Source organism: Salmo trutta, chromosome 37, assembly GCF_901001165.1.
Source record: "Salmo trutta chromosome 37, fSalTru1.1, whole genome shotgun sequence".
NCBI classification, from domain to species: domain Eukaryota; kingdom Metazoa; phylum Chordata; class Actinopteri; order Salmoniformes; family Salmonidae; genus Salmo; species Salmo trutta.
Window position 1 is genome coordinate 23,222,220 of NC_042993.1, and position 142,270 is coordinate 23,364,489.

The 142,270-nt window shown below is 42.6% G+C and overlaps 5 protein-coding genes across 6 annotated transcripts in view; 2 read left to right on the forward strand and 3 right to left on the reverse strand.

The window, feature by feature from the left end:
• Nucleotides 1-4,844: 4,844 nt before the first annotated feature.
• LOC115176887 (myotubularin-related protein 11-like) lies at nt 4,845-39,062 on the reverse strand. The gene is made up of 17 exons (XM_029737244.1): nt 38,586-39,062; nt 33,146-33,215; nt 27,246-27,382; nt 26,935-27,004; nt 26,603-26,742; nt 16,198-16,282; nt 14,987-15,134; nt 14,693-14,780; nt 13,707-13,795; nt 13,221-13,345; nt 11,490-11,568; nt 10,939-11,009; nt 9,085-9,257; nt 8,750-8,920; nt 8,216-8,434; nt 7,545-7,871; nt 4,845-7,203 (listed from the first exon to the last, which is right to left on the reverse strand). Exons 1-17 carry the CDS (start codon nt 38,640-38,642, stop codon nt 6,781-6,783), a joined length of 2,472 nt encoding a protein of 823 aa, XP_029593104.1. The 5' UTR covers nt 38,643-39,062; the 3' UTR covers nt 4,845-6,780.
• A 1,780-nt stretch (nt 39,063-40,842) lies between these two features.
• On the reverse strand, nt 40,843-74,322 carry LOC115176888 (OTU domain-containing protein 7B). Its single transcript, XM_029737245.1, has 12 exons — nt 74,112-74,322; nt 53,561-53,764; nt 52,951-53,133; nt 52,474-52,701; nt 52,194-52,295; nt 51,649-51,776; nt 51,441-51,547; nt 51,096-51,223; nt 50,810-50,959; nt 49,850-49,964; nt 46,855-46,933; nt 40,843-45,948 (listed from the first exon to the last, which is right to left on the reverse strand). Exons 2-12 carry the CDS (start codon nt 53,643-53,645, stop codon nt 44,506-44,508), a joined length of 2,748 nt encoding a protein of 915 aa, XP_029593105.1. The 5' UTR covers nt 53,646-53,764; nt 74,112-74,322; the 3' UTR covers nt 40,843-44,505.
• A 7,801-nt stretch (nt 74,323-82,123) lies between these two features.
• rbm8a (RNA binding motif protein 8A) lies at nt 82,124-87,276 on the reverse strand. 2 transcript variants are annotated; one of them, XM_029737250.1, is made up of 6 exons: nt 87,150-87,276; nt 86,274-86,333; nt 86,062-86,139; nt 85,708-85,844; nt 84,401-84,537; nt 82,124-82,692 (listed from the first exon to the last, which is right to left on the reverse strand). In XM_029737250.1, the coding sequence occupies exons 1-6, from the start codon at nt 87,214-87,216 to the stop codon at nt 82,644-82,646; spliced, it is 528 nt and encodes a 175-aa protein (XP_029593110.1). In that variant the 5' UTR covers nt 87,217-87,276; the 3' UTR covers nt 82,124-82,643. The 2 variants fall into 2 exon arrangements, with proteins under 2 accessions (XP_029593110.1, XP_029593111.1); XM_029737251.1 differs by having other exon boundaries at nt 87,156-87,260.
• A 2,349-nt stretch (nt 87,277-89,625) lies between these two features.
• LOC115176891 (type-4 ice-structuring protein LS-12) lies at nt 89,626-91,326 on the forward strand. The gene is made up of 4 exons (XM_029737252.1): nt 89,626-89,731; nt 90,084-90,152; nt 90,467-90,584; nt 90,914-91,326. Exons 2-4 carry the CDS (start codon nt 90,107-90,109, stop codon nt 91,185-91,187), a joined length of 438 nt encoding a protein of 145 aa, XP_029593112.1. The 5' UTR covers nt 89,626-89,731; nt 90,084-90,106; the 3' UTR covers nt 91,188-91,326.
• Nucleotides 91,327-119,418: 28,092 nt separating this feature from the next.
• LOC115176899 (high affinity nerve growth factor receptor-like) overlaps nt 119,419-142,270 on the forward strand; it is a 30,151-nt gene continuing 7,299 nt past the window's right edge. The window contains exons 1-8 of the mRNA XM_029737261.1: nt 119,419-119,703; nt 125,056-125,130; nt 125,688-125,759; nt 131,532-131,600; nt 131,966-132,120; nt 132,354-132,496; nt 132,811-132,949; nt 141,789-142,121. Coding sequence (XP_029593121.1) covers nt 119,504-119,703; nt 125,056-125,130; nt 125,688-125,759; nt 131,532-131,600; nt 131,966-132,120; nt 132,354-132,496; nt 132,811-132,949; nt 141,789-142,121 — 1,186 coding nt within the window. The 5' untranslated portion in view covers nt 119,419-119,503. The remainder of the gene's footprint in view (nt 119,704-125,055; nt 125,131-125,687; nt 125,760-131,531; nt 131,601-131,965; nt 132,121-132,353; nt 132,497-132,810; nt 132,950-141,788; nt 142,122-142,270) is intronic.

The following is a 142,270-nucleotide window of genomic DNA, read 5'->3' on the forward strand; positions in this document are numbered from 1 at the left end:
ACCCTAGCATTGAAGTCACCCAGCAGAAAGATCTTGTCATTCCTGGGGATGCGGTGAAAGGCCTCATGTAGTGACTGGTAGAAGCAGTCCTTTGCCTCATTTTCAGATGGTAAAGTTGGTGCGTATGCACTGAGAGGAGTAGCATAACACATCTTGGCTAGGGGGATATGGAGATACATGAGTCTTTCACTTATGCCAACAGGTAATTGCCAGTCCTACACCGTGCTGATGTTGTTCACCCGGAGGGTAACCTTTCCAGAAGAAGGTGTAGCCTTCTTCCTCCTCTTTCAGGGAACCTTCATCCAGGAACCTGGTCTCACTCAGGGCAGCAATGTCAATGTTGTAGCGCCTTAGTTCTGCAGCAATCAAAGCTCTTCTCCGATGGGGTCTATCACCATTATCAACAGTGTCCAAAAGAGTTCTGATGTTCCATGTCGCCAGTTTCGGGGGAATTATTATCGTTAGCATTTCTCGACCTCTGAGTGGAACTCCGATAGGTGCGGTAGCCTATCCAGGATGGAGTGAGTGGGTAATTTTTTGGCCACCTTTTCTAGTCCTCTCCTCAGCTGGGGTGAGCAGTGTGGCTCCTTAATAGGGCTGCTCAGTCACACAAGGGTCTGCCAAGAGCAGCCTCCACTCAAGTCCCAACTGCTGGCGACCATAATAGTCCTGTGCCGCTGGTGTGCAGTGGTCTGATTTTAAGGGTGCATTCACTCCTGCCCCCGTCACCAGACACCCCAACACCGGCAGACTTTAGTCCGCTTTCCGGTCGATGGCTTCACTGAGGTCAGAAGTGGATACCTGCGCAAAGGAAGTTACTTAAAGTGCCACAGAGGGTGTGCAATCCCCAACAGAACTACTTCACTGTAGGACGGTGAATTCCTGTGGCAAGGAGGGAAACCCAGGATGACCGGTATCTTCCACAGCTGCAGGAGGCTGCCGGATCCCCAGACTGTCGGCGTCCGCCTTCCGCCAGCACCATGCTTTTCTCTCAGGGTGTGCTCCCCTTGCCTTTGTCGTACCAGACTAACACACAAGGCAGCAGGGCAGTGGTTGATGGCTGCCAGGATGTGTCCACACAGAGGTGGGCCTGTACAGATGCATCTCTGGGGCCCACTGCTGCTCTGAGATCCCCTGCCGGTTAGCCTGGAGTTTCAAGACAACCAGTTAACTGGGAGGAGGTCAAGAGACCTGGCAGTGTGGTGCCGGGACAAAAACCTCTCCCTCAATATCAGCAAGACAAAGCACCTGATCGTACACTACAGGAAAATGAAGGCAAAGCACGACCCCATTCACATCGACAGGGCTGTAGTGGAGTGGATTGAGTGCTTCACATTCCTTGGTGTCAACATCACCAACAAACTAACATGGTCCAAACACGCCAACACAGTCATGAAGAGGGCACAACAACGCCTATTCCCCCGCAGGAGACTGAAAAGATTTGGCATGGGACCTCAGATTCTCAAAATGTTCTACAGCTGCACCATCAAGTGCATCCTGACTGGTTCTGGTTAAATCACCACTTGGAATGGCAACTGCATGGCATCCGACCGCAAGACACTACAGAGGGTAGTGCGTATGGCCCAGTACATCACTCAGGCCGAGCTTGCTGCCATCCAGGACCTCTATACCAGGCAGTGTCATAGGAAGGCCCTAAAAATTGTCAAAGACTCCAGCCACCCATAGACTGTTCTCTTTGCTACCGCATGGCAAGCGATACTGGAGCGCCAAGTCTGGGACCAAAAAGCTCGCTAACAGCTTCTATCCCCAAGCCATATGACTGCTGAACAGTTAGTCTGTGTAGCCATTTGATTATTTGCATTGACCCCCTTGTTTTATTCTTATTTATTAGAATATTTTGCACTCAATCTTGCACAGGCTCGTTGTACACTCACTGGACTCTAACTACACACACACACATACTACACTGACATTCCAACACAGACGCACAAGGACACACATGCATATTGACGCCACACACATACATTCACACTCTTCACATACGCTGCTGCTACTCTGTTTATTATTTATGCATAGTCACTACCCCTACCTGCATGTACATATTACCTTGACTAGCCCGTACCCCTGCACATTGACTCGGTAACTGTACACCTTGTGTATATATCCTAATTATTGTTATTTTGTGTTACTATTTTTCTTTTAGTTTATTTAGCACAACTCTGCATTGTTGGTTAAGGGTTCGTAAGTAAGCATTTCACGGTAATGTCTACACCTGTTGTATAATTTGGTTGCCAGAGGATCAGTTCACTAGCAGGGGTGTCCTTCTGCCTGTAGACATGGCCGACACAAACAGACGACACAGCAAAAGCAAGACTGCTTCCCCAATCAAAAGCCCTGGATTAACACAGAGGTATGCGCTAAAATAAAGGACAGAGCTACCGCACACCGAGCTATCGCAGTCAACCCAGAGGCCATGACTAAGGACACAAACGTGTACAAGAAGTCCCACTACGACCTCTGCAGAGTCATCAAACAGGCAAAAGGACAATATAGGAACAAGGTGGAATCCTATAACACCGGCTCCGACGCATGTGGCAGGGGCTACAGTCCATTACAGATTACAAAGGGAGACCTAGCCGTGATCTATCCAATGGTGCCTTTCTACCAGACGGGTGTTCTCAGAGCATGCGCAGACCAGCTGGCAGGCATGTTCATGTTCAACCTCTCCGGTCTGTAATCCCCACGTCTCAAGCTGAACAACATCATTCCTGTTTCCAAGAACTCGGAGGTTAACTTCCACAATGACTGCTGCTCTGTAGCACTAACATCTGTAATCATGAAGTGCTTTGAAAGGCTGGTCATGGCGCACATCACCTCCATCATCCCAGACACCCTAGACCCACTCCAATTTGCATACCGCCCAGACAGATCTACAGACAATGCAATCTCAATTGCACTTGTAGGTGAAAAATTCATGACCATGCTTGATTTTCCAGTATCCAGACTGATCACCTTGAAGCATTGAGACAGAAAACATAGGGCTAACGAATAAGACATGTGTAAACAGAATATAGGCTGAGCTCAGTTAAATGGAAAGAGCTGGATAAACAGAGTTAAACATTGGACTGCAGTAAAAACACAATGTAGGCAGAATCCATAAGAATGTACAGACTGGGTCAACATGAAGTTAATCACCAGACATGTAAAAACAGAACGTAAGCAGAAAATTTAACAAGGAACCCATGGTTGTACTAATCAAGGATCATTAGAAAAGCACTTATACTGGGAACATATATATGCAATAAATGTATTATTTGTTGTGTTACAACTAGGGCCCGGCCACCATTATAATCTAAACCGATGTGGGCGTTAACAAGCATGAACTGAGACGGGAAGATAATGGTGGTGCAAGGCCAAGGGCAGTTATTCATCTACATAGAGGGGAGTGACTCTGTGTGTTATGAAAAGAAGGAAAACTATAAAGCCTGAGCTCTGTGGCAAGAAAGGCAGTTGTTCCATGGAATTGCTCGACTCTGTTACTTTGTAATAAAGTCTAATTGAATTTACAAGTTCCGGTATCTGTGAAATATTTGATTCAATATTTCCACAACACACTCCAAACAGCCCTCTCCCACCTGGACAAGAGGAATGCTGTTCATAGACTACAGCTCAGCGTTCAACACCATAGTGCCCTCTAAGCTCGGGATCCTGGACTTCCTGATGCGCTGACCCCAGGTGGTGCGAGTAGGCAAAAATACCATCTGCCCCGCTGACCCTCAACACGTGGGCCCCCCACGTGTGTGCTTAGCCCCCTTCCTGTACTCCCTGTTTACCCACGAATGTGTGGCCACGCACAACCAACTCCAAGTTTGCTGACGACACGAAGATGGTAGGCCTGATCACCAACGGCGATGAGACAACCTACAGGGAGGAGGTCAGAGAACTGGCAGTGTGGTGCCAGGACAACAACCTCTCCCTCAACGTCAGCAAGACCAAGGAGCTGATTGTGGACTACAGGAAACAGGAGGGTGCACACACCCATCCACATCAACGTGGCCACAGTAGAGAGGGTCAAGAGCTTAAATTTCCTCTGTATCCACATCACTGAGGACTTAACATGGTCAGCAACGCCTTTTCTCCCTCAGGAGGCTGAAATGATTTGGCATGGCCCCTCAAACTTTTACAGCTGCACCATTTGAGAGCATCCTGACTGTATCACCGTCTGGTATGGCAATTGCACTGCCCGCGACTGGAAGGCACTACAGAGAGTGGTGCGGACAGCCCAGCGCATCACTGGGGGCGAGCTCCCATCCATCCATCCAGGACGCACATGCCAAGTGGTATCTGAGAAAGGCCTGAAAAATTGCCAAAGTCTCCAGCCACCCGAGACATGGACTGTTCTCCATGCTCCTGTCTGGCAGGCGGTACAGGTGCATCATGGCTCAGACAGCTTCTATCCCCTGGCCATAAGGCTTAATGGCTAACTAACTGCTCTCCCTCTCCCACAGGTCTCTACTCTACCCAGACACAGCCTATGCTAAAATGAGAATTGATATGATTTATTACTCCATTACGCTGCTGTCCATTGACTAGTGATTGCTATTACCATTAGTATTTATATATTTATCCTACTACCAGTCACTTTTCATGTTTAAATCCACCTCAAACCACTCCAGCACATTGAATAAGGTAAATACTGTAAATACTTGCATTCTCGTGTTCTTCAGTTCTCGTCATAGTTAGAGGTTTTTATTCCATTATCTACTGTATATTACTTTCATTGCATTCTTGGAAAGAGCTCTCAAGGTAAGAATTTATCTGTACTGTTTTACACCTTTTGTATCCTGTGCACGTGGCGAATAAACTTTGAAACTTGAAAGCAATGATTTTATGAACTTATAATAGTTTATTAATCAGGATCCTAACATGCTGATACAAAAAAATATGTACATCTGGCAAATCATTGTCATTCGTACCAAAACATTTAAATATATAATGGTGTATAGAAATAGGAAGTGGGGTTGCATGCTGAAAGGGACCTTTCATTTCCTCTTTGTATAGCCAATGCCATTAGGGAATGTGATGACCTTGTTTTTTCCATGGAAGACGAGAGCAAAAGTACTGGCATCAAATCCAAAAACTCAAACAACCTGATATTCAGTAACTGATATCAAACAGTGTGCTGTGATATTCAACAATGAATATTTACAGCCATTGAATAATTCAAAATGCTTTCGTACTGAGGCATAGGAATGACTGTAGGTAATACAGACCAATGTAAGTCACATACATTACCACCTTCTGCCTTTATATTTCATAATAAACATAATGAGACATTTCAGTGAGAAATACATTGTATGCCAGCCAGAAACCCTTTCATCCTATGTTACACAATACAAGTACTTCTCTGCATGGAAATGCTAGTTTTGTATAAACATACAGTACATCCCTGTCATCTTGAGTGTTACAGTATATGGAAATCATGCCAATGTATTTGCTGCTTAATATCCACATCATGCAAACAACGATCTGGCTGGACTGAGTGGCCCAGTCCCAATACCTCACTGGGCTTTCAATCAAATTACGCATTTAGAAGTCCTTGACCTGAATGCTAGCTGCATACGAAACTAGCAGTCAGGACAAGTAATGAAGAAATACACTATTGAAAAAAAAAGTTGCTTACCTTAAAGCTACATCTAGAAGTACCAAATAAAAGTAAATTATAAATATGAACCATCAGAACGTATGGTTTGCACAATGACAACATAAGGGGGGGAAAAAGGGTAATACTCATCTTGGTCACAATCACTTAAAAATGTATCGTTACAATTTCTGAAATTCATACGCAACCAAAGTTGGTCAATAATACTTAGAACTCTCAATAGAGATGCACAGACCATAGAAATAATAGCACTTTTACCTCAATCATGCACACTTACAGCAATATTATCTGACCCATGGCCATATTCTGAAAAACAGGGTTATGATACAGAGTTCAGTACTAGCATGCATGCAAGTATAAAGATATGGGAACAGCACCAAAATAGCTCCAGTGCCCTAAATTCCAGGTCGAATTTGCTGGACAAAATGCCTGGAGTTCAAACTGCATGTTTTTTGTCTCTCTCTAGTGTTTACTTGGTGAACAGCTCTCTGTATTTTTCCTCTCAAGGCTGAGTTGGTTTTGGAATTGGAGGTTATAGTCACTCAAAAGGACTAAAAGACCGAGTCAGGACAACAGTCCTATTATAGCCGTCTGGTCAAGAATGAAGGTTGTCACTCCGTTGAAATCATGATTCTAAAAACAGCTGAAGTCTTATCAATAGAAGTATTTGATTCCATATTTCAGCCAACAGCTCATTATTTGTGCTCTTATGTCATTAGCTTATCAATCATCATCAGCTCTTATTCATTTTGGGTATTAGCTTGCTGCTTTTAGAAACACCAATACGTTCTCAGGGAATGCTGACCATAACCTTCAGTTTGAGTGGCATATTCAGTAAAACAGACAATTTGTTACAAGTTAAACAATCTTTCAGAAACATTTCAAATACTATTTGTGCTTTGCACCGCTCAATGCATTATTACTGCAGTTTAGTCTCTCCTCCCTGCTCAGTACATGACTCTCCTCGTCTTGTTATGGCCTCAAAGCCACTCAAACAGGCCTTGACAGGAAAATCACATCTGGTTCCACCCAGAGATCAGGTGTCAGGGAAGGAAATAGAGTCTTGGAGGGTGTGTATAGGTGATCTCATTCTAGAGTTCAGAGCCAGGGGGAACAGTTTGTACCATTTGTGCTGACTGACAGGGGACACCCAGAGCTCAGGAACCCAGTGAAGGACCGTTGCTCTTGGGCAGCTTGGCATTATTATTGGGCGTAGGCAAGTAACGCTGGTCTGGACGGGACTCTGAAGAGGATGGGTGGCCAAATAGGAATGTGTGCTTGCTGCTGTCTCTGTGGCCAGGTCTAGAACGAGCTGGAGGAACCCTGGGTTGGAGGTTGGAGATAGGGGGCGTGGTTCTGGAGGCAACCGGCCCAGGGGGTCTGGAGGCTGGGAAGAGGAAGGTGCTATTGTTGGTGTTCTGGTTGAGGTTGGAGTCTGCCCGACGGGGCTCCTGTGTCTTTGCTGGGACTGTTTTAGTGGGGCTGGAGGCCAACGCCAGCTTGTCTCTGAGCTGTTGGACCTCCCAGGCTAGCTGTTCCACTGGGTGCTGGGTGGACAGGGAGATGGGGTGGGAGAAAGCCTGAGGACACAACATGACCAGGGTTTCTGTTAGTTTATAACACCATCATGACTACAGCCATCCATGAGCAACTAATTGTAGTTTCTGATGTGACCAGCAAAAATTAGAAGCTTGTAATGTACAACTTTGCACTATTCAGTTGAATAAAAATATGAATTTCAACTTCTTACTACATTTTTTATGCAATACCTCTAGTTGAAATCCTTTTTCAGTTATCGAGTTCAAAGTTCATTTTGATCAGCCACCCACATACTAGTAGAGTAGACTATTATAAACGTCCCCATGGCAACAGTGTTTTAGGCTCTGTATAGTAGTGAGAATGATAATCCTTCCCTGTATACCTGAGCATGAAGAGCTCCGCGGAGGTAGCAGTCCCTCCACACACCTACGCAGGGCCCCAGGAGCAGGGGCAGCAGAGGCTCGTAGGGGTCCAGGGGCCCCTGGAGACCGGCTGTGGTGGTGGTGTGGCCCTGAGGGAGCTCTGTGAGGGCCCAGGCCTTCAGAAGCCTCTCCAGGCCCGGCAGGTTCTCTGAAGAGGACCCCCCTCTCCGGTGGCTCTTCCGGTAGACGCCTGAGCCCCCTCCGCTGCGCCAGGGCAGGAGGTTAGTAGAGCAGGAGAAGGAGCCCCTGGAGAGCAGGAACACAGAGCCTGGTGCGCTGTCACTCAGCTGAGAGAGGGATGGAGAGAAGAGAGGAAGAGAGAGATTAATACGTTTGAATATCCCTTTTGTGCCTTAAGCATGTTGCAATACTGAGACCTACCACACGGAGGTGCAGTGGGCCTGTGTTCATCCCTCATCATGGTCGTTAATATTTAGTAAGTGTATTTATGTGTGTGTGTGTGTGTGTGAGAGCAGGGTGGCGTTTGTAAGACAAGAGCTCATTGAAAGAGTATTTGAATTACTAAGTACCCTAACATGAATGATCAAATGCACGATTTGAATTTATATAGTGCTTTTCATACTCCTTGCGCCTGACTGTATCCCCCATAATATCATCCTCTCACTCCTACCCTGTGTGCCTCAGGGTTGGTGTTGAGGTTGCCATTGAGTAGAGGCTGTGGCAGGGTGGGCGGCGGCACCGGCTGGGTGAAATGTTCCCGTCTCTGGCTGCTGTACTGCAGAGCCCAGTCCCACACAGGGGGCAGAGGGGGGTCCGAGGGGTCCGGGAAGGAGCCCCTGGGTACCAGGTCTCTCCAGCCGTTCACTGGAGTGTAACTCTGGGATAGGTTCTGGGAGAGACAGGAAGGGATGGAGGAAGAAGAGGTGAGAGAACAGTGATTCGTCTGATTTAATCTGAGCTCATTCAAGAGTTATCGTTGAAGACAATATGAGCTGATGCATGTGTGGGATTAAAAATGACGTGGACTCGCCTCGCAAATCAACCCGCTTTAATCTAAGATGGTTTACAGAATTTACGACTTTCAAACTTTGATACAGGTATTTCCAACATTTTCCATGTTAGCCTACAGTAGCATACCTACAGTGTATCTTATCTAGTACTACAGCTTCAGCATTAGTGGTGGTGTTGCTGAACAGTGGCCTACCTGTGAACGTTTGCACCTCTCCCTGTGGCAGTTGGCCAGGAAGCTGCTGAAGAGGGGCAGGTGGAAACTGTCATGGAGGGCCAGCAGGAAGTCCCCTGTCAGCTGGAAGCGGCACGGGTACTGGACCCACAGCTGCCACACACAGTCCAGGAAGAGCAGGAACACTGGCGCCTAGTGGGGAAAAAACACAGGGTTAAGAAAGATGGGAGAAAGATCCCCAAAGACTTATGACTGGCATTAAACACCCTGTCCTAATGCAAATAGTTTCCTTTCCTTTCCCCCCCCATGACCACTGATAGGTGAGTTTACTGATAGGTGATAGCTTATCATCTCACCTCTTCCTTATCGCTGTCCCTGTGGTAGTTGATGCGGCTGAGGAAGCGGTGTCCAGCCATCACCCACTCCTTCTGCACCAGACCCTGGAAGCCCACCCTGGTCCTGCAGTGGGGGTCACACATCACCTGGACTAGACTGGACACCACACAGGTCATGTCCCGGTCCTCCGCCTCTGCACACAACAGGAGGAAATAGACCATCAATAATCAATTGTAATTGAATACAGTAACAGTATGCATTTTCAAGGCTCAGAGGATAAAAGACGTGTCCTTGAGTTTATCATCTACCCCAAACACACATCAAATAAAAGATTTGAGAAGGGTAACGCCTTGTATAAAAAACAACGCAACATGACAATCCAAATGCCTCAGTCTCACATCAGCCCTTTCATTCTCACAAAATGTGCCCCTCTCTATGGACTTGAATAGAACTTCTCCCGAATCCCCACATCTGGTTGGCAGGTTTTTTCTAACCATAGGCAGTAGGGAGTGTTGGCTGGGCCTGTCTGAAAATGCCTTTGGGTCATTTCTCCAGCCATCTACTTATGTTTAGGACACAGTCAGCTCTGTGGTTTTAGGGGGGGGGGGGGGGTGATATACAACCCTCTTCTCCAAAAAGCCCACTTGAGGCTGGCCTGGCAACACAACTCATACGGGGGAAGGGAAAAGCACAGGGCAGTAGCAGCCATTGTTCATATGACACAGATTTCTGTTGACTTTTCAGTCTGTGGTAGCTACCATAGTATCAACAGACTAGGACTGACTCTCACAGCCCAATTATGTGTCAGAACATGGAGTCATGTAATAATAATGTATGAACATAGTTGTATTTAGTCAAGAACATCTGTAGCTTTGCCATAAGACTGTTCTCTCTCATAATAGACTGTAATATTACACTTATCTCTCCAAGGCCATGGTCTCCAGCCTGGGTGCCAGACTATTTATGTTCAACATCGCTAGTTCGCTACGTTCTTGCCTTGTGTGGCAAGACAACCACAAGCTGGCTAAAACAGAAACAGACAGACTGGCACCCACATTGAACTTCCAACACACTACAGTAAACTTCCACAAGTAAGTGAGCCAGTCATCATAACACAATCTCAACAGACACAATAGACTACCACCTGCTGTATTAGCTGTGGTGTAAAGTACTTAAGTAAAAATAATTTTAAGTACTACTTAAGTCGTTTTTTGGGGTATCTGTACTCTACTTTACTATTTATATTTTTGACAACTTTTACTTTTACTCCACTACATTCTTAAAGAAAATATTGTACTTTCTACTCCTTACATTTTCCCTGACACCCAAAAGTACTCATTACATTTTGAACGCTTAGCAGGACAGGAAAATTGCCTAATTCTTGCACTTATCAAGAGAACATCCCTGGTCATCTCTACTGCCTCTGATCTGGCAGACTCACTAAACCCAAATGCTTCATTTGTAAATTATGTTTGAGTGTTGAACTGTGACCCTGGCTATCTGTAAATTTAAAAAACAAGAATATCGTGTTGTCTGGTTTGCTTAATATAAGACATTTTAAATAATTTATACTTTTACTTTTGATACTTAAGTACATTTAAAACCAAATACTTTAAAACTTTTACTCAAGTAATATTTTACTGGGTGACTTTTACTTGAGTCATTTCCTTTTAAGGTGTCTTTACTTTTACTCAAGTTGGAAAATTGTGTATTTTTTCCACCACTGTGTATTGGTGTCCTAGTAGAGTAGTGCTTCTACAGTAGGAGTCTCCTTCAGGGTAAGCCCTAATGCCGCTTTAATGAGGGATGCAGCGTGAATAATAAATGAACGGATTGAATTTTCGGTGCTTCTTGGCCCTCGTCATGTGACTCACCTTGCAGCACCACGGTCAGGTGACCTCCGCTGAGCAGGCAGGCCACCTCAGTAGCTTTCCTCAGACAGCACCTGGAGAGGGAGCAGAGCAGCATGCGAATCAGGCTAATTCTATGCTACTATCACAGTTCTAGCTCGTTTCAGCACAGACGCTTCAACATCCATGTGTGTAAGCCTGTAAAAAAGCTATGCACTAGGTCTTGGTCTACTGTGTAGATATAACAAGCTCCCACACGTGTTGAATATATGAGAGCTACAATCAACATCCATGTGTGTAGGCCTATTATAGCCTCATGCTAAAGGTATGTTCTGTAACAGTATGTTAGAGCATTCTAAATCTGCTTACAGCTAATGTAACACAATAAAGCCACATATTCAACCAGGGATAGGCTAATGTCCTATAATGTGTATAATGTGCTAATGTGCTATAACTACATCAACATTGCGCACAGGCAATTCACTATCACTACTAGGTAGACATTAAAAAAAGGCCTGGCACATTTATTACAGATGATTTATTGCTTTGATGAGAAGCCAATCAGGACCCCTAACCTGGTGTAGTCCAGCCAATGGGTGCTCTCCAGCGTAGACAGCCATTTGTCATCTGGCACAGACACAGATGTGGAGATGTCTGGACCAACACAGAAGACAAAGAAACCTTGTTCATGTTTTTGTCGAAGGAGCCTTATTGTACATAAATTAGAGTGGGGATTTGACAAGTTTTAAGATATACTATTGCACCTGAAATCTTTAAATAAGATCCATAGCTCTACATATCAAATGAGTTTGGTTTTAAATAAATATCTTCTGAAAACATATTGTTTTAGTCTTAAAAAAATATGTCACAATTGTTAAGGTAGTTCAGGCATGACATGATGAGTGAGGCCCATAGATTTGTGTGGTTGTTGTCGATCTAAATCCCTCGGCCTTGTGTAGAGGTATCACACAATAAACCAAACATTGTGAGCATTGTGTTGGCAATGTGTGAGCCATGGGAGTCAGTGGCCTGTGGTGTGCCCTGCCCTGTCCCTGTGAACTCCACATCAGCACAACAGAGACAGTGTTGTCTAGGAAACTAGTTGTCTCCTAGTCTAGGAAACAGTCTCTCAAAGCTTTTTTGACTTCTCACAGCATTAGAGGAAGAAGCGTCAGGAAAAACACACCACATCACATGGTGCTCACATATCGTACAATATGAGTAGTGTACGCCAGTGATGGAAAAAGGACCCAATTTTCATACTTGTAAAGTAAAGATACCTTAAAAGAAAATGGCTCCAGTAAAAGTGAAAATCCCCCAGTAAAATATAACTTGAGTAAAGTCTAAAAGCATTTGGTTTTAAATGTACTTAAGTATCAAAGGTAAAAGTATAAATCATTAAACATTTCTTATATTAAGCAAACCAGACGACATAATTTTATTTTTTATTTACGGATAGCCAGGGGTCACAGTTCAACACTCAAACATAATTTACAAATGAAGCTTTTGGGTTTAGTGAGTCTGCCAGATCAAAGGCAGTAGAGATGACCAGGGATGTTCTCTTGATAAGTGCAAGAATTAGGCAATTTTCCTGTCCTGCTAAGCGTTCAAAATGTAATGAGTACTTTTGGGTGTCAGGGAAAATATAAGGAGGAAAAAGTACATTATTCTATTTAGGAATGTAGTGGAGTAAAAGTAAAAGTTGTCAAAAATATAAATAGTAACTACTTAAGTAGTCCTTTAAAGTATTTTTACTTAAGTACTTTACACCACTGGTGTACACTTATATGAGGGGGTATACATTGATTAATTGGGGATTTTGTCTTGAATCCAAATCCGTAATTTCAGGAGGTAAATTGGTGTCTGGGGTCTTGTCATCTGGATGTGATCTCTACTAACCTACCATCTCTGTCTCAGTAGCATTGTAATGGGAAGCACATGGAAATAGATTAACACCACTTTATGTCCTCTATAAAATCTGCATGCCCACTGTCCCTCAGGGCTAGAGTGCTCCTCCAGAGATGCGGTGTAAAACCTGTGCTAAAGCGAATTCATTTGTCAACAAATAAAAAAGATGGCACGGGTGACGCAAGGGGAGGGCTTTTTCCAATGAAACTGGCAACCCCACTCAAATGTCACTGGTTACAGGCCATCATGTGAAACGGAAACGGAATACACTCCTATGTTTAAATGCACTGTAGCAACATTTTGACCAACATTTTATCCAATGTGGGTCTTTATCAGATACATTAAAACACAGACTAATACACTTGACTTTCCAAAAGGTGCAGAAGGTTTGTACTGACCTCCTAGACACAGAGCCCGTAGGCGGGTGTGTGCCAGCTGTATGTCTGTAGGTGAAGGCATCTCGTCTCCCAGCTCCACCACCACACATAGAGACTGGCCCCCAAACAGGATCAACTCCAGGTTCCTACAGTAACACCCCACAGGACAGACAGACAGGGAGCTCTTAGCATTATTCTCTGTGATTAGACATGTCACATTCCATTACTTTGTAACCATAGCCCAGGGCTAGTAAACTGTCTTTGCCCCAGGCTAAGCGCTGTCTCAGACATGCACTAGGAATAGCATTTCACAAAAGCCTGCTAACCTGTCCCATCTCAAGACTGGCCGGGTAACATGTACATGATTACAGCTTGGTTTTGACTTAAACATTCTGCTGTGAAGCAATAGCCTTTGCCATAAAAGCAATCAACAACAGTATGACTATGTTCATCTCTCTCTATCTTCCTCTGTCTCTCACACACACACACACACACACACACACACACCTGATGTCATCCTTCTCATGGTAGATGTTGTTCTGGAAGCTGGCCATCCGTAGCAGGTCACTGCCCCGAGGATGTCGCCAACACCAGCGCTGGAGGACAACAGTCACACAGATTTAGACACAACGTGGTCTCAATAGTAATGGTTTTTGGATATGTTCTGAAATCCCTGTATGAGTTCTTAGTGACCAGGGCATGAGATTTTTACTGAGTTTTCTGACCTGACTGATATTGAGGGGTCATATTATGAGTGGTAAAGTTCTACTTACAGGAATGACTGATATTGATGAGTGGTAGAGTTCTACTTACAGGAATGACTGATATTGATGAGTGGTAGAGTTCTACTTACAGGAATGACTGATATTGATGAGTGGTAGAGTTCTACTTACAGGAATGACTGATATTGATGAGTGGTAGAGTTCTACTTACAGGAATGACTGATATTGATGAGTGGTAAAGTTCTACTTACAGGAATCACTGATATTGATGAGTGGTAGAGTTCTACTTACAGGAATGACTGATATTGATGAGTGGTAGAGTTCTACTTACAGGAATGACTGATATTGATGAGTGGTAGAGTTCTACTTACAGGAATGACTGATATTGATGAGTGGTAGAGTTCTACTTACAGGAATGACTGATATTGATGAGTGGTAGAGTTCTACTTACAGGAATGACTGATATTGATGAGTGGTAGAGTTCTACTTACAGGAATGACTGATATTGATGAGTGGTAGAGTTCTACTTACAGGAATGACTGATATTGATGAGTGGTAGAGTTCTACTTACAGGAATGACTGATATTGATGAGTGGTAGAGTTCTACTTACAGGAATGACTGATATTGATGAGTGGTAGAGTTCTACTTACAGGAATGACTGATATTGATGAGTGGTAGAGTTCTACTTACAGGAATGACTGATATTGATGAGTGGTAAAGTTCTACTTACAGGAATGACTGATATTGATGAGTGGTAAAGTTCTACTTACAGGAATGCGTCCCTCGTTGAAGTGGGCAAAGGTCTTCTTCAGCTCAGTGTCTAGAACTTTCTGAGGGACCACGTTGAACTTGGGCAGACTGACATGAAATAGGATAAAATTACATTAACCATTGCAAGTTTAATGGGCATTTGGGCAAGGACACTGACTTTACACTAGGAGCACAGTGTGCGCAGGCTTCTGTTCCAGCCCAACACTAACAGGACCAGAGTGGGCAACTATATAATATATTTTCCACTAATAAAGTTCCAAACAGGTTAACCAGATGGTGGGTGTAGAGGCTACCTGGTGGACATCTCAAAGCGGTCATTGACAGAGCTGACCCTCCAGCCGCAGGCCCCGGTCCTCTCCAGCTCCTGCTCCCAGTCCGAAGAGCTATCAAACCAGTTCATGTGGGAGTCACGCCTACGGTTGCTTAGGAACTGCTTCATCTCTGGGGGGGAAGAGAGAGGGGGTGGTGGAGAGATTTAACTTTCCTTGAGAAAAGCCACACTGAAACATTGGTTATGCTGATTTGATGTGTATCACCATTAATACATTTTTATATCACACTTAAAGCTGCATTATGTAACTTTTTAGGCAACCTGACCAAATTCACATAGAAATGTGTGTTATAGATCTGTCATTCTCATTAAAAGCAAGTCTAACAAACGGTATATCTGTTTTATGTGTGCTATTTCTATGGTTCCCGTTCTTAAGTTTAGTTTTTGGGTCTTTTACTTTCGGTTTTGTGCACCAGCTTCAAACAGCTGAAAATACTATATTTTTGCTTATGGAAAATATATTTCACAGCGGTTTACATGGTACAATATTTTCTACACTATACTTGCTTGTTTTGTCAGTACTGGCAGGTTCATTAAATACTACCCGCAAAACACCAGTCTCAACGTAAACAATGAAGAGGCAACTCAGGGATGCTTGCCTTCTAGGCAGAGTTCCTCTGTCCAGTGTCTGTGTTATTTTGCCCATCTTAATCTTTTATTTTTATTGGCCAGTCTGAGATACGGCTTTTTCTTTGCAACTCGGCCTAGAAGGCCAGCATCCCGGAGTCGCCTCTTCATTGTTGAAAGGGTCCAACCTTTTCCAACCTTTTTACCATTTAATACCAAAAAAATACAGTAATTCAGTTTCTAACTTGTCTGTCTAACAAACCCCTCTAATGCTTTCAATATGTGAAGAGCTTCAGTGCACTGTATTAAAAACAGTATGTTCTTTCTTTTTTTGGGGGGGGGGGGAGAATACCTGTAAGCTTGAGATCTTATCAAGGGCCTGCATGCAATAGCAATTATTTCCAGCCCCATAACCCTTCAGACAAAAACAGATGTGTGTGTGTGTGTGTGTGTGTATTTGTTTGTGTGTGGATGTATGAATGACTCATAATGAAACGATTCCAAGTATCCGTATGACCTTTAAAATACTTTAGTTCTTTGTACTCAGAATGTAAGCTCGTCAATGTGACTTTTTTAATAAAGTATTCCAGCGTGTGTGTGACTCACCAACACTCCCCAGGGCTGCGTTCTGGAAGGAGAGGACAGTCCCTGGCTTCAGAGGCTGGTAGGTCTTGGCAATGGTGTACGTTATCTGAGGAGGAGGAACAAGACTCAGTCTGCTGATCAGCATGACAAAGTGCATTGGCTTTCAAAATGGAGGGAGACCCTGTATGCATGATCACAATGACCTACAAGACACATCAGGTTCTCTACTCACAGGATACATGCTGCATAATAGCCATTTGAAACTCAAATCACAACCGTCTGAAGTCAACCTTCAAATAAGAAGACGCTGGGCATGCTACATGGTAATTATTATATAGGTGCTAAATATGCTTTGATGGTAATTTTGTATTTAATCACAAGGTCTCATTATACTAAAATATACACACACTTGCTGACAGAGTACAGTGAATTTGGAAGTATTCAGATCCCTTGACTTTTTCCACATTTTGTTACGTTACAGCTTTATTCTAAAATTGATTAAATGAAATGTTTTCCTCATCAATCTACACACACTACCCTATAATAACAAAGGGAAATCTATCTATATCTCATACATATATATCTATAAAACTAAATAAAAACGTATTTACATAAGTATTCAGACCCTTTGCTATGAGACTCGAAGTTGAGCTCAGGTGCATCCTGTTTCTATTGATCATCCTTGAGATGTTTCTACCACTTGATTGGAGTCCACCTGTGTTAAATTCAATTGATTGGACATGATTTGGAAAGGCATACACCTGTCTATATAAGGTCCCACAGTTGACAGAGCATGTCAGAGCAAAAACCAAGCCATGAGGTCAAAGGAATTGCCTGAGGAGCTCCGAGACAGGATTGTGTCAAGGCACAGATCTGAGGAAGGGTACCAAAATATTTCTGCAGCATTGAAGGTCCCCAAGAACACAGTGACCTCCATCATTCTTAAATGGAAAAAGTTTGGAACCACCAAGACTCTTCATAGAGCTGGCCTCTCAGCCAAACTGAGTAATCGGGAGAGAAGGGCCTTGGTCAGGGATGTGACCAAGAAGCCGATGATCACTCTGACAGAGCTCCAGAGTTCGTCTGTGGAGATGGGAGAACCTTCCAGAAGGAAAACCATCTCTGCAGCACTCAACCAATCAGGCCTTTATGGTAGAGTGGCCAGACGGAAGCCACTCCTCAGTAAAAGGCACATGACAGCCCCTTGGAGTTTGCCAAAAGGCACCTAAAGGGCTCTCAGACCATGAGACAGAAGATTCTCTGTTCTGATTAAACTAAGATTGAACTCTTTGGTCTAAATGCCAAGCGTCACATTTGGAGGAAATCTGGCACCATCCCTACGGTGAAGCATGGTGGTGGCAGCATCATGCTGTGGAGATGTTTTTCAGCGGCAGGGACTGGGAGACTTGTCAGGATTGAGGGAAAGGTGAATGGAGCAAAGTATAGAGAGTTGGGAACTGGGTTTCTCCAAGCTCTGATGCACCCAAACTTGCTAACTGCCTGGTACTCAGCACTTGATTGTCCCTCTAATTACTCTGACATCAATGTAAATGTAATCGAAAATCTAATCAAACACTTCATGAGAGCCCATGAGCTTATGTTTATGCAATTGCATGAGAAAACAGGGTGATGGCCTCTATTAAAAAGAGGAGGATCCCATCAGCTTTCTATAGGCTAGGCCTACTATATTTATTTCTCAACTTTCCTAATATGAAGCACATTGCTTCTCTTTACAACAGGAGTATAGCCTACCTAACTGGCATGAAAATTAACTGTGGGAAAAGCGGCTCCCTTCGCTATTTAAGTGCATTGATTACATGTATTTTTTCCCCTGTCACTGTTTTGAGACAGGTACAGGATAATGGTCCATTCTAAATCAAAACAAATTTCACACATATATGTAAAGACAAGATTAAAATCAAGAATAGTCTGATGGGTGACAATATTAGCCAATAATATCACTTGTGAATTATATATTATCACTTGTGAATGATGCCCAGCTTAAGGCAAGTGTAACGTGTGCACTGAGAGTTGGGAAGCAAGTTCAGGGAATGAGTGTTTTTTTGTAACAGTATTTTTATTGGAGTTTCACAATTTTCACCCATATTAAGAGATACAACAACAAAGACAAGGCAAAAAAAACAGCACTCGCTTACACATATCCGTATGTATGCACGCACGTACACACACACACACCCACCGTTTCCCTCTCCCCGCTTCTCTCACCCCCTCCCCCCCATTGCATCTCTCAATACATACATTTTAAACAAACAAACAGAAAAAAATAACAATAAAGACATAATAAATAAATAAAATAAAAAGCTCAGTTTAAACCAAGAAGTTGAGTTCCCCACACGGACCGTACAGTGTAATTCTGGAATACATAGATCACCATTCTAAGAGAATCCTTGCAGCATAATAGCTGATACTTCAGGTTCTAGGTAATTTAGGTAAGGTTCCCATACTTTGTAGAACTGATCTGTCTTAGAGTGCAATGTACATGTCAGATATTCCAGCGGCACCCATTCAAATAGTATCTTATGCCAATCTTTAATAGAGGGAACCTTCTCACTAATCCACTGTAAAAGTATGTTTTTCCTCGCTGCGAAGGTGAGGATGTTGTAAAGCCTCCTCTTACCCACCGAAGTTACATGCCTACTAGGGAGACCTAACAGTAGAGAAACTGGGTCCAATTCTAGATCGACCCCTAGGATCTTTTCAATCTCTTGCAGAACACCAGACCAATATCTTTGTATTTTGGGACATGACCATAAACAATGTGTTAGGGCGCCTGTATCAGTTTTACATTTGAGACACTGAGGAGAGGAGGAAGCGGGGCTAAATGCATGTCTGCGATTTGTGGATATATGCAATCTGTGTATTATTCTTAATTGAATTGCTCTAGTACGATTACATATGGATATTGTTTTTGCATATTTCCAAATGTCCTCCCACATCTCTTCGTCAATGGTAACAGACAGTTCTTTCTCCCACACTTGTTTCACCCTCTGTGTGTCGACAGCGGAAAAGGACCTTAAAGCATCATAAAACAGACTTAGACATTTTCCTTTGTGGGGAAAAAAGCATTCTTTCAATGACGGACATATCAGGGTTACCAATTAAGGTGGTGCTCTTCAGATTATAGTGTCTTACTTGTAGGAAACGGAAAAAGTCCTGCTTTGGGAGTTGATATTTCTCGACCATCTGCTCAAATGACAATAAAATCTTATCCGCAAATAAGTCATTTAGTCTGCGTATGCCCTTATTAAGCCAAACGTTAAAGCCAGCATCCAGCAATCTTGGGACAAAATCTGGGTTGTTAAGAATTGGGGTAAGAGCAGAGGTTAGTTTGGACCTTCCCAGGAAACGTTGAACTGACCTCCATACTTTGAGTGTGTTAAGTGTAATGGGGTTGTTACAGCGATCTTTTACAGACTTGAAACTTGAGAAAAACAAAAGATCCTGTAAAGGGTATTTTGAAAGAGAAGTCTCAATGTCTAACCAAATAGAGGAGTCATCGTTTGTGATCCAGTCTGAGATATAACATAGGTGGGCACACCACTGATAGAACCTGATATTGGGTAGATCCAAGCCACCCATAGAATTTGGCAGCTGTAATATTGCCATCTTAAGTCTTGGCTTGCGTTTACTCCATATAAAGGAACTTAGCCATCGATTTACATCCTTTATTACCTTATTGGAGAGTAATACTGGGATCATTTGGATTGGGTAAAGTAGCCTAGGTAAAATGTTCATTTTCAAGAGGGATATTCTACCCAACCATGAAATCGGAAGAGAGTTCTAGCGCTCCAGATCCTGTCTTATTGTGTCAAACAAGGGAACAAAATTGGCTTTGTACATTTGTTGGAATTTAGGAGTTACAAATATACCCAGATACGTAAAACCTGAGGGAGACCATTTAAAAGGGAAGGGGGAGAAGTGTTAGGTACAGAGTGAAGGTTACCAAGTGGCATAGCCTCTGATTTAGTTAGGTTAATCTTGTAGCCTGAGAATTCGCTGAATAACTCAATAATGTTAATCAGAGATGTGATTGAAGTCTCGGGATTAGAAATAAATATCAGGACATCATCAGCATACAAGCTTATTTTATGGTGAACATCACCAATGAGCAGCCCCTGTATAGCAGGCGTTACCCTGATGGCCTCGGCCAGTGGTTCCATAACAAGTGCAAATAGGAGGGGGGACAGAGGACAGCCCTGTCTGGTACCTCTGTGTATAGAGAAGCTATTTGACCGTAGTCCATTAGTAAGGACAGCAGCCTGAAAGTTGTCCCCCAGACCGAATTTATTTAGAGCAAAGAATAGGTAAGACCACTCCACACGATCAAATGCTTTCTCAGCATCTAGGGAGAGCACAAGACCATCCATAGCACTTTGTTGGTAGACTTCAATTACATTAAGGAGCCTTCTGACATTGTTACATGACCTACGTCCCTTAATGAAGCCAGTTTGGTCTCCTTTCACAATTAGTGGCAGTGAGTCCTCTAATCTTGTGGCTAGAATTTTAGAAAGCAATTTTCTATCCACATTCAGAAGGGAAATTGGCCTGTACGAGGAACAGGACTCCGGACATTTTCCCTTTTTGAGAATAAGTGATATGTTGGCTTCTCGCAGCGTTTGGGGGAGCTGGTCATTTGAAAATGAGTGGTTAAACATATCACGCAATGGCTCAAGGATCAGGCCATGGAACTCTTTATAGAACTCACTACAAAACCCGTCCGGTCCTGGGGCCTTACCATTTTGCAGGTTCTTAATTGCGGACATTATCTCTTCCTCAGTAATAGGGGCATTAAGGATAGACTTCTGTTCTTCGGAGATAGTAGGGAGCTCAATCTTAGAAAATAAGTTCTCCATTAACTTGGGTGCGTCATTTGGCAGTTCTGAGGCGTAAAGATTTGCATAAAATGTCTTAAATGAGTCATTTATCAATTTATTTTCATATAAATGATTGCCATCAGAATCAGTAATAGCCGCAATTGACTGTGAGTCAGCTCTCTTTTTAGCTAGGTACGCCAAGTACTTTCCTGGCTTATCGCCATGTTCATATAGCTTTTGCTTGACGAATCTAATTTTCTTTTCAGCGTCCTGTGTTAGGAGGGAGTCCAGCGTTGATCTAATGACTGATATTTCCTTTAATAGGGCAGGAGTGGGAGTTTTAATGTAGTCCTTCTCTTTAGTTCCCAATTCACCCTCTAGTGTTTTTTGCTTTTCACGCTTTTTCCGCCTCTTAGTGGCTGCGTATGACATAATCAGACCCCTGGCGTACGCCTTACAGGTTTCCCAAAGGAGTGAGGGGTTATCTGTTGATTGAGAGTTAATAGAGAAAAATGCTTTAAACTCTGTAATAAAATATGATGTGAATGTATGGTCTTTAAGAATGGTTGTATTCAACCTCCAAATGTCTTGACTGATTGAATGCCCCGTTGAGTTTTATGTCCAGGATCACCTCTGCATGATCAGATATGACTATGCTTCCTATCCTAGCGGCTAAAACAGACTGCAGCGACGTCCTGGGCATAAAAAAGTAATCTATTCTAGTCTGACATCCATGAGGTGCAGAGAAAAAAGTGAACTCTGTTGGAGGGATGAAAAGCTCTCCAAACATCAGCATACCCCAGATCATCACAAATGGCTGTAAGTGACTTAGCTTGAGGAGAGAGTGAGGCTATACCACTGGGAAGCTTATCAATAAGGGGGTTCAACAAACAATTAAAATCCCCTCCGACCACTGCAGTGTCTGAGTTTAATTCTGAAAAGTCTAGAAATACCTTAGTGAGGAAGTCAGGGGGGAAGTAAATATTCATTATGGAAATGCTCTGCCCTTGTAAAGTACCATTAATTATAACAAAGCGACCCAATTTATCTTTCACACACTTCAAGACCTTAAGTGGTAGGTTCTTTATCACAAGAATTGCTACACCTCTACTTCTGGATGTAAATGATGAAAAAAACACTTGACCAAACCCCCCTTGTTGTAATTTCAGATGCTCCTTATCATTCAAATGGGTTTCTTGTAACAGGGCAATATCAATATTTTATTTTTTCAAAAAGGATAGTATCTTCTTCCTTTTAATGGGGTTATGGCTCCCTCTAATGTTCCATGTACATACACGTAGTCTGTTACCTGCCATTGCGCTTTGACCATTCAATATCCAGACTGAATCCTACTGTAAAAATGGGGTGGTACCTTTTTCCATGTGTTGAACTCTCCTCTATCTCACTGAGCGTAAACAAACGATATGAACCCTGAACTTGAACTATACAAAACCCAAAAAATAAACATGTAAAAATCCAAAAGGGGGTTTTCCCACTAGCTAACATGCAGGGGATTTCAACTTTCCAATGTAGACTCTTAAGTCCGCATTGCCACTCAATAGCCTCATCCTTTATATATGTGGAAATTAAAATCAATAGAAGAAGATTGAGGCTCTTCCACCTAAAACCAAGCCTGGGCACCAATATAGGTTCACACATATCTCAGTCTGAGCTACGGCGGAAGTTACTTTAGCAAGAAAAATAATACCGATACGAATATTACTGAACAGGAGCACATGAGAACTTACATCACTGTTTCATGATCAGATTCAAAATAAAATAAGACGTTATCCTATGCTGCGGAGGTGCAGCTTAAGGTTATTTACCCGAGAGAGTCAATAAACGCAGCAGCCTCTTCAGATGTGTAGAGTTTTTTAGGCGATCCGTTGACCATTATCTTCAATGTGGCCGGGTACAGCAGTGCGTAGTCGATCTTCATTCTCTTGAGTCGAGCCTTCACCTCATCAAACGCTTTGCGCCTTCGTACAACCGCTGTGGAATAATCATTGAAGAATGAGACCTTTTGGACCTTTACGTTGACTACCGTCAGAACCGATGTTTCTAGCCGCATCCATGACGCGCTGCTTGTCGGTAAAGTTGTGGAACTTTATAACCACTGGTCGTGGGCGCTGATTGGGACCGGGTATCGGTGCTTGAGAGCGATGTGCTCTGTCTAGCTTCACACGACCAGCCTTAGTGTCCATTTGTAGGTAGCCAGGGATCCATTCCTCAAAAAAATTTACTGAACGTGACCCTTCAGAATTTTCCGGGAGTCCCACAACACGGATATTGCATCTGCGTCCTCGATTATCCAAGTCGTCAATGTGCTCCGCCATTTCGCGCACCTGCTTCTCAAGTGCTTTTATCTTAGTGTCCATGGATGTAGTTGAAGTTTCCACAGTAGCAATTCTTCCTTCCGCCTCATCAACACGTTTGACAACCCTCTGTAGTTCAGCTGAATGGCCTGCTATTGCTTCCAGGACCATTCTTATCTTAACATCGATCACTTTAGTAATGTTATCTGTCATCCTTTGAATCACCAGGTCCATTGTGCCTGGATCCGCAATGTTGTTAGATTCGCTAACGTTAGCTAGCTCCTCCTGCACCTCTACAGGGATGCCGGTTTTGGTCGACTTCTTAGTAGCTCTGTTGGGCATGTTGTCGGAGATTTTTGAGAAATAGTCGCCAAGACTCATTGTAGGGTAACTTATTTAGCCAATTCTACCACTTTTTCAAGCTAGGAGATTAATGTAAGAATATAAATTTACGAATACCGCGTGAGCTCGCTGAAACACCGTGTTCTCTCTACGGCGCCATTTTGTTCCCCTGGAATGAGTGTTTTAATAAATAAACATACTCCAAAACACGAACAATGCACAGACATGAAACTGAAACAGAAACAATGACACCTATCGAAGGAACCATAGGGAACGTAATCAGGGAAGTGATGGAGTCCAGGTGAGTCTGACGACACGGAGGTGTGCGCCATAATGAGCAGCCTAGTGACCTAGAGGCCGGAGAGGGAGCACGTGACAGTACCCCCTCCGTAACGTGTGGCTCCAGCCGCAGGACGCTGACCTAAATGACAATCCCGGGGATCAGGAACGGACCAGTCACCTCTGCTGAGGTACGGGAAACCTGGCACATGGCGACCTAGAGCGCCGGACAGAGAGCATACGTGACGGTAGCCCTCCCCGGCGCGTTCGGCTCCAGCCGCAGGACGCCAACCAAAGGGACGATCCCGGGGATCAGGAGCGGACCGGTCACCCCTGCTGATGCGTGGGAACTTGTCGCCGGCTGGGACACAGGAACCTGACAGACTGGTGATCCGGCTGAGGCATGAGAGCCTGACGAGCCGGTAGAAGCAGGGGAGCCTGAGTCCTGGTGAGTCTGATGACACACAGGTGCACGTAATGATGGTGACAGGTGTGCGCCATAATGAGCAGCCTGGTGACCTAGAGGCCGGAGAGGGAGCAGGTGACAGCAAGAAACAAAGCCTTTTTTTCCCAACTTTTTCAAATCATAGTCACACATGTAGCTTAGCCCATAGGCCTATATGTTCTGAAAAGGTTTGTGCCAAATAACATCTTAAAATTAAGCACATTAATCCGCTTTACAAAGGGTGTAGAGCCTAACTGGCATACATAAGCAGCTAGTGAGTTTCAAGTTTGGGGAAGATAATTTTCACCATAAAAATGCACCTTTATAATAAAAGCATTACATGCATAATCACATTTGCGGTGACTTTTGATAATGGTGTTTTCCCACTAATGGAACATTCGCGCTTATAGCCTACTGCCATGTGCACATTTCTGTGCTTATAAATAATAGTTTATCAACATTTTAAGCTAAACGTTCTGATCTGTTGCATCAGCCTCATTGATGCTAGTGGTTGTATTAATTTGGGATCTATCGCATCCCACAACAGTCCCAGACTATGTTTGGAATATTTATTTCTCTCAGAATAGAATAGGTCAACTTTTGTACTATGAGGGATAGTAGATTGACATAGGCTAGTGTTTTTGCTGTTCGTTAGGCCTACTCATCTTGTAGGCTGACGAAACGTAAATGTGGACAGTTCTTCCAATATCTTCAATATGGAACTCGGAATTGGATAAGAACGCCCGCAGTTGCGTCCCCGTTGTGTCTGTCTTCACTTGTAGCCTGTGAGGAAGACCCGATCATGTGATGAGAGAAATGTGAGTGAGGTGCTACGAAGCTCGCAGCACTCAGAGAGAAGGGGATTAGAATTATTATATTTAGCCCAAGAGCACAACGGCCACTGGCTGTAAAAGGCATGGATTTCTTTAGGGGGCATTACGGCCACACAAAGGGGATGCCGCTGGGAAATTCTAGGCATTATCAAGTGCTTGTCAAATTGAATGAGAGACTGATGAAGTGTGTACAGCCTGAGCAAAAAACAAAGCCGAGCTCATGCTTTTCAAGCAACTTTTTAAAAATCATCATTAGAGTCGAGTCAGGTAGGCTTACAATTAATACAATTTCTAAATATATAGCCCAACATTTGTAGAACAACTGAAGTTAAATTAACAACTCTAAATTAGGCATATAGGAGTACCAATTTCTTTGTTAACCGCTCAACACAGAATAGCCGCATGTGCGCACTTCCTCAAATAGTTTGGAGAAAATATCCTTTCTATTTTATTCAGCTTTGTTCAATTGTATTCTTCATACTATAAATTAATATAAAATAATGGCACGGAATTCTAAGCAAATCTTGTCTGCTAAATGAACTAGCGTAGCCCACAGCCATATGGCATAGCCAGATCAGAACCTAACATAAGGACATACATGGATTTATTGTGAAGGTGTAGGCTATATTACATGGATTTATTAGACTTTATAAAATGTAGATGTTCCAAAAGTCTGTATCAGTGGCTTATAGGCTATGTGTGGAAGCCAGGAGTTGCTAAATGTGTTTATGTTAATTAACAGTAAATTACCGTGAAACCGGCAGTTATTTGCTTGACAATCACCGGATGACTAAATTGCGTGACCTCCACAGTGCAGAGCGCTCAGGACTTCAGACTGGGGTGAAGGTTCACCTTCCAACAGGACAGCGACCCTAGTCACACAGCCAAGACAACACAGGAGTAGCTTCGGGACAGTCTCTGAATGTCCTTGAGTGGCCCAGCCAGAGCCCGGACTTGAACCCGATCAAACATCTCTTGAAAGACCTGAAAATAGCTGTGCAGCGATGCTCCCCATCCAACCTGACAGAGCTTGAGAGGATCTGCAGAGAAGAATGGGAGAAACTCCCCCAATACAGGTGCCAAGCTTGTAGCGTCATACCCAAGAATACCCGAGACTGTAATCGCTGCCAAAGGTGCTTCAACACAGTACTGAGTAAAGGGTCTGAATACTTATGTAAATGTGATATTTCCATTTTAAAAACATGGTTTTGCTTCGTCAATTCAGGGTATTGTGTGTAGATTGATGAGGAGTTTTAGAATAAGGCTGTAACGTAACAAAATGTGGAAAAAGTCAAGGGGTCTGAATACTTTCTGAATGAACTGTATACACGCCAGCACTCACGCATGCACACACACACACGCAGACACACACACTACCTCCACAGCCTGTGTGTCGGGGGTGAGGCGGTCGAAGAGGAAGCAGAGAACACGCAGGTCCCGGCAGTACAACACCAGCTCCTCAGGAGTGAACTTCAGAGAGGAGCTAGCCGTCACCAGCTTGGTCCGGGATGGGCCCACTGCAGCACAGAGGTTACACAACCATCTTACAGTCAAAGCCAGGTACACAGAACACACTATACCACTGATGGTTCACAGCTTCCTGTGTCAAGCCCAGACTTGAATTGGGTTTAGGATATTACGATTGTTTCTCATAGAACAAAGGACTTTGGGACCACTACAGCCTAGTAGAGTTGTAGAAGAAGCCTTACCAGCTACAACCTTCTCAATGGAGGCCAGGGCCACGTCATGATCCCCCAGGAGCACAGGGTCTGCGTTGTCCTACATACGGAGTGTTAGAGGGATGGTTCAAATATAGGTCAGTTTGTCTGATCAGGATTTTTTTTACACCAATGAATGGATGGTCTGAAAACATTCTATATGATGTTGTTGATTGTGATGATGATGATTATGCCCACAAGCCTTCTTCTAGCAATAACAGGGCATCATTACTATTTTCCTACTACAATACCAGGTGAGCTGTCCTTCAACAGTCCATACTCAGAGCTAGTCCAGCACTCACGTCAGGTTTGGGGCTGTCCTGAGGCACAAAGGCCACTCTGAAGTGGGTACAGAAGAGAGTGCCAGACAGCCATCCGCCCCCCTCCTTGGCAGTTAGCTTCTTCCTCACCAACACAGCACTCTGCAGCACACACTCTCCTGGGGAACACAGACAGGGGGTTTAGGCTGGAGCTTACTGAATAGAATAGAACAGAACAACTTTATTGTCCACAGAGTGTTTTAAATGTGCTTGATATTGAAAACAATAAAAAAAGTAGACAATTTTAGAACATCATGAGAGTTTCATCGTCAAGACTGAGGTAAAGTGATAAATTGTGCAAAATACCAGAATGATTGTGTGTTTGAGGGAAGGGAGATGGTAACGTTGAGTGTTATGTATAACAGAAATGTGAATGAAAGTCAACTTCAGCATGGAGTTTATCAAGGGTCTGGGAGGTGCTATTTTCTCAGCTATGTCAGCCACTGAACGATTGAGTCAAACAGATGTAGTTGTCTGGCATCCGGGTCCAGCTTGGCATTCGCCTCATATTTCCCATCACATAATGAAATACGGTGTGTGCAACGAATGTGATGACAGTTCTACTGTACATAACATTTAGCTATGTTGTAAATAACAGCCCTTACATATAAGACCTCTCTCATGTACTTTGATCCGCAATCACAATTCATCAGCTTGTGATAAACTCAAAATCACTGAAAGAGGGTTTCAGAAAAAGGAACTCGGACACTCATTTTCTCTCTAAGACGGCACGCAGCATTCAACTCTCTTTTGTCCTTCCAGACTGAATTAGTATCTATTTCTTTACCTTCATACAAATATTTTAGCTCAGTCTGTCTACGTATCTATCAGTCTGTATCAAAATGGCAGCTGCTAATGTCTCAGTAGAGAAGGACCAGTTCTCCTGTCCGATCAGGTCTGGATCTACTGAAAGATCCAGTGACAATTGCCTGGGGACACAGCTACTGCAAGGACTGTATTGAGCGCTACTGTTGATCAGGATTATGAGAACGGGGTCTACAGCAGCCCCCAGTGCAGACAGACCTTTATCCCCAAGGCATTTTCTAAACAGAAATACCATCCTGGCTGATATGGTGGAGAAACTTAACGGAGAATTCCAAAGTGTTTTCTTTTATGCTAGACCCAGAGATATGCAGTGTGACGTCTGCTCGGGGAGAAATCGCAAAGCGGATACTTCCTGTCTGGTGTGTATGGTCAGCTACTGTAGGACTGCCCTCCAGCATCACTATGAATCTTCTGCATCTAAGATGTACACGCTAGTCAAAGCCTTATCAAAACTGCAGGAGAAGGTTTGCTATCGTCATAACAAACTGCTGGGCGATTTCTGCGAAGAACAGCAATGTTTCTGTTATCTGCGTAGATGAACATAAAGGCCATGATACAGTCTCAGCTGCAGCAGAAAGGAGTGTGAAAGAGGTTCGGGTGAAAATGCGGTAGAAACATTCCAACTGAAGAGAAAAGACATGGGAGATAGAACAGCTCAGAGAAGCTATGGCGTCACTCAAGAGCTCTGCACAGGCAGCAGCAGAGGACAGTGAGAGGATGTTTACTGAGCCGATCCACTCCATTGAGAGAAGGTGCTCTGAGGTGAAGGAGTCGATCAGAGTCCAGGAGAAGCCTGAAGTGAGTCGGGCTGAACTGCTCCTGAAGCGACTGGAGCAGGAGGTGGGTACGCTCTGGATGAGAGAAGCTGAGCTGGAACAGCTCTCACAAAATATCAAATCTATTTCCTTCAGATGTACAAAGAACATTGTAACCCTGTCTCTGAAGATTTGCTGTGGTTTTGGGGCGGTGAGGAAATCAGTCACTGAACTCAAGAAAAAGTTGAAGAACTACTAGAAGGGAGGGGTGGTAATAATACCATGGCAGTGAAAGCTGTCCAAACGCTAGTGCTACACAAACATATTTAAAGCAAGTGAGGAATCATTCCGTCATCGCAATTGTTGATATCAGTGCAAACATTGTCGCGAATACAAAAAGCAGCATGATAACAGAGGCATGTCTGTGTCAATGAATTAATTGTCCTATTTAGATTAACAAACAGTCCCCTGCCTTTTCTCACTGTGGTGTTTTGGCCTTAAATGAAGCCGCTTGTATCAACGCCAGTCATATACTATGCCATCTCATTCTCCAACTTTTTCTCATCAATATACTGTACTTATGTATCCTCATTACACTTCAAGATGCATTTTCCAATCCAAATGCATGACTTCCCTTCTGGGCAGGATGTATTGGTGCATATTTACAGCGCCTTTTTTATGTCAATAAAACGTGCAACTTAACCTGCTCTTGTCCAGTCCCATGGGATACAGGGCCAATATATTTTCCAGATTGATACAGCTTGGGCTCAACAGCTATCAATTTTAGTCTATTACCATGTTACTACGCCATAAATGTGTTTAAATGCTTTGTTGGGAATAATGAATTTATGCAACATATTTTGAAATGTTTGTAATATTTTATTCATGCTTGAAAATAAAAATTGGATTCCAGAACTCTAGAATAAAGCTTCCAAAAACAAGCCCATTCACCATACTCTCACATCTAAGCACACTGAGCACACAGACACACCTTCTTTCACACAGCAGTGAGACAGCACATTTGTAATGCTCTCTCCCAGCAAAACAAAGCCTTTGCCAGCTAGACTTGGGTTTCCATGGCAACAGAGTCCAGGAGAGTGTAGAGGGGGAAAATTGCCTTTTTGTCTCTTGCAAGGGAAGTGTTAGGCCAGACACCATCATGGTGGAGAGAATGTTTTAATTTTCAGTTTTTAGAACAACAAAAAGGATTTGGTGGGTTGTTAACAGGGCTGAATTCCTTCAAAACTAATTTTAAGGAACAACTGAATTCCTTCAAAATAACGTTTAAGGAAAACAAAAAAGCAAGTCAAAAACATAACCGCACAAAGCATGCCATTTTTAGTACAGCTCAACCTCCTCAGATTAGACCTCAAACTCGGTTAAGAGAAGATTTTCAGGGATACCGAATTGCATAAAAAGAGAATAACAGGAAATCTTAATTTAACACATCAAATGCTTGTTTATCCTATAAGAAAGAGAAGTGTGGTTGTAATCACGGTCATCACAGCTAACACTCCAATACTTTGCCCATTGCGCAAGATTAACACCAAAGCCTGGCAAAAGCTACAAAGAAATCTTCAAAAGGGTCCCTCAGCGAAGCCACAAGATCTTTGGGGTGTGTGAGCTGAAGACTGGAATCAAGCAAGGCACTGTGATTAGGCTATGTTTACGCCGACTTCGGTCTCACGGCGCCGGATCAAAGTCACAAACCCTCAGCACAAGTATTCCCTTTCTAAAGCCCCGGACATATAGCTACGAATTCAATTCTTGAACCAGGCTCCCTATGGACAATTTAGGTTTTAAACACAACTGGGCCCTTGTTTCCAGGATTGCCTGTTACTCTGTGGCCAATCGGGCTCAGCGGGATTTGCGTGCTCCTTTTAACGGCTCCCCGGGTGCAACAGTGCTGAAGACATTTCTCAGGCATTGTGGCTCACAGATGTGAGAGAGGGGACAGGAAGTGTCTGTTTCTGGTTTGAGTTCTGGACTGGAGAGTCTGCAGGTAGTTTACATTTCCACAGCATGGGAAGCTGAGGTTGAGTCACAATACTCTGTATACAGTGAAGCTGTTTATGAGACGACACTGGTAATTTAACAGTTTAAACAGTTTTACTTTCGTCCTACAGAGTGCAGGCCCCACCCCCACCCCACACACAACGCTCAAGTGCCTTTGTCTCCCTCTCTAACCCTCTCTCGCACACAAAAATACATGTACACACAGACTCACATATGCACTCAGACAAACACATACACATGCACAGAGACTTTCATGCAAACACACAAACACTGGAAAATCCCCACTGTGGCGATCTTTCTCTTTGTCCATTGGTGTTCTGCCAGTGGATTGAACAACCTGAGAAATCGGCCAGAGAGAACACAGCTGAATGTGATATGAACCAAATGCTCCATTTTCAATTTCATTTGTGTCCAACCATTTGTTCTCCATTTTGTTCCTATGTGTGTGCAGAGGAGACGTTTCTGGCCCTCTGCTAACCGATGGGAGAGAATTATACAAAAAGGTTGTACCAGAGCAGTGTCATGAGACGTCTGATGAAACAACACACAGCTTTGTTTTCGTGAATTTACAGGACGTTTTGGGGAATAGAAATGTATTCCCATTCAAAATCCTATTTTCCCTAACCCCGAAACCTAAATATAACCCTAACTTCAACCCCAAACCTAACACTTAAGCCTAAAATAGCATTTTAACAAAATTCAGGACATGAAAGTCCTGACTTTTCAAAATGTTTCTTGTTTTCCTACCTTGTCAGGACGTTCTGGTGACTTGTCAAGACATTGTGGTCGTGATAATGTAGGAAAACATGTATACACACACACACACACACACACACACACACACACACACACACACACACACACACACACACACACACACACACACACACACACACACACACACACACACACACACAGAATGCACAGAGCTCTTCGCTACTTCTTTAGGTAGTTAGTGTGCTATCCAAATTGAGCTCATAAAGCATACAGTTGTATATTCTTCAGAGATGTTGACCTGCTCTTCTCTTGTCACTCACCAATGATTGACACCAACCCAAATCCAGTGTAACATAAGCACATGGATCAGGGGATTGTGGTTATGCTCTGAGGAGGGTCCTGTCCTCTTGGCTTTGTCTGTGGATCTATAGTAGGCCCCTCACATTCAAAAGGTACACGATCTATCTATCCACCCATAGCTGTTTGTGCTGCCCTGACCCATTCACCGTTCTGGTTTCCCCTGTCCTGTGTCTGAGTGTTATCTGAGAATATGATGAATGTCACGCAGGGTTGTATAGTATACAGGACACTGAGGCCTGGGACTGTTCCGACTGGCTGTGTGTCTGTGGGATGCTGCAACGTCAGCCCTTTCACCCAGTTTGCTTCCACAGATTCCCCATTCCCTTGCCTGGTGCCTCTGTGAAAGTGTGTGTAGCACATGTTTCAGAGTTGAAAGTCCGTTTCCAACATGAGAGAACTCCTTCGCAGAAACTATGACGGTGTTTCCCATTCGGATGAATCCTTTCTGCCTTAATGTGAGGCAGGTTTCCATGACCAGCTGTGTTTCAAATCTGCCATGACATAGAAAATTGGTCAGAGAAAGGGAAGAAGAGGAATGTGAGAGCCGGAGAGAAAGAAAGAAAGACAGACGGACAGCATGTCACAGTCACACGCTAAAAAATAAAAACAACTCAATGGGACCACAGTGATCCTCAGACAGACTGGGAGAGTCTGGAAAGAATGAGATAAAAACAGGTTCTGAATCAGACAGAAAAAGTGAATGAAGTGGAAAGTGAGAGAGGAGGGACGGGGAGGGCTGTGTCTAGGTCAGCGGTACAAGGTGGAAGTGAGAGCTGAAAGTGAAAGAGACAAGGAAACACACACACACACTGCTCCCACAGAGGTGCTGTGAATAACTGCTGATATGAAACGGTTGAGATTAGCGTGGCTCTGGAGGGGCCCTGGCCTGCCAACATTCCTGTTGGAAAGCTCATGCCGCGCGGCGTGCTGCTGAAACTGAGATTATGACCAGGGGCATAGGCCTACAGCACTGCTCTCCACAGCACACAGACACACCGTTCTCACAGAGGCTTACAGTAGCTTAGCACTAGGATTTAGTAAGAAAACAGAGATACAGATGGGTGCAGTTTCAAAAGATGGACTTGTCTAAAGAGAGATGTGGCTGACACTGTGTTTTCAGACCCAGATGTTATGATACGCGTATAGCTACTGTATTTCTCACATGGAAATAGCATCATATTCATTAGTGCTCTGCAGTCTGGGTCTTACCTGGTAAGCAGCGTAGTCCAAACATATCTCTCCCCCGTGCGTTGACACCACTGTGACTCAGCATCCTCTCCTGCGGGGGGGAACAGAAAACAGACCTGGTGTTATTACTGCACCCTTTCAAAAAGAATTAGAGAACAAACACTCATGTGATTTTGCTTCAACTCAAGATCTTCTTATTGATCACATTCCCCAAAACCATAGCCAATCCCACAATGCTCCACGATGACTCTCAGTTTCCATGTTTTATTCGTTGTTTTGCTCTGTACTGTATGATTTGATGCGGTCTCGAAGTACTCCAGGCTGTTCTGCTAGCGGCATAATCCAATCCCATAGAACCACAGGTTGCTATTACCGGACTACTGGCTAGCTGCTAGAACATATGGGCCCATTTAGCCTGAGCTCCCACCCCCCACAGAAGGCCATTTACATAGGGTAGAAATCACACAATGCACAAGACATAGGCCTAGGCATTGAAAAAGGAACTGTTTGTTCAGGTAATGACCACTCAGGCGGTCCAGTATAGAAACATGGAAATTGCTTTGGGCTGAGGTTAAAGTATACAATGAATATTTATGGTACTGACGACTCACTCAGCAATTCTTCACTGCCTACAAGGCCGCTATTCACAATCATGTTACATTTTTGCGCTAGTTTAGTCACATATTTCTTGGTAGAGCGAACTAAAAACAACTTACTATAATGTGTGACAAATACTCTTAGGCTACTATAACTCTTGTGACACACACACACACACACACACACACACACACACACACACACACACACACACAATGTAGGGGTGAAGGGAACTGCGTGCTAACATGCTAATGGAAAACATATGGTACTCTTCTGGTTAACTTTAGTTTGACAGTGGCTAAAACCTCACAAGAGCGTTAAAACAAAGACAACCTTTGCTCCTTAAACAGGTTGTAAGTTCCACTCATTCATAGCGTAGCTGTTTGCCTTGTCTGTGAAACGCATATGCCCAACTGACCATATCAACAGAGGCCTAAACTCAAGAGCACGCCGCTAACATTAGCATGATGCTAGCATCATTTGGTTTTCAGCTTCTTTCCCATCATCGAATCACACAGCTTTTAAATTCTTGCCTCAGAAAGCAAGTGCCAATTCTCAAGTGAAGTCATGCGGCTAATCAATTTTCCAAATTCATTGGCTGCAGTTAGTGAGAGAAACCCCAACCCCAAACTGCCAACCCCCCCTAACAAAAACCTCAGAAATGGGCTAACAGTCCTTACTTTCTCAAAACAGAAGATGAAGTCCTGGGTCATACCAAGACATCCTGGACAGGGTTATTGTTCCACCAATTTTATTGACTCAATCCTCCACCCAAGACCTGAGTTAGCAGAAGGGAATGGTGGAAAAACAAGCCTGTTTTTAAATTACAAGGGAGAACACTCAAACTTTACAAGGTTCTTGGTTTCTGCTCGCCAGCAGACCATTGTTAATTTTTGTTTTCATCTGGATTTTCAACTCATATGTTTATCCATTGGTTTCACCACCAATTCCCCATTTATAACTAAAACATTCTGCATTCCTTGCTCTTCTTCAGAACTTATCTTAGATATTTAGACCCTGTTTAATTTTTGAATCTGAAACTCAGTTCCTTGTATCAACCAACATTAACAAACTCTGTGTCTGTGCCTTGGGGTTGTGCTATATTCTGAAAGTTCAGTAAACATATTTGGATTCCAACAGCAGAAATTCTCCAAACTGCTCCACCAGCTAAAACTACATTGGAGGCTGAGGAAGAATTGAGTGAACGCCCATCAAATAAACTACAACAAAATGTGTCATAACAGGAAGAGGAACTGCACTAGACAACGGTATAGAACAAGTCAGCAGGTAGACTAGATAGAAGAGAAGGGCGAGGTGAAGTTGTCTAGACGAAAATGACTGGAACCCTAAAAAAAATCCCAAATTAGAGTCCTAAATCCAATTCACTCCCCAAAATGAATAACCACATGTCCAGGCTCTGTTTCTGCTGATGTTTCACTCCTTGACTTCTGAGTGTGTACTACTCGATCAACTCTTTCCCTCCCTCCCTTTCTCCTCGGGGAGTGCAGCCAAGGCCCATTGCAGTTTCCATTGCTCATGGCTTCCCCTTGCTACTGCGACCAGACTTCTTCTGCAGAGGAGAACATACCTCCTCTGCCCTGAAATAGACCAAACGTACCGGAGGGAGGAAAGTGGCCGTCCAACAACACATAAACCTCACACTGTAGGGTTGAACAACGTCCCTCGCCAACAAGCACAACAAGGGGCCTGTGTGTAGCTCAGGTAGTTACATTTTTACTAGTTAGATCATTAAAACACCGTTTTAACATGTGGTGCTGCTGTAGAGGGAGGTTAGCCTGTTGGTTTATGTGGTATTGTCCATTTCCGTACATCAATAAGCAGGTTTGTGGCATTGTCGTAGGGGCTCTTAAAAATATAAACAAGGATGTGGGGTCTTTTCTCTAAACATGGACTCACTTTGATGCGTTTTACCTCTTGCCCTATTTGGAGCAACTCCTGAAACATAAACCAGATGAAAGTCGTCCTGAAACCCAAAACCGTTTCTGTCTAGCAGTGAGTCGTGGCTTTGCTTTAATGCCGCCTCTTTCTTTTGCTTTCAAGGAGCGTCTACGACAGTGTAATACATTTCCCACAACAGAAATAGTCACATCAAACACTTTATTATACAGAGCGAACAAAACCCCAAAGACAAAACAACGAAAGAGAACCCACAATAGAATAGACTACTGAGAATTCCACCTCGGAATGTGCAAAAAACAAGGAAGGAAAGTGATTTAAACATATAGGAGAAAATATGAATGTTTTTAACGGATCGTGAATTCATATGCCATTATCCACTTGCCCTGCTTAAAATGCAGCTTTGAACCACTAGCTTACTCCACAGCCTGCAGAAGCAGTACTATAACTCTCCCTATGGAATCTAATGTGCCCACTACTCTCCATATAAATGAAGGTAGAGGGACTATTTATAGTAGTGCCTATGGTGTCTTGGCCTTATATCATTATAACGACCTCAGTATAGACTTGGTCTGCAACAAACACTCATTAACTGCCCTTAACGATAGTCGAAATGCGTTGTTCATGGTGAGACATTTTGCATTCTAATCCTCTTCTATATCCCTCTCCATTCAACTGTGTATCATCTAGTCCGAAGGAAACTGTTTGTATACTCAGTGATGCACTCGCTGTGGAAGTAAGGTTCAAAGTTAAATCAGAGGGTGTGTGTGTGGCACGTGTGTGTCAGAGGGTGTATCTGGTGGTACGTATTTCAAGCTTCTATTTGTCACTGTGCATGTGCATGTGTCAGTACGTAGCTTAAGTATGCCCATTTGTAGACTGTAAAAACAGGACAAGCTTCAATAACTCATGTTTTAAATGTGCTTCTTGTTTAACAAAAATGTGTGACTCTAGCAACTCAAACATACCACTCCCACATTGGGTGTTGCCAAAATCAATCTAGACACTTGAAATGGACAGAAATAGGCAACTATCCTTATTTCACGCTTTCCCTAGGGGACAGCAGTATCGGTTAATAATCACCCAATGTACGATCAATAAACCCTTGAAAACAAGCCTACATCTTGTTTACTAATGAGAGACGGCATTGTTTTGTTCAGTTTCCGCATGGGAAGCACCGCCAGTTCCATAGCTTATTTCAGGATCTAAGTTCTTGGCCCTATGGGACTGGGTGTGTGAATACCGTTTTGGCTCTCTTTTATGAGCCCTCCTGGATCTCCAGCCACTCTGAATAGAGCTGAGCCCGCCTCTTACATTTTCACTACTGTGGCACTTGCATTGTGTTGTGTGGCTGACTGACTGCTTCCAGATACCACCCCATAGACTTATTTTCTAGCTAGCTGAGGAGCCAGCATGCGAACAATTCAGGGGAGGGGAAGGTCACAGTGTGGGAAAACAACAAGCCTGGACTGTAATTATGAAAATTAACATGCAAACCTTCTTATAACCCAATCAGTCTGCATGTGATGTGAAATGGATGGCAGGATTTCTCTTAACCTTATGTAATTTCTCAATGGTAACTAATTTGGTATTACTGTAAATAGCCTACATACACAAGAGTTACAACACTATTCCACAAATGTAATTGAGTTCAGTATTGGGACCAACTGTAGCCTACTTATTAAATACAAAATGAGAGCGCCAAAGGTTTCAGATCCATAGTCAACTCATTCCTCATTCCTATTCAGTGCGTTTCTAAACCTCAACACGTTAGTGGAACCAGTGTGTGTAGGTGTACAATATTCAGGACATCACCATATGTTTCTCTACAACCACATTGCAAACTTTTATGGCTAAAATAAACTGCCGTCTCTGTTAGCCACTTATATTCAGAAATCAAATTAAAAACCTCCTGCTCCTCAGGCTGCCGTTTCCATGGCAACGGTCAGATGTTGCACTAATCACCCCAACTCCACGTGAGCAGAAATGCCTGAGGGTGGAGCTGAGGCATCTGTTATCGTTTCCCCCTGCGGCTTCTCAGAATAACCGTGGAGGAAGAGCAAAGCAGCACAGAGCGCACCAGCGTACAATTGAAAATTCGAAAGAAATATCTAGGCTATGACATAAACCATCACTGTAATAATCAGTCCACCAATTTTCCCCAAGGTTCTTCGATGTAGATGGGTATTAATTGTATTGGGCTTATAGACATGTCCCTCACCCCGAATGTGGTGTGGTGTAACAGAGTTGAAGGCATCAACAGTGTAGACCTGTGCAGACAGACCCATCCAGAGCTACACCACAATGTGGTGTGCAACAACAACAAAAATTCAAGGCCACAACACATGATGAAAGATCTCAGAGGTAAACCAGAATGTTAAGAAACCACAGGTCTCTCTGCGGTTATATATATATATATGATGCCTTTAGTGATAAACTGTGTGATGGTAGCAGCTTCCTGGATGATTGCTTCCTGGCCACCCAAGCTTAGAATCACATGAGGTGCTGCTGAAGAGTAGTCTTTACCATATAGAAACATTGTTTTATGTACAAAGAATGCTACGATGAACAGCTTGTATTTGTTGCTATATTAAAAAAGGAAAACAACCCCCTCAGTCCCAGACAGTAAGAATAAAAGGCCTTCAGTCTTGTCTGTGGAATGTAGGTTATCGAACCATTAAACTGTTTCCACAAATAATACCTCTAACACTGTTTCATAGAATTCGATACATTGTCGAAATAGTTGGACACATTGTAACTAATCATTCTGTAAACAGCAAGATATCTCGGTGGAATCTACATCTGTGTATATAGTCCACCAATGATGGAACAAAGTATTTCAGTTTATTATTCTCATTGGTACCTAAAAGGTTCAGCCAGGGCAAGCTACCTTCCAGAATATGAAGAAAATAAAACAGAATATTAAAACATTGCGTCGAAAGCCTACCTTTATATCTGGGACCATTTGTCTCACTTTGAACGTGGTTTTGGATCCCGTTAACATTTTGACGTCCAATATCCAACTCTCTCGGCACGAAATACAGAAAGTAAGCTCCGACTTGAGTTAATTTACGTTTTTTCCGATGGCGAGAAGAAAAAATGCCTTTAATCGCTCCATGTCTTTATCAGGAAAACATAAGAAACGGTCCACTTTCTTCGAATGTCAGCGATACCATGCATCACCGGTTTCGAGAACAGAGGTGGTCTCTGAATTAGAAACTCTTTTCGTTTCTTTCACGTTTATCATTGCCGAAAGCATCCATGTATGTATGCTACTGTGTAGAGCACGCCCCGCATAAATGTACCGCCTGTCAGGAATATATGCTTATAGTTGTTAGTCACTGGTATGGGGAAGAAATGTATACCTCTGCTTGTCCCCTTTCCGTTCCATTTGTTGATTCCCTCGCCATAGTTAAAATGACACACCAGTGAAAAAAAGCAAGTGCAGTAGAGCCTCTTAAAGGGCCAGCAGTGTAAAAAGCATCTAATAGGAATAAAAAAAAATTTAACCAGTCGTTTGTTTTTCACTAATGGTCCTGCAAATTAAGCCACAAGGTGTACATGTTCAGTTCCTTCCTGCACTACCACAACTTATTCAGGTAATTAAGGTCTTGGTTAGTTGAATGAGGTGTCAAGAGCACTGGGACTTAGCAGTTGAGTTCTTCAGGACTATGAAGAACGCTGTGGTGACATTTTGAATTTGGGGTTTAGGAAAGGTGACAGTATGCAGAGCTTTTGAAGTAAGCCTAGTTTTATGGAAATGGTGACGGTTCAAATGGGCCATTTAATAGGTTGTTGAATACAGGCCTATACACAGATGCACATATTTCTAAATACAAGTGTTTTGCCTCCAGTGCTACACTGTCATTTGTAATTGACAAACTGATTCGCTGAAATTAGAACTTTCGAAAACCGCCTGAAGCTCAGAAATAAAAACTTGATATCTTGGGACTAGACTGATAGTCTATCATTAACTCATATATACTTAACATCATTTTACAGGATCTTACATGCTTATAAAATAGTTGTAAATCATTATACCCATGTTACTAATGCAGAATTAGTTGGATGCTGCATTTGTAGTATTCTGTAAATGGCATTGGCACTAAGTGTTCGTCTACCTTGAGAATTTCAAACAAGAATGGAAGCAATGATGTAAACATAAGAAAATGCCATGAGGATGACTAAGCTTAAAGAGCACAGAAGCAATAAAAACAATATTATTTCAAAATCTACATAAATTACCAGTAGTTTCAACCAGCATACTAAATACAAAATAAAAGCCCTAATAAAAAGGTACACATTTGTAGGCGTTAGTCTTATTAGTCTTACCAAAGGCAAGTGATGGATGAGTGATACAGTACCTGCAGTTGATCCTTTGATAAATGATGAGCGTCTGAGGAATGGCTGCTCTGTCATCGGAACTGACCATGTAGAAAGGTAGTTCTGCAGTAATGCAGACAGATGCTATTGGAAGAATATTCCAGTGGGAATGTACTGCATCAATTCTTTTTGATGAGCAAATAGAAATTCTAAATGGATGAAGTACAGTCTGTCCCTCCTAACAGCCAGGTTGGGAGACCGTGTCCTTGTGAACGAGCTATAAATCCAAACCTCTTTCTACCACATGGGACCCTATTCAATATTACATAAGGGTCTCCAATTTCTCTAATAGATAGAACAGCTTCAGACACTGCCAGCTGCATCATCTGGGTGAAAGTTACTTCTAATGTGTAACGCTTTAATAAGTTGTTTCTAATATATAAAAACAGCTTTTGCTGTTAAGTCTCTCTCTTGCTTGGTTGATTTGAGTGTTTCAACACAATTGATAATTGGACAATATAATACAATAGTTTTTAACATTTATATCCACTGGCTGGCATCAAATTGTTAAGAGTCAATGTAATCTCAGTTAACCCAGAACTAAAATCTGGTGTCATTTGGTCAGATGATCGATAAATGTACTGGACTACGGTACCATTTATGTTTACGTAGTCTGGCCACGAATGATTAGAAATCATACATCATCCTTAGACCAAGATAATACCAATTCTCACCTTTCATCCAACATTATTGTACATCCAATGTGCAGATTGAAAAACAGACAATCCCTTTTCTGTACATCTCTGGAATACCTACCATACATTTGTAACCCCCCCACCCAAAAACAGTCAAACGGAGTAAAACTTTTGGGACTGCCACCATGTTGTTGAAATACAATGAGAATTTATTCAAACAGTGAAAAAAAAGCAGATGTTCTTTCCATCCAGATTGCACTGTCACAGCCTATCCTCTCCAAACATGAAAATATATTTTTCTTTTTTTAAGTCAGAAAACCAGGACCGCCCAAATCAGCTCAAAATAATGCACAAATTTGGTAAAATGGAGTCAATTATATGCAACAATTCCAGTCCCATGCAACTAAAGTATCCCATGTTCATGTTGCTGATGACTATTCTGTCCCATAGAAATGAGAGAAAATGTACAATATAAAAATAATGGGTCAGTTACTTAGTAAAACAAATTCAAAGCCATCTTATTCCGAGAGAGGGATTGCAGCAAGAGCATAGGTTGAAAACACCAACAATCAAGTATTGAATCATTGCCGTAATGTGTTAGCATTGCATGGATTGGTGGTGAGAAAAAATAAAATAAATGAACACTTAAAATTCAAATAAAAACAAACAAATAAAAGCTTGACACGTAAGAAAGAACATACTAAAAGTTTCTCAACTAAACATTCCAAAAGGAAACTTCTGAAAAAAAGAAAATCTCACTATAAATATATATTCTCAAATCATATCGTCAGGTCAGCAAAGAGGAAACTAGTTTGCTAATGAGAAACCTTTGAGTTTAGGAGGCTCTTTTGTGATCAACCTTGACAGCCAAACTGTCCATTCTGGTGAATACTGACTCCTCCAGAAACCTAGGCTATTACAAGCTTATCTTCCACACATTTTAGCATCCGTCAATATAGATTATCTTTAAAAACATTGTAAAACTTTGGGTTTACAAAAATAACTTGAACATATACAACCTCACTGTCATTTGTGTTTTATACAAAAATGTTTGCAGCCTCAAATGTTCAAGATGTTGTCTGTAAGCCATCCAATTCTTTAAAAAAAATGGAGTTGTTGATGTAAGCAAATATTATTACATTGGAAGGAGAGGAGAAAGCACACATACACCCATTTCTTAGTTAGCCATCATCCTTCCATTAAAGATGACCTGTTGTTTGTGCCTTATGAGCTGCAAGTTTTTGTTGCAAAATGGTTTCATACAGCGTAAGCGCACAAACACACACACGAGCGCACACCCCACGTCACACAGAAATATTGTTTGGGATATAGCTTAATGGTATTGTGGGGAATGGTTGGTTCCAATTCAAGATGCATATGCCACCTTGAAGTCATGGAGCATCCCTTGAAGGGTGACTATTTTGAGCCGCATGTTTGAACTACCTCTCAAAAGACAAAGGTTACTTAAAAAGAGAGCGAAGAGTCCCTCATACCCTTGGCAATGATTATTATTATTATTTTTTTAAATAAACTCAAATCTTAGTACCCTTAAAATTGTTCTCTTTTGTATTTTTGGTTAAGTAGGGCATGGCAACTTCCAGGAACATTGAATACAAATACAAGAGTGCCATCCATTGGGCAAGGCAGTGAATTGCATACAGATATTCTCGCTATTGTGCTTCAAGTGAAAAGATGTTTATAGAGTCAGGAAGATTGGTCTTCCTCATGATTCTACATGGCTCATTGGTAATAACACGGCTTGGATGAGAAAGTGTTAATAAATTGGTGATGAGAAAAACAAATCAATTCCTAATCTGCAAATCATTGAGTGTAACATGAGACCAAAACGGTATCTAAAAGATGTGATATGTTCCTAACTCCAGAATTATTATTTATATATATATATATATTTTTTTTTTTACATTTGATCTCTAAATCGCTTTGTTATGATCTTTGAACAATGACTCCATGTCTGGGTGCAAAATGAAAATAATTAAAAACAGGGGCTTTACACTGAGTAGGGTACAAAAATACCAGAAGAGAAACTGCAGCAAAAACGAGTATTGTACACCTGATGCACATTTTGTAAAACATACAAATAAGATTGTAATGCCACAAGGACAAGAGACTGAAAAAGGCAACTAGGAAATAGAGTTAAACCACAACACTGGCACCAAAAAGCTGTTCCCATGGTAACTGAATCCTTAGAGAAGGGGTTCTAGCCCATGCATCTGCCCTACCGCAAGTAGAGGTGGCAGTGTCTACAGTTCTGACATGACCTAAGGACAACATAACAGTCAGATACCTTCAAAACGGTAACAAAATGTCTACGGACATTAGGAAAGTGCTTGAATTTGTGCAGAAAGAGGTTAAGCGACGGGGGTCAGTCACTTGTTTGGAATCAACACAATGCCCTCAATTAGGACTTGAAGGGGGTTGGGTTAAACAATCCAACTTGTTTTAAATCGTATCAATGGGGTGTCCATGTCAGGAATTTGGAGTTTGCCATAAGTAGGTATTCACGAAAAGTTACAAATATTTAGACAAAAGTAACACAACCCTACGGACAAGATTCCAGAAAATACCTGTTACCTTTCTCAGCCACAAGAGAAGCAGAGACTAATTGACAGTTACAATGTAAGTGGACAATGTTACAATGGACAGTGTCTTTTTCAACCAAAATGTGAACGTTCATCAGTTTAGCATGTACTGATCACCTTGAGGTCTTGAGCTGAAAATGCGAGGGGAGTTGGTTTTGAATGCCGGTTTAGTAGTGTTGGACGACCCTAAATGTAAGATTCTAGCAACCTTATTAAAAACTGTATATTAGCCATTCGGGAATATCTACCACAGTACTCTGCCATGTATGTTCTATAATTGATACTGGGAGACATCTACAAATAGTAGAAGTTTAAAAATGTACTTGACTGACATCTGGACACAATGGTGAATTTAGATTGGATGGCTACTTTGCCAAAAAAGGCATCTTAAGGGTGGATAGGGCTATCTGTCTTGCATGTTATATTTGAGATGAACTTGTATAGAGGAGGTCTGTTGCATTCTGGAACGTTAGCAGCACCATAGAAGCCCACAGAACAGCAACTACTGTAACATAATACTGTAGTTTCAATTTGCATTACAAGAGCGAGGACCAACGCAAAAGAAACCCAACTACTCATCAGGAAAGAGCTCCGTTCATTCCCAAGTCATACATGAGCACCCGGTAACAGTAACGCCCGAGGCTAATCCGTCTGCATACATCTCTAACCCTCTGGTTGAATAGACAACAAGACATCGAAGGGCTGATTCATATGTTAAAATAACACCAATTTACAGGGCCAAATATAGGTCGTCTCCACATACGGAGAAGAGTGATAATCAAGAAGTTTCTGGTTGTGCTTGTGCAGTGTTAGTTTGTGTGTGTAATGTGGATGTAGTGTGCGTGTATCGCCTGCAGTATACATTCTCTCCACCAGGAGGAGACAGCTGCAAGGCGACAAGGGGACAAAGTGGAGGAGAGCCTGCAGTTCTCTCTCTCACACACACACACACACACACACACACACACACACACTGCATAAGAGCCACAGCAAATGTAAGATGTGCACAGTCCTATTGTGTAACGCTCGGCGCAGCGGCCGCCAGCCACAGCCCCCTTCTCTCCAGTCTCTGAAGTCACTGTACTGATCCTGTCCAGGACGCTCTCCACACACAGTGTTGCCTTTAGAGAAGGAAGTGATGCGATGCAATGAGAGGGCCAGGCTCTGTATCGTCCTATAGCAGGAAACCTCATCCATCAGTTTCCTTGTGGTTGGTGGCCACAAATCCAGTTCTGGTCAGTCCGTCTGTTCAGAACCTGTGGATGGCTGGCTCCGTCTCCCTCCTCTTCAGCTCCTCTCGGTAGCAGCAGGAGCAGTAGTTGCCCGTCTCGGGGTGTCCGTAGTAGTTGCAGCTGGGTGTCCGGCAGCGGCTGGACAGGCCTCCGGCGCTGCCCAGGGAGTAGTGTCTGACCGGGAGAGGCCCGCTGCGAGGAACATCCAGGCCGGAGCGCATGTCCCGGAATCCATTAGTGTAGCCCCCGCCTACAGGCTCTGAGGTGGGGTAGTCTGGAGGGTCGTGCTCGGGGAGGTATGAGGGTGTGAAAGAGGGGATGAGGCGAAAGGGGCTGAGGGGTACTGGTGCCTGCGGGGGGTGGTACTGGGGGTGAGGGGGGCCCTGCGCCATGGGGCAGTGCCGGGGGAGGGTGGCGTAGGAGGGCAGACCGGGATAAGACGAGGCTGGAGAGCCACCTGCAAGCTGGCGCCGCGTTTCCATGTGGCCGTGCATGTGCTGAGTGAGCGTGGCCGGGGAGGGCGGCCGGGGGATGGGCACCACGCCGGAGTAGAGCGAGGGGTTGAATGAGGACGACTTGAGGTGGCTGAAGGTGGGCGGTGAGCTCTCAGCCGGCTCCTCTTTCGGTTCATAGGTGCGGTAGCCCACCTCTATGCCTGCCGTTGCCTCCTTCTTGGGCTGCTGGATGCCGTTGGTGCTTCCTTTCCGCTCAGTCTCTCTCCGCTGCTGCTCCTGCTCTACCCGGAAGCGCTCCTCAGCGTCAGACAGGTAGCGCTGGATCATCTCCTCCTGGAAGGGCTGGCGGTTGCTGGTGGTGAGCAGGCCAGCGAAGATGAACTTCCTCTCGCCCTGCATGGCCGCCCGCAGGATGCCTAGGCTCGCCTTCACGTCGGCACTGTACTTATACGGGTCATTCTCGCTGCTTCTGCCGCTGCTGCCGCCGCCCGTGCCATTCTGACACTCGCTGCCCGACGACGGCGAGCCCTTCCCAGAGTCCTCAGAGGTGTGGGCCGAAGGCGAGCTGTCCTTGCTGCTCTTCCGCCCTCTCAGCGAACTTTTCTTCTTCTCTGTGCCCTCCTGCTTGGACCCGCCTCCTCCTGCATTCTTCCCCGTCATCAGCCCGCCGACGTTCTTTTTAAGCTTGCTGCCCAGGCTCTTGCCGAAGCTGCCCAGCTTGTTGGCCACAGAGTCAGCCCTCTTCTTGTCTTTGTCCTTCTCGGTCTTTTCCTTTCCCCCCGTACCCGTCGTCAATGTTGCCGAGCTGTTACTGGACGAGCTGGAGGAGGAGGAGCTGTTCTTAGTCGACACACCACCTGCGCTGGCCGCCCCTGGTGTCGTCATTGCATCACCGTTGGAGTTGCTGCTGACCGACTCCTTGTCGGATTCTCCTGAGTCGGGAGGAGTGCGGACGTCCTCTCCTGCAGAGGCGGTGGGGGACTCGGGCTGGGCCAAAGGTGCCTGCTGAAAGAAAAGACACCGATGATGAATTATAGAGGAATAAAACAGAAACAAGGAGCGGGTGTGAGTGATGCAGAGAGCAACAGAGAGATTAAGAGCAGGAATGAGAGGTGCAGATGACTTGGTTCAGAAAGCTTCTTTGCCATTTCTATAGATTCTATTGGAAAATATACATGCTATAATTGGAGAGGGTGGGACCTACAATGAAGATAATGATGACACTCTAGGTCACACAATGGACAGTTATAAAAACAGTCCTATCTGCCAAGCCCCATAACCGTGACAACCGAAGAGCTAAAGGAAACACCAACGTCCTCGTTTTTATTGGAAAGTCAGAGAAAACCTCAGCTCTTCAACAGCGATCCTTCTATTGCTACTTCTCACTAGAGGTTAACGGTGAAATTGCCATGAGGTTGATATCCTTTCTAACTCCCAGCATTAGATTGGAATGCACAAAAAGGCCATTCAAACCATTTAGTGTGACGTCATTTTATGTGTGGTTTGTTTTCAACATGGGGTTTGTGAAGCAGAGGGAATGGCTACAGACTAGAACAAAACAGAAAATTACAACCCACATAATAACAGAAACCCACACAGTTATGGAACACAGTAAATAGCTTATCTACATTTTATATCTCTCAAATAATCTGTTTCCATTTCAATTTAAACATCCATTACAACATGCTAAAAACATAACCAGGTAGGTAACATATGATCTAAGCTTCACATTCGCAAACAATTTGGAGGGGGTGTTCAGGTATGCTATTGTTACAAAATGATCTGCAACCAGGGCTGAATCCAAACCGACAACTCAAATGGTCACTTAGTCTCCCATTGACATCAATGCATGACTGAGGGAAGTGTGTTAGGAGTTAGGATTTCCCCTTAGTGAATGAACACGAAAGATACCTCACAGGGCAGGGGCAGCCAGGTGACAGTCATGTAGCTGTGTAGCAGCTGGAGCTTTGCCTCCAGGGACAGGGTCACACTGAGGGAGGAAGACAGACAGGTCAAAGTTCAAAACGGAGGGTGAAATCGCCTCGTCGTGCCCCTAACAGTAACACCATGTTGGGTGAAACATTTAGAGAAAAGGCTGCTTCCCAGAATATTACATGCATCATTTAGAGAAAGGGAAATAAGAACTAGGCTACATAAGTGATGTCTGGTAACATGACAGTTATTCAAACTAGGCTAATGGCGTGGCATCTGTTCAAGTCTTGAGGCCCAAACGGCTCATTTAAAACTATGTAACCTTTGATAATGGATAAATACTGTGTCAGAAATGTAGCCAACATGAATGCATAATTGTGTAGAGCTGAAATTCTAATTCCCCCATACAAATGTTTCTATAATCCATTTTCAGACAAACTATTTACATTGCCTTCAGAAAGTATTCATACCCCTTGACTTATTCCACATTTTGTTGTGTTTCAGCCTGAATTCAAAATGGACTAAATAATCTCACCCATCCACACACAATACCTCAATGGTATACCCCACGTTTTTAGAAATGTTTGCTAATTTATTGAAAACGAAACACAGAAATATCTAATTTACGTAAAGTATTCACACCCGAGTCAATACATGTTAGAATCACCTTTGGCAGCGATTACAGCTGTGAGTCTTTCTGGGTATGTCTCTAAGAGCTTTGCACACCTGGATTGTACAATATTTGCACATTACATTTTTTTATTATTCAAGCTCTGTCAAGTTGGTTGTTGATCATTGATAGACAGCCTTTTTTAAGTCTTGCCATAGATAGTCAAGCTGATTTAAGTTAAAACTGTATCTAGGCCACTCAGGAACATTCAATGTCATCTTGGTAACCAGCACCAGTGTATATTTGGCCTTGTGTTTTAGGTTATTGTCCTGCTAAAAGGTGAATTTGTCTCCCAGTGTCTGCTGGAAAGCAAACTGAAGCAGGTTTTCCTCTATGATTTTGCCTGTGCTTAGCTCTATTCTGTTTCTTTTTATCCTAAAAAACTCAATAGTCCTTACTGAATACAAGCATACCCATAACAGGATGCAGCCACCACCATGCTTGAAAATATGAAGAGCGGTACTCAGTGATATGTTTGGGGCAAATCCAACAACACAACGCTTCGAATTCAGGACATAAAGTTCATTTCTTTGCAGTTTTACTTTAGTGCCTTATTGCAAACAGGATGCATGTTTCGGAATATTTTTATTCTATATAGGCATCCTTCTTTTCACTCTGCCATTTAGTTTAGTATAGGGGAGTAGTGCTGAGAAATTAAATCCAAGTTATTTTTAGTTTTTTAAAAGAACTAATCGTGTTGTTGGTTCAATTATTTGAAATTCATTTTTCCCCGTGAGCTCAATGCGCACATTGCAGTTTCTCTAGAAATAAATCCGATCCAGCCTGAACTGTGCGATGTAGTAGTGAGTTGTAGTTTCCAGCAGACAAATATTTTACATATTTTGGCACTTAAAATGTGGTAATTAACTACAATGACCATAATCCATTGCACATCTACTTTTCCGGTCTGTTTCTTTTACACCTGCTACAGAAGAGACACGAATGTTTGATCGTGATGGGACATAGAAAGCAGCTGTTGCTTCGCTAGTCATCTCTACCTGAAAATACAGCAGTCATAAAAGTATGCCTTTGAAGAAATAAAACAAATTGGGATTTTGTCAAACAGCAGCACTACCGAGATGAGGACTTGTAATAAAATAAAGCCATAAAACGCGTAATATACACAACTGAAATATTATTAAAGTTGTGTGAATAAATGATAAGCAGTAATGGACAGTCCACTACCATCATGGGACTTTAATTCAATGTTTTATTCTGTGTTACATCATTCAACCCAAATAATCAAAACGTGATTCTTTTTTTATAATCAAACCAAAATGACCTAAAAAGCACCAATCGCTCAGCACTATTGAGGAGTAAGTACAATGTTGTTGATCCATCCTCAGTTCCATCACAGCCATTAAACTTGAACTGTTTTAAGGTCAGCATTGGCCTCCTAGTGAAATCCCTGAGCGGTTTCCTTCTTCTCTGGCAACAGAGTTAGGAAGGCTGCGTGTATCTTAGTCACTGGGTGTATTGACACACCATCCGAAGTGTAATTAACAACTTCACCATGCTCAAAAGGGGTATTCAATGTCTGCTTATTTTTTTTATAAAAATTTTTATCTACCATTAGGTGCTCTTCTTTGCGAGGCATTGGAAAACCTCCCTGGTCTTTGTGGTTGAATCTGTGTTTGAAATTCACCGCTTGACTAAGAGACCTTAAAGATAATTGTATGTGTGGGGTACAGAGATGAGGTGGTCATTCAAAAATCACGTTAAACACTATTAGTGCAACTTATGTGACTTCAGCACATTTTCCTCCTGAACTTATTTAGGCTTGCCATAACAAAGGGGTTGAATACTTACTGGCCGAAAGACATTTCAGTTTTTCATTTTTTTTTAAATTAATTAGTAAAAATGTCTAAAAACATAATTCCACTTTGACATTATGGGGGTATTGTGTGTAGGCGAGAGACAAAATCTCAATTTAATCCATTTTAAATTCAGGCTGTAACTACAAAATGTGGAAAAAGTCAAGGAGTGTGAATGCTTTCTGAAGGCACTGTATTAATTCAATTAAAGTTATTTTTGTACACCATTCCAGTTGAAACACAACAGCAAATCTTAATCCTGTGGAATAAATATCCAGTTATTTTTTTATTTCAGGCTATTTCTGTATTCCCCTTGTTCCAATCATAGAAGGCATTTAGAGCTAATCTCACTCTCACTGACGAGCATTTCTCTAATCTGGAGCAGGGGTCAATACAGGATATTAGGTCCTACGAGGACATAGTGACTGCGTGTGTGTTTTTGGATGGGGTAATGCAGACCCAATTTGAAGTGCAATGAGTCGGATCATACCTTGCCAACATGACATTGTCCGTGTCATCCTTGCCCCATTCCCAGTCCTTCCCAGGGTCCACTGCAAAGTGTACAGGCAGCATTTTGTGTTCTGAGTCAGTGAGAGGGATCACAACTGTGGGGGAGAGGGAGCAAAATGTTCAAAGTAAAATTAAAAGCATTCTTTCATCCAGCAATTGTCATTCAACTGATGCAAAGTAGTAATTAAAGAGGGACCGTAATGGCCAATTTCTCCTCAGTCTTCCTATGCCTCATTAAGAACGCAACTGAAAAGACTAGATTCGTGACTTGGAGGCGCACTTTGATGTTGGTCATGGGGTGAGTTCGTAAACACTGGCAATCTACTCCGATTAGTACTCTGGTTTGAGAGACCCAGAGTGCAGAATAATTGATTAATTTACAAATGACATACACTCAGTTGACATGTTTCAGTAAAGACTGGCTAAAAATGTTTTGTTTTTATTGTTACAGTCATTAACCCTTCTAGATAAGAGAACAGTCTAACCAGCTTTTCTAGGGTGAGTAAAATGTTCAGAGGGAGGTGTTCTCTCATTTGTGTCTGGAAGTAGCTAACAAGCTAGCCAACTTCTGCGTCAGTGTTTGACTGATGTTGTGAGATCAGAATGCTCTTCAGTCGGAGCGTCAAGTGAGTGATACTTTACAAACAAACACCGTGTCAGTCAAGGCAATTACTTGAAACCAAAACCGAACCTTCAAATATTACAAAGAAATCAGATGTCACAGGTACCCCTAATCTCAGACTTTTTAATTTTAGAAAAACACAGAAGTCCAAAATAATTGTTTTTACACGTTAGTCAATTTTGGGACTATGATTGATGTGCAGTTCCTCTAATTTCCACTTTGGTGAGGTGTAGTCTATTCAAGTGGTCCACTTCACTATGAGACGTGTTGGTTGTGTTGTAATAGGTAGTTAAGAGGATGATGGGCACGTAACATTACCTTGCTCTTTGGAGCCGTCCTTCTGCTCCATGGAGACGAGGGCAGAGAAGTGGGCCTGGTCGTACGCCAGCACTAAGGGCGAGCGATGGCACTTGGCAGCTGGCACCTCCAGGGGCAGATAGATCCCTCCGAATGGGATGGGGGCAAAAGCTGGTGAGGGAAGGAAGGAGGAGGAGAATAACGTTCAGCATAAAACATCACAATCAGTTACAACACTAAAGTTCATAAAACACAGCTTATGGATGTAAGGCAGCCAAATTGGTAAAATCAAAATGTGTCACCTTACCCTCTCCTCCAGAGTCCCTGAGCATGGTGTCTGCCACCACTACTATGGGCCTCCTCAGGACATGGGCCAGGACAAACACGTGGAACTCCTCCAGACTCTCGTACACAGGCTCCTCTGATGACTCCGTCCTGCACATAGGAAACAAACGGGGTCAGATCAGGAAACACGCAGGAAGTGACATAGGTAGCCACTATCTAACATTTTCCTCTTACTATCTTAGTCTTTGTTCCAAAACAGAGGCTCGTGATGGGCCGTAACTCCATGTGGCATGCCTCAAACTTAATATAATAGTATACATACTTAACATAAATAATCCGTGTGAGAGGTGTCCGAGACAGGTCTTACCCATTGCTGCCATTGGTGCTGTAGTGTATCCTAGGTTCACTGGAGGCCAGTTTTAGCAGCTCATTCCACTCCTTCTGCCACTCCTCCTCCGTGTACACCAGGCCAGACTGTGGACACACACACTTCAATACACTGAAATGGAAGTTGTGACTGTAAACAATCCCTTGGGACTAAGTTTCACATGGATCCATCCTAGTGAATCCCCCACCTCTTTGTTCTGCAGGGTCTGCTGCCACCTCCACCTGCGTCTCAGTGACTCCCTCTCCTGGCCGTGGTCCATCAGTGCATACAGAGACTTCCGCAGCATCAGGTCGCGGTCATGAAAGCCCCACATACCTGCAATGCCATACAGGCTCATAGTATAAACAACACCATCCCAAAGAAAGGAAAACCAGTGGTTACATCCAAACCATACTCCAGGCAAAGGGGCAAGTTGTTTGATGTGGGAGTTGTGTTCTTAATTAGCCTTGTGTGCCATTATGGGCTGTAGCTTCAGGAATATCACAAATAAAGCCCAATTTCTAAGGATGGATTACAAGGCATTTTAGCTACAATGCTTACACCTCAATTGGGTCCTAATTAATTGCTCTGGGCTAAGCCTCTCCAGTAGGACACTGCCACTTAGCTATAATGTGTACCACAATTATTCAAGGGCTTACTTCAGCCAACAGAAGCTCTCATCATTGATTGACATAGCAGAGTATGACCTTACACGTTAGATTTGGATCTTGTTTGAAAGGCTATGACACTCACCCAATGACGCTGCATGTAACAGGCAGTTTCCGTCCCCACTCGTCGCCAATGGCAATAGACTCTGACAGTTAGGTCCCACCCGTGTCCACCAATTGAGTCGGCCTTAACGTAAACAGAACAGGCACTCGCGGTTTCATTCACACTAAAAACAATTCAGCACGCACGTCTAGTACTGGGAAACTACGGTGTAGACGGTCATTTACACGACACAATTAACAAGATTGCCTCAGAAGTGAATAAAGTAATTTATTTGCATTGGGACCCGTGCAGTTAAACTCACCGGCGTGCTCTAGGGCCACCATCATAGATTGCTCGATGAGGTCCCTCTCGATGAAGCCGCGGAAGTCGTCCCGGTACACGGTGAGGTCGGGCAGCTGGAATGTGCACAGAGGCGTGTCCAGAAGGGGCTCACTACTACAGTTGCCCGTACTGGAGACGTGTGACCGCGCCAGGGACACGATGGTAGAGCTGGCATGGGAGATGCCTCTCGATAGACGCTTCTCTGTGGCTGCGGAGGGAGGTATCACAAAAGAGAAAGAGGAGTTTAGGTTAGTTGTGGGAAGGGGTGGGAAAGAGAAATTGGACAAGGGGAGAGTGGACAACGAAGGCTGACTTGAGAGAATTGACAAAAAATAAAAAGTGAACTAACAAAACAAAAGGAGAGGGTTCTAGTTTATCACAATGAGGAGAACAAGAGGACAACAGATAATTGGTTGTAAGTGACATTATGCCCAAAATATTTTTTTTTTTTACTTACCATTGTTCTCACCTTGCAGCACCTCCTCTTGACGGTGCAGAAGGGGCCGCCCGACCCTGGCCATCTCCTTCTCCGGGGCTGGGTACGTCCTCTCCTCAGCAAAAGAGTACGACAGGTTCCCAGCATGCACTTGTCGCAGCTGTTCAAAGTCACTGAGGGCAGCGGTGAGATCCCAGTTCTTCCCTGCAAATGGAAAGGACAAGTCAAACCTAACCGAAAAAGCCAACAACGCATTCTACGAAATTCAGATCCGCTCAACAGTCATTAGTATAAATATTTACCGTATGTCAACAGAACCATAGCAACTTATGTAAAAGGCCACTGACACATTCCGTTGCTTGAGTAAATATTTGAATTTTGAGCACATCTTGTCTCTCACCACCGTATAGCTACTGCAGCGCATTACATTTTGAACCCATATTCTTACCTGCAACTTGTGCTGCTGCTAGGCAACAAGAGTTGAGTCTCTTCTGGATTTAACTTCCTCCTTTTACATGATAGCTTACCTAACCAACAGCTCTAACTGGGAGGTGCACTGCTCAATTTACACCCCTCACTAGCAGTTTACCATAAAATCATCTATTTTACCCCAGAATGCCTTGCAACTCACCCTCTAGCAGGTCTCTGGCTAGTCCTGGTTCGGCTCCAGTGGAACGGACAAAGTCGGACAGGACTGCGTCCATATCCAAGGTCATGTGATCATGAATTTACAGGGCGGCATCAGGGTAGAAAAATAAAACAGGGGATCCGCCCTCCCCAACAAGACCACTGGACCAGGGGAACTCTTCAACTGGCCTTACACGTCCAGCCAAACCTGAATAGAATCAAAAAGAAGCAAAACGGATGAAAATGTAAACCTGAATTGGCATCAAACTATGATCCATTTGTACAGCATGCAGGTACTGTGGAATGTAACGTTATTGGGCCAGAAAAAATGATTAAAGTGTGTTAAATGTAATCTTAACAGCTAACACACACAAAAAAGATGGAACATAACCCCACTGACCCTTTCATAGTGCCCATGTGTAAGCCTGTTTTGGTAAAGGGCAACATCTCTGTGGAAAATCATTTTCCAGTTGACCCCTCTGCCTGGCCACGTCTCACTCACCCATGACCACTGTTGTGGTAGGCTGCTCACAGAGCCGTTGAGCAAATTAAACAAAAGGTGTTCACATTTGCATTGAATCATGGTAACAAGATAACATGTTGGGATGAGCAGATGGGTCTCTGTTTTCTACCTACACAGCACACTCCTAATAGCAAATCTTTACTTGTGCAGATTCAGTTAACTGGCCGTCACTCCTATCACGATGGGCAAAAAAGAACGCTTTACAAAAAGCATCACAGAAAAATGCTCGTTGCAAAAAGTACTAGCATTGAATTAGGGAACCTTGGCAGCTCAATTATAAAGTTGGCAAACATTTAAGGCCAGACATAAGACAGAAAAGCTCTACACAAGGACATTATTGAACTCCCCTTCAGTTGGAGGCGAGCGTTCCCTTTAAGAAACCATTCTATTCTGACATTAAACATGACTCAGTCAGTGCACTCCCAAACTACAGGGCACAAAGAAGTCTCAAACAATGACCAGGGTTTAGAAAATGTCCAAAACTACAGCAATCCATGGGCAATAGAAATCACATTACTGAAAAGAGGCATAGCTGGATCAGGCAAAATGTCATGTTACTATGGTAACAGTGATAGGTTTTCAGTGTAGCAAATAGCAATGATGACCCCCAATCGAGACTGGGGAACAATACAATTTCTACAGATGGGCTATTGAAAGGAGAGATGCAGAGGGCAATCGATACAAGTGCAAGGATGACTGGAAATGTCCCTGACAGAAATAAGATAGGCTTCTAGTGTCAACATCTCAGTCCATAAGGTAGCCTAGTGTTTGGCTGTAGCACTGTGCCAATATGTGACCTATAATACATTTAGCAATTATCTAAACACAACATGCAAACTGTTGATCCCATGTTTCATGGGCTGAAATAAAAATCCCAGAAAGGTTCCATACAAAAACCTTATTTCTCTAAGATTTTATGCACAAATTTGTTTACTTCGCTGTTTGTGAGCATTTCTCCTTAGCCAAGATAACCCATCCACCCGACAGGTGTAGCATATGAAGAACATAATGACACACACTCAAGTTGAGGGAGCGTGCAATTAGCATGCTGACTGAAGGAATGTCCACAAGAGCTGTTGCCTGAGAATTGAATGTTAATTTCTCTACCATAAGCTGCCTCCAATGTCATTTTATAAAATTTGGCAGTATGTCCAGCCAGCTTAACAGCAGCAGGACCTCCACATTTGGCTTCTTCACCTACGGGATCACCTGAGGGGGGTGCTGAAGAGTATTTCTGGCTGTAATAAAGCCATTTTGTGGGGAGAAACAAATTTTGATTGACTGGGCCTGGCTTCCCCCCATGGCTGCACCCCTGCCCAGTCATGTGAAATCCATAGATTAGGGCCAAATGTACTTATTTTCAATTGACTGATTTCCTTATATGAACTGTAACTCTGTAAAACCTTTGAAATTTTTGCATGTTGCATTTATATTTTTGTTCAGTATAGATATCTGAATTGAGATTAAGCTCTTTGAGCATACACTGCATAAAGCAGTAATTCAAATTCCTTTGGTACCCTAGTGTACATCTTAGAGTCTAAAACCACATATCCCTTCTATCCTCCTAAATGATCAAATGTTCCACCTCTCATGTTATGTTATGACTTTGAGATACTAAAGTTCAAGCTTCAAGCTGTGACTGGACTACTATCCTTGTTACCTGCAGTCATCTAGCCCCACCCATGCCTCAGTGAACTCTTCACCACCGCACCAGATGAATCATGAGCTCTCTTCTATTTTTTTTACACCCATCCCTCTCTCACTCTCTTGACCCACCCTCACAACAAAAGGCACACCGGCAGGCAAGATAAGGCAACAGGACAAAAGGTCTTTCTAAACCAGAGAATTTCCAGTGCCCTCGTTCCAAAGTTGGCAACAAAAAATTAAAAAAAGACTTCCCTCTGCAGGGTCTCCAACACTTGCTGTGTAGCAATTCACTGATGTTCACATACACACATCACGGCTATGTTCACATCTCTTGTAATAGTCTTCTCCCAAAGCCGCTGTAACACACAGCTAAGTTACAGCCTTACTCTAAAATCGATTAAACTTTTATTTTACTCAATCTACACACAATACCCAATAATGACAAACCAAAACCAGGTTTTTAGAAATGTTTGCTAATTTATAAAAAATATGTTAATGTGATATTTCAGTTTAATAAGTATTCAGACCCTTTACTCAGCACTTTCGGCAGCGATTCCAGCATTGAGTCTTCTTGGGTATGATGCTACAAGCTTGGCACACAAGTATTTTGGGAGTTCCTACCATTCTTCTCTGCAGATCCTCTCAAGCGCTATCAGTTATTTTCAGCTCTCTCCAGAGATGTTCGATCGGGTTCAAGTCTAGGCTCTGGCTACTCAAGCCACTTCTGCATTGTCTTGGCTGTGTGCCTAGTGTCGTTGCCCTGTTGGAAGGTGAACCTTCGCCCCCAGTCAGAGGTCCTGAGCGCTCTGGAGCAGGTTTTCATCAAGGATCTCTGTACTTTGCTCGGTTCATCTTTGCCTTGATCCTGACTCGATCTCCCAGTCCGTGCCACTAAAAAATATCCCCACAGCATGATGCTGCCACCACCATGGTGCACCGTAGGGATGGTGCCATGTTTCCTCCAGACGTGACGCTTGGCATTCAGGACAAAGAGTTCAATCTTGATTTCATCAAACCAGAGAATGTTGTTTCTCATAGTTTGAGAGTCTTTAGGTGCCTCTTGGCATACTCGAAGCGGGTTTTCATGTGCCTTTTAGAGCAGGGTGGCTTCCATCTGGCCACTACCATAAAGGCCCGATTTGTGGAAGGCTACAGAGATGGCTGTTCTTCTGGAAGGTTCTCCCATCTTCACCGAGGAACTCTGGAGCTCTGTCAGAATGACCATCGGATTCTTGGTCACCTCTCTGACCAAGGCCCTTCTCCCCTGACTGCTCAGTTTGGCCGGGCGCCCCGCTCTAAGAAGAGTCTTGGTAGTTCCAAACTTTTTCCATTTAAGAATGATGGAGGCCACTGTGTTCTTGTGGACCTTCAATGCTGCAGACATTTTTTGGTACCCTTCCCCAGATCTGTGCCTCGACACAATCCTGGCTCAGCGCTCTATGGACAATTTCTTCGGCATCATGGCTTGGTTTTTGCTCTGACATGCACTGTCAACTTTGGGACCTTATATATAGACAGGTGTGTGCCCTTCCAAATCAATGGAATGTATCACAGGTGGACTCCGTTGTAGAAACATCTCAAGGATGATCAATGGAAACAGGATGCACCTGAGCTCAATTTTGAGTCTCATAGCAAAGGGGCTGAATACTTATGTATATAAAGTATTCTAAAAACCTGTCTTCACTTTGTCATCATGGGGTATTTTGAGTAGATTGCTGAGGATTTTGTTTTATTTGATACATTTTAGAATAAGGCTTTAACGTAACAAAATGTGGAAAAGGGGTCTGAATACTTTCCGAAGGCACTGTTGACAAGAGGCTGTGTGAGTATACTCAGCATTCAAAACAGACAGGTGTTGAGTTGAGTGGACAAGAACTTCTGGCCCTGGAGGTAGGTGTGTTTACACTAGTGAGAGAAGCAGAAGCCAGCAACACAATATCTTCCTAGGGTCTGGCCTCCATACAAAGCCTCTTGTTGTGTTGACTTTACTGCATCTCATAAAGATCATTTTAGGACCTGATTGGTGTGAGACACTATTACACATACTGCTGGGAGTTGAGCAAACTAAGTCCTACACATAATGATGTATCAACGGACAAGCTAGTGCCAATGCCTGCTGGTAATGTGCTGCTCTGTGGACAGAATGTACACTAACAGACCTGTGAAAGGACTTTGTTATTCCCAGCCTCTAACATCAGCCATTCCTGTGGACGCACTCAGCTTCTGACGCATCAACCAGCAGGAGTTCCTGACAATGGGGTGAGGGCCACAAAACTAGGGAAGGGTCCCACTAAATTATTAGTTGACGGCTGCTAGGGGTGATAAATCGACAAAAACAACAAATTAATGTCAATGTTGTGTCTGCAAATATTGACAGCAACGTAAGCAATCTGGGGTTGAAACTGTCAGATTTTCCCAAAAATAGTTTCCATCAAGTTTAGGTTTTGTGAGAGACACACCTAAGCGATGGCCTGACTAGCATAATGTCCCTGTTGCCAGCACAGAGCAGTCAGTTATGCGTGTGCAGGCCGGCCAGGCTTTTGTGTGAGAGGTTACATAATGGGAGCTGCTGCTAGCACGTGGGTGCTGAGCCTGGGAGAGGCCTGGATCACTGAAGCAGACATGGAGGTCACCACGGCCTGCTGCAGCCATTGTGTGGGCCCGTGGAAGATTCATGGAGGTAAACGAGGGATGGAGAGACAACCTCCATTACAGTATAGGCTTCCAGCAGTGAAACAACTGCAGGCTAACCAAAACAGACTTCCACGAGACAGAGAAGTGTAATTTAAGCATGTGAAGAACAGGCCTACTGCAAGTGATTTAGGAGAAACGAGAGTTGAGTGTACGCACAGTCAATGCGGTGCTAATCTGACTTGGGCTAACAGGTCAGTACAAAGTTAATGTCAGCAACCCAGAACCTCTGGCCAGCTACTCCATTTGGTTCTGGGTGGAGGACGGGGAGATGTTGGACTAGTGCCAGAAACGGATCCTGTTTGGTAGCTTCCCACCCCCAACCTCACTCTGCAAGCCTATGGCCAAATATACCCTCCTGTTCCGAAATTCTAAATAATGTATGGTCTGGTGTAGGTGAACCTCCTCAGAAATCGTGATTCTCCCAAATAAACCGTTTCACAAAACAAGCGCAACAGAAGAATTGTTCCACACTATCCGTCATATGCCAGTTTCTTGACAGACATTTTAATGTTTTCTGTTGTCACAAGAGACTAGTAGAAACCTAAAAATCCAACACTGAATCAATTGAACATAGAAAAAAAGGATAGTGCTTCCTGCCACAATTTGAATGATAAAAGGGGCATGGCCTGAAATCATGACACTAAATTATTAGTCACTGAAACAGCGGAGACCTCCTTGGCATGTAGTTTGGGGCCATGTTGGTCTAACACATAGCTACAGAACCTGGGATGGTGAGCCAGCTAAAACCAGAGAGCTGCTACCACAGCAGCTGAGAGAGCCACAGAAGAATACTAGTGATATCATTCTGAACAGGAATAGGTATATAGAAGCACTGCTTTAAACTGAGCCAGATATGATAGGAAGTAATCTAGCCTAAGATAAATGTTTAGCACAACAAGACCGAGAGACTAGGCTATAGCCTACTTATTAAGGGCGGGACTGCTCCAAATGCTTTGTCATGTCACATTGTGCATTCATGTAAGGTCAGTCAGTAGTCTTACACCAAGCCCTAGATGTGTTTTTTGCACTTGCTCCACCACTTAGAAAACCTTGCCTATCGAGGCCTACAAGGCATCCTGCTCAAACTTCCATCAAGCCTGGACAATAAATAAGGTCCAGTTGTACCAGGCACTCTTTCATGATAAATCTGCATAGCCTGTGGTAGTGCACAGGGGGAGTATCAAGTCCACAAGGCAGTCAAACTGCCAACCCTTTACATAGCCGTACTCAGAACCTCATTAAGCAAAAAGACCCCATTTTGAGGCTACTATTAAAGGGAGTTCAACTTCCTGATTTGGCTTTGTTTAGCGACTTGGTCATTACATGCAACGGCCACGACTGAAGCCAAAGTAGAGTTGTCTTGGGGGGGTGGTTTAATGTGGGTGTTTTCCCACGTGGCAAGCGTTTGTACATAACTTGAAACAGTTTAACCAGGTCGTGTCTTGAAGTTGCCTAGGCTAGTTAGTGCTAGCCAACTTCTTTAGCCAATTAGCAGGATGGTGTGAACTGTGGCAATGTTGGTTTGACATTGGATAGCCCATCTCTGGGGCTAGTTAGGCACCGTCAATAGATTACACAATGTAAATGGGACAATATTTTCATGTTGCACATCTTTTAGTTGTCTCATTAAATGCCTCAATATTTGTATATGCATTTTTATACAAAGTTCATTTGAGGTTAAGTCATTGAAATTGGTAGCTACTGACATTTTAAAATAATTGTCCCATGTAGGCTTAAGTTGTGTAATTTACTGATATCCCTATGGTGCTAGTTGGGGACTATCGAATGTCAAACCAAATTGACCATGGGCATTACGAAGGGGGCTCGTGCAGCTACACGTTCCTAACTGATGATTGCTTGGGTGCTGCCAGCTGTGTACAGGATTGAAATAAACTCAACCCAAGGAAAACTGTTACAGTACCCTTTATTCCATGACATACAATTGTTTCCTTTAAAATCTCAGTTTTTGACCAGACTGACTTTATAACCAAATTAAAATTAGCTTTTTAGGGGCAGTCACTTTTTAAAGTGAGCCCTCTATGCATCCTTACAAAATGAGAGTGAGCTGCACTTCCAGTGAAGGGGGAGCAGGGTTGTTGGCTGTCACTAGTACACAGCAGAAGGACTTGCCATTTCATGTTTAGCCCACTAAGTCATTCATCATGTGAAACATGAACCTCACTTTCCAGTTGAGAGGGAGAGCAGCTAGAGCCTGACGCCCAATATGAAAACGGTAAGGCTATCCACTGTACCTGAAGATACTCAACAGGCTTTACAATTATATCGTTCCATTGTCATCAACATATAGCCTAAAGTCAGCATTTTCCAAAGATGGACAATTGGGTTGTTCTATTCCCATTTCATGCTCAGTCAGGAGAAGATGGATTACCACATCTCTAAATGAATCAGTTCTATTTTAGTTTAATCAAAGTTTCCCTGTGATCTTAGTGAGTGTGTAACACCCCAGCACCACTGCTAAAATCATATGAGTGATGATATAGAAGGGCTGATAAGACAACCGAGGCTGTGTGAGTTGCGTCAGCGATGATAAATGTTCCCCAGTGGTAGGCCCATACCCCTGGGCTGGAGGAAAGGTGGAGCGGGGTTAGGAAGTAGCACAGTAGTCCGAGGCACAGCAGCTCAGAGAAGGCCATAAACGCTGGAACAACAGCTTAAGCTATTTGGTTTGACTGATTTATTAACTTTATGATGTTGTATACTAGACCGTTGACTATAATCAGATAAGCTACTACCATGCATGGACAACTTTTAGCGCATTTAAGGCTAGCCTAATCATTGAAATAATTCTGATTAACCACAGCTTTAAAAAATGAACAAAATCCTATGAGAGTGCAATAGCCCCAAGCCTTCATTGTTTTGTACTAATAGTCCCTCAATCTGAGCAAGTCAAATGTACCAGGGATCAGTCAGAAATAGGATCAAGAGATCATAAAGTGACTAAACAGAGTACAGATACTTCATAACTAGAGGAAGTCAAACAATGTGGTGATTACTGACTGAAGCTGAGCCCACTAGCTCATTACATAACTGCACCGCTACGTCTGAGGAGGCCGAGCTTGTCTGGCGGAGGGATTAAGAAAAATCAAGCACATTTACCCAGTTCCTCCTGAGCTTCAGAACCCTGCAACTACAGCTAAGCATACCGCACAGCAGCAACGGTCTTGCTGTACAAGTCAGCATAACGCAGCTCAACTGAAGTAGCCTGCTTTGCACAGCTGCAGAAACGTAAAAGGCAGGAGCCCTGGACAAAGAAGCACAGTCAAAGATTACAGGCTACACACTGCAAGGCAACGAATCGCAGGACATCATAAGAGACAGAGCTGCCCAACATGATGCTACGCAACGTAACACCATGGTAGTCAACACAATGCAAATCATTGAGTGCCCATTCAACACTGGCGCAGGAACACAGCAATGTCTGTGACCAGTCAGGAGCCGAGAAGACACTACTGCACATACTGTTGCTCCTGTTCCACATCTCGCCTTTACAGGGGGGAGGGGGGAGAAAGAAAGATTTTTTTAAATACTCCTGTTCTGCTAGCAAATTGGTGTGTTGCTAATTGTACCGTCGATGTTTCGTCCGTTTGGTTGAGTAAATGTGCTTAGTTCAGGTGGCGAGAGTAATGTCTCCAGTTTTCAATGCCTTCCAGCTCTTAGCCAAATCAATATATTTAATTGGACCATTTTCCCTGGTCAAATAACATTTGTTTAAGCTGGTCATTGGAAGAAAAAAAAAATCTATGAAATGCACAACTTCAGCCTGGAACATTTTCTGAGATGTCAGCCAATTGAACCATGAAAACCACTGACTTGAGTTTATTAGTGAAAAATTGGTTTTCCATAGCAAAACAAGCTTTAGTTCGGTGTCAATGGCACAAACAGCCGTCCTGTTACCAAACTTTTCATCTTCTCTGTTCTCCCTTCTACAAATATGGTAACACAACAGAGGTGCAAGAGTTTGGGGAAACAAAGGATTGTTACTCGTTTCCCCTTCGAATTAGGCCTGGTCTTTTGGTCATCTTCTATTCATTCATGAACTCAGAGATTCCAGTCTTCATCAAGGCTTGGACACCAGCTGAGGTAAGCAGTGTCACTGAATACAAAGACACTGCTCATGCGCTAACCAAAAGAGAAAGGGGGAGAAAGAAAGAGCTGATGTCAGAGATTCCATGGGATGACCACCCTCCGAGAGGGCATGTTGTTGGAGCCAGGGCTTAGAGATGTCCAGTCATCACCCAAAAATCTGCCCCTTTCCCCCTTCCCAGGAACTTTTTCATGGGAAGTTAAGGCCAGGAATTTTACTTAAATTCATCAAAAAAGTTACCTTATAACAGTGAACCTTTTTTGTGGGATACACATAGGGCAATTCTAGGTCTTGTGGCATATTTTGGTTAAACTATCTCCAATTCAATGGAATTGCGATCCTCTGCATGCACAGTGCACTCTTCCATCACATGTGCAGTGCACGCTTCCATCACATGTGCAGTGCACGCTTCCATCACATGTGCAGTGCACGCTTCCATCACATGTGCAGTGCACGCTTCCATCACATGTGCAGTGCACGCTTCCATCACATGTGCAGTGCACGCTTCCATCACATGTACAGCTGATTCTCAAGATCTTGCACACTAATGAGATGCTATTGAGCCCACACTACTACACTGAGTCAAGGACTACATGCTTTCTGGTAAATTTTGATTACAATACTGGGTGGGGTGAATATATTTTATATGACATGATTTTTTGTTAACTAGTAAATAATAGCTTACAGCAAAGTGTGTTTAAATAATTTCTAACTCGTTAACAATTTCTGCTAATTAGTTTTTGCTACCATGTGGGTTTTAGCTTGCTTGAGCTTGCTAACTGAGGAGTGTTAATGCACCTGTTTCCATACACGTTTCATTTTAAAACATTTCTTACAAAGGTGGTGTTTAATCTAACTGCTTAACTATTTATCTGTACATGAAATTGTATTTGGGGGTTTGTCTTTTTTTTCTAATATTTACAGGAAAATGCAATGGCACTGTCTGATGTGTGGAAGCATTTCATTGCAGCTAATGTAGAAGGAATAGCTGTGTACATTTGCAAATACTGTGCCAAATCATATGTGAAGAATGCAACAAAAGATGCAGAGTCCTCTGGCCAAGTGCATAAAGTTCCCTCAGCGCTCACAACAAGCAACCTCTGACCAAAGTCCCTCTAATTCTATTCAAGGTGAAAATGATGAATCAGACACCTTATCGATAGCAACAGCTCATAGTCCTCCTGGAATCAGACGTTTTTTTTTTACTCAATGGAGGAATGTAGAGAAATGCTGATGAATGTCTTGCTCGAGCTGTGTATGCAGCTGGTTCATCTCTGATGCTCACAGGCAATGTGTATTGGAAGAGATTTCTGAATGGAGGGGTGTATGCTCAGCGAAGAACAAGCAGACATACTTTATCTACTAATTTGCTGGATGCAGAGTTCAACAGCTCAAGTGAAGGTCTAGCAAATCATAGAGAACGCAGTCTATAATGCAATCATCTCTGGTGGGTGGTCGAATGTTCTTGGGCAAGGAATAATTAACTACATCATCTCCACCCCTCAACCAGTATTCTACAAGAGCACAGACACAAGGGACAACAGACACACCTGTCTCTACATGACAGATGAGCTGAAGGCAGTCATCAATGACCTTGGACCACAGAAGGTTTTTGCACTGGTGACAGACAATGCAGCGAACATGAAAGCTGCTTGGTCTAAAGTGGAGGAGTCCTAACCTCACATCACACCCATTTGTTGTCGTCATGTTTGACAGTCTCCTGGAGGGGAAGGAGTCTCTCCAGGAAATGGCCATATCAGTCTGCCGATATGGACAGCCCCATCAAGAGGATCCTCCTGGATGATGTATTTTGGGAGAGAGTGGTAAGCAGCCTGAAACTCCTGAAACCTATAGCAGTAACCATTGCATGGATTGAGGCAGACAATGTCATCCTGTCTGATGTTCAGACTCCGCATGCAGATGTAAGAAGAAATCCGTACTGCCCTGCCCACTTCACTGTTGCTCCAAGCAGAGGAAACTGCAGTTCTGAAATACATCAAAAAGCGTTAAGACTTCTGCTTGAAGCCCATACACGCCCCAGCGTACATGTTGGACCCCAAGTATGTTGGCAAGAGCATCATGTCTGGTGCAAAGATCAACAAGGCCTATGGTGTCATCACTACCGTGTCTCACCACCTTGGCCTGGATGAAGGCAAGGTTCTTGGCAGTCTGGCAAAGTACACTTCCAAGCAAGGGCTTTGGGATGGAAATGCAATATGGCAGTCGTGCCAACATATCTCATCAGCCACCTGGTGGAAGGGACTTTGTGGATGTGAGGCTCTTTCCCCTGTTGCCTACATCATCCTCCAAATCCCAACAACATCAGCCGCCTCAGAGCGGGAACACACACCAAAGCACGCAACATGCTGACCAATACATGGGTTGAAAAATTGTGGCCAAAAATTGTGGCAAATTTTGAGCCTGACAACGAGCCATCCCCAACAAAGTTGGAAAGTGAAGAGAAGATGAGGCCTCAGAGTCTGATGTTCAAGAGGTGGACATTGAGGACGTTTAGGGAGAAGACATGGAAACCTGAGAGTAAGACAACCAAAGCTTTAGTTTCTACACTATCATTTTACAGATGTATGTTGAAAACCTTTTTGGGAGATGTGATGCATCATTCAATATTCCCTTTTGTTGTTCAGTGAAATCATCCCATGTGAAGAGTCAAGTCATTTAATTAGAGTACAATTTGTAAGTCAATTGTTTTTTTTATTTCTATTGGAAGGATTGCATCATTTGCAATTATGTCTACTTATGATAAGGTAAAAAGTTCATGTTTCTGTTTCCATACGATATGGTAAATATATCCAATGCAAAAAACATTACATTTAAATGGGTATTAACATTAATTTGCATACATTTCTATATATTCCCGTTAATTCCCACAGAAAGTTTCCACCTCTGAATATTCCCCAAAATGTGCAACCCTAACAACACCCTGTCGTTCTCCACTAACATCAAGGCGGTGACCCGATCCTGTAGGTTCATGCTCTACAACATTCGCAGAGTACGACCCTGCCTCACACAGGAAGCGGCGCAGGTCCTAGTCCAGGCACTTGTCATCTCCCGTCTGGATTACTGCAACTCGCTGTTGGCTGGGCTCCCTGCCTGTGCCATTAAACCCCTACAACTCATCCAGAACGCCGCAGCCCGTCTGGTGTTCAACCTTCCCAAGTTCTCTCACGTCACCCCGCTCCTCCGCTCTCTCCACTGGCTTCCAGTTGAAGCTCGCATCCGCTACAAGTCCATGGTGCTTGCCTACGGAGCTGTGAGGGGAACGGCACCTCCGTACCTTCAGGCTCTGATCAGGCCCTACACCCAAACAAGGGCACTGCGTTCATCCACCTCTGGCCTGCTCGCCTCCCTACCTCTGAGGAAGCACAGCTCCCGCTCAGCCCAGTCAAAACTGTTCGCTGCTCTGGCACCCCAATGGTGGAACAAGCTCCCTCACAACGCCAGGACAGCGGAATCAATCACCACCTTCCGGAGACACCTGAAACACCACCTCTTTAAGGAATACCTGGGATAGGATAAAGTAATCCTTCTACCCCCCCCCCAAAAGATTTAGATGCACTATTGTAAAGTGGTTTTTCCACTGGATATCTTAAGGTGAATGCACCAATTTGTAAGTCGCTCTGGATAAGAGCGTCTGCTAAATGACTTAAATGTAAATGTAAATGTAATCCCATCCGAAGGAGGCTATAAAACAAAGTGGCATCAAACATTGAATGGCCTAAGGGGATCCCACGTGTTGTCTAAGCCTGCTGTAAGCATTCAGTGACGCTTGTTCCCAGTCTTCCCTCACTCCTTAAATACTCAAGCTTCTCATTCCATGTGATAGCTAACGGTCAACCCTGTAAGTTGTACTGTGAAAAAAAGAAGACTTTACATTTGTACAGTTTGTTACCATAGCTAGAAATGCATGCAGAATGCCAGCCCCTTATCTGCAAGGTGTCAAAATTACAAGACTTTTTACAGCCTAAAAATACCACTCCATAATCATGAACCAAATATAGCACCGCCCCTCAGTGCAAAGTTTTTAAACAGCAGACAACTGAAAGAAAACAGGCGGGAAACAGAGAAAAAGTTCTGGCGAGCAAACAAGACAGCTAAGCTATGTCTGCAAGTGTCATGGCTCGGGAAGCTTGTCTACAAGAAAAACAAAACTTCCCTGATAGGCTACTGCTCTTTCTCTCTGGTGTATCTGCTGAACTTCAATGGGTAAATGGGTTAGGCCACTAGTAAGGTGTGCAGTGTTCTCTGACAGTGTAGGACTAGCTACTGCAGGCTTTTCAGTAGCAACTGACAGTGTAGGCTAACTCCAGTAGGGTACAGAAGTTAGGGGACCTGGTAGTCAGTCACTCTTTTTGGCAGACAGAGGCCCGATTTCCTCTTGTTGACATGCACGGCGGCGTGGTAGTAACTGCCAAGTTCAAGCAGTTAAAATGGGCAGAGTAATGGCTTTCCAGAGAAACTGTTTATCAAGTGTCGGAGAGCTGATGTCATGGCTAGCCAAGCATTTTGTGGCCAAGGTCTTAACGAAGTTTCACTTACCCACAAACCCCCCCCCCCCCCCCCCCCCCCGTTCCACAATTGGTGATGTGAGTCATGTGCATGGAGTATTTCAGAACAGCCTGTTCTCTCCTCTCACCATGCTCCATTGGGCACTTTATTAGAGCTGCCCAGTACCTGGCTTCAGAGGTAACCCTGCCCTGTGCCCAGGGTCTGTCGTTGTAGTCACACCCAGTCATCAACAGTCAAGCAGTGCTAATTAACAGCCACTCATAGCAGACGGCTTCAGATGGGGATGTAGGGTGCCGAGGCAGCAGCCAACATCACTGACGCCCCTGACATATCCTCTGACCAGTGCTGTGTGCCATGCAGTGCCGTGCTGTGTCATGCCACACCGTGAACGGTGCTGACCCATGCCATATTGTGCCTTGCTGTGCCATGTAGCAACGTAAGAGGACACACGGGAGGTTCACAGAGAATGGTCACAGAAAGGGAGCAACAGGACAATTTACAAGGGCAAGTTTGATTTGTGTGTGTTTTGTAATGAGACTAGGCCTACACTTTGTGCCCATCTGCTTACATGTCAATGCTCTTCAATGCTGTGGATAATCAAAATAATAGAGCTTGATTCTGTCAGCTGCAGAGTGCGAGCAGAGCGCTGCTATGCCAATGAAGGACTGCAGCACAGAGATATGCAGCAGAAGTGTTTTCGTTGGACTCAGGGAACAATCTGCCCTGGTTTCAGTATTCCCGGAGCACTGCCAACCTAAACTCAGCACACCGTGGGCGGGAACTCCTCATACGGCACTAGCTGCTTTTTATTGATGTCTTGTCTTTGTGCAGAAATGCCAGCTTCTGCATCGTCTGCACTGCTAGCCTATTTGGATGAAATTTGCAATCAATATGAAATTGTGAAATTAAGCAATAAGACACGAGAGGGTGTGGTACATGCCCAATATACACAGCTACGGGCTGTTCTCACGCACGACGCATCGCAGAGTGCCTGGACACAGCCCTTAGCCGTGGTATATTGGCCATATACCACAAACCCCCAAGGTGCCTTATTGCTATTATAAACTGGTTATGAACGCAATTAGAGCAGTAAAACTAAATGCTGTCATTCCCGTGGTATAGGGTCTGATATACCCCAGCTATCAGCATTCAGGCCTCTAACCACCCAGTTTATAAAAGCAACTAAAACCCTATGGACAGTAAAACCTACGGGCAGTAAGAGGAATGAGACTGAATTCAAACATTTGTACCAACACTTGCTTTCCCCAGTAGCTCAATATTCAAAGGCCATCAATGTCTTGTGGATGCCAATGAGACTTCACAAAACAATGAGCTACGGCTTACATAACTCACATTTAAAAGGGTGGGAGTTAGCTTTTGCAGTAATTTATGCATTACTCCTTCACGCATATCAGACATTTCTTAGAAGCAAACCTGCATCTTTGGCTGCACTGCTCTGTGGAAACAACCACAAGACTAAGCAATAACAGTACACATCCTGACCATATTACAAAACCTGTAAATTAAGTCTTAAAGTAAAAATCCTATTAAAGATTTATGATATATATATATATATATATATATATATATTTTTTAAGGAGGCAACAATAGCCTTCTTGTAGAAAAACACTGAAAACAAAAAGGTCTATATTTGCAATTGTTTAAAGTCCTACCATTATGATCAGAATGGGCAATATTGAACTTGATATCTTGAATGTTAAGTCACCCATTGAAATTAGCCTAAATGAATTATGATTAATGCAGAGTTGCGCCTGTGGATCTCAAGTCAGAATACCGTCAGCCCAAAATGAATTGTAAATGATCTGTTATAGAATTAGCCTTGCTCTCTGAAAACACACATAAAATAACTTATTTTCAACATAAGGTAGGCCATCCTATGTATGTGCAAAGCCTACCGAACCTGTATGCAGTCCGCGGCTAGGCTAACGGCAGTGGTTAAACGAGCATTAGCAGCAACAGGCCTGGGCACTAATGCTCATGCAAATCCCCACGTGATGCTGGCTTGGCAGTCAACGCAGTGAGGTGGCTTTACTCGCCCAGGGCGAGAGGCTCCTCTCCTGCAGGGATAGGATTACTGCGGTCCTGGATCTAGAGTGGAGAGAGTGGGAAGGACTGCTGTTGTGTAGTAATGGCAGGGTGAGGAGCCAGCAGCCATGTGATCTTACCATGGCTTTCTTCCGGGTAGAGGGCCCAGTCAAGGGGGATTGTGGATTTTTTTAATGTGAGAGGGCAAAAGCATAGCCTGGGTCTCCATTCACCCCACTATTAGGCTATACCCATCAACCGTTTGACCCGGTTGGCCCATCTGTAGAGCGATGCTGAGATAATATTGGGGATGCTTCAGAAAAGCAAAACTGGGAGCATGTGTCCCATTGTTTTATATCAGTGGAACTCAATGTATTAAACATCCTACAATCATACCACAGTGATGCCTTTGTGAAAAAGAGTTGGCATAGCAAAGTTGAGTACAAAGACGGCACATAAAATGGTAAAATAACCAGTCAGAGTATCCCAAAGCATAGGGCACACTCACCCAGTCTCTGGTTGAACACAAAGGAAGTAGGTACTAGGTAGGGCCGGGGTGCAATTGCTGATGCTTGGTTTTGAAGGCCTCGCCACCCTGACACAAACAGCCCTAGGCCCTGGCTGCTGTGTCAAAGGGCTGGCAGGCATCCAGGCACACAGGGGAGGGTGGGGCTGAACCGGGTTTTATGAGTCGCTGTCTGGGTGCACAGGCTCACAGAGACAAGCTTCCTATTGATCGCCCCCCTGCTGAGGAATCATGGGGATGTTTTTTCTTCCAAAACACATCTGGTACTGTCTTGTTTGGACCATGCTGTGTGCTGGCAAACAAGGATGCAGGGGTGCATGGTGGTGGAATTCTAGATGTCATGGTCATAAAGTCTTATGAAAATGTATGGAGTAGACTATATGTGCTGTGTAAAGCAGTAAATTGTGACCACCAGAGAGAATCTGAAGAATAAATCTTTGCCTAGTTAGAGAATTTCATCAGAGGCTAGCAGGATGTGTCCATTCATGTTAACATTACATTTTTGTAATTTAGCAGACACTTATCCAGAGCGACTTAAAGTTAGTGCATTCATCTTAAGGTAGCTAGTTGAGAACCACATACCGTATAGTATGCAACAAGGCCCAAGTAATCTCGGTTAACCCAGAACTAAAGTCTTCCGGAATTGGTCAGATGCTCAATTAAGTTCTCCCAACATGATGAAATGCCCATGTAGGCCACCTCTGCCCTGTTATTTTCTGGAGTCCAGGTTAACTTTGGTAACCCAAGGTCTGACCTTCCTGATGAAAGCAATGAAATGCCTCTGTTGGCTGGAACATTAAGCTGGCAACAACTAGGGTTGAAGGGGTGATTCCTGCATGCATGGGCCAACTAAAAGCCTAGATATGCATTGCATTCCCTTCCCTGTAGCATTTGGTCGTGGTAGGAGAAATTACAATCCTTGAACACAGACTAGATAGAGGCAATAAGAGACGCATGGTCATGCAGTTGTCCCACTAACCTGGAGAAGCACTCAACTATTTACTTATTAATCTGACCTTGTTTGTGGGGGTAGAGGGATCCTATGGGGATAGTTTTAATCTACATGGGCCTGGCACTGAAGCTGACACTGGATCCTTGAAACACACTCTTACTGAACAGCTGTTTGGGGGAGCCCAGCGAGAGACCACTAAAATTGTATCTCTAGTCTAGGCATTGCTGCGGCAGCAGGGTTCCACATTGAAATATAATATTCAGTCTCTACTACCACACAGAGACAGTCAAGATGGCTAAAGCCAACCAACACAATGGAAGGCTAAATGGCTCTGTGAGAGATAGAGGGTTTAGGCTTAACTCGTAACTTCACATAGGTAGGGCTTGAGCATTTATAAACTGTACAGTGACAAACCATTTAGACTAGAGCTTGGAGAGTGCTAGCTAAAGAGAGTGGAAAGAGGGAAAGGATCCTGAAGGACAAATGGATGGACTCCAGGGTTTTTTCTCCACAGAACTGTCTGAATAAGACATGAGTGCTCACAAGGGAACTGCACACAGATCAGTCATGTGTGGATGACTTCACTGTGTGTCACACATAGGCTAAAGGACACCAATAAATTAGCCAAGCACACCCTGAAAACTTCCACAATGCTCAACTGGTGATAAAACCGAAGCGAATTATGACGTCACCAGGTCAATAGGATAATCCCTTGCCTTGATGGATTATGGCGATAATGCTCTCTGTCATCAGTGTCATGTTTCTCCCACCTGTGATTCAGCCAGCCATCCAGTTTGACATAGTGTAGTGTTTATACATCGCAGGGCAATTTCGAGGCAAAAAACAAACCATTTGAATGTTGGTGGAGAAGCATGAAAAGTTGCAAATTAAGCTATGAACCACAGATTTGCCATGTTTCATTGTCAAGAGTCAAAGGGCTCTACGCAAAACAATTAGTGATCACTTTCAAACAAATGCCATCCGAACACCATTTTGTTCTATGTGATGCTGTCGTTTTTAATAGTTTTTTTTGTGTAATGTTTGGGGTTACCCTGGGGGTCAGGTGTGGGGCTACACCAATGCCATGATTACTGTATGTATGTATGTATGTATGTATGTATGTATGTATGTATGTATGTATGTATGTATGTATGTATGTATGTATGTGATAACCTTTGTATGCTTGCAATGCGCAATGATGGAAAATTACTGGGTAAATGGAGATGTACTGCTTTAGTTCTCAGGCTGAGAATTGTCTGCACCTGCTGATAGTCACCCAGCCTCAAGGCCGAGATAGTAAAGTGAGAAACCACAGTCAAGACATGTTTTTCTCATCTTAGATACTTTGTATTCAATCCAATGCAACAATGTTAAGATATGATTGGCGGTAGGGTCTGTGTTCTCCTGTTTCGCCACACAGATCTTTACTATAGACTACTGAGATACTCTGATGTGAATCTCTGTCTGCAATTGCATTTTATTACTAAAGAGTTTTATACCAAGGTTCCTGTGTCTGTGTCTGTGTCAGCTATCTGGAAGAGTGATTGTTAAAGGAGACTGATATCACCTCGTGCAAAGCACCACCCAACAGTAACATATGACATTCACAGTGTCTTAGTTGTACTAGAGAATCTCAATATCACAGAGGGACACTATACAGTCTCCCCAAAAGATGGCCTCAGGTGTTCTGTGTGACGCTGTATGGATCAATGCGTTCCTTGAAAAAGGGAAGACTTGCGTAACGATGCAAACTTGCACTCACACCCTAGCAGTCTGCTCACTGAGGAACACTCCTCTTGCCAGTTAGCCCTTCCATGCCTTTCCAGCATCCCCCTGCATTGCCATTGAAATGAGTAGAGGTGGGAGGGCTAGATGCATTTCTTCCTCCCACTGCAAAAATAGATCCCTCAGAATTCCACTGTGCTTGTGCGCTCCCTCTGAATTCTACTTGTACTAATATGAAAGGCATTTGCTGCATCTGTCCCTTTTGTTCTCTCCCTCTCCTCAAGTGGTAGGCTCGATCGACTAGTGTTTTAATGCAAATGGTCACAACTTGAATGACACCACAATCACAGTCTTGAGCGTAAATTTCCTGCCAAATCACAGATATCATAACAAATCCCCAAATTATGCTTAATCTGGCAATTATGTTATCATGCATAGTGTACTTGTAGTGGGAGGAAGACAAGCATGGGTTCTGGTTCAAGTGCATACAAACAGCAGTCAGAAAGCTGCAGGGAAGGTAGAGTTGATAAGGGTTAGTCTTCCTCATCTTCTAACAATGTGCCTTCTTTACATAATGAAACAGAGAGAAGGCCCTGTAGGCCTAAGCAGTGAAGAGCCTGTCTCTCTGTCCTACTTTTATGTTGCAGGTTGTCTGCCGACACTAGACTACAAGCAAACAAAATAAATTGTAAATAAAGAGCTGAATAATTCAAGTCAAAGTGTAATGATACCCTTTCATTGTAGTGGTGTTGGCAATGGCGCAACGCATAGTTTACATAATGACGAGAGGTCTTTAAATAAACACACTGTGGAGCTGTCAAAGCCTATGTCCCTGGCTTCAATCATCCAGTGAAGAATATTAGTGACCTAAGAGTGTCATTGAAATGTATTTTCAATGTTTCACAGTTAACTAAGCAATAGCCTAAATACAGGCAAATATTAAACTCTCTGGGGTAAATAACTATAAAGCAGGAGTCCCTTGCATTGATATAACATTTGATACTCTCTGCATGTCTATGGGTTTACTTTAAACTTTAATTATAGCAAGTAACAGGGCACGACTTGCTGAATATTTCACCAACAATTGACTGACAGAGGCCTCCCGTTTGAAGTTGCTCATTCCTCAAATGGATTCATAGGCGTAACGTTAGATGGGGAGAGGATGATACAAGGAGAGAGTTGTAGGAGGATACAAGGAGAGAGTAGAATGGCTAACTAGTCAGCTAACGTTAGCTTACTGTTAGTTAGCCCAATAATGTAACGTTACTAAATGAGCCGACTGGTGTGTGTATATCGTCTATGAATGGGCTAAGCGTTAGTTAGCTAACAAAGCATAGTACATTTTCGTCCTATCCTTTTCTGGCTAACTAGGCAGATGGGCAAGAGAGAGAACTAGCCAGCTAGCTAATGTTAGCAAAGTTATCCTGGACGTAGTTAACGTTAGCTAGCAAGGCACAGTAACCGAAGCGACATTGTTAACGTGACTTGAATTAAATTGGAAGCTAACGTTATAGCTAGCTATCCCGTTAATAAGTTACGGTAACAAGTCTAGCTAGCTAGATTGTAGCTAAATTAGTTAGCTAGCTGGGCTGACTAGCTAACATCAGCTATGTTAACTAGTTGGTAAATCGAACCCGCTATGTTTCATGTTTAGCCGTCTAGGAGTCTCCCACTTAAAACGTACCATTCCAACTCATTAAAAAAGGTTCATACAAAGCCAGCTACGGGTCGTCCTGTCCAAAATGTTTCCAGCTAGCTATAATGTTACAAGCTAAAGTCGCTAGCAGTTGAGTGTCCCTTGTCTGCTTACCTTGAGCGGCCTCGCAGACATTTCTTTCATCGTCCCATAACGGTCCTCCCTCTTGACAAATACTGTGAAAACCTCCACCTTTATTAGACCAGTTGTTCCTGACTTTCAGCTAATCCAGAGGTTGCAGTCTACTGTAAATCCAAAACAGGACTCAACGACAAAGTAGTTTCTTACAACAACAACAATGTCAACCAAGGCGCTTCTGAGTCGGGCCAGCTGAGGTAGCCAAATTATGTCGCCTGCCAATCGCAAAACAGACTGAAGTTGACTGTCAATCTAAAACACCAATGACCACACGATACTTTTTGACTGAAATGTCCCATTGTAGCTAACGTCAAATGGAAACGGGAGAGGAGGGAGCCTTCATACGCCGATTGGCTGCAGAGAAAGGAGAGGTAGGCAATCGTTTCAAGGCTAGGGATGGGGCGGGAACTGTTCCTTCGATGAGGTCATCTGGGTGATGTAGCTAATGTGCAAACTTGTGCCTTCAGAAAGTATTCATACCCCTTGACCTACTACACATTTTGTTGTGTTACAGCATGAACTCAAAACGGATGACATTTTTATGTTTCTCACCCATCTACACACAATACCCAATAATGACAAAGTGGAAAACTGTTTTTAGAAATGTTTGCAAATGTATTGAAAATGAAATACATTCATATCTAATTTACATAAGTATTCACACCCCTTTTCTATGACACTCCAAATTGAGCTCAGGTGCATCTAATTTCCTTTGATTGTCCTTGAGATATCACTACAACTTGATTGGAGTCTACCTGTAGCCAATTCAATTGTTCGGACGTGATTTAGAAAGAAACACCCCGTCTATATAAGGTCTCACAGTTGACAGTGAATGCCAGAAGATTTTGAGACAAGACAAGGGTTTCCACCGGGCGCCGAGTCGAGATGACCTGTAAGATGGTGGACAGGAAAGAAAGGAGGAAAGTGGAACATATTATGAGTAAATATGGAGTGGGGGATTTCACGAGCCTTCTGGAAGATATGATGAAGGAGAAGATGGCAGGTGGAGAAGAAAAAAATGAGAAAAGTGTAACATGTTTTGAGTGAATATGGAATAGAGGATCACACAGAACTTTTGGAAGAGCTACAGAAGGAAATTGAACGTGACAAGAGTGAGGATTAATTCAATGTGGTGGCAGGTGCAGTGGTAACCGCCGAAAAGGAACTGAGTGTAGAGGGAAGCGATGTTGTGAGGAAGGTTGCCATCAAGTGGAAAAAGAGGGATATGTGCTCCGGTAGCTCAGAGATGGAACCTGACAAGAGTGAGGGTGAAGCACGTGCGGTGAGGACCGCCAAGTTCGTTCCTCGTCCCAATGATGACAGGGATGGTTCTGTCCCAGTGGGAGTGAGATTTGTGGAGAGAATGGATCCTTGTATTCTAGCTGATCCATATGTGGTGTCAGGTTGGGTGGAGAAGAGGTTGGTGAAAGTAACTCGAAGTGGACTTTATTATGTTTCCTCTGTCCAGAAGGAGCGGGCGCCCTGGACTACGGTACTAGGGACAATAACTGTGACTTGCTTTGCTCTTCAGAGCAGGGCACCGTTGAAAGGAGTGATAACGTGGGTAGCATTAAGTGTTGAGGAAGATCAGCTTTAATGGAAGATTCCTAGTGTCTGTGACGCCCGCCGTTTGGTGCGACGCAGACCCGGGGGAGAGCATGGTGAAACAGAAGACATTGTCTGACCTGCTGAGTTTTGAGGCAGAGTCTTTGCCTGACAAGGTCAAGTTAGGATGTGTTAGTTATCTCGAGAGAACCAAAAATAGTACAGTGTTTTAGGTGACAAGCTTATGGTCATGTTGCAGTAGTGTATAGGAGGGAGATTGCTAGATGTAAGAAGTGTGCAGTAGGTAATGAGATAAAGGAATGTGAAGTATCGGTGGAGAAAGTAATGTGTGTAAGCTGTGGGGGTGCCCATGGGGCTGGTGATCGGAGGTGTCCGGTGAAAGAAAGATAGGTTGAGGTTGCCAGGGTCAGAGTAGTACTGTGTGTGTGTGTGTGTGTGTGTGTGTGTGTGTACGCTGAAGCAGCGAAAACAGTGGTAGAGGAAGATGGGTACAGGGTGAGGGATCCTGAAAGGATTCCTGGAGTATGCAGAGACCAATCGAGAGGGCTGGGAATAATATGTGCTTCAGTAAGGTGGGTTTCTTAGCGTTCATAGCCATGGTTGTCAACTGTACTGCATAAATGGAACGTAAGTCACAGAAAATAGTGGTTGTGTGGTGGCAGCTGCAGAGAAGTACTTGGGATAACAACCTCTCCCTCAACGTGATCAAGACAAAGGAGATGATTGTGGACTACTGGAAAAAGAGGACTGAGCACGCCCCCATTCTCATCGACAGGGCTGCAGTGGAGCAGGTTGAGAGCTTTACGTTCCTTGCTGTCCACATCACCAACAAACTAGAATGGTCCAAACACACCAAGACAGTTGTGAAGAGGGCACAACAAAGCCTATTCCCCCCTCAGGAAACTAAAAAGATTTGTCATGGGTCCTCAGATCCTCAAAAGGTTCTACAGCTGCAACATCGAGCGCATCCTGACTGGTTGCATCACTGCCTGGTACGACAACTGCTCAGCCTCAGACTGCAAGACACTACAGAGGGTAGTGCGTACGGCCTAGTACATCACTGGGGCTAAGATGCCTGCCAACCAGGACCTCCTATACCAAGAGGTGTCAGAGGAAGGCCCTAAAAATTGTCAAAGACTTCAGCCACCCCAGTCATACACTGTTCTCTCTGCTACCGCATGGCAAGTGGTACTGGAGTCCCAAGTCTAGGACCAAAAGGCTTCTCAACAGCTTTTACACCCAAGCCATAAGACTCCTGAACAGCTAATCAAATGGCTACCCGGACTATTCATTGTGTCCCGCCACCACCCCACATTTCTTTACTTATCTATTGTTTACCCCTTGGTTGCTGCCATAGAGTTACATTAGGAATGCCCATCCAAGAAGGCTCAAGGTCATTGGCCACAGATAAAATGACGTCAAATCAAGTTATATCTACCGTAGCTTTGACTGGACTGATCATGTCAACATCATACTTTCAAAATCTTAGCTAGCAGTCATCATCATGAATCAAGTCAACAATCTACTAGCAAATCCTTTTCAATCCTTGTCATATGAAGAGAAATAATGAAGAGAAATGATAGATAAAACGTATCGGTGCTCATCGGCCATTGGACATAAACATTACACAACAAGTTGGAAATTGCAAATTCAACAATGAGTGATTTGGAAGGAATCAGTGGCTAACTGCAAGCATTGCAAAGCAATCACTAGCCTGCTATTCATGGGAGTGGGTGTGTGGTCCAAGTCTGGGTTTAAGGGTCTCTTTTCCAAACTTAAAATTATAAACATTCAACATTGGCCATGCTGTCAATCCAGCAAAACAACTGGAAACTCTCAACTGGAAACTTGGAAGAAAATGAGTACAGACTGGAAAATACGTTTTGAACGGTCATCCAACTCGTAATTGCAAGTCAGGAACTCAGGCCTCTTTTTAGAGCTCTGACCTGAAGATCACTGACATCATCATGTTTCGACCTTGTTTTTTTCAGAGTTCCCAGTTGTCTTGAAAGCACCATAAATCCAGAGAATGCCAGAAATTGATGACAAAATTTGCCCACGAAGGACTGCCGCGCCACCTTCCTGTTCAAGTGAGCACAGCACAACAATGCGAGTCCAAAAATGTATTGTATGCTGCTGCTTAAGTGATGTAATATGCCAGGGAGATATGTATACTGTAGCTAAGAAAGTAATACTAAGTGTATTTTGTGTAGTAAGCTGTTAATAGCCCATGTGCCTCACCCTAATAATTTGGTCCCTTTTCCCCTCATAACTTAGCCTACTGTTCAGACTTGTTGGTGAACATTTATTCTATAGCCTGTTTTATAGATATGTTATCAAATAGTGTAAGAGCTTTCATTGTCTACTTATATGCCCCCTTTATTTATCCTACGGTTCTGGCTTGGTGTACAGGGAGAATAGGGCCCATGTGCTGAATTCGGTCACTGTACATTTAAAAGTGCTGAACAAATAGTTATATCGGCTACGCCCATCCTAGCTCGCTCATTAATGTCTTAATCGAAATGACGGATTGCTTCTTATCCTCTCTTATCCTCTCGTCGTCCCCTTATGCCATAGTTTGTACTTTTCAATTGTCAGTAGAAACCAGATTTTATTTAAGCAAGTCAGCCATATCAGCTATGTTTTTTTAAAGGCAATAAATGAGGCTGAATGAACTGTTTCACTGCCAGACAAGGCTCCACTGATAGCCAGGTGTAGCAGTGGTAAGATGTTTGGACCCTGCTGTTGGGACAGCTTTATGTAGGCCCTAACAGTTTGTGGGCACCGTTTGTTACCATTACAGTGCAATTAATGTATTGTTTAGTGTTGTGTCGTGGCTTTGCTGGCATACATCTAAAAAAAAAAGTGGTTTGCCCCACAAAGATTTACATGCTAAAATTGCCACTGGATAAGGCATATAACTGGGGATGGGTATAAAACAACAGTGATCTCCATCATTGGAAATGGAACAAATATGGAACTACCCAGACTCTGCCTAGAGCAGGCCGTCGGACCGAACTGAGCAACCAGGCAAGACGGGCCTTAGTGAGGGAGGTGACCAAGAACCCAATGTCCACTCTGACAGAACTACAGAGTTCATTGTCTGAGATGGGAGAACCTGCCAGAAGAACAACCGTCTCTACAGTACTTCACCAATCTGGGCTTTATGGGAGAGTGGCCAGATGGAAAGCACTCCTGAAAAGACACATAACAGCACGCCAGGGGCCTCATTAATATACTGTGCATGTACAAAATATACCCCAAAATGTGCCTGTGCCAGTTTTCAGCGCAAAAGGTCACATTTATACACGCAAACCTCCATGCAAACTTTAGACCATGCATATGCTGGAAAGTAAGTATTTTGTGCAAATGTGGGATATGATGAAAAGCTTTTTTTAAAAAAGGGGTTTAACAGATTAACAAGAAAGCAACCATTCTTGTTTAGATTTTATTTTTTGAATCTAAAATGATTATACAGCAATATTTTCCTTATTTATTTTCATAACCATTGAAAAGATATTCCTCACTTTTTCTGGCCATGATGGGTTCATATTCCTGAAGGAGCCATATAACAAATTATCATGTGCATCTCTGATTTAATTTGACCAAGTAGCCTAGTAAATATGTAGACTATATGTATTTCAGATTTTGAAATATCATAGGCAGTGCGGTTTATAATGCCGGTATACAGTTGAATTTAATATTTTACATTGAAGTAGGCCTATGTATCAAGTTTATATTGTCATGTGCAGAAGTACAGTGAAAGGCTTTTCTTGCTTGCTCTTTCCCAATGATGCAGTAATGAATATCAATAGTAGGCCTACTATAAAATATAAATAAAAAAGTAAACTAGAACAAAAACACACGAGTTTGTCCTATTTTATTTAGGTTTGGTGGAAAAGTCGATGCAAAACATTGTTGAAATCAAACGATCTGCTGACAGGTCCACGACAATTTGCCATTGTTTTCACTTTAAGAAACGCATACATTCCTTTTCCAGATACAGCATAAATGACTGATAAAGATTAAAACATTCTGCCAACACAGTAAATAGGCCGGTAGTTTATGTAACATATTTGACAGTATGGGCTGCTGTGCCACAGTATGTGCTATAGGAGTGCGACATCGTTGCCTATTTAATCTCAGAGCCTAAAAAAATATAAACACAATCTATTGATAAACGAAATATTAAACAACAATTCATCTTTTGCATGCGTTGGCCTAATGTCAATAGTTGCAAATTATACAGCAAATAAAGAGCGTTATTACAACCATAAAAGATGAAAGGAGGCGTTTCATCTAACTAATGCTAGTTCACGCACGCAGTTTTACTACAGGTCTGATTTATAAAGGAAACATGTTTATAAATGTCAATATTTGTATCTGCACTGACTTTTCAAAAATGGCGCAAGCACATATTTATTGTGAAATTTACATAACTGTTATGAGGCCCCTGGAGTTTGCAAAAAGGCACTCGAAAGACTGAGATCATAAGACAAATGTAACTCTTTGGCCTGAATGCAAAGCACTATGTCCGGAGAAAACCAGGCACAGCTCATCACCTGTCTAACACCGTCCCTACCGTGAAGCATGGTGGTAGCATCAAGCTGTGGGGATGTTTTTCAGTGGCAGGGACTAGGGGACTGGTTAGGGTAGAGGGAACAATGAATGAAGCCAAATACAGGCAAGTCCTTGATGAGAACCAGCTTCAGAGTGCAAATGACCTTAGACTGGGGCAAAGATTTGCATTCCAACAGGACAATGATCCTAACCATACAGCCAAAGCAAAGCTGGATTGGCTAAAGAACAAGAATGTGAGTTCTTGAGTGGCCCAGCCAAAACCTAAACTTGGAACCCATTAAAAGTCTTGAAGACTGCTGTTCACCGCCACTCCCCATCTAACTTAACAGAGCTGGAGAAAATCTGCAAGGAAGAATGGGAGAAAATCCATTCTAGATGTGCAAATCTGATAGACATACCCAAGACAACTCAAAGCTGTAAACACCACCAAAGGTGCTTCAACAAACTATTGACTCAGGGGTGTGAATACTTGAATTAGCAAAGATTTCTAAAACATGTCTCCACTTTGTCATTATGTGGTATTGTGTATAGATGGGTGAGGGAAAAAAAGTATTGTTTTGAATTCAGGCTGTAACAAAACGTGGAATAAATCAAGGGGTATGAATACTTTCTGAAGGCACTGTACCTGTACATTTCATTATCTTGCATAAAGGTTGATAGATTTATATACATATACTGTACATACATACATACATACATCGCAGGAGGCTGCTGGGGGGAGAATGGCTCATAATAATGGCCGGAACGGAGCAAATGGAATGACATTAAACACCTGGAAACCATGTGTTTGATACCATTACACTAATTCTGCTCCAGTAATTACCACAAGTGCCACCAACCTCCTGTGATATACTTAAGCAATAACGCACAAGGGGGTGTTATATGGCCAATATACCACACCCCCCCGAGGTGCCTTATTGCTATTATAAACTGGTTACCAATGTAATTAGAGCAGTTAAAAATAGTTTTGTCATACCCGTGGTATACCACGACTGTCAGCCAATCTGAATTCAGGGCTCGAACCACCCGGTTTATAAATATACATATAAACTGAACAAAAATATAAACGCAACATGCAACGACTTACAGATCATATTAGGAAATCAGTCAAAATAAATAAATTAAACCCAAATCTATGAATTTCACATGGGAATACAGATTTGATTTTTTATTTAACCTTTAACTAGGCAAGTCAGTTTAAGAACAAATTCTTATTTACAATGACTGCCTACCCCGGGCCATTGTGCACCACCCTATGAGACTCCCAATCACAGCCAGATGTGATACAGCCTGGATTCGAACCAGGGACTGTAGTGACGCCTATGCATATGTTGGTCACAGATATGTATTAAAAAAAATAGGTTGGACGCACTGCCAAATTCTATAAAACAACATTGGAGCAGCTTATGGTAGAAATGAACAAATTCTCTGGCAACATTCTTGCAGTCAGCATGACAATTGCACACTACCTCAACTTGAGACATCTGTGGCATTGTGTTGTGTAACAAAACTGCATATTTTAGAGTGACCTTCTGTCCCCAGCACAAGGTGCATCTGTGTAATGATCATGCTGTTTAATCAGCTTCTAGACCCCACCTGTCAGGTGGATTATCTTGGCAAGAAAAATACTCACTGACAGGGATGTAAACAAATTTGTGCATAACATTTGAGAGAAATACGTTTTGTGCAAATGGACAATTTCTGGGATCTTTAAATTCAGATCATGGAACCAACACTTTACATGTTGCGTTTATACTATTGTTCATTCAGTGTACACACAAATATATAGAAATAAAAACATTTGTAACATCCTAACAAAACAATGACCATGGCACACATGATTCACTTAAAAATGCTTTATTCCCATGTAATACATTAAAGGCCACACAAATGCCCAGATTCCCAAAAGCATTTTAAGGCTAAGTTCATCATGAAAACCAAGGATCCTATGGTTCTAACAATGAACTTAGCCTTAATATGCTTTTGGGAAACATGGCCCAGAACATAACCAAATGAAACCTTGAAACAGAATAGAGAGATCCATAAGAAAAAACATACCACTACTTTAAAAAGGTTTGTTGTTGATGCAAACAAAGTTTCACTGATCAGTGTATTTGGTGTTCTTTGTTTCAGTAAAAAAAAATTTTTTAAATGGCAACCCTGCCATTTTGTTGGAACAACTCATAATTTTGGCTCTAAAGCACACTTGTCAGGACCATTTGCAATTAAACAGTTGCATACCATAGACACATCAGTAAAGTTAACGCTATTACAGAACGCAAATGTAATTAAAAAAATAACCCTTTCAAGAGCAGATGACAACAGTCCTTGCTCAGAATTGGGGCTATGCTATGTGGGGAATCAACGTCGTCTCCTGTCTGGACTCCTGCTGCGTCTACGTCCACCACCCCTGTGGGGAACAGAGGGACGGTTAACTCAACAAAATCCTATACAACACTTCATCAGTAATTTCTCCCCCCCCCCCATTCAAGTCATGCCTCTGCACCCATTCTGTTCCCCTCTTCATATTAGACCCAAACAAGTCTCATCTTATACTTAAAATGTGAAATGGAGATATTCCAAGTTAACCTGTTAGGGTATAGGGGGCAGTATTGACACGGCTGGATAAAAAAATGTACCCGATTTAATCTGGTTACTAATCCTACCCAGTAACTACAATATGCATATACTTATTATATATGGATAGAAAACACCCTAAAGTTTCAAAAACTGTTTGAATGGTGTCTGTGAGTATAACAGAACTCATTTGGCAGGCAAAACCCTGAGACAGATTCTGACAGGAAGTGGATACCTGATGTGTTGAATTGACTTTAACCCTATACCATTGAAAAACAAAGGGGGTGAGGAATGTTTTGGCACTTCCTATTGCTTCCACAAGATGTCCCCAGCCTTTACAAAGTGTTTTGAGTCTTCAACAGTGAGATCTGACTGAAGAAGAGCGTTGGAACGGCGATGGCCCATTAGACACCTGGCGCCCGATTTGATGGTGGGTACTCTCATTCCGAAACGTTTTAAAAGAGAACCCAATGGTCCGCCTTGAATTTTATTCATGTTCTGGTTAAAAAAGGCCCTAATGATTTATGCGATACAACGTTTGACATGTTTGAACGAACGAAAATATATTTTTTCCGTTCTTGAAGTGAAGTCCGGCTGGCTTAGATCATGTGCTACAACACGGAGGTTTTTGGACATAAATGATGAGCTTTTTTGAACAAAACTACATTCGTTATGGACCTGGGATTCTTTGGAACTGACATCTGATGAAGAGAATCAAAGGTAATGGATTATTTACATAGTATTTTCGATTTTAGATCTCTCCAACATGGCGGTTAGTCTGTATCGCAATGCGTATTTTTCTGGCGCAGTGCTCAGATTATTGCAAAGTGTGATTTCCCAGTAAGGTTAATTTTAAATCTGGCAAGTCCATTGCGTTCAAGAGATGTAAATCTATAATTCTTTGAATGACAATATAATATTTTACCAATGTTTTCTAATATTAATTAATTATTTTGTTGTCATGACTTGACTGCCGGTATTGGAGAGAAACGATTTCCTGAACATCAACGCCATAGTAAAACGCTGTTTTTAGATATAAATATGAACTTGATAGAACTAAAAATGCATGCATTGTCTAACATAATGTCCTAGGAGTGTCATCTGATGGAGATTGTAAAAGGTTAGTGCATAATTTTAGCTGATTTTATGGTTTTGGTGACGCCTGTCTTTGAATCAACAATACACTACACACAGCTATTGTCAATGTACTCTCCTAACATAACCTAACTTTATGCTTTCCCCGTAAAACCTTTTTGAAATCGGTAAACGTGGTTAGATTAAGAAGATGTTTATCTTTCAAAGGCTGTAAGTTAGTTGTATGTTTGAGAAATTTGAATTTTTACATTTATTTGGTTTCAAATTTGCCGCTCTTGAAATGCACCTGCTGTTGATAGGGTGCGCCACGGGTGGCACGCTAACGTCCCACATAGCCCCAAGAAGTTAAGCTCTGGGTTTTGCCCACTTGTTTCAAGTGTTCTCACAGCTCCAAACCCCTACAGTTACCCTCCACAGCAGACTACCGCTCACTCTACGACACTCACCTCCTCTTGCTCTTGGGTGGTCCTCTGACAAAGCCCCAGTCCACACTGATAGGCTGGCCCATCATGTCCTGGCCATTCAACCCTTCCATGGCTGCCTGGGCTTCTTTGTACGTCTCATACTCCACCAGCGCATAACCCTGTGATAATAATTGATGAGCAAATCCATGAGAAAGTCAAATTCTAGTCTTAATATTGCAATGAGAAGGGCTTACCCTTCTTGTCGTAACAGTCGCAGGTCAACACGAGTACCTCTGTCAACCCAGACTAAAAAGGACAGGAAAACATACCGCAATACAGAAATGGCAGGTGTTGCTGTATTCCTAATTATCCCACAACGTAAAAGGGCAGATCGAGGTGTTTGAAATGCAGCTTTTGCTAGGTAGCTAATGCAGCCCATTGGATTCCCTGAACGTGTGATGCCTAAGGTTGAGATGTGCAGCTGCAGGAAGTGTTGTGGAATTCAATGCCCTGCTATAGTCCAACCACACCGTACTTAGTAACCAGTTAATGACTGTACAGATATTGGAATGGCAAAAATGGGTGAGGAGAATGCTTGTCAAATCCTAAATTAAACAGTGCTTCAATTGATTAACGACAATAACAGAATTTCAGTGATGGAAAAAGTACTCAATTGTCATACTTGGGTAAAACTAAAGATATCTTAATAGAAAATGACTGAAGTAAAAGTCCCCCAGTAAAACATTATTTCAGTAAGTCTAAACATCTCTTGTTTTAAATGTACACTGGTGGAAAAAGGACATAATTATCATACTTCAGTAAAAGTAAATGCTGTACATCAAGACTGCACTTTTTCTCTCTCGAAGCAAACAAGACTTAATTTACAAATGCAGTATGTGTGTTTAGTGAGATCGCCAGATGAGAGGCAGTAGTGGTGACGCGTTATTATTGATAGCTGCGTGAATTGGACCATAATTTGGTCCAGCTTGAGCATTCGAAATGTAGCAAATACTTTTGTGTCAAGGAAAATGTACATATTTTCTTTAAGAATGTAGTGAAGTAAAAGTTGTCAAAAATATAAAGACACCGCCCAAAAAACTACTTTACACCACCCTATAATTTTGTCTGCTTTGCCATAAAGAAAGGAACAATTTCAACAAAAAAGCACATTGTCATTTGTCCATGTTCAGTGTAATGCTGCCACCTTGTGGCTTAAAATAGCAGTGCGCAACAAATTACACAATTATGAAAATCTCAATATTAGCCAGGCAAATTAACCCTGGCAAAACTGGCCAAGCAACAAACACCAAATTAAAATGTGCTGTGTAGACATGTGGATTCGGCCTAACCTTGAGGTAACCCGTTCTTCGGTCCAGGTTCAGATGTAGGTTCTTGATCTCTCCAAACTCCGCAAACTTGTCGTGGATGTCCTCCTCAGTGGCCTCTTCATGTACACCAGTCACAAAAAGGATCCAACCCTCCACCGCTGAGAGAATCAAAAAACATGTCTGTGTTAATTAAATAATTGCCTGTATGGTTAACTAGGGCTACCACCTGCTATAACACAATATTTAAATTAAACTCGCATTGTTATGAGCATTTTAAAACTTGGAACGATGTACAAAACCACAGTTTCAAATCAACCCCCCATTCAGAAGTGACTGACAAAAGAATGTCCACCCTAAATTCATCATGGCACTTACATCTCTGAGGACCTGGCTCGTCTCCATCCTGCTCCACTGTATCATAGTCCTCTCTCACTCTGGACCTCGCTCCCTCCTCTTGCACAGCAGAGAACAAAGGGAATCATGCATCCCACCCCAAACATACAATTGTACACTGTCATACACTATTGAAAAATATGGAGAAGCAGAATACAGCCAGGTTAGGAGTCAGAACTGCAGTGGTAACTCACCTGAACCAAAACCTCGTCCCTTTCTCCTCTTTGCCTTCTCTTTTAACTTGTGGATGCTGTCTGGGGAATGAAGACATTACAGACACACATTAGTGAACAGAAAGTTAACTAATGACTTAGCTAGAGTATACCTAACTAATGAATAGCCCTTTTTAAGACAGCTAGCTACAGTAGCTAACTCGACAGAAAAAATATCTAATAACTACGTTAGTTGACAAGTTATTACCTTGACCTCACAGTTTACAAACAAATGAATTAGCTAGTTTGGTGTAGTAGTTAAGTTAGCTAGATTGGTCACATACAAGGTGAAAGGGTGTTAGCTAACAACGTTAGTCATACGTTAATGTTAGATTGGTCTAACGTTAGCTATACTAGGTTAGCTAATTTACTAGCTAACGTTCAGTAGCTCACACGCTAATCGCCATCGGTTTACAATAGTCGACAGAAGAAATGCTGATTATGTAGTTGGTGAGTTATTAACACTGATCTCGCAGTTTCCAAACAAATTAACTGCCTACCTAGCTACCACTTGTGTTAGCCAGATAGCTTGCTAATGCGTTAGCGCAACCTACTCGCCATCTTTTAACAATACCAAACAACATTTATTGCAGCAACTGGAAGAGTGGCAACTGTACACATTCGCTAGCTAACACCTATTTTTCAAACGAAATAGGCACAATTCAAAAAGGTATTACCAACACTACATTAGCCAAACAGCATGTTTGAATGGTTGCAACTAGGCCCAACAGTCAACACGCATCCACGATTTACGGACACTATTCACTCAGCTAGTCTAAAACTCCCCAAATACGCTCTGTTAGCGAGTCCATAAGCAAGCACAAAAAAACCACAGAACTACTGTTTAATAAATTTTACCATCACCATCCTCATCCATAGCAAAATCCTCTCCTCCCGCTTCGTGAAGATCCAGTACGTCCGCCATGTTGTTAGCTACTGTTTTTGCACTGATGCGCGTGAACGTTGATGATATCCGGGAAGTATCGCTGCCTGGGGAGTCTTCATTAGTCGGATTCCGAGTTCAAAATGTTTCGTCTGTTGCTAAACGTTTTGCAACGGAAATTGGAGTTTCTATATGACAAATGCAGGTTGGTCCCGTTCTGTTTGTTATGTTCGTTTCCCTTTGGTTTCTAGAGTAAACAGTAAACGGGTTCTGTTAACGGAATCCGACTAATGAATACACCCCTGTTATCAGAGACGCTATAGAAAGCATATAAATATAATCCAATATATTATAACTAGAAATGTGAAATAAATTAATACATGGGTATGGGCGTGTATTGTTCCCATCGAATTATTTGTGTCAGTTAGTTTCAATTTATTAGTTGAATTTCACAGATTTAAATGGCAGGTAGCCTAGCGGTTAAGAGCATTGGGCCAGTAAACGAGCTGACTAGCTGAAAAAATGTCGATGTGCTCTTGAGCAAGGCACTTAAACCTAATTGCTCCTGTAAGTCGCACTGTGTAAGAGCATCTGCTGAATGACTTAAATGTAAATTATTTGAGCAGGGACAGCACAGCACACAGCACAGCACCTTGGGAAAAGGTCATCATAAAAATTCATACATCACATAACCTTGAGATGTTTGGTTACATGGCTAGAGGTGAGTTAAGCTGACTGCGTCCACGATCCACCAAGCTGCCAGATGCCTAGAGAGAGAGAGATCTTCCTCGACAAAATAGGCTATGCCTTTCTGTAGGAGAGTTGCTGAAAGTACCAATCTCAGCACAATCTTTTCCCATTCCCTGTAGTGAATCATAGACCCCATACAAAGAAAGATGCAGAGATGGAAAAATAATGAAAGAACTTGGAAATACAAAAAGTACTTTATCCACTAGTCGGAGGAGGGTGATATTTATGAGAAATTGCTAAATCAACATCTAGGGCACATGTCACATTGGGATCTCTGGTCCATCCAATCTAATTTGCTGAGATTATTACATTCCTAGGAGATATGCAAAATAATGAATGAAGTCATATTACATATTTTCTCTCTTAATGATGTGTCTTTCTATATTCATTCGTGCAATGTGCAAATTATTTACAGTATGTCAGAGGATCATTCTTGCTGTATGTATGAATGATAATATATATCATCATTACTTTAGATTACCCAGTAGAGAAAAAAAAATCCAACAGTACAGAAAAAACTGGACATTGACCACATTAAACTATATAGCATGCGACTATGGGAGCACATGCCAGTATCTATGTCCTCAATCTACAAACTGAATAGGAAATCTCTGCTCTTTTGCTGACTCTAACTGATCTAAACCAAACCATAAAACAATGAAATGACCATTAGTTTCACATTATTACTGAAATAGATGTCCTCAGCAATAACAAGTTCATATACAAGCAATGTATCTACCATTCCCCTGATGTGATGGGTTTATCTGAGGCCCTCTGTGTTTCTGCCTGGTACTGTAACAGTAGTAATGTGCAGTGAGGCAATGGCTGATGGAACGTCCAACCTGGAAGGTAGAAAAGGTGTTGTCAGTCGTGTGTTTTTGTTGTGTTGTCAATCAGTCTTTTTCTAATGTGTGTTTAATGGCTGAGTAATAAAGACTAGCTCTTTAGAAGGGGTCAATTCAAATTGAAGTCAGTCAATTCAGGAAGTTATTTGAATTTAAAATCCCCAAAACTTTTGACATAAACAGCATCCCCTTTTCAGTTTATTGAGAACTCATTGACAACAGATGCCCTTTTTCAATTGTTGTGAATTGGAATTTCAGTTTACTGGTATCCGCCAGACTAGAACTTATTGCCTTCGATTCAAATGGACCCCAACCCTGGTTAACGCGCACACTACCAAGCTTTTCTCATTTGTGTTGCTGGGAGTTACTTCCCCAAAATCAACGTTATTTTTCTATAAAAATGCTAGCTCTGCCAATCATTTAGAAAATGAGTTAATAAAACCCCAAAACATTGGAAACAAATGAATGAAGGGAAAACGAAATAATGCAACTTCCTACTGCCATATATTTTAACCCAAATGAAAAGAGGAGGGTAACCTAAAATGCATACCCAAATAGTAAAACAAATTGGCATTGAATTTTTTTGGGACAAAACATTCTTCAAGAAAGAGTGAATCTATTAGTGATTGCATTAAGCCTACACAATGAAGGGATGATGGGATAGGTTGGCTTGAATGGCACTTTTTGATTCAACCAGTAATACGTGTTTTAACTGTGGTGCAAGCACCTTATCTCGAACCCAATCAATACACACACTTGGACTTTGTGTCATTATTAGGACAGGCAACACATCAAGGTTCATCAGCCAACGCTACACATTTGCACATTCCACCTCAGGTCACTCCCTTACATGTTGTAGCCAATAAGATTTGGGCCAGGCCCCTTTTGTCCAGCAGGAGCTATAAAACCCCTTGGCCCCAGACACAAGGTACTGTTAGGTCCAAGAACCACCAGAAGTAAAGGTAAGTCTTCCATGGTTTTCTCTGTCTGATCCCAATGTCTCAGTATATCGGTTTAGCACTTAAAGTTTAGCCTCATATTTATTGTGTGTCTTTTTGTTAGTGTTGTAGCCTCAAGAGAGATACATCAAAGTACTGTAAAGTTTTCATTATGACTACATGGTTAAATATGATGCCAATTTCTACTGCGATCTTAATGTGGTCAGAGTTTCATCACATGTACCTGGTTTCACCTAGGATAAGTGCCACTTCTGAAAGTGAACAGAATATCTTTGAGTGTCAATCGTCATGTAGTGTACGATGTTGCATCTGAAACTCCCTGTTGTCATCCTAATCCTCGTCTCCTCTCCTGTAGATCCACCTTGCCCATCAGCAATCATGAAATTCTCTCTCGTCGCCGCCCTTGTTGTTGTGCTGGCCATTGGTAAGAATTCATTACATAAATTGTTCCGCAACAAAGAAAAATCTTTATGACTTTCTATCTTATCTGCATATATACTTAATACTACTCATGAATAGTAATTGAGTAACGCATAACTGATAAACAAGGTAATTCAGAGGATAAATATTTATTTGAAAATCAAGCCCTTTACTCCTCTGCTAATCTATAACCTCTTTAATCATAACTACATCCATCCTTGTTTTCAGACTGAATTAATACTGTGCGTTAGAAACACAATACTCTGTGTGTAGTGAATGTGTGTAACTAAGTGTGTTTTCTGTGTGTGTGTATGACAGGCTGTGAGTCTGGTTCCCTAGTGAAGCGTGACATCCCTGCTGAGATCGAGACTCTCACAAAGTACTTCCAGGACGCCATTGAGACAGTGAAGTCTCATGAGCTGATCAGCCAGGCTCAGTACGTTACTGACCACAACATTCTTCCAATATAATAGAATACTTCTCTTGAGGGGAGATTTTATTGCAGATCAACAAAATAAGTACCGTCAACTCTGTATGGAGTTGAATCTCTTCACGTTTAAGATATCAAGTCATTCTAAATAGAACACTCATTCAAATTGTTACTATTCATTTTATTTATTCGTAACATTGTACTTGACAGGGATATTACATCTTAAACATCTCTGTTTTCACATCAGTACCATACAGTCGACTTTAAAGCTAGCTTGCTCCCTAAGCCTACAGCTGTTGGAAAACGTCTCTCTAAGTGTGTCTCTCTACCCATAGGGGTTACCTGGAGGAGGGTAAGACTCAGATCACGCCTCTGACCGACAAGATCCAGGAGCATGCTGAGAAGATCCAGGAGCAGATGAAGCCCTTCGTCAGTGACATCGAGAAGCAGGTGCGTCCCATCGCTGATAACCTGCAGGCCCAGTTCATGCCTCTGGTCGACAAGATGCAGGCCCAGTTCAAGCCTCTGGCTGATGACTTGCAGGCCCAGATGGAGCAGCTCTTCCAGACCGTGGTTGACCAAACCAAGGCTCTCCTCCCCCCCCAGTAAAGCTAACATTACATCCCCATAGAAAGGAAAAAACATCTCCACTTTGTCTGTTTCACCTGTGTCAAGTCCAGCTCACTCCTTCTCTTGACATCATCTTGAAATGATGCTGAAATTTCACCAATAAAAGGCTTGAAAGGTGGCCATTTTGTCTGTGATTATTTTCTCTATAATTCACATGGGCACATTGTAGATTAAATGAATACACTGTGTACTGCTGTGTAATTTATTGAAGGTTAAAGGTCAAATTATGGGGTTGAAATTAGATACATTTTTGGCCGGAATTTGAAGGGAAGTGCTTATTGAAGTGCAAGTCAATATTTGTTTTGATATACTGACCTTTGGGCCACTCTATCATATAAGCAGAGTTGGGTAGCTTACTTACTAAATATAATCCGTTACAGTTACTAGTTACCTGTCAAAAATTGTAATCAGTAATTTTGGATTACCCATACCCAGTAATGTAATCTGATTAATTTCAGTTACTTTTAGATTACTTTCCCCTTAAGAGGCATTAGAAGACAAAAAGGATCCATCAAACGCATTTGGTGTGCCATCATAGTGGTCTCTAATTTGTGGTCAGACTCGCTCAGGTGGAACAAACTAAATTTGCCCTTTTTTTCAAGGCTGAATTGAAAGTCATTGAGAAAAGGAAAAGTGTTATAATGTATTTTGTCGCAAGCAAGCAATCCAAGGAGCAATCATCTAGTTTTTCAAAGTATCTGTAACCTGATTACACAATTTTAGCTGGAACTACTTTTTTGTAATCAGATTACATGCAATCAGTTTCTCCCCAACCTTGCCTAGGAGCCTGAGTTGTTAATATTCTTAAATAGTCGTTTGTATTGGATGGAGTTTAGCATCAGCTAAATTTAGATAGTTATATTAAGATATATTCATGTCATTGACTGTAACCTTTTCCAACTACACACACTAATTAATGCATAGAATAGAATGTCCAAAAGATGACAATGAAAATCTGATCTGACTGACTAGATAAGTGGTGAAGTAGTATTGCTTGTCCTTTGTCTTGATGATACCATAGTTCTGTTGAATTGCCTGGGCAATAGGGACATGCAGGGACTACAAAGTGCAATGAAAAAGAAAAGGTTACACAAACTCAGAAAAAGGCACTAACATACAGTCACGGTTACACATTTAATAGGCTACAACTGATTTACACCGTGGACAGGGACTTGAGCCAAGCCCCTCGATGTCGCGGAAACCATCATCTATGATCTGATCCATGCACTCACGGCAGAAGTGGTGTCCGCAGGGATGGCGCCAAAGTCTCCAGTGTTGAATGAGACCGCAACGCTGACAGCCGCGCAGCACAGTTGTGCATCGGAGAAGCCTGACATGAGTGATTTCCGAGGAATAGCCTGCCACGTAACTGAAGGGGGTCAAAATAATAATATATATATTTGTATAGTGCAATTCATAGGCCTAATAATCATCATGACATCACCATTACATTCTTAAACTAATCCTACAGAGCTCGACAGTTTGTAGTCCTAAAAAACAGAAATGATTTACCTCTGGTTCGTTCAGCCATTACTTTGGGCAAAATTAATGGGGAAAGAATAGGGTTTTGGAATACATGCCGAAAATAAGGTCTGTGGTTAAAACAGGCTTATGAGATTTTATACGTTTTGTTCTACGAGGTATCAGTAAGTTATCATGAACTTTATGAATTCCAAATCCTTTATGTGCGTTATGTTTTCTGAAGTTACATGAATGCTTAAAAATTCACAAAAAGTGATGTTAGCTGATTAAGATGACCTCATAGAACATAACTGTATAAGATCTCCTCAGCCTGTGTTTACCACAGACCTTATTTTCGGTGTTTATCCAAAAACCATATAAAAACTCCATTCATTTCCTCATAGGCTTTGTTGAACGAACCATGGCAGAGTTAATGTCTACACAAAGACGTCATCCCTATTGCTCTCTATATCACCACCACCACTACCACCTTCTTCTTCATCATCATAGTCGTCGTCGTAAAAAAAAAAATGCTGTTCCTTTCAACCAATCAGCGTGCCGGAATGGACATTTGGGACGCTGATCCCTCCCACATCAGGTAGACTAGACACTAGACTAGAGTGTTGTCCGTGCATCCGAAATGTACGTTTATGGTTTCATATTCATCATCATTGATATAATAGCCTAAATAAAAATGCATTGCTGTTTTAGACGGAAAGTTAATTGAAGTTTTGACAGACCTAAGTTTACCTAATATAAAATTGGTGTAGGCCTACCTATCTTTCGAATTTTGTCCTCTCAACTGGCAGCACGGGAAGATGGAAAACATCACTCTCAAAAATCTCTGCAGTCCCTTCCATACCCTCATTGCTTTGGAAAGTCAATGAAAAAGGGTGAACGGGTCTGAAAATGAACGAGACAAAGAGTTAAGGAATGAGGCAGTGGTGTTTGTTCAGCCCAGGCTACAGCTTCCCAGATATTGTAACTTGAATTTAGACCTGCCTACGGACCGATATCTCCATTTAAAATAGCAAAAAAAACTACATCATAATGGAGAGATGGTTGCAATCTGGAGAAAGTTGTACATCCTTTAAAAATAAGTATTAAATAAGCGTTGATATGGGACCTGGATATTAGTTTTTTTTGTCTCAAAGCAATGAGGTAGACCATGACTTGTTGTCAATTTTGACACATAACAACAAAATCACTAGTCTTCCACACAGCTATGGACTCTTAAGATGAAAGGCTGCATGCTTTATTGGTTTTAGAAGATGAAACTCACATAGAGGCACATCGTGTGTGCTGTAGCAACCCAAAGAATCAAATAATCATTCATCAAGTCAATGTTGAGCCTGATTTGGGAAAGAATAATGTGTGTACTTCATCTCCTTATAGTCTCATTATTAGCATGATGGCAGTGCATCTAAGTGTAAACAATAAGTAGGCCTATGCCCCCCTTGAATACACTATGCTCAGTAATTTGATAGCACGATCTCATCTAGCTTCACTTTACTGTACCCTTGCCTATTCAGTTGCCAGGCTACAAGATGTACTCAAGGTGGCCTCCTTTAGCTAATGTTTAAAAGACTGAAGGATATTTGCAGGGAACCTCAGTCTCCTTCCAGCTGAACTAATCTCTATACATCACAACAACCTTCAGACCTTCAGGCTGAAGGCTAAAGGCATTTGAAAGAGAAAATGCCAGTTTTAGGTGACCTTCTCCTTGTAATAGAAGATTTCATGAAGACAACTTATCAAGTGCCCTTACTTGCAATCAAAGAAACACATGACAGAAAGTAAAAATAAAAATCACATTTAAGTTTTATACCTCTGCTCATTTTGATACGGCCAGACGTTTTGTCAGTTCTGCAACGTTGCCTCCTTGAAGTGAACATCAAATTAAATATATAAACCATTTAAACCTAATTCAAATCTTGACTATGGGGTAACCAGGGATTGCCTCTAAGCTGTTTGTATAACATATTTCCACCATATGTCTGTCTGACTTCTGTACTCATAACAAACGTATCAGTCAACATCAGATATCAAATGATCTAGCGACCACTGTTACGAAGCAGCAGCAGCAGTACAGATGTTTATCAGACCATTAACTAATGGCTGCATGTCTCATCGTGGTGCATCACATCATTTTTCATAAACTCACCAAACATTTTATAACTGCTTAATACATTTGGTAACACAGGCTTCATACCAGAGGGTTATGAAGGCGTATGAGAGACATGATGCTTAATAGATGTTATTTCCATAGTGTTAAAGAGACAGTTGGGGGTGGTGCCTTGTTCTACGGCCTCTCAGACCCTGGGGTGGTAGTGGAAGGACAAGGCCAGGGTGATGTAGATGGGCACACCAGCTGGATGGAGAGCCAGTGATAAGCCCCAGCGATAACTGGCTATCAGGGCACACTGTGTGCCACAAAGGTTGGCACATGCAGTTACTGCCATGTAGTTAGGCATAGAGAGAACCCCTAAAGATAAGCTGTGTCTTTGAGGTTCCCTTTGAATTTATCTGTTTCAATAACGTGTGCATAAAGTTGGATTTGATTTGTATTTATGAGCTCCAATTAACTTTTTTATACTGGAAATATAGACATGAAAAGCATAACAAAAGCAAATAATCATGTTTGCGCATGATGTGATGATTAATCCATTTATTTGACTATGTTCTGTCAATTATTAATAACTATTAGAATCACAACAACATGTATTTTCTTCCTTTAACTCTTGTTGTTGCCCACTGAATATTTGGAACATCAAGGTAGTGTGTAGTATGTACATATTGTATTATTCCAAAGGTTTTTTCTCTGTTACTGTAGGCTGGTGAGTGATTTGGAAAAAGACTCCTTGCGGTGCAAAATTATTTTCCAGAATGTCGAGGGTATTTGTAATCACGCAGCTGACCAAATTACACAATATTTACGTTCTGGATTAACCAAGATAAATGTTTTTGGCATCTGAAGTCAGTTTGTGAGGTATGAAATATTGTGTGACATTTGTAGCTGGCATGTGGCCGTTATGCTACTGTTTGGACTCCAATAACACATTTATTGATATTTACACATTAAACACATGTAGTTAATGCCTAAAAACTATTTCAGCTATTTCAAAGTTATTGTCTATTCTATACTGGCATAGGCTGTAATCTAATGCATATTCTCCTCTGCATATTAAAGGATATACTGCATGTGCATTATATTTATAGGGGTTTCCATCATATGTACAGGTCCTGCATGGTTAGTTGAGTAACTCGATTGTCACGGACATGACAGGAAACACATTTACAGTCAATGTTGTGCAGTGTTGTGCAGTTTGAGCCTGTATAACAAATAAATAGATTGATATAATTTCACTACACAAGGAGTGTTGTGTGTGTGTTTGTGTGTGTGTGTGTGTGTGTGTGTGTGTGTGTGTGTGTGTGTGTGTGTGTGTGTGTGTGTGTGTGTGTGTGTGTGTGTGTGCCTTTGATAACATGCTCTGTGGGTCAATAGTCTTTAGGAAAAGATTACATCTTTTTAATTTTATGCCCATGATGTCCATGCACTCTTCCTTAATCAAAGGAGAGCTAGTTAGACATGCAGATTTTTATCTAACAAATCCAATGAGTATGAGCTGAAGGATACTAGATAACCCAGGAGCATAGAGTGTATAGAGATATAATGCACTGGCTCAGAGACAAACCATAATTGACTTTGATTATGCAGATAAAAAAGAGCAGGTTAACATGATCAAATGTACCATTTAAAATCATGACATGTCAAGATCATAAATCATACATACATCCGTATGCACCCACATAATGACAGGACTACATTCTACATTAGCAAAATGGAAGGTACTCACCATGTTTCAATTTAGGCACCTAGAAGGGTCATCCAGACGGGCTTGATCTGCGCGTGGAAAACGGCGAACCCTGACAGAAAAGAAACGGTGGCCTATTATGGGAACCTGAAAAGCACTTAAGAATTGGACAAAAATTTGAGAAAAGAGAGGAAAATAAGAAAGCACTACATGGAAGCCACACTTCAAGATGGTTTTGGGTTGTAAAAAGTGGGTGCCAATCCAATATCTACAGTTCCAAACGCCTTGTCTTTAAGAAGAGTGCTGTATGCTTTGGTCTCCAAGGAGTAAGGACACAGACTGTCTCAATGGGCAGTGGGGAATACTGATGGATATGTTTTTGCTGGCATGGGTTATGTTTTTTACTCAAAGCTGACAGACAGACAACCCCCATGCACACAGGTGCTAGCCTATTCAAGGGAATTGTGTAAAAATGACATCACTGAAAATCTGCTCTGAAAGCCTTGCAACATAAAAGTCCTTCGTTTTACTTTGAGTTTCTCTACAGTACATTATTTTCTTTCTTTCTTTCTTTCTTTCTTTCTTTCTTTCTTTCTTTCTTTCTTTCTTTCTTTCTTTCTTTCTTTCTTTCTTTCTTTCTTTCTTTCTTTCTTGTTTCCTTACATAATAATGTAATGCAATACTATACAGTACACATGTAGCAGCATTATATATTTTCACACATATATAGTCACCGTGCAAAAAAGCAGAATATTTGTTTTCACAATAGTTGCCATTTTCTGTGAATTTCTTCAGAAACAAATGACCAAATGAAACATATTTTTCCCAATTGTCTGATCCTCCTGTTTTTTTCTATCTCTCCAATGCTGAAATACCACTTTGTGAAATTACAGTACAATTTTGAAAAGTAGACGCAGGCAGTCAGCAATATAGAAATAGAATGAATGGGTTGGGAGCTCAAAACCTGGTGAACTCAAGGGTACACTCGCAATGTCTGCCTGGTATTGTGATGCAATAATTTCCATGCTAATTTGTAATGTTCTATGAACTGATGCTGGATTGCCATAGTAATAATAGAATGATCATTTAAATTATGCTAACTGATGAGGCTCATGCAATGGAATGTATTTGTTGTAATGTCAGTTGTGTTGACTCAACAAATGACAGCATAGAATGAAAGGTACACTTCCTGTTTTTACTTCCTGGCATGGGTCTAGGTTGAAGATGACAAAAGTTAAGACAAGAGGGTTCTAATATCTATTTGCAACAATGGGGCCAGCTACTGTATGCTAGTAAACAACGGCTCTGGTAGCCTAGCGGTTAGAGCGTTTGGGCCAGTAACAGAAAGGTCGCTGGTTTGCATTTCTTAGCCGACATGGTGAAAAATCTGTTAATGTGCCCTTGAGCAAGGCATTTAACACAAGTTTGGTCCAGGTGTGCCATACTACTATGGCTAAAATTGTTAAAAAATATAAATAAATAAACAAATCATAACTTGCCCTAACCTTTTATCTTCAACCTAGGCATGGGTATACTCAAAAGGGCTGCCAGTCCACCCGTTGTTCCATAATTGACTTAAATAGGGACGTGCGTTCTGTTCATTCTATTTCTATGGTTGGCAATGCATGTGCATAGCCTCAGCAACAATGGAGTGCTGGCCTTGGTGGTGGTTGCTAGGCAATGGAGGAAATACAATGGCCTCCTTGGAAACCAAAGGCCCTTAAGTGGACTAAAAGGAATGAAATCACACAAAAAAAAATTATTGATGAGGAAAACAGTGATGCTGTGAACCTTAGAGAAGACATAGAACAACATATTGCTGTGTTGTAGCACATGGGGAGACAGGAAATAGAATGTAACCCTGAAACATACGTTGGACTTGAATTCTAGTTCCACGCAGAGCCTTATGGCGTTGGTTCCATGTTGGCTAGACTTATCAATAAATCAATCAAACATACTAATCAATCTAATAATCATTAAATGTCTGGCATGTTCTTGTGTTCTGTTTGTCTGTGATTCTTGTAAGATGTCTCTTGTTTGACTAACATTTCTTAGTCTAGATGTGGTTACTGTAATAACAACAATCACAGTGCAAATAGGGGCTACCAGTGTAAGTTTACACAAAATATGGAATTTGTTGTCACTGTTGTGTAATCGGTTACTTCCTCTATCAGATCACATCAGACCTTTACATGATCAGGACATTCTGTGTAAGGTGAGGACTGGATTAACCAATTGATCCACATACAAAACATTTAATGATCCTTGTGTATTTTAGACAGGCATTGACGGTGTGTACATGCGAAGGGGCTGAGGCTAGAGTGTAGCAGGCTTTATACATATGGATGTTGGGTTTGGCTACAAAATGGAAGCAAATTAGAGAGCGGTCTTAAAAACAGCAGCAGTCCACTTGGGCTTGACAATAGTGCTTCTGCTGTACAATATTGTTCTTTTGTGTGGCTAGATGAAACAGGTGCACTTTGCAAGTGGTTGACAGCGGGAAAAGAGTATTCCTAGCATGTATTTTTAGGAGCTAGTTTGTTAGGCGCTAGTCCGACTAATGAAAATATGAAGAGTTCTCTCGTTTAATGAAGGTGTATGCAACTGCAGTATAACCGCATTATATGTCCATTGTCATGAATATATCGAATTGCCTCAATTGCAATCAAACATCAATTATTATCACACAACAAAGCCGACAGGGTTTTTTCTTTGCTCAAAAAGGAGCTTAGGTGGTGAGCTAGGCAGGAGGCGTGGCAATGGGTGTGGTCGCAGTTTTAAAGCTAATTTCCTGTGATATAACATATCCTGCCTTGGAGCTTAAAGTATTTTTCTGTTTTAAATCGAATTTCCTGCATTTCTATGCATTTTGCCATGGCTAATGCTGTGTTCTTATGCTCAAACATAATAACAAAATCTATACTCCTGAATTCATAGTTTTGGGAATTTTCGATTCTCCCTGACTGTCTAGCTTTCATTTCGATGAGTTAGCTCTCAAAGACTATATTATGCAAAAATATATAGGTCCATTATCTTTTCTACATACTTTATATCTGGTTTTAGTCGCTTAAGTTTACACTGAAAGCGGTTTTCCATCTAGATGTTTTTCTTCTAAAAGCAGTGTCTGGACTTAGATGGTGTCACGCCCTGACCATAGAGAGCCTTTTCATTCTCTATTTTGGTTAGGTCGGGGTGTGACTAGGGGTGGTGTTCTAGTCTAGGTTATTTATTTATATATTTTTTTTTTGTGTGAGTTTCATTGATTAAACATGTGGAACTCTACATACACTGCGCCTTGGTCCAGTTATTACGACGATCGTGACAGAAGATCCCACCACAACAGGACCAAGCAGCATGTCCAGGAGGAGAAGGTATCCTGGACTTGGGAGGAGATCTTGGAGGGGAAGGGATCCTGGACTTGGGAGGAAATCCTAGCAGGACAGGATCGCCTTCCTTGGTGGCAGACGCAAGGAGAGAAGGGAGGACAGCAACGACGCCGGGGTTCGCGGCCACAAGAAAAGCCCAAAGGACAGCCCAAAGAATTGGGGGGGGGCACATGGGGTGGTCGGTGGAGCCGGGGAGTGAGCCAGTGACAACCTGGGAGGAGAAGCGAGGTGGTCGGTCGACCCAAGGAGAGTACCAGAGCCCGCCTGGGAGTTGAATAAACAGTGCGAGGAGGGATACCGGAGAATGGAATTGGCTAGGAGTATGTGGCAATGCAGGCGTTTGGAGGAGTGTGTCACCAGTCCGGTGCAACTTGTGCCGGTCCCACGCATCAAGCCTCCAGTGTGCCTCCCCAGTCCGGTACGTCCTGTGTCTCCTCCTCACACTCGCCCTGAAGTGTGTGTCCCCAGTCCGGTATGTCCTGTGCCTGCTCCTCGCACTCGCCCTGAAGAGCGTGTCACCAGTCCGGTGCATCCTGTGCCGGCCCACGCATCAGGCCTCCAGTGCGTCTCCCCAGTCCAGTACGTCCTGTCCCTGCTCCCTGCACTCGCCCTGAAGAGCGTGTCACCAGTCCGGTGCAAACTGTGCCAGCTCCACGCATCAGGCCTCCAGTGCACCTCCCCAGTCTGGTACGTCCTGTGCCTGCTCCTCGCACTCGCCCTGAAGTGGGTGTCACCAGTCCAGAGCCTCCGGCGATGGTCCCCGGTGCGGAGCCTCTAGCGATGGTTCCCCGGTCCGGAGCTTCTGGTCGACGGTCTCCGGTCCGGCGCTTCTGGCAACGGTCCCCGGTCCGGAGCCTCTGGTGACGGTCCACGGTCCGGAACCTCCTGCGACGGTCCACGGTCCGGAACCTCCTGCGACGGTCCACGGTCCAGAACCTCCTGCGACGGTCCACGGCATCCAGTCCAGCTCCAAGGCCAGAGTCTTCTTCTGCGTTGGTGCCCAGTCCAGGCACGGCGTCCAGTCCCGCTCCAAGGCCGGAGCCTTCCTCTGTGTCGGGGCCCAGTCCAGGCATGGCGTCTAGTCCAGCTCCAAGGCCGGAGCCTTCCTCTGCGCCGGTGCCCAGTCCAGGCACGGCGGCCAACTCAGCTCCATGGCCGGAGCCTTCCTAAGCGTCGGTGCCCAGTCCGGGTATGGCTTTCTACCTGGCTCCATGGCCGGACCCGTGGTCTGGGCGGGGGCTAAGACCCGCACCGGAGCCGCCACCGACACTAGTCACCCCCCCCCCCCACCCTCTCCAGTTGGTTTCAGGTTTTCCGTCCGGAGTCCTCACCTTTGGGGGGGGGGTACTGTCACGCCCTGACCATAGAGAGCCTTTTTATTCTCTATTTTGGTTAGGTCGGGGTGTGACTAGGGGGGTGTTCAGGTCTAGGTTATTTATTTCTATGTTGGCCTGGTATGGTTCGCAATCAGAGGCAGCTGTTTATCATTGTCTCTAATTGGGGATCATATTTAGGCAGCCATTTCCCCACTGTGTTTTGTGGGATCTTGTTTTTGTGTAGTTGCCTGTGAGCACTTCAGACGTCACGTTTCGTTCATTCTTTATTGTTTTTTTTGTGTGAGTTTCATTGATTAAACATGTGGAACTCTATGTACGCTGCGCCTTGGTCCAGTTATTATGACGATCGTGACAGACGGCTCGAAAAAACACTTAGGTGGCTCGCCCAATCATTTTCTATGCAGAAAAATCCCTGTCCAGTGTGAAAAAGTAAAACAATTAAAATTAGATTTCAAGTCCCGATGACTAAATTGTTTTTCAGTCCACAACCAGACTGCATTATATGCACTGCACATTTGACACCTGACACCTAACATGATAAATTGTAGACGTCTGTAGGCATTAACAAGGGTTAAACACACTAAAATGATGGAACACACTGACCTTCTAAGACCAAACCATAAACTCAACTCAAAGATTCTAAGAGCCATGATGTCCTATTTTTCTGAAAATGCTCCTCCTTCTCTCAAATGAGATGTCATCTCTCTCCCGTCTCTGTGCAGTCTGTTGTGGAGAAACTGAAGCACCCACTCCAAAACAACCCTATTATTTGCTCCTCCTGGGGCCGACCCCTGAAGTGTTCTACTCAGTTAGAGCTCCTAATGCAGATTCCATTTCAGTAGCTATTAGGCATCCTCCCTATCTACCAGACCTGTCTATTGGATATACATTCTGTCCCATACCCCCCCCCCCCCCACCCCCACCCCATCCCTCCATCCCACCCCTGGGAAGCCCTGCAAACTGCTTATTCAAAAATCGCTAACCATAAATATATGTAATGACATTTCGGAGGCAAAGAGGCCTGTGTGGTTTTTAATTCATATTTAATGGCTGTCAGGCTAAATAGCTGGCCCACTATCCTAAATGGGAGCTGCTCTGCCACTCCCCTCCACTTAGGACTGATAGCTGTCTGCTTTGCTGCTCCTCGTGGCGCTCTCTCTTCCATCCTTGTTCTCTAGTTGAAACAGAGTAGTACACTCTTAGAAAAAAGGATTACAAAAGGGTTCTTCGGCTGTCCCCATAGGAGAACCCGTTTTGGTTCCAAGTAAAACCCTTTCCGGTTCCAGGTAGAACTCTTTTGGGTTCCATGTAGAACCAAAATGTCCTGTGGGGACAGCCGAAGAACCCTTTAAGGTTCAAGATATAACCTTTTTTTCTGTAGCATGTTCCCTTACTTAGGTTGTTAAAAACAGCCATCTGAGTAGATCAGCCTGAGAAGTGAGGATGGCAAAAATGACCATTGTAACAGTTGAAAGGAGTAGGACTGATTCTATACTACTGATAGGACAGTTGAATAAACGTGACCATCCTCAGACAATGTAAGAGTGTACTTTATAACATCATAGAAAATATGCACAAATAATTCAATGTGCAGACAATCTGTGGACAGAAAAACATCTCCCCCAAATAGTTTTTCTTTATTTAACTAGGCAAGTCAGTTAAGAACAAATTCCTATTTACAATGACGGCCTACTCCGGGCCAATTCTGCGCCGCCCTATGGTACTCCCAATCACGGGCAGTTGTGATACAGCCTGGAATCAAACCAGGGTATGTAGTGATGCCTCTAGCACTGAGATGCAGTGTCTTAGACCGCTGTGCCACTTGCTGGAGACAAATACAAGGAGACAGCAGGAAATAATCGGTAGCACATTTTTAGATGTCCAGATATTGTATCTAATCTGACGACATTGACAAATAGAAGTAGGCCTACATTACTTTGCTCAGGCCTCTGAGGACAGCCAATGACTGATCAGTGCAACAATACACACTGTGAAATAAAACGGTATCCTAAAGCCAAGAAGAGCATTGAGTCATCACAAACAAAGAGTAGGGGTGGGTTAAAAAAACATAATCATAATCACTACTACAAATATTGATGCCCTCCCAGCTTATTTTTTTGTTTCGGAGTCGGGCCCAGGCGCTGAAAAGTAAATACATCTATCAGGGCAAGGAGCTGGAGGCTCGTGTTACCACTACTAACAGTCAAGAGCCTTTTCATGCTGCCCAGGAGGGCCATTCCTGTAACGCTAGCACACTAGAGAGGCCCACAAATCATCTCTCACTCTCTCCTTCTCTCTCGTCTTTCTCTCACTCTACCCTCTGTCTCTTGCTTTCTCACTTTCCATTTCCCTCTCTCTCCTCTTTTGTCCCTTTTCTTTTTTGTTTCTATTCAGTTCTTTTTTGTATTAATCTTCACCCCACCCCCTGCCCATGCCCCTTCTACTATCTTATTCTCCTCCTCTTCTTCATTCTCTCTTTATACTCTCCACTCTTACACAGTTGCTTACATGCCTGAGAATAACACATTGGACCAAAGACAACCATAAGACATGTAGTATTGTGTAGTACACATGCATGTAGAAAGAAGGGGTCGGGGTTGTGCTCTGTCCCTCATCATACACTATCCTCTTGTCATCTTATCCCTTATCTCAACAAACAGGTTGAAGCTGATCATTGATGAGAGATGATACTATCTCTGTCCCTGATCAATGCTGGGCTCAGCCTCTATCGATCTGTCTGCATGGCGGGATAGAGCTTTTCTAGTTCTGACCCACACAGGCCAAGTGGGTCACATGGGTCGCAACCACTGTTTGGAAAGATCCAAGGAGTGGTTAATAAGCATGGAAGAACAACTAACACACAATAGGGAAGGGTCATGTCAGTGTTCATTCAATATGTTTCTTCAATTTTTCTTCAGCAGATGGTGAGATATAATTTTCTTTTACATTGACCTGCAAACTGAAGAGCTTTGAGAAAACATCAAAACTGTGTGATAATACTTCACATTTTATAAGAAATTGGGAAAAATACGACTTTATCTGATTTCCTTTATGTGGAGCAGTCAGTCCTCAGCTTTACACAGTAGCAGTGTCCTAAGTACTCATAGATGACGGGTAGCGCTTCACTTTTTTGGCCCAATTCCAAACCACACCCTAGCCTCTATCCCAGACCCTTGATAATTCCCTCCTGTCAGATCCATGACAGGGAATCAACATGGGGCCCTAAGGGTATGGGGCTGGAGATTGGTTTGGTTTTGGGCCTTTATCTCTGACATCTCCTGTCTCAGGATCAGTTGGTAGCACACTCAACAGTCATACACTCGCTGTTCCCATTACTGAGTCCAGGTGCCTTTTTTCTGTATCGCTTTTTTTCTATGATTGTCTTTGTTTTTCACTGTGGCAGATCTCCATCTGATGTTTGGAGTTGACTTAGCTCCTGAATCAGAGCATCAATCAACGGTAATTACTGTCAGGCTTCCGGTAGGCCAACCCTCACACCCATATGGACCCAGCCCATCCATCCAGGCCAATTGGCAGCTTTATAGGCTGGGGCCTGTGGGAAAGTGGGACTCTAACAATGAAACACATTTGACATGTGATTGAGGCATTGAGCCCCAGGGTTTGGCACTCTATTCAACGCCTCACTGCCAGAGCCAATTTACAGTATTCACAGTCTGCCACTCATTTTGTCTACTGTGGATTATCTGCTGTCTGCTTCTTTCTCTATTATAGTGTCATCACTATCAGACTGTATGAGTGATCCCATAGATATAACCATTCATAATGAATCAATGATAATGCAAAAGAGAGTTTGAACAGGTGCTTTACAATATACATCATGCTGAATGGTTCATCAATATTCTCCATTCTTATGTTGATCAGAAGTCTCATTGTATCGTGACGGGGTTAATGGAACTACACGAGTGCATGGGATGTGTGTGTTTGTCAAGACCAGGAGAAAGCAATGTGAAGCCTCAGTGGGCGTCCATCCCAGGTGACTCCAGTCTGTTCCTGCTAGTTCCATAAGGATGCTTGGTGCGTGACTTGGAATGAGCTGCATGTGCATTCATGAGTGCTGTAGGTCTCTCCTTGTGTCTAATTCAGTTATAGAGTGTGCTGCTGCTCACCCCAGGGCACGACTCTCCAGCTAAAATACATTAGTAATGATGCTCCCAAAGATAGATCAGGAGATCTGGGCCGAGGAATCAATAGAATGAGGGGAAAATGTATAACAAACTGTAAGGAGAGCACTTATATCTTATTGAACATATACAGTAACTATCAGAGGGGTCCAGTGGGTTGGGATTTTTCTAGGTAAAAAAATATTAGGGAATAGGTTAAAAGTATATATAGCAGGACAAAAACACAATATTGGATTGAGATGGAAATACTTTAGATGGTAAGATTAGAAGTGTTTGATTACTTCGTTCTTGGGACATAACAGCTCTGTCTTGTAAAATAGATTTTCAATGTGAAACGGAACATCTGTATGAATAAATGATAAATGATTTGGTTCTTAGCTAAATGTATTTTCAGAATAGATTAGAATGGGTTGAAAACATCTCTGTTGATTTAAAAGCAGCACCGAGGTTCATCAGTGAGAGAACATATTGTCTGTCGATGGGAGGCAATTGGCCTTGGACCTAAAAATGTGAGTTTAAATAAAATAAAATACAATTGTATTTGTCACACGCTTCGTAAACACCAGGTGTAGACTAACAATGAAATGCTTACTTACAGGTCCTTTACCAACAATCCACAGAGACTGAAAACAGAGAAATAATTGAAAAGTAAAACATGTAATAATAAATGTTATAATAAATACACAATGAGTAATGACAACTTAGCTATATACACGGGGTACCAGTACCGAGTCGATATGTAGGGGTACGAGGTAACTGAGGTAGATATGTACATATAACTAGGATTATTACCTAATCATCTACCTACACTCAAAGCCCATCCAAATCTGTTATCTTCCATTAATTTAATTTGGTGTCAGCTTTTGTGTCAATACACAGTACATTTTTTTCACTGCAAATTCACTTTACTATTGGTCGAGGTTATTTTCTATTCACATTGGCTTATTGGTTGCTATTGCCTATTCAACTATAACTGAATAGTGTTTCCTCATATGATTCAAATCAAATCAAATCAAATGTTATTTGTCACGTGCGCCGAATACAACAGTGAAATGCTTACTTACAGGCTCTAACCAATAGTGCAAAAAAAGGTATTAGGTGAGCAATAGGTAAGTAAAGAAATAAAAACAACAGTAAAAAGACAGTGAAAACAGTAGCGAGGCTATATACAGTAGCGAGGCTATAAAAGTAGCAAGGCTACATACAGACACCGGTTAGTCAGGCTGATTGAGGTAGTATGTACATGTAGATATGGTTAAAGTGACTAAGCATATATGATGAACAGAGAGTAGCAGTAGCGTAAAGAGGGGTTGGCGTGTGGTGGCTGGCGGGACACAATGCAGGTAGCCCGGTTAGCCAATGTGCGGGAGCACTGGTTGGTCGGGCCAATTGAGGTAGTATGTACATATGTACATGAATGTATAGTTAAAGTGACTATGCATATATTATAAACAGAGAGTAGCAGCAGCGTAAAAGAGGGGTTGGGGGGGACACACATACAATGCAAATAGTCTGGGTAGCCATTTGATTACCTGTTCAGGAGTCTTATGGCTTGGGGGTAAAAACTGTTGAGAAGCCTTTTTGTCCTAGACTTGGCACTCCGGTACCGCTTGCCATGTGGTAGCACAGAGAACAGTCTATGACTGGGGTGGCTGGGGTCTTTGACAATTTTTAGGGCCTTCCTCTGACATCGCCTGGTGTAGAGGTCCTGGATGGCAGGCAGCTTAGCCCCAGTGATGTACTAGGCCGTACGCACTAACCTCTGTAGTGCCTTGCAGTCGGAGGCCGAGCAATTGCCGTACCAGGCGGTGATGCAACCAGTCAGGACGCTCTTGATGTTGCAGCTGTAGAACCTTTTGAGGATCTTAGGACCCATTATTCTTAGTTTCCTGAGGGGGAATAGGCTTTGTTGTGCCCTTTTCACGACTGTCTTGGTGTGTTTGGACCATGTTAGTTTGTTGTTGATGTGGACACCAAGGAACTTGAAGCTCTCAACCTGCTCCACTGCAGCCCTGTCCATGAGAATGGGGGCGTGCTCGGTCCTCCTTTTCCTGTAGTCCACAATCATCTCCTTAGTCTTGGTTACGTTGAGGGATAGGTTGTTATTCTGGCACTACCCAGCCAGCTCTCTGACCTCCTCCCTATAGGCTGTCTCATCATTGTCGGTGATCAGGCCTAACACTGTTGTGTCATCTGCAAACTTAATGATGTTGTTGGAGTTGTGCCTGGCCATGCAGTCATGGGTGAACAGGGAGTACAGGAGGGGACTGAGCACGCACCCCTGGGGGGCACCAGTGTTGAGGATCAGCATGGCAGATGTGCTGCTACCTATCCTCACCACCTGGGGACGGCCCGTCAGGAAGTCCAGAATCCAGTTGCAGAGGGTGTTTAGTCCCAGGATCCTTAGCATAGTGATGAGCTTTGAGGGTACTATGGTGTTGAACTCTGAGGTGTAGTCAATGAATAGCATTCTCAGATCCCTTATCCCTTACCTTATCTTACCTCTCTTATCCTACCTCATTTGCACATGCTGTATATAGATCTTTCTACTGTATTATTGATTGTATGTTTGTTTGTTTATTCCATGTGTTACTCTGTGTTGTTGTATGTGTCGAACTGCTTTGCTTTATTTTGGCAAGGTCGCAGTTGCAAATGAGAACTTGTTCTCAACTAGCCTACCTGGTTAAATAAAGGTGAAATAAAAAATAAAAATAAATACATCTCACTTGGTCCTTGTACTGATGTATATGAAATGAATAAGAGGGGTCAAAGCAACAACTTGTACAGACAATGGCCGTTTATTCTCATTTTTCAATCTGCTAATGGAGTTATAACTTTTTATTTATCCCTGTAAACATTTGAATATTAGCTGTGAATAACATCATAGGTAAGAGATAGAGAAAGAGGAGGTGGAGAGGGGGCTGGAGAGAGTGAAAGTGAGAAAGAAAACATTAAGGGAATTTTTTTCTAAGTTTTGATAAATTGTATATTCCATCTATTGTACCTTAGTCCAAACATTAAACCTGAGTCTGTGCTGTATGTCCAAGAGGTGCCAGAGACAAAGAATGAATGATACAGAGGAACAAATGTGTGAAGCAGAGAGAGAGAGAAAATTGAATGAGAGAGAAAACTAGAACGAGCGACAAATAGAGGGAAGAAAAAGAGAATAGCAAGACGTGTGTTCATTAGTCCTGGAGCTAACTGCTGCTATGTAACTCCTTGAGTTTCAGCTCATCTGCATGAGACAGCCAGGGCCTCTGCTGTCCCTGGTCGGCCAGAGCCCTGGTCCTAATGAGAGGGAGAGGGGGATTTTGGTTACACTCCCCCTTACCCTGCCCTGCTCCAGCCTGGGTATCGATCCTGGGTTTACCCATGTGAGTTTCACTCATACACACACTGGCGAGGGCAGGGCACTACTGTCTGGCTGGGTGGGTGTTGATGCTGGGCCGCTACCATGGAGAGATGCAAATAGAAAATAAGATAATACGGCTAGAATTTGAGATGGCTACACCCATCGATCGGAGGAGAGACTTTGTTCAACCAGAGCAGTGATGTCGATGGTGTTGTTCCCGCTACCCTCAGATCTGGAGATAAAGATATAACCATGTTTTCCGAGTCCATGTCTCAGGCCGTGCATTCTGATCTAACAGTAAGATACTGGCAATGAGGCTTCACATAACAACCGGTTGAGCTGGGGAAAAACAATCAATAACAATAATTTCTTAAGAGGAATGAAATGAAAATTGAAATTGGATTCTTGGAGGAGCAAGGACAGGACATACAGTATCTGGGTAGGATGTCCCTGAAGGAAGTCTAGAATAGAACAATCCCTCCCCCTGTTGATCAAACCAAGGACGCATTTCTCAAGCTTCACAGGGGAGACAGATTGTGGGCATTCTATAAAACCTAGTCAGAGGAGGAGAGAGGAGAATACAAGTGGAATTGAGAGTGGGTGGTCTAGTACTGAAGGTAATGAAGTACTGTCTAGGGCACTTTCACGACCACCTGAGTGCAGTTATACTGCCTTTCTCTGGGTTTTCTCTGTTCCACTCAACCTGTAGCATTAAGCAATTTAAAATCCTACCCTATATGCTGCTTCAGTGTAATTACTCATTAGTGCCAATCAAAAATCCATATGCTCCATTTTCCTTTTCAGAATCCTGCATTTCAAGCTCCACGTATCAAGGATAGGGTTGGAAAACAACCAGTAATTTACCAAAGTTACCAGAATTGTCTGTAAATCTGTTAATGAACATACTTTTGGCAATCTATGGAAATGTTGGTAATTTAAACTTTAATAACTTTTTAAAAAATCATATAAAAATGTAAAATGTCTAAATCTTGTGTCCATATTGTCCATGAGTTTCTAGTCTATATGGTTCAAGAGAAAATAGCGTAATTAATGAAAAAAGCATCTAATCAACAATGACAACAGTTTGGCCCCAAAAGATTTACAACGAAGACATATAGACATAAATAAATCAAAGTGTGTTAAAATATAAAGGATATCCCACGCTGAAACCCTCATATTGAACACAAACGGTATTCATTAAGTTGATGGGTTGGATTTAGGATACTATTTTACAGCATATTTATTTATCTTATTTTATTATTTTATATCTTTTACATGTTATTTACATGTTGTTTACATGTAATTGCTTAAAATCCTTAAAAGTTTCCCAAAATTCTGTACTTCACTGGTATATTTCTAAAGTTACCAGTAACATTCCCTCCCTTTGCAACCCTAATTGAGGAGGAAAAAGGGAACGTGTGGACAATTTACTGTCAATGTCTTGGCTGGAAGGCTTTTTCCTAAGCTACGCCTCTCAGGTTTCTTTGCCTGACATCTGTGCGATGTTACACTGTTATTGGCCATTTTGTTGGTGGACTGTATGTGAGTGGGTCAATGTACAGCAACCGTAGTGTAGCAATGCAGGCTGGACATGGGCACTGTGTGCATTAACCACTCTCTGTGTAAAAGCCTTTCCTTGTACCTGGTCCAAAATAGCTTTTACTCACTCTCTCTTTACTCTGCCCTCACACTCTAGCTCCCTTACTCACGCGCTCCGGCTATAGGACATTAAAATGAAGTGGATTGACTGTAATGTTTGACAGGTATAGCCTCTCTTAGCCTACTCTCTATCTTTCTCCCTCTCTTTCTCTGTTTCTCCCTTTCTCTCTCTCTTTGTTTCTCTGTCGCTCTCCCTTTATCTCTCTCTGCCCTCCATTTCAACAGCCGTTAATTCATCTGTGCTTCGGTAAAGTTTCAGAGAATGTATGGGATTACTTTAATAACCCAGGAGCGATCAAGATATAATGGATTACATCTGCATATTAATAGTTAATATACTGTATATTGACATACCTTTCATTGCTTTTAATTATTGTTGCTTATGGTTATGTCTTGGATCGTGGCTATTCATTTGAGTTTCAAGACAACGAACATGTCATTCCACTCAATTAGCTAATGCTTCCCGAAGAATATGCAAAAGCTTTGGTAAAAATCTAATTTACATGAGAGCACTTAATTAGCAGGTGTGAGCCTGTGAGGCTTTCAAGAAGCAAGCATTTCATAATGTAATTTCATCTAATGGAACAGTAATTTGTAGAATAATGGTAAAAAGCTACAGGGAGAAAGAGTGTGTGAGAGAGAGACTGAGTGGGGCTGCTCAGGGATGGTCTAGCTACACATGGTTTCGTGGACAAGGTGATGGTTGGTCTAGACCTGGGGCCAAACCTACAGTATGCACCACAGTGACCAAGTCCATTTTGAATGAGTGATGTCCAAACCACTGTGGTTATGTTAGACATGATAGGAGGAAGATGGATTCATGGGAGTGAAGGCAGCCATTAATTCATATTTGACCATCGATCTTCATGATGCATGAACATAGTAATTTAATCTAATAGTACATTATAAAAAAATATGTAGGTTATTATTTAAAAAATATGTAGGTTATTAATAACCTTTTCTTACCTAAAAGTGACCACCTATTTCTAATTGATAAGAAAATGAGGAAGAAACCTCTTCCACTTTTTATAAATGGAAATGAATATACCCTACTGAGATGAATAAAACGAGTTCAACTAAACAGGTCACTCAAACAGGTCAATGACAAACCCAGGAACAAAAATGTATTGTTATGACGTCCCCAGAACGTTCTGAAATGGTCGCCAAAAGTCGTCAGGATGTTGTGTCATGGACCACGGTATTTCCCTCGTACCCGGCATGTCTCGGGGACGTCCCCGGGAGGCTTTTTTTAGACGTTCGCAGGACCTTGTGTCATGGTCGCCTGGAGGTCTTTCCTTCGTTTACTACAGTATGAAGGGACCAATCAGAGAGCACGGTTATGATGATGTCATTATGAAGTGACCAAATGGGGACAAGGTCAACCTTCTGTTGCGACCAAGCCGGGACCTGTATTAAAAGTCCCCTTATGGTCCTGAGGTAAACACCATGTTTTTTTGACACCTAGATGCCAGTTTATTAGGTACACCACCCCGTTCACAAAAGTTGCTATATAAAGCAGGCAGACAGGCATCGAGGCATTCAGTTACTATTCGATTGAACATTAGAATGGGTAAAACGAGTGACCTAAGAGACTTTGAGTGTGGTATGATCGTCGGTGCCAGGCGTGCCGGTTCTAGTATCTCAGAAACGGCCGGGCTCCTGGGCTTTTCAGGCTCGACAAACAAAACACATCCAGTCAGCGGCAGTCCGGTGGGCGAAAACAGCTAGTTGATGAGAGATCGAAGGAGAATGGCAAGAATCCTGCAAGCTAAAGGGCGGGTCACAAACATGCAAATAATGGAACACTACAGCAGTGGTGTGCAGAACGGCATCTCGGAACGCACAACTCATCCATCCTTGTCACGGATGGGCTATAGTCCGGCACAGTGGACTCGTTATAATACCCATAAAACCTAGACGTAAAACCCGGTAATGGTCCCAATCGTTTTTCCGCCATTCATTTTTGCATCTGGAATTTTAGAGCTACTTCATATAAGGTCTGTGTTTCGTGTAGGCTTACCCTGGTGTGACATTTTGATAGCCATGTAATTCTCTCTCGGACAAGGTGAGTTCTCTCAATATATTCCCCTCAATTTACTCTCAAAAATTCGAAATGCTAATTAGAAACAGAGAAGACCTCAGCAAGACTACAGATTCCTGAAGGAAGCTCCTGCACATCATCTCTAGCCGACACTGTCAGCTACCGTTCAACAGCGAAATCAGAGACCTTTTTGCCCAAATACCTTATGTGCCCAATCCATGAACTGAAGTCCCCTTTTCTCTGTCTTAGCTAGCCACTGACTACACTTTAGCTAGCTAGTTAGCAGAGCAGTAGATCAAATACATTCTACTTTGCCTAGATTATTATTTGCACAGTATGTCGACTTCTGTGTCTATTTCAGAACTTAGGGCATTTTCAAGGATGAGCATAAGAGCATTAAAAGGAGGGAAGACCACTATAAGTCTGGCCATGTGGAGAAGTGCAGCTATTGTGAGAGACAACTTACCGGTTTGGTCAGGGCCAGCATGAGGGATCAAGTTTATCCTGTGTCGGTGAGTGTAGCTATTAAGTTAAGTTTGAGCATCTTAGCAATACAATGTGTTCTATACAGCTGTCAACATTCTACAAGGAAAGAGCCACCTAATCAGTGATAAAATCATTCAGCAGATTACCCCGGATACCAGACTTCGATGAGTGGTAACTCAGTTCTAGAATGTTGTCATTGATGAAAAAAAGCTATTGACATTCAAAATTGACTTTGTCTAGACATCTAGTCTGTATTGTAGTTTCATAACCAGAGACAAATCTTCAAAGGCACAGTATGTACAGTTGGAGTCTGAAGTTTACATACACTCAGGTTGGAATCATTAAAACTCGTTTTTCAGCCACTCCACAAATTTCTTGTTAACAAACTATAGTTTTGGCAAGTCGGTTAGGACAACAACTTTGTGCATGACACAAGTCATTTTCCAACAATTGTTTACAGACAGATTATTTCACTTTTTAATTCACTGTATCACAAATCCAGTGTGTCAGAAGTTTACATACACTAAGTTGACTGTGCCTTTAAACAGCTTGGACAATTCGAGAAAACGATGTCATGGCTTTAGAAGCTTCTGACAGGCAAATTGACATAATTTGAGTCAATTGGAGGTGTACCTGTGGATGTATTACAAGGCCTACCTTCAAACTCAGTGCCTCTTTGCTTTACATCATGGGAAAATCTAAAGAAATTAGCCAAGACCTCAGAAAACAAATTGTAGACCTCCACAAGTCTGGTTCATCCTTGGGAGCAATTTCCAAATGCCTGAAGGTACCACGTTCATCTGCACAAACAACAGCACGCAAGTATAAACACCATGGGACCACGCAGCCGTCATACCGCTCAGGAAGGAGATGCGTTCGGTCTCCTTGAGATGAACGTACTTTGGTGCGAAAAGTGCAAATCAATCCCAGAACAACAGCAAAGGACCTTGTGAAGATGCTGGAGGAAACAGGTACAAAAGTATCTATATCCACAGTAAAAAAAAAGGCCAATATTGACATAACCTGAAAAGCAGCTCAGCAAGGAAGAATCCACTACTCCAAAACCGGCATAAAAATGCCAGACTACGGTTTGCAACTGCACATGGGGACAAAGATCGTACTTTTTGGAGAAATGTCCTCTGGTCTGATGAAACAAAAATAGAACTGTTTGGCCATAATGACCATCATTATGTTTGGAGGAAAAAGGGGGAGGCTTGCAAGCCGAAGAACACCATCCCAACCGTGAAGCACGGGGGTGGCAGCATCATGTTGTGGGGTACTTTGATGCAGGAGGGACTGGTGCACTTCACAAAATAGATGGCATCATGAGGGAGGAAAATTATGTGTATATATTGAAGCAACATCTCAAGACATCAGTCAGGAAGTTAAAGCTTGGTCGCAGATGGGTCTTCCAAATGGACAATGACCCCAAGCATACTTCCAAACGTGTGGCAAAATGGCTTAAGGACGACAAAGTCAAGGTATTGAAGTGGCCATCAGAAAGCCCTGACCTCAATCCCATAGAAAATCTGTGGGCAGAACTGAAAAAGCGTGTGTGAGCAAGGAGGCCTACAAACCTGATTCAGTTACACCAGCTCTGTCAGGAGGAATGGGCCAAAATTCACCCAACGTATTGTGGGAAGCTTGTGGAAGGCTACCTGAAACGTTTGACCCAAGTTAAACAATTTAAAGGCAATGCTACCAAATACTAATTGAGTTATGTAAACTTCTGACCCACTGGGAATGTGATGAAAGTAATAAAAGCTGAAATAAATAATTCTCTCTACTATTATTCTGACATTTCACATTCTTTAAATAAAGCGGTGATCCTAACTGACCTAAGACAGGTCCTTTTTACTAGGATTAAATGTCAGGAATTGTGAAAAACTGAGTTGAAATGTATTTGGCTAAGGTGTATGTAAACTTCTGACTTCAACTGTATTAATTTGAGGGGTACATGCATTCACACAGTCTTGATTTATAGGATCCCACTATATGATTGATATGTCATGTGATAAAATCCCAAGTTATCAATTAAAAGTTTATGGAAAAACTGCACAAAATTACAGTTTATTAAATATTCTACAGCTGTAATGTCATCAATCAAATCAAACTTTATTTATATAGCACATTTCTTACATCGAATGCATTTCAAGGTGTTCACAGTCATCAGATGAGGTGTTGTCTGCAAAGTGGGGCTCAAATAACAAAGAGGAGGACATCAAGGAATTCAAAATGGCTACAGGGATGTGCAGGAGTCAGGTCTTTAGGTCACAGTGTCTGGGATCCTGGGTGCCTCAGTGGATGGTCTGGTGGGCACCACAGCAGTAGTGGAGGTCAAGTGCATGGTGCAAGGTGCAAGGGACCTTACCATTGAAGAGGCAGTGAAGTCAAGTAGGGAGGGTCTTACATCCTCCGTGAAGACTATCCTTACTGGCACCAGGTCCAAGGTCAACTCCACATCACTGGAAGGGACACCTGCTTCTTCGTTGCATGGACCACCAAGCTTCCATCACTATCCCCATCGAGTGTGATGAGCTCTGACAGACTCGTAATGATCCTCCTGTCAGTACCTAGTTTTCAGGGAATATTCCACATAGTTCATACACACACACACTAGGCTCCCAGAACAGGCTAAATTACATACAGGTTTTGCTCAAAGCATCCAACTTAAGTAATGTAGTTAACTTAAGTCTAATAAATAAGGCTGGTCTGTGTGCATTTTTAAACAGTCATTATGCTAGCATATGCTGATTTTCTTTTTACTTCTAAGGAAGGTAACGTGCGTTGAACAACTACAGATGGTGGGTATCTAGCTAATTTTCATAAGAACCTAGCTAACTACAGATCTTTGTCCTAACCAAAATCGATTGTTAGCAGCTAACAAACAGGGCTTACCTTATCACACGGCTCCAGCGACACCTCTCGCTTACAGAGGATGTAAAACGCTAAAATGCACGTGTGCTTATCGGAGTAGTGGTTACAATCCGGTACATAGCACAGAACCATCCTTGCTTCCAATCGACAGAGAGACCTAAGGTTAGCTAGTTCGCTACAAAGGCCAGAGAATAATTAAAAGGTCATTTGAAAATGCTAAACAAGAATACACACAAGAAACACTATCAATTATTTACACAAGCAACTAAAAAGGATAAAATATCTACTTGCTAGGATACTTGCTACTTGTCGAAGAGTTTGCATTGAGAAATGTGCCTTGAGAGATGATGTCAAAGCTTGTGTCAAGATGTGTAGTTCTGTATGCTAGCCACATTGGCGGCTAATTAGCATTTCAATTTGTGGGGTAATTACAGGCAAATATATTGATAAAAGTTACCTGGTCCAAGGGAGATTTGCTTGGTTTTCAAAATGTCACGCCAGGGTAAGCCTACACGAAACACAGACCATATATGAAGTAGTTCTAAAATCACCAACGCAAAAATGCATGGTGAAAAAACGATTGGAACCATTTCTGGGTTTTACCGCTAGGTTTTATGGGTATTGTGACTCATACTGTGGTACTCAATTGACCACACAGGGTCCCAATCCTATCAGCTAAAAACAAGAAGAAGCGACTCCAGCGGGCACGTGATCACCAACACTGGACAATTGAGGAGTGGAAAAAACATTGCCTGGTCTGACAAATCCCGGTTCCGGATACGTCACGCTGATGGCAGAGTCAGGATTTGGTGTAAGCAGCATAAGTTCATGGCCCCATCATGCCTGGTGTCAATGGTACAGGCTGATGGCAGTGGTGTAGGGGTGTGGGGAATGTTTTCCTGGCACACATTAGGTCCCTTGATTTTAATTGAGCAATGTTTCCATGCCCCAAAGATTTTAGGCTGTTCTGAAGGCCAAGGTGGATCTGACCTAGCACTAGATGGGTGTACCTAATAAACGGGGCCACTGAGTGTATATTTCCACACTATGAGGTTGGAATAATACTGTGAAATTGTGAAAAGTATGATAATGCCCTTTAAGTGTAAGAGCTGTTTGAAAAGACCACCCTTACGTTTCTGCCTGTTTTGGTGGGATGGAGTTTTGGCTTTCCATGGTGACATCACCATGTGGTAAATTAGTTAATTTATCAATGAGAAAGAGAGTTCCAAACCTCTCTGCCAATAACAGCTAGTTTTAAGTTTCCCCCTTCCCACTCAGACCACTCCCAGACCGTCCTAGCAAAATTCTTGATTGAGAAATTGTCCTTTGCTAAGAAGCAATTTTTGCTTCTTTTTGACCATTTTAATTGAGAACAATCACAAAAGGTACTTCATTGTTACCCAGAAATGATTTCATATTGAGATTAAAATGGCTGCATTGGAGCTTTAATGTTCCTAGAACGTTTTCAGAACTTCAGTTAGACATCTCACTGAAACCTAAAAGGGATCCAACGGGAATGTTACCTAATATCCTTAGGACGTCCTCTGTGGTGGTGAATATTGGCTATTTGTCCTTAATTTGATTACCCATTGTTCTGATTGGCTGCTTTATTCAGTATACCCTGCACTGCCCTTGATTATTGGAGACTTCCTATCCCTAACTCCATCATAGATTTGGAGCATTAGCTCAAACAGAAATAAGAAATGATATGCATTCTCTGTATTTTCTTATGTTCAGAGAATATGCATTCCTTTGCATAAGCATTCCTCATTTCAATGCAAACAGACATGTACACTGCCACACAAACTGCCCACTTAAAAGAAAATAAACCAAACGACTGTTGAAAAACATTAACTCATTTAATTCAATTTCATTTGAAGTCTTCTTCACTTTGATATCAATCCATGCATTAATAATGGTTGGTACAAAGCATTCTGTATGCTCAATGTCACATTTCACACATCAAACACTATTCTACACATGTATCTACTCCACTAGAACACTCCTGTGAAGAAGCTTCTTGCCTTCCTGTCCTACTTGCTGAGCTCAGTTAAAGTACGGAGAGTAGGGAGGAAGTACTGAGCCATCACTATCTCCCGACGACTGCAGCAGAAATGGCAATTCAGCTTGAGCTGGTAATTGTGGTCAGAACACTATGACCTTATTCATGTGTATGGTGACTAAGAGGGATGGGGGTGGGGCATACTATTTGTCCCTGGGGGAAGAATTGACTCCATCTCATAGACGCCAAGAGATGGAGGGCCACAAGTAATGCTAATTCTATATGATGTCTCTGCGCTATTGCAGTGAGCTATTTTAGCCTTCCTTGAGTAACATTCTGACGAGAAGTATTTGAGCCATGATGTCATCTTTATAAATGATATTCCGACATGAGGTTTACAGCTAATCATGCTAACCCTGTCTTATGACTATGTCACAAGGTAGAAAAGTGACAGGTTCTGGGTCTGGGTTGAGCAGGCAGTGTTAAAGCAGAGGCAAACAACAAAATGACAGTTAAACACATTCAGTTTAAGGATTGGTGTTTGCCAAGGTTTCAGCACACAGTTTTTCAATTCAATTCGATTTCATCATCTCCATATCTCATTTACATAAACATCCTTTTCTCTTACGTTTAGCTTAAAATCCATGTTAGTTAAAACCATCATACAACTATCAAACCAAACAAAAATGGACACAAGTAGCAACAGAAGCCAGCAGGCAGGAGTCCATTATCACTTAGTCATACAGCACAACGTCCATTTGCCATGTGCTCTAATGAAACATTTCAGCCTTAAAGCTCTGTTGCAACATGGATCCCCCATGCCTCTGGACTGCATCCCTTTCTGTGGGAGTCCGCCTGGAACACAAAAACAAGAGGGTTTTAATACACAATTCAAAATCACATTATACATTAATTGTCCAATAGGAATGCTTGATCGTTACACATTGTTACACAAAATAATGTAACAATTACCCCTTTGTAAATAAATTTAATAATTACATGCATAATAATAACCCTATCAAAAAGTGATTGTTCGCCTCATAGCCTGTTGTGTTGACTAGGGTTTCCTAGTATTGTATCTTCCCCCGATTTGTCCACAACCACCACTAAATCCCTTATTAGCTCTGATCTCACAAACCTACAAGGGAAGTCACCTAATTCATAAACCAATGCAGATAGATGGATTCACCATTTGCAACCATCTTCACTGCATGAGACTGGTTGGTACCCAAGAGTCCTGACTTCTTAGTTGTCTCACACCTGCAACCACTGGTGGGAAAGGAGACATCTCACTGAGAGGCAGAAGATCATATCTCCATCCTCCCATCTCATTTCTTTCTCCCCCCAATTCCCCCTCTCTCTCCGAGGTGTCTGGTGACAGTGGCTCTCCCACACAGTCAACTAATGGCCTGCCTTGCCCCTCCCTCCGAGAGAGAGTGAGTGAGAGAGAGAGAGGGAGAGAGACAGAGAGAGAGAGGGAGAGAGGGAGAAGGGAGTGAGGGTGGGGAGGCTGCAGCCCACCAGCATCCCCAGGGCCCCTTGCCTGCCTCGCTCCTGCTGCTCGCTGCTCCTGTGGCTCAGTACCAGAGTCTCCTGGCTGGGATCACAACCCTGTGAGTCAGCCCAGAGAAGATCTGCTGTGTGTGGAACCTCCCAGTTTATTCTCCTGTTTAGTCCTACTCTGTCTCAGTCTGCACTGACAGCTCTCTGAGCTGCCCTTCCACCATCTCCATCATCATGGCTGCGGTTGTGGGTTCCGCTCCATGGGCAGCCCCACTGGCCCTGGTACTACTGGCAATCACCCTGGCAATGCCAGCCCTGGGAGGGTGCCCATCCGCCTGCCGGTGCTCCTTCGCCATGCTGCAGTGCCTGGAGCCCAATGGCATTGCCACTATACCCGCGTTGGCACTACAGGAGAGCGAAAACGTCACGGAAATGTGAGTGCAGTTGGTTGCTTGGATGGTTGGTTGGTTGGTTGGTTGTTTGTTTGGTTGGTTGGCTGGTTCTGCTGGGTTTGTTGTGTGTGTTTGTCAAGTGCTCATGTTTTGCTTATCTATCTGTTGGCTCAGTCTTGGATGGGATGTATGGTAGTGTGAATAATGAGTTGGGTTGGCATAATGGTTAATCCATTGCTTTGCTGATCTGATGTTGGTTGCGTGATCGGCTTGAGCTGTTTGAAGCAATGCTGGGCGTGGAACAACAAATACATGTCTTAGTAGGAGAAGGTGAATATAGTCCAGTATAGAATTTAATCAAGGTGATTGTTTCCATGAATTTTCATGGAGAGGGGAGTTATGTGACGCTATGGATTGAGTACACTTTGTATGACCACCGGCCTTCAGTGTGTGTTAGTATGGTGATGAGCTGGTTAGATAGCGAACTTCATTTGAAATGGTGTTCTTGCTTTGATGATTGCTTCTGCAAATTAGATTGGTAAAATACACTCTGTGCAGGCACTTATTGTGAAGTTTCACAGGACTGTTATTACAATTATTAAAGATGAAAAGTCCATGAGATTCAAAGAGTATATATCAAAGTATTCAGAGATTATCCGTCTTACATCTTATTAGAGACTTCCACTCCTAGTCCTCTTTCCATGATTTGTACAACTGGAGTTTCTCAATTTCCGTTTGCAGTGAACAAATTCCACTTCACGAACTCATCAAATTGAACTCCCCCGCTTTGAGTTGGGGTTACAGAGTCTGTTTGATCTTGTGTCTGGTGGTTTCGCACGGGCTGAACTGGGGCGCGATGCGCTGTAAGAGAACACTGTCGATAAGAGCAGAGTTGGTGGTAGTGGAGTGATCATTTCTGTGGGATTGTGCTGATATTGATAGTGCTTCACTGATACTCTGCCTTGGTGACTGCAAACAGTCTCTTCCCCATCATGTATCATAAAGGCACTATAGCAGCAAGGTGTTCAGATACATACATCCTTGCCTGGTGAGGGTCATCCTCACAAACCCATTGAGAACATGTTGTTGTGCAGGAGGCTTGTGGTTCCCTGAAGGACTATTAACCAACAGAGTATACATACTTAAGCAAAACTGCATAGAAGAGACACATATAATATTTTAAAGGGTACACAGTACACTCCACTTAAAGATGCGCTACGGGATCCAGATTCATATGGCATGAATTGGATTTGTTACATATAACACGAATTGCAACATTCAGATGATATCCCACAAAATGGATGACATAGTACACAATTGGATGATGTAGTACACAAAAAAAAGGGACCACTTTTAGCTCATGAGCACCACTTTCAAAACTGGCTGAAACTATACAAAAGTTGGAAAATCTTTAAGTAATTATCTGTTACTTTACAGTACACAGCTCTGTCCACTCTTTTCAGAGAATTGGAAAATGGCTGTTATACTTAGGCTATACAGTACTGAAAATGGAACACAGAACTAAATGCTGTTTGCTGTAATCCCATGCTGTTCTGTTTTTGTTCCTCTCTACTGCTCTCAACAATTAACCCTCAATCTAGCTCATTAAGGGAGAGACTGCATCTGCAGCATGTCCAGCTAGTACATAACTCTCTCTCTCTCTCTCTCTCTCTCTCTCTCTATATATATATATATATATACACTGCTCAAAAAAATAAAGGGAACACTTAAACAACACATCCTAGATCTGAATGAAATAAATTATCTTATTAAATACTTTTTACTTTACATAGTTGAATGTGCTGACAACAAAATCACACAAAAATAATCAATGGAAATCCAATTTATCAACCCATGGAGGTCTGGATTTGGAGTCACACTCAAAATTAAAGTGGAAAACCACACTACAGGCTGATCCAACTTTGATGTAATGTCCTTAAAACAAGTCAAAATGAGGCTCAGTAGTGTGTGTGGCCTCCACGTGCCTGTATGACCTCCCTACAACGCCTGGGCATGCTCCTGATGAGGTGGCGGATGGTCTCCTGAGGGATCTCCTGCCAGACCTGGACTAAAGCATCCGCCAGCTCCTGGACAGTCTGTGGTGCAACGTGGCGTTGGTGGATGGAGCGAGACATGATGTCCCAGATGTGCTCAATTGGATTCAGGTCTGGGGAACGGGCGGGCCAGTCCATAGCATCAATGCCTTCCTCTTGCAGGAACTGCTGACACACTCCAGCCACATGAGGTCTAGCATTGTCTTGCATTAGGAGGAACCCAGGGCCAACCGCACCAGCATATGGTCTCACAAGGGGTCTGAGGATCTCATCTCGGTACATAATGGCAGTCAGGCTACCTCTGGCGAGCACATGGAGGGCTGTGCGGCCCCCCAAAGAAATGTCACCCCACACCATGACTGACCCACCGCCAAACCGGTCATGCTGGAGGATGTTGCAGGCAGCAGAACGTTCTCCACGGCGTCTCCAGACTCTGTCACGTCTGTCACGTGCTCAGTGTGAACCTGCTTTCATCTGTGAAGAGCACAGGGCGCCAGTGGCGAATTTGCCAATCTTGGTGTTCTCTGGCAAATGCCAAACGTCCTGCACGGTGTTGGGCTGTAAGCACAACCCCCACCTGTGGACGTCGGGCCCTCATACCACCCTCATGGAGTCTGTTTCTGACTGTTTGAGCAGACACATGCACATTTGTGGCCTGCTGGAGGTTATTTTGCAGGGCTCTGGCAGTGCTCCTCCTGCTCCTCCTTGCACAAAGGCGGAGGTAGCGGTCCTGCTGCTGGGTTGTTGCCCTCCTACGGCCTCCTCCACGTCTCCTGATGTACTGGCCTGTCTCCTGGTAGCGCCTCCATGCTCTGGACACTACGCTGACAGACACAGCAAACCTTCTTGCCACAGCTCGCATTGATGTGACATCCTGGATGAGCTGCACTACCTGAGCCACTTGTGTGGGTTGTAGACTCCGTCTCATGCTACCACTAGAGTGAAAGCACTGCCAGAATTCAAAAGTGACCAAAACATCAGCCAGGAAGCATAGGAACTGAGAAGTGGTCTTTGGTCCCCACCTGCAGAACCACTCCTTTATTGGGGGTGTCTTGCTAATTGCCTATAATTTCCACCTGTTGTCTATTCCATTTGCACAACAGCATGTGAAATGTATTGTCAAACAGTGTTGCTTCCTAAGTGGACAGTTTGATTTCACAGAAGTGTGATTGACTTGGAGATACATTGTGTTGTTTAAGTGTTCCCTTTATTTTTTTGAGCAGTATATATATATATATATATATATATATATATATATATAGAGAGAGAGAGTTATGTACATGCTGCAGATGCAGTCTCTCCCTTAACGAGCTAGATTGAGGGTTAATTGTTGAGAGCAGTAGAGAGGAACAAAAACAGAACAGCATGGGATATATATATATATCAATATATATATATCTTATCAGTACCTGTGGCTTAACTTGTTACTTAGAACTCCATCAGAGTTCTAAGCAATTCAGTCAATAAGCAAGAGCTGCTCTTTTGGCATGTGTTTCAGGGGAACAAACAAGAAACAATTAACTGTGGTACAGGGGACCAAATTCATCATGTACTAAGTTATAAATGAAGTTTTGCGAATTGTCAGCGGATGCCCGCCTGAGAATACTAGATTGTCTCAATCCAATAAGCATGGGGGCGATTGGTGATTCTCATTCCACCTGTCCTGCAATTACATTACTGCTCCGTGGGTCAAATAAATATCTGTGTTGCGTAGTGACAGACTGAACAATAGAGCCTCTGTTAAAGAAGGAAATATTTGGTGATGGAGATGTTTGGGGCACTGCCCAGCGGGCAAAACTGGTTACAATAATGTCTGGCTGATGTCTTTTGTGACGTCATGGTCAGGTTGTATACTGACTGTAAAACGACATTTTTTGTGATCAGAAAGAGAAGTCTTCACCTGGTTGTAATATGGTTATCGGTCGTCATGTCAACCAGATACCAATGAAAATATATGACAAATTTCCCGGGTGTTGTCATGAAAAAGGGTTGGGTGCTGCTTTTTTAAGCTATCATATTTGGCTATACTGTATGTGAAAAAGCTTGGAATTTTTCTTGATAAAATTGTTCAAGTGGAGGAAAATGTTTCCCCCTTGACCTTTTATGCTGCTTTGCTTTTGGTTATTGATACAGTAATATCATAAATATCATATATAACAGTCCATATAAAATGTACTTTTCTGGCCACGTCGTGTACAAATGTAGGATCTTAACCTGTTGCAGAATAACTTTTCTGCAATGCAGGAGGTTTAAAAAGGCTTCAGACGTTTGTAATTACATTTAAACATTTCAGACTTGATTTCCACTTATGGAAAATGTATCAACCCCTACAAAAATGTCCAATAATTATAATCTGCATAATAATTCACATTTCCTGTTGCTGCAAGATGATTTTCCTGCTGTAGCAAACTGGCTCAAATTATGATCCTACAACATTTTTCTAAGAGTGTACAGTACACTCTTAGAAAAAAGGATTCCAAAGGGATTCTTAGGCTGTTCCATAGGAGAACCCTTTTGGTTTTCATGTAGAACCCTTTGTGTAGGGGTTCTACATGGAACCCCAAAAAGGGTTTTACCTGGAACCAAAAGGGTTCTTCAAAGGGTTATACTATGGGGACAGAAAAAGAACCCTTTTAGGTTCTAGATAGCACATTTTTGTTCTAAGATTGAATATACAAAGAGGTTCAAGATACTGTAGTTCAAGAGTAGGACAAAGTGACCTTGTGTTAAATGAGTGTTGAGTTGACATACTGTCCCCTCGTGAAATAATAGGTACGTCTGGAAAAGTGGAAAATGACTCATTGAAGAGAATTTACCATCAGCGATGTCAAATGAGTGTCTCGCAAGAAGACAAATGGTTTTTCCAAGTCTTCTCTACAGTAGATTTAGTTTTGATATTAGCTTAGTGGTTTGTTTTCTTTGCATCTGCGTTGGTCTGGTTATGCTATCAGTTGTCAGGCTCTAGCCCACAAAGGCCCATGGTTTGGACAATGCACAATTTCACTATAAAATATAACACTCAGTGCTGTACTGTGTCAATTCAGTACCTTTTTAGGGCTTTCATCACATTTAATACATGTACAACCTTTTGTATTGGTCATTATATTAACTGTCCTGCTTTGCCTGGATTGCTGTGGATAAAAATGATTGATGACAATAAAGATAATTTTCCATTCAAGCATTTTGTTTTGTTGCTTATAATAAGCCTATGAAGCTCATTGTTCCTAGACAGTATTTTAGTATTTTAATTTTCAGTCGATTTTTTGTTGTTGCTTTAAAAACAAATGTACTCAAATCAACACTGAATGTCATGGTATTTCTTTTTTGTTTCTTTACCCAGTTACATCGAAAATCAAGCCGACCTGGAGAACATTACAGAAGTAGACCTTGCCAACTATAGAGAGTTGAAGAATCTGTGAGTAACCTTGCATAATATGTAATATGTACAGTATTTTTCTAATGTTGTATGATAATATGTTTGTAGATGTCTGTTTGTATTACTGCATGAAATACAAAATGTGCTACAATACACCTAGCAGTTGATTTGATTGACTTGGCTTTAAATGTTTGGTTGGTCCTGTCATTGATTGAGTGGTCTTCTCTACACTCCACCCTCCCTATTCACCCTCTCCAATATACCCTCTACCTTGTTATAGCAATCTGCAGTACTAAACTTTACAACTCAACATTTCATTTCCTTTATGGCTCTTTCAATCAACGGGGTAAACCTCCTGTGTTGCACATTAGCCATTATTCTGAGCAGAAATCTGCAGTCCTTTACAGTAATTTAATTTAAATCCTTCTTCTGAGTACCTTACAACTTCCGTATTCAAAGAAAGGAAATGGTCTGGAGCTAGCTAACACAGCTAATACAGACTGGCTAATATACACACTATGGCTAACTAGTAGCATAATCAGTGATTCGCACTTCCTGTTCTGTCTTTTGTTTGTCTGTCGTGTTTCTCCCTCCAGCACGGTCACGTTCTGCAGGCTGGCGTACATCTCGGCTAATGCTTTCCAACACAACCTCAAGCTCCAATATGTGTAAGTGTCCTTGGCTTTACAAAGGGATTGTCTTTCCTTGTCATGTCTCGACCCATGCTTGGGTCAGGCTCTTTGTTGCTGTCAATTAAGTGGAAGCCTCCCGAGCCTTGAGATCTTGAGTTTATTATTCAAAAAATATAAAAACTGCATAACAATAGATTTAGGCTGGAATACAGATTCAAATGACTGAAATGTAATCATAATTCATTTGATACCATTTTATTCAACAGTAACACTGTGTAAGTTATTTAGGCCCAGAATGCATTGGTGTAGTATCAGAGGCTCAACAGTAGTGGGTCATGTGGGACAGATTCCGACCTCTGATCGAACAGCGTGTTAAATTTGTTTTACAAGAAACATGCCATTTCAATTTAAAGTTAAAAGGATTGGGTTGACACAATGTAGACCAACCTGTTTTTACAAGTGTAGTCACAGTCAACGTACAACATATTGGACCACGTTTAGCATATTGAAATGAATTGGATTTCACTTGTTAGAAAGTTTGAATCGACTATATTAGAAAAACAAACCCTGATGGATGAATCGTAGATTACTTTTCTGATGTTTGTGTTTCTAACACTGTGATCCAAACTTTCTCACAAATGGAATCCTTCAACTACCTTCTAAAGACACACTGTACAGCACACTAGAAACTAGCAAACTAGCATTAGTGTTGCACGTATGTTGTGTTGGGGAGTAGTGAACTACATGTTGTACAACTAGTAATTTAACTACATTTTGCACTTGGTTGTAGATGAACTACAGTTGAAGTTGGAAGTTTACATACACCTTAGCCAAATACATTTCAACTCAGTTATTCACAATTCCTAACATTTAATCCTAGTAAAAATTCCCTGTCTTAGGTCAGTTAGGATCACCACTTTATTTAAAGAATGTGAAATGTCAGAATAATAGCAGAGAGAATTATTTATTTCAGCTTTTATTTCTTTCATCACATTCCCAGTGGGTCAGAGGTTTACATACACTCAATTAGTATTTGGTAGCATTGCCTTTAAATTGTTTAACTTGGGTCAAACGTTTCAGGTAGCCTTCCACAAGCTTCCCACAGTAAGTCGGGGGAATTTTGGCCCACTCCTCCTGACAGAGCTGGTGTAACTGAGTCAAGTTTGTAGGCCTCCTTGCTCACACACACTTTTTCAGTTCTGCCCACAAATTTTCTATAGGATTGAGGTCAGGGCTTTCTGATGGCCACTCCAATACCTTGACTCTGTTGTCCTTAAGCCATTTTGCCACAACTTTGTAAGTATGCTTGGGGTCATTGTCCATTTGGAAGACCTATTTGCGACCAAGCTTCAACTGATGTCTTGAGATGTTGCTTCAATATATCCACATAATTTTCCTCCCCATGATGCCATCTATTTTGTGAAGTGCACCAGTCCCTACTGCAGCAAAGCACCCCCACAACATGATGCTGCCACCCCCGTGCTTCACGGTTGGGATGGTGTTCTTCGGCTTGCAAGCCTCCCCCTTTTTCCGCCAAAAATAACGATGGTCATTATGGCCAAACAGTTCTATTTTTGTTTCATCAGACCAGAGAACATTTCTCCAAAAAGTATGATCTTTGTCCCCATGTGCAGTTGCAAACCGTAGTCTGGCTTTTTTATGGTGGTTTTGCAGCAGTGGCTTCATCCTTGTTCTGGGATTGATTTGCACTTTTCACACCAAAGTACATTTGTCTCTAGGAGACAGAACGCGTCTCCTTCCTGAGCGGTATGACGGCTGCGTGGTCCCATGGCGTTTATACTTGCGTAGTATTGTTTGTACAGATGAACGTGGTACCTTCATGTGTTTGGAAATTGCTCCCAAGGATGAACCAGACTTGTGAAGGTCTACAATTTTTTTCTGAGGTCTTGGCTGATTTATTTGAATTTTCCCATGATGTCAAGCAAAGAGGCACTGAGTTTGAAGGTAGGCCTTGAAATACATCCACAGGTACATCTCCAATTGACTCAAATGATGTAAATCAGAAGCTTCTAAAGCCATGACATAATTTTCTGGAATATTCCAAGCTGTTTAAAGGCACAGTCAACTTAGTGTATGTAAACTTCTGACCCACTGGAATTGTGATACAGTGAATTATAAGTGAAATAATATGTCTGTAAACAATTGTTGGAAAAATTACTTGTGTCATCCACATAGTAGATGTCCAAACCGATTTGCCAAAACTATAGTTTGTTAACAAGAACTTTGTGGAGTGGTTGAAAAACCAATTTTAATGACTCCAACCTCAGTTTTTTATCATGTAGCGGTGTAGCTAACTACTAGAAATACACACTACTTTTTTTATTTAAAAAATAAAATATGGTTGAAGTAGGCACGAATTTCCTTACTTTTTCGTCATCAGACCTGCCTAATTGTCACGTAAAACATCATTTTTGTTTTTAATAGGATAAATTACATATTCTGTTAACATCTGACTCCAGATTGATCTGTTCTTGCAACTTGCAGTCTTTGTGTCACGTCCTGACCAGTATAAGGGGTTATTTGTTATTGTAGTTTGGTCAGGACGTGGCAGGGGGTGTTTGTTTAGAGTGTTTCGGGGTTTGTTGGGCTATGTTCATATTTAAGAGAGGTGTTTGTTTAGAGTGTTTCGGGGTTTGTTGGGCTATGTTCTTTGTTAGTCTATTTCTATGTTAGTTCTAGTATGTCTATTTCTATGTGATGTTTATTGGGTGGACCTTCAATTTGAAGCAGCTGCTCCTCGTTGCTTCTAATTGAAGGTCCTATATAAGAGGGGTGTTTTTCTATGGGATTTGTGGGTAGTTGTTCCTTGTTTAGTGTTTGTTGCACCTGACGGGACTGTTTAGGTTCGTTTGTTCTTTTTTTTTGTATACGTATTTAGTTGTTTCTCCTTCTTCAAAATAAAAATTAGATGAGTATACATATTCCCGCTGCGTTTTGGTCCAATCCATACGACAACCGTGACAGAACTACCCACCACAAATGGACCAAGCAGTGGAGGGAGGAGCAGCTGCTTCCAATTGAAGGTCCACCCAATAAACATCACATAGAAATAGACATACTAGAACTAACATAGAAATAGACTAACAAAGAACATAGCCCAACAAACCCCGAAACACTCTAAACAAACACCACCTGCCACGTCCTGACCAAACTACAATAACAAATAACCCCTTATACTGGTCAGGACGTGACACTATGACATTTCAGATTTAGATATGTTAATTTTCACACAAAGTAGTTTGGATGAAGTGAACTACTTTTTCAAAGTAACTTTAGTTAAACAAACTATGTTTTTCTTGACGGTAGCTTTAGTGTAGCTTAACTTCTTACAGTGTGAGGTAATTGGTAGCTTGGTAAACTATATTTTCAGAGTAGCTTCCCCAATACTGCCAGTATCCATGCCAATCATCCCTCCATCAGTAGCTGACCCTTGTCTCCACCATCTTGTCCTCATCATCTTACTAAACATGTGTGACATGTCCGATGTTGTTTATCTGAAAGACTGGCGGTTTGGGAGGAGGAGGGGGTGTAGAGGGAAGGGTACTGAATGGGGTTCAGGGATGGTGGGGGGGGGTTCTGGTGAAATCGGAGAAGACTTCCACCAGTCACCATTTACTCGCTCACTTTGGTGGATTATCGACAACTGCTGCATAATAAATACACTCCACTAAGGGTCCATTATCGCTTAATCAATATTTCGAAGACGGGGGTTGTGGGGTGTAACAGATGTGTCTCTTAGATTGGGAGCACCACTCAAAATGGGTGAGAACATGGGAGGGGCTCTGATACTGTACTTGGGGGGCAATTTTTCAAGACATACCAGGATATTTTCTCCTCCACCCCTTCCTTGTTCCTTAAGATATTTAGGTGGTGTGGTATATGGCCAATATACCACGGCTAAGGGTTGTTCTTATGCAATACGCAACGCGGAGTGGTATATTGGCCATATATCACAAACCCCCGAGGTGCCTTATTGCTATTATAAACTGCTTACCAACGTAACTAGAGCAGTAAAAAAACATGTTTTGTCATACCCATGGTATACGGTCTGATATACCACGGCTGTCAGCCAATCAGCATTCACAGCTCGAACCAACCAGTTTATAAATGAAGATGCTGTACGTGAGCACAGCGAGGAGCAGCTGCCATTCCCGGCCATCCTCCCTTCCCCTGTGGCCCGGGAGGAATTGAGCTGGTAATAGATAAGCCCCAATGGCTAACCCATCTGACATGAACTTTTGGGAGCAAGGAAAACAAATAATTGAACCCCTGCTGGCCCCCATTGGCCCTGCCAGAGTGAATATGTATCGGTTGCATGAGGTACCTCCCCAGTGTGGTCTGCTGTCGTCTTCTGAGAGGTTTTATTTACACCCTCTGCCAGCACAGAAGCATTTCAGAGCAGTCATGGTGATCTGCAGCACGTTTAAAAAGATACACTAGGGATACATAGGGGATAACATATCTAAGCAGTGATATGCCTCAGAAATCCACATTTTCTTGTGATTTACAATAAAGTGCAGCACATCTGAATGTACAGTAGGTCTATGAAAGCTACATCTGCCAATCGCCCGCAATATTTAAGCTTTTTTATCAAATTAATTAACCTCATACTCCTAATACACAATATTTGATATAGTAAAATCTGTTCTCCTTTCTCCTAATACAAGTACAAGCAGCATCATCAGGCTAATATAACTCGAGCACTCTAGTAGTGTTCGATGGCCATGCATAATGACCACCGTCTCAGAGAAGTGTTTGGGCTAATCACCTAATGTACAGAACAGTGAGACAACAGCGAGAGGTGTGCCAATGATGTTTGAATGTAGCACTTGATGTAAAAGACTTGCCTGGGTAATTAAGCAGAGTACATTTGATGTAAAATACTTGCCTGGGTAATTAAGCAGAGTACATTTGATGTAAACGACTTGCCTGGGTAATTAAGCAGAGTACATTTGATGTAAACGACTTGCCTGGGTAATTAAGCAGAGCACATTTGATGTAAAAGACTAGCCTGGGTAATTAAGCAGAGCACATTTGATGTAAAAGACTTGCCTGAGTAATTAAGCAGAGTCAATTTGATGTAAAAGACTTGCCTGGGTAATTAAGCAGAGTAAATTTGATGTAAAAGACTTGCCTGGGTAATTAAGCAGAGTACATTTGGAGGCACCAATGTGTCCACCCAGAGAGTAGTTCTAAGCAGGTCCGCATTGTTCTGCACTGAGTGATCATATCTTGGGATTCGTTCAGTATGATTTATTTCAACAACATAAAAACATGTATTTTACAAAACCATCTCTCCAGATGAATGTTTATTTACTTCATCCCAAAAATGATTATAGATAACACAAAAGAGTATATTACAGACTCTGATTTTTGTCCTCATTATGGCAGCGTTTGAGAAAACAACAGGTGTCAGACACACGGTAGAACAGAAAAACTCATTTGAATAGATATAACAAATACATGTGTAAACATACCAAACAGCAAGGCTGTATGACTGCTGATTGTTTGTGCGTGAATGGGAGGACTCTTGACACGCTGGACACCTAAAGACGAGCATATGGAAACAGTGCATAAACAAAATGGTCCCTTTTTACTGGTAATTGTTTTAAATATTGAGCTGTTTGCCATGCACAGGCCATTCTTATGCAAAACTCAACATGGGTGAAAAGAGGGGGGGAATCATAGGCTCAACAACAAATTGTATAATACTGTATTTTAATTTTTTGCTATTTATATGCTAAATGTCCTGTTGAATGGATGTTGTTGCCTTATTGTATCACACAGAAACCTGGCATCTAACTCCCTGGAGCATATCAGTTGGAAGGTGTTCCATTTTCTTCCCCTGCTCAACCTGTGAGTAAAAACCACTCAGAACATCACTTCTGTACTCTCTTCAACTAGTCAACCTGTGACTGAAATATCAACTCAAAGATGGTCGCTTTGTATGAGCAACATAGACCCCTTTCACTCTGTTTTGGAACTGATTGCAGATAATTTTCAACACATATTTCACTGATAAATTATTTTCTATGTTGAGTTTTTACTCTCTATTCACTCCCCTCTTCCTTAAATTCTAGAATGTTCTATTTGCAGTGTGCGTCTTTGATAATAATGACCTTGAATACTTTGTATAGTCCTTTAGAAAGAAGAAGAAGGTTATACAATTGAGAGAAAACTTTCGGACTTAACAGACCGATTTTCTCTGTGTTCCCTTTCAGGGTTTTGAGGGACAACCCCCTTGAGTGCTCCTGTGATATCCATTGGCTGCAGCAATGGCAGCTTAATGACCACAGTGACCTTGACAAGCAACCGCTACACTGCCTCTCCAATGGCCATGCCCGACGGTTGGACTCCTTACTGATGGAGAATTGCAGTGAGTTGAATTGATAGATTTTTACTCAGTTCAGAGATAGAAAAATATGTTTTTACTTTATTATTACTAAGTAATATATGCATGAATAGTAGAAGTAGTCTGACAAGGCTTTATTAGACTTAATTGCATTAGTGGCATTGCTGATAGGATTACTACTAAACGCCATTATCAATATTAAGTACCCCAGTCCAGACCATAGATTTTCCAACCCATTCTTGGTCATTGTTTTGCAGCTGTACCGAATGTCGCCATTGTCCATGCCATCACCAAGGTCCAGGAGGGGGGCAACCTGACATTTTTGTGTCAGGTGACAGGAGAGCCCATGCCTGTAGTGAGGTGGCGCACAAATAAACTGCTGTCTCGCTATACTGTACAGGTACTGAGTGATGATGTCATCTGGACATACTGATTGGGGAAAACCAGCTAGATCAGTACTTGTTTCTGAGATATTGCACAATGCACTTTTTCTTCCCTTTAATATGTCTAACATCTTTAAAAGACAACTCTAGTAACATGATCAGGGTCACATTTGAAGGAAATATTCAGAACTAAAAATAAAACAGTATTATGGTGTATTTCGGTTTCCTTATTGTGTACATTGTCATAATCCTTCAGACTCTCCTTGCATCTCAGATGTCTCCATGATTGTTGTAAACCCCTGTTGTCCTCTGCGTGTTGTTCCATCTGCAGGAGAGGTTCTGGGGCTCCACTTTGAAGCTGGAGCTGCAGCTGTGGAATATGTCCTCAGAAGACAACCTGCACAACTTGACCTGTGAGGCAGAGAACCGGGCCGGGCCTGGGGAAGAGAAAGTGACGTTGGACATTGAATGTAAGTGCCAATGACCTATTAAAGCCGTCAGGGTGTTGAAAGCTGAAAGACTCAGTGAGAGCTGTCATACTGCAATGAAAGCAGGAGAGGTAGAGAAAAATGGTGTCAATTTTCCTCTCGTAGCAATGTGTATAGCCAGAGATTTTCCCCCCAGAATGAAATACTTAGTATTAATAATTGTGGCAAAAAATAAGCCCACCTTGTCACTTTGCTTTAACATGCCACAGGTCTTTCGTTTTGATTATTATTATCAGCTGTCACTCAATAATACATTAGTACAGTGGCAATTTTAGTATGTAAATCTTGGTAGAGCAAATTAGTATTTTTGTATTTTTTTTAAGCATACCAGCAAAGCCACTACACAACACAAAAGTAAACAATACATTACATTCACTATAACGGTGACAAACGGTACCAACAAACTGTCTTCGGTCCAAACAGCAGAATTTTCTTTTCAGCACAATGGAGTGAATCCTTACACCACTACACCTGGCTATCAGCAGAGCCTTGTCTGGCAGCAAAACAATTCATTCAGCCTCATTTACTGACTTTTTAAAACCATAGCTGTTATGGCTGACTTGCTTAAACTAATGTGGTTTCTACTGACAATTGAGATGTACAAACTATAGCATAAGGGAACGACGAGCGGATAAGAGGCAATCCGTAATTTCGATTAAGACATTAACACGCCAGCTAAGATGGGCGTTGTCAATATAACTATTTGTTCAGCACTTTTGAAATGTACAGCGACAGAATTCAGAACATGGGTAGTTCTTAGAGTATTCTCTCTGTACAACAGTTCAGAACAGTAGGATACATAAACGGGGCATATATATATATACGTATACAGTGCATTCGGAAAGTATTCAGACACCTTTACTTTTTCCACATTTTGTTACGTTACAGCCTTAGTGTAAAACTCCTCATCAATCTACACACAGTATTTTATTTATTTTATTTAACCTTTATTTAACTAGGCAAGTCAGTTAAGAACAAATTCTTATTTACAATGACGGCGTAGGAATAGTGGGTTAACTGCCTTGTTCAGGGGTAGAACGACAGATTCTTACCTTGTCAGCTCAGGGATTCAATCTAGCAACGTTTCGGTCAGTAGTCCAACGCTCTAACCACTAGGCTACATGCCTCCCCATAATACCCCATAATGACAGAGCAAAAACAGTTTTACATTTTTGCACATTTATAAAACAAAAATAACTGAAATATCACATTTACAAGTATTCAGACCCTTTACTCAGTACATTGTTGAAGCACCTTTGGCAGCGATTACAAATCAAATCAAATCAAATGTATTTATATAGCCCTTCTTACATCAGCTGATATCTCAAAGTGCTGTACAGAATCCCAGCCTAAAACCCCAAACAGCAAGCAATACAGGTGTAGAAGCACGGTGGCTAGGAAAAACTCCCTAGAATGGCCAAAACCTAGGAAGAAACCTAGAGAGGAACCAGGCTATGAGGGGTGGCCAGTCCTCTTCTGGCTGTGCCGGGTGGAGATTATAACAGCACATGGCCAAGATGTTCAAATGTTCATAAATGACCAGCATGGTCAAATAATAATAATCATAGTAGTTTTCAAGGGTGCAACAAGTCAGCAACTCAAGAGTAAGTGTCAGTTGGCTTTTTCATAGCCGATCTTTGAGAGTATCTCTACCGCTCCTGCTGTCTCTAGAGAGTTGAAAACAGCAGGTCTGGGACAGGTAGCACGTCCGGTGAACAGGTCAGGGTTCCAGCAGGTCTGGGACAGCAGGTCTGGGACAGGTAGCACGTCCGGTGAACAGGTCAGGGTTCCAGCAGGTCTGGGACAGCAGGTCTGGGACAGGTAGCACGTCCGGTGAACAGGTCAGGGTTCCATAGCCGCAGGCAAGACGTGACTCTTGGATTACAGCCTCGAGTCTTCTTGGGTATGACGCTACAAGCTTGACACACCTGTATTTGGGGAGTTTCTCCCATTCCTCTCTGCAGATCCTCTCAAGCTCTGTCAGGTTGGATGGGTAGTATTGCTGCACAGCTTTTTTCAGGTCTACAGAGATGATTGATTGGGTTCAAGTCTGGGCTCTGGCTGGGTTACTCAAGGACATTCAGAGACTTGTCCCGAAGCCACTCCTGCATTGTCTTGGCTGTGTGCTTAGAGTCGTTGTCCTGTTGGAAGGTGAACCTTTGTCCCAGTCTGAAGTCCTGAGCACTCTGGAACAGCCTTTCTGTACTTTGCTCTGTTCATCTTTCCCTTGATCCTGACTAGTCTCCCAGTCCCTGCCACTGAAAAACATCCCCACAGCATGATGCTGCCACCACCATGCTTCACCGTAGGGATGGTGCCAGGTTTCTTCCAGACGAGACGCTTGGATTTCAAGCCAAAGAGTTCAATCTTGGTAACATCAGAATCTTGTTTCTCATTGTCAGAGTCCTTTTGGTGCCTCTTGGCAAACTCCAAGCGGGCAGCCCTGCATTCTACTGAGGAGTGGCTTTCATCTGGCCACTCTCTACCATAAAGGCCTGATTGGTGGAGTGCTACAGAGATGGTTGTCCTTCTGGAAGTTTCTCCCATCTCCACAGAGGAACTCTGGAGCTCTGTCAGAGTGATCATCAGGTTTTTGGTCACCTCCCTGACCAAGGCCCTTTTCCACTGATTGCTCAGTTTGGCCGGGCGGCCAGCTCTAGGAAGAGTCTTAGAGGTTCCAAACTTCTTCCATTTAAGAATGATGGATGCCACTGTGTTCTTGTGGACCTTCAATGCTGCAGAAATGTTTTTGGTACTCCTCCGCAGATCTATGCCTCGACAAAATCCTGTCTTGGACCTCTAAGGACAATTCCTTTGACCTCGTGGCTTGGTTTTTGCTCTGACATGCACTGTCAACTGTGGGACCTTATATAGACAGGTGTGTGCCTTTCTAAATTATGTCCAATCAATTGAATTTACCACAGGTGGACTCCAATCAAGTTGTAGAAACATCTCAAGGATGATCAATGGAAACAGGATGCACCTGAGCTAAATTTCGAGACTCATAGCAAAGGGTCTGAATACTTATGTAAATAAGGTATTTTTGTTTTTCTAAAAACCTGTTTTGGTTTTGTCATTATGATGTATTGTGTGTAGATTGATGAGGAAAAACATTAATTTAATCAATTTTACAATAAGGCTGTAACATAACAAAATGTGGAAAAAAGTAAAGGGGTCTGAATACTTTCTGAATGCACTGTGTGTATATATATATACTGCTCAAAAAAATAAAGGGAACACTTAAACAACACATCCTAGATCTGAATGAAAGAAATAATCTTATTAAATACTTTTTTCTTTACATAGTTGAATGTGCTGACAACAAAATCACACAAAAATAATCAATGGAAATCCAATTTATCAACCCATGGAGGTCTGGATTTGGAGTCACACTCAAAATTAAAGTGTAAACCACACTACAGGCTGATCCAACTTTGATGTAATGTCCTTAAAACAAGTCAAAATGAGGCTCAGTAGTGTGTGTGGCCTCCACGTGCCTGTATGACCTCCCTACAACGCCTGGGCATGCTCCTGATGAGGTGACGGATGGTCTCCTGAGGGATCTCCTCCCAGACCTGGACTAAAGCATCTGCCAACTCCTGGACAGCCTGTGGTGCAACGTGGTGTTGGTGAATGGAGCGAGACATGATGTCCCAGATGTGCTCAATTGGATTCAGGTCTGGGGAACGGGCGGGCCAGTCCATAGCATCAATGCCTTCCTCTTGCAGGAACTGCTGACACACTCCAGCCACATGAGGTCTAGCATTGTCTTGCATTAGGAGGAACCCAGGGCCAACCGCACCAGCATATGGTCTCACAAGGGGTCTGAGGATCTCATCTCGGTACCTAATGGCAGTCAGGCTACCTCTGGCGAGCACATGGAGGGCTGTGCGGCCCCTCAAAGAAATGCCACCCCCACACCATGACTGACCCACCGCCAAACCGGTCATGCTGGAGGATGTTGCAGGCAGCAGAACGTTCTCCACGGCGTCTCCAGACTCTGTCACGTCTGTCACGTGCTCAGTGTGAACCTGCTTTCATCTGTGAAGAGCACAGGGCGCCAGTGGCAAATTTTCCAATCTTGGTGTTCTCTGGCAAATGCCAAACGTCCTGCACGGTGTTGGGCTGTAAGCACAACCCCCACCTGTGGATGTCGGGCCCTCATACCATCCTCATGGAGTCTGTTTCTGACCGTTTGAGCAGACGCATGCACATTTGGGGCCTGCTGGAGGTCATTTTGCAGGGCTCTGGCAGTGCTCCTCCTGCTCCTCCTTGCACAAAGGCGGAGGTAGCGGTCCTGCTGCTGGGTTGTTGCCCTCCTACGGCCTCCTCCACGTCTCCTGATGTACTGGCCTGTCTCCTGGGTGCGCCTCCATGCTCTGGACACTACGCTGACAGACACAGCAAACCTTCTTGCCACAGCTCGCATTGATGTGCCATCCTGGATGAGCTGCACTACCTGAGACACTTGTGTGGGTTGTAGACTCCGTCTCATGCTACCACTAGAGTGAAAGCACCGCCAGCATTCAAAAAAGTGACCAAAACATCAGCCAGGAAGCATAGGAACTGAGAAGTGGCCTGTGGTCCCCACCTGCAGAACCACTCCTTTATTGGGGGTGTCTTGCTGATTGCCTATAATTTCCACCTGTTGTCTATTCCATTTGCACAACAGCATGTGAAATTTATTGTCAATCAGTGTTGCTTCCTAACTGGACAGTTTGATTTCACAGAAGTGTGATTGACTTGGAATTACATTGTGTTGTTTAAGTGTTCCCTTTATTTTTTTGAGCAGTGTATATATATATATATATATATATATATATATATATATAGAAGGGCCTTGTTGGAAAAATTACTTGTGTCATGCACAAAGTAGATGTCCTAACCGAATTGCCAAGACTATATTTTGTTAACAAGAAATTTGTGGAGTGGGTGAAAAATGAGTTTTAATGGGATGGTGTTCTTCGGCTTGCAATTTACACCTATTTGTATATATATATATATATATATATATATATATATATATATATATATATAGTCATTAAAACTCATTTTTTCACCCACTCCACAAATTTCTTGTTAACAAACTATAGTTTGGCAAGTCGGTTAGGATATCTACTTTGTGCAAGACACCAGTAATTTTTCCAACAATTGTTGACAGACAGACTATTTCACTTATACTTCACTGTATCACAATTCCAGTGGGTCAGAATATTACATATACTAAGTTGACTGTGCCTTTAAATAGCTTGGAAAATTTGAGAAAATTATGTCATGGCTTTAGAAGCTTCTGATAGGCTAATTTACATCATTTGAGTCAATTAGAGGTGTACCTGTGGATGTATTTCAAGGCCTACCTTCAAACTCAGTGCCTCTTTGCTTGACATCATGGGAAAATCAAAAGAAATTAGCCAAGACCTCCAAAAAACATTGTAGACCTCCACAAGTCTGGTTCATCCTTGGGAGCAATTTCCAAACACCTGAAGGTACCACCATCATCTGTACAAACAATAGTACGCAAATATAAACACCATGGGACCACGCAGCCGTCATACCGCTCAGGAAGGAGACGCGTTCTGTCTCCTTGAGATGAACGTACTTTGGTGCGAAAAGTGCAAATCAATCCCAGAATAACAGCCAAGGACCTTGTGAAGATGTTGGAGGAAACGAGTACAAAAGTATCTATATCCACAGTAAAATGAGTCCTATCTTGACATAACCTGAAAGGCCGCTCAGCAAGGAAGAAGCCACTGCTCCAAAACCACCATAAAAATGTCAGACTACGGTTTGCAACTGCACTTGGGGACAAAGATCGTACTTTTTGGAGAAATGTCATCTGGTCTGATGAAACAAAATTAGAACTGTTTGGCCATAATGACCATTGTTATGTTTGGAGGAAAAAGGGGGAGGCTTGCAAGCCGAAGAACACCACCCCAACCGTGAAGCACGGGGGTGGCAGCATCATGTTGTGGTGGTGCTTTGCTGCAGGAGGGACTGGTGCACTTCACAAAATAGATGGCATCATGAGGTAGGAAAATTATGTGTATATATTGAAGCAAAATTTCAAGAACTTCAACCATCAAGCGCTATGATGAAACTGGCTATCATGAGGACCGCCACAGGAAAGGAAGACCCAGAGTTACCTCTGCTGCAGATGATAATTTCATTAGAGTTACCAACCTCAGAAATTGCAGCCCACATAAATGCTTCACAGAGCTCAAGAAACAGACACATCTCAACATCAACTGTTCAGAGGAGATGTTGTGAATCAGGCCTTCATGGTCGAACTGCTGCAAAGCAACTGCTACTAAAGGACACCAATAAGAAGAAGAGACTTGCATTGGCCAAGAAACACGAGCAATGGACAATAGACTGGTGGAAATCTGTCCAAATTTGAGATTTTTGGTTCCAACCTCCGTGTCTTTGTGAGATGCAGAATACGGTGAACAGATGATCTCCTCATGTGTGGTTCCCACCATTAAGCATTGATGAGGAGGTGTAATGGTGTGGGGGTGCTTTGCTGGTGACACTGTCTTTGATTTACTGAGAATTCAAGGCATACTTAACCAGCATGGCTTCCACACCATTCTGCAGTGATACACCTTCCCATCTGGTTTGCGCTTAGTGGGATTATTACTTGTTTTTCAACAGGACAATGATAAAAAAAAAACACCTCCAGGTTGTGTAAGGGCTATTTGACCAAGGAGAGGGATGGAGTTCTGCATCAGATGACCTGGCCTCCACAATCACCCAACCTCAATCCAATTGAGATGGTTTGGGATGAGTAGGGCCGCAGATTGAAGGAAAAGCAGCCAACAAGTGCTCAGCATATATGTGAATTCCTTCAAAACTGTTGGGAAAGCATTCCAGGTGAAGCTGGTTGAGAGAATGCCAAGAGTGTGCAAAGCTGTCATCCAAACAAAGGATGGCTACTTTGAAGAATCTCAAATCTAAAATATATTTTGTATATTTGTTGAACACTTTTTTGGTCATATCAGTGTTATTTCATAGTTTTGATGTCTTCACTATTATTCTACAATGTAGAAAATTGTAAAAATAAAGAAAAACCCTTGAATGAGTAGGTGTGTCCAAACTTTCGACTGGTACTGTATATGTATATATTTTTGTTAAACAGGTGGGGCTCAAAACTGGTGGCTCTGCCCCACCTGCCCTGAATGACGGATAGCCACTGCATTAGTAATACATCACTGTAACGTTACATTAGTGATGCATTATTTTTATTGTCCCATTTTTCTCATTTATCAACCATTCAAAGACAAAGACCTCAAACAGATGACAGAACAAAACAGACATCTGATTATAGAAGATACATTATACTGTCAGAGACTGTGGTTTTGCCTTAGCCCAGCATTTCTACTGAAAAATATCTGAATTGCAGCAAACTGTGGTCCCACAGAGAGAGTGCGTCAATGCATTAGCAATACATTACAGAAAATATTGTCCAAACAATATCATTTCACCAACTCAGTGACACTCATTGGAAAATAAAGCCCAAAAAGAGCTGCAGCCAAATGCATGAGCATCGAGGGACAGTTAATGAATGTAAGGAGGAAAATGGGCTGATAAGCGTGGTAAGATTCGATAAGAGCCCCGGCTAATGGACTTCCCCCTCCCACTCCGGAACACAGTATTCGTCCAGAGTGATTGGCAGCCTGTAAGTGCGTTAGCGCGGGCTAATCTATCAACATCAGTCCCCCTGGTGGATGGACACTCGTTAACCGCTAGCCTTTAATTACCCTTAATTAGCTCCCCGATCAGCAGGGTGTTTACAGCCAGGGCTCTGCTCTGCTGAGTGGCTGGTCTGACCACTTCCTGGGATCCAGGCGATTGGTGCTGCGGAGGCAGCATCTGTTCAGTAATATATATAAAATAAACTTGTTTGGGAAAAGGTTTTTCAAAATGAAAATATAGACTACACCCTAGAAATCGATAGCAAGAATCAATCAAACAAATCTAATCTACGAAGAAAACGTTGAACGTTTAACTATAATTTAGTCTTTGATTTCAGACAGAGTTCAACAAAACGTATATTGTGCTCTTTTCTAACCCACTATAAAGAAATTGGGCACATTAAATCAAACCTGATGGGTTGTGCTAATTGTGCTAAATGTGCTAATTTTTGCTGTCCATGACTGTCTTCAGCATCCCTTTTCAGAGATAATCTATACAAAAGAGACAAATGCCTCGCTATCCCCTTAGCACAGCATTTTCTGCAGTAGGGTCATAGGTTAAAAGCAGTGGAATGGTCGGTGGAAATTGTCAGAGTGAGGGGTCTCTCTGCATCAGCATAGTCTTCGATCTAAAGAAGCCATTTCCTGTAGCTTCTTGTCAGCTGTGTGCTTCCAGGTAGCTCTTGTGGTTAGGGGCCCTAACAAAACCTGGATTCATTATTCATACCAGGTCAACAGGTTGACAGTGTAGATGGAGAACATTGATTCATGGAAACGCATAGGAGGAACCTATAGGTCACTTGGATGAGGCTGAACCTTCTATTGACCAACCAATGGCTTTATGTCTGAAACAGGTTGGATGTGGTAAACTGAAAATTCAGCACAAATAAATAATTTATGTGTAGATAACTAGGGTTATGGCTTTGTGTATAATTATTTCAGCTAAGTGTGATCTCACTCTAATATCATGTTCAATAATTTACTCACATTTATTGTAAAAGATTTTGAGGGTATTGCTCACTGTACGGTAGGTTGACCAATCTTCTGAATTCAGAAATAGCCTTTGTTTCACCTTGTCTCCTTACCCATTTACACATCCTAACGGACCACATCTTATGTCTCCCATCCAGTTCCAGCCAAAATCATATTCCTGCACAACGCCGAGCAACAGCACCACTGGTGTGTCCCCTTTAAGGTGGACGGGAACCCTGAGCCAACCATCCGCTGGCTTTTCAACGGCTCCGACCTGACCGAGGGCCTCTACGCCTACACACAGTTCATTCCCGACTCGGACGACGGCTCTGTGAAGCACGGTTGTCTATTTCTCAACAAGCCCACCCACCTGAACAACGGCCTCTACACCATCATTGTGGAGAACAGACTGGGCATGGACCAAGCCACGGCCACTGGAAAGTTCATGGACAACCCCTTTGACCCCTTCGATCCTGAGGGCATCATCCCAGGTGATTGTCTGAAATTAAAGGTCATAGAATTAGGAATTGTAATAATAATAGTAATTTAATAGGATTTCTATGATACTGACCCTCACTATTCACCAACTTGTGTTATATTAAATACAGTCTCATGTGCTTGCATATCCAGTATGTACTGT

Bases quoted from the DNA above. Each gene is read 5' to 3' on its own strand.
- rbm8a (XM_029737250.1), bottom strand. From the start codon at position 87,216: ATGGCGGACGTACTGGATCTTCACGAAGCGGGAGGAGAGGATTTTGCT. The intron at 86,140-86,273 runs GTGAGTTACCAC...CTGCTGTGCAAG, and splicing joins GGGACGAGGTTTTGGTTCAG to AGGAGGGAGCGAGGTCCAGA. The intron at 84,538-85,707 runs GTTAGGCCGAAT...TTATTATCACAG, and splicing joins GAAGAACGGGTTACCTCAAG to GGTTATGCGCTGGTGGAGTA.
- LOC115176888 (XM_029737245.1), bottom strand. From the start codon at position 53,645: ATGACCTTGGATATGGACGCAGTCCTGTCCGACTTTGTCCGTTCCACT. The intron at 53,134-53,560 runs GTGAGTTGCAAG...TTCCATTTGCAG, and splicing joins AGCCAGAGACCTGCTAGAGG to GGAAGAACTGGGATCTCACC. The intron at 51,548-51,648 runs GTGGGGGATTCA...GTGTGTCCACAG, and splicing joins AGACCCTGCAGAACAAAGAG to TCTGGCCTGGTGTACACGGA.
- LOC115176887 (XM_029737244.1), bottom strand. From the start codon at position 38,642: ATGTTAACGGGATCCAAAACCACGTTCAAAGTGAGACAAATGGTCCCA. The intron at 8,435-8,749 runs GTAGGCCACTGT...TGTCTCTCCCAG, and splicing joins AGAGGTGCAAACGTTCACAG to AACCTATCCCAGAGTTACAC. The intron at 7,204-7,544 runs GTATACAGGGAA...TTGTGTCCTCAG, and splicing joins GCGGAGCTCTTCATGCTCAG to GCTTTCTCCCACCCCATCTC.
- LOC115176891 (XM_029737252.1), top strand. From the start codon at position 90,107: ATGAAATTCTCTCTCGTCGCCGCCCTTGTTGTTGTGCTGGCCATTG. The intron at 90,153-90,466 runs GTAAGAATTCAT...TGTGTATGACAG, and splicing joins TGTTGTTGTGCTGGCCATTG to GCTGTGAGTCTGGTTCCCTA. The intron at 90,585-90,913 runs GTACGTTACTGA...CTCTACCCATAG, and splicing joins GAGCTGATCAGCCAGGCTCA to GGGTTACCTGGAGGAGGGTA.